Source organism: Mercenaria mercenaria, chromosome 2, assembly GCF_021730395.1.
Source record: "Mercenaria mercenaria strain notata chromosome 2, MADL_Memer_1, whole genome shotgun sequence".
NCBI lineage: Eukaryota > Metazoa > Mollusca > Bivalvia > Venerida > Veneridae > Mercenaria > Mercenaria mercenaria.
The window spans coordinates 83256761-83400939 of NC_069362.1; the positions used below are offsets into that span (position 1 = coordinate 83256761).

At 36.2% G+C, this 144179-nt stretch overlaps 3 protein-coding genes across 4 annotated transcripts; all 3 read right to left on the reverse strand.

The window, feature by feature from the left end:
* Nucleotides 1–12377: 12377 nt before the first annotated feature.
* LOC128555251 (uncharacterized) lies at nucleotides 12378–98687 on the reverse strand. Of its 2 annotated transcripts, XM_053537066.1 has the most exons (10): nucleotides 98507–98687; nucleotides 66029–66131; nucleotides 63112–63267; nucleotides 60813–60880; nucleotides 51652–51937; nucleotides 32576–32638; nucleotides 27857–27910; nucleotides 24638–24733; nucleotides 15211–15288; nucleotides 12378–12789 (listed from the first exon to the last, which is right to left on the reverse strand). In XM_053537066.1, exons 5-10 carry the CDS (start codon nucleotides 51664–51666, stop codon nucleotides 12526–12528), a joined length of 570 nt encoding a protein of 189 aa, XP_053393041.1. In that variant the 5' UTR covers nucleotides 51667–51937; nucleotides 60813–60880; nucleotides 63112–63267; nucleotides 66029–66131; nucleotides 98507–98687; the 3' UTR covers nucleotides 12378–12525. The 2 variants fall into 2 exon arrangements, with proteins under 2 accessions (XP_053393041.1, XP_053393042.1); XM_053537067.1 differs by lacking the exon at nucleotides 27857–27910.
* A 28239-nt stretch (nucleotides 98688–126926) lies between these two features.
* On the reverse strand, nucleotides 126927–135571 carry LOC123564422 (uncharacterized). Its single transcript, XM_053526938.1, has 8 exons — nucleotides 135540–135571; nucleotides 131388–132127; nucleotides 130746–130840; nucleotides 130285–130452; nucleotides 129308–129406; nucleotides 128954–129034; nucleotides 127229–127291; nucleotides 126927–127072 (listed from the first exon to the last, which is right to left on the reverse strand). Exons 1-8 carry the CDS (start codon nucleotides 135569–135571, stop codon nucleotides 127061–127063), a joined length of 1290 nt encoding a protein of 429 aa, XP_053382913.1. The 3' UTR covers nucleotides 126927–127060.
* A 2618-nt stretch (nucleotides 135572–138189) lies between these two features.
* Nucleotides 138190–141768, reverse strand: LOC123530535 (uncharacterized protein K02A2.6-like). Its single transcript, XM_045311309.2, has one exon. The coding sequence runs from the start codon at nucleotides 141766–141768 to the stop codon at nucleotides 138190–138192; it is 3579 nt and encodes a 1192-aa protein (XP_045167244.2).
* Between the last annotated feature and the right edge of the window lie 2411 nt (nucleotides 141769–144179).

Consider the following 144179-nt stretch of genomic DNA (forward strand, 5'->3'; position numbering starts at 1 on the left):
GGTGTGTATCCAAGGTTACCAATCTAACTTTGGTATTTGGATACACTCGGCATTTCCCATACCAGTAATCATTAGCGTGTGACCACTGGTCATTGGATTGTCAGCACGTGTACAACCAACAGAAAATGTAATGGTTTCAAAATCCCACCCACCACACCCATTTAGGTGCCATGCTATTTAGGTGCCATTTTGTTAATGATACATGTCAGTGAATATCTAGTAGGTCACCTTATGTTACTTATAAAATATATAAAAAAAAAGATGCAGAATTGATCTATTCTAAATGGTTCTGGATTACTGACGTTTTGCAGGTACATATCTCGGTATAGGTGGAGCATATAGTCAAGTTGTTAAGTTTCACAGAGAAATGAGACCAGTTACACAAGTTTGTTTTTTGTGGTGTAGCTGGTTCATGTATGGTGACATATTTTGCTATTTACAATTTTATCCATGTGTTTTGAAGTATACTGCCGGTGGAGTTTTATATATTTGCAGGCTGTTGATGCAGTAAATGGAAGAACATTGTGTACAGACAGTAAATAAAAATGAACAATATACCAAGCACAAATGGTATACCAAGCGAAAATGGAACGAGTAAAAACAAAATTTGAAGTCATAATGTGACATCAGTTGAACATGTATATACATACAAGCCAGATTAACTAAGCCGCCCAGTCAAGTGGACTGTATACCTAATTTGAATTTATCCAAGGCCTTCGTGGAATAGAAACTTGAATGTAATGAAGTTTAGAAAGGAGAATGACTTTAACTATAAACAGCTACAAATGTCACAATAATGGTTTTAACATGAACATTTAAGTACCTTATGATGAGTCATTTGATAGTTACAAAGCAGGAAAATTCACAAACTCTGGAATCTTTAAACTTACATACAAATTTGCTTTGTCTATTGGCAAACAGCAATTTCCTGTAACAAAACTAGGAGACATGCAAACGGGGAATCAGCTGCAGTGGCACACTTGGCAGGACATAAGCTTAGTATGTCATGACAGGACAGTGATAAGATGAACAGTATTACAATAGCAAGCGGATAAATATAAATATACTCCCTTGTAGTTATATATATTACTTTAAGACAATTAAGTGTAAATAGTGCTCAACACTTATATACAGAACAGGGAACACTAAATTAAATATACGTAATAGAAACAATTAAGCCTGGAAACACGTTTGTTCAAAAGTATTTTTATCAACAGACTTGGGCAAATGGAAACTAAGAAGCGGCCAGCTCCTTAACATTGAAGAATATTAATCCGTGGATGTCTCAGCAATAGTCTGAGCATGAACACAAAGTACTTTTTCAGCAGAGTAGGTGAAAGCAATGTTCCATGATTCATTTCGGAGATATTCAGTTGCAATGTGTAAATTAGCCATTGTCGTTTTTACATGTTGAAACTTGCATAAATAGTGCAATGAACTTGGATAGATATGAATTTTGTACAGTCATTGTTTCGTAAATACAACTGATGTACTTTTGATGTTATATAAATTGTATAGTCATCAAGGTCATGTAATCCAAGGCTTTCCCATACTTTTCTCTCAAGAGTTTTTAGGGTTTTGATGTGCGGATTACAAATAACACTTGTACATAATTTTATCATGTTTAGTCTCTGTTCATTGCACTATTTACTGTTATGCCACGAAGAACTAAGTTGTTTATAATATGTTTTTCTGATTCATGTCTTTCACTTCACCGTCTATGTTATGTATCATGCATCTAGGATGAATTTTTACATGATTATGTTAGAGGACCGTATGTTAGATGGGCTATAGCCAGTTACGTTATCCTATTTTTAAACAAGAGAAGTTACTATTTAAATATGAAATCAATCTGATATTTACCCTTTTTATGGAAAAATATGTTAAGAAGTTTCAGTTCTATATATGATTGGAAACTTTTCTTAGGATTCTGTTGTTGCCTCTAAATGTACAGTATTGAGTAGAAAATGAAAACATATAAATGCAATGATTTAACTCTTAAGATTAAATAACCTATTATATACTTTAATTTATACGATTCTGTCGCGCTGATGAAGGTTTCCAACTGACATCGAGGAAGCATGGGTATTAACATCACATATCCAATTCAAGTCTAAATTTGTTTCAGTGATATGTGAAATCTTGTAGATTTAAGCTTACTGTACTATGGGTGACTATGGTCGCAATGCTCCTTGTCTTTGTTAACTTGGGTGGCTGTGGTTACAATCTCCTTAGGTAGTTTAGGTTTTTCGTCTACATGCTAAATTTGCCTGAGTTACATTAAATTTGCCTAAATCAGTTTAATATTTGAGTGAAAAAGGCAGTTTTTGTAGTGATAATTGAAATCTTGTAGATTTTAACTTGCTATACTATGTATGACTATGGTCACAATGCTCCTTGTCCTTGGTAACTTGGGTGGCTGTGGTCATAATGCTCCTTAGGTAGTTGAAGCTTTTCGTCTAAAAGCTAAATTTGCCTAAGTTACATTTACCTCGATCAGTTTATTATCTAAGTGGATAAGGTAGTTTCTGCAGTAATAATTGAGATCTTGTAGATTTTAACTTGCTATACTATGGGTGACTAAGGTCACAATGCTCCTAAGGTAGTTTGGGTTGTCATCTACACACTTAATTTATCCTAACTGCTTTTGCCTATATCCAAAAACATTTTAGTTAATGTGTTATTCTCTTAATATAACTAAATGGGGTTAATGTTACAACACACAGGTTGGTTCCCTGTAGCAGTAGTGATGTAAGCTACTAGGGCAGTTGAAAGTGTAACAACTGTTTTTATGGTTGTATGTTGTTGTTATAGTGATGTATTCCGTTAGGTCGGTCAACAGTATATCAAACCATTGGTTGCTTATCTGTTGTTAAAGTGATGCTAACCGCTAGCTCTGTTAACACTTTAGTGTGTTAACCACTAGGTCAGTTAAATTGGGTTAACTGCTAGGTCTGTTAAAGTGTGTTAACCGCTAGGTCGGTTAAAGTGTGTTAACCGCAATGTCAATTTCTAGTCTAAGTCGTCTGTTAACAGCTAGGTCAGTTTTCAGTGTGTTACCGCTATGTCACTTAAAGGATAGGTCCGTTTACATCGTGAACTAGGTTTTGCCCATTACTACCTTGAGAAGTCCTAAAATAAATACAGCTGTTACTTTGAACCATCAAATTTCATGCCAGCTGAAAAATTCTATGAATTTTTTATAACTTTGAATTATGCTTTAAACTGAAACTGCATGTTTTGAAGGCCTGAAATATGCTTGTTCTGTGTTTTTTTTGCCTTCCATGGATGCTGCATTTCACTGAAATATGAACACTCTTAGCTCTATATTCATTTTGACCTTTAAGTAGCAAAAAGACATGAAATAATTTGCAAAAGTCTTATTTTGACACTCATATAGACTAGTTTCGTGTTTAGTGTTGGTCAACCCTGGCAGGAAATTCGGTGCACAAGTATTCTATTTGCATTTTTTTAACAAATGTACGAAATCCATACTCTCATAGGTTTTGTAAGTTATTGTTATGGGCATTAATGTATTTATAAATGATTATTTAAAAATCACATAGAATAGTTTCGCATTGACTCACAAGGTTATTTTTATTACAATTCAGTGCGCAAGTATTCTATTTGAATTTTTAGGCAAAAACTTTTTTTCAAGTGATCAGACAACAAAAAATAATGTATTCATGTATTTGCAACACTAAAACAGACATAATATCTTTATGATACTTAAAAAAACAAATTATTTCTTTTCTTGGAATGTTTTTTCCTTCTCCTGAATATTTCTGAAAAATGCACATAGACTAGTTTCGCGTTGAGCCCTAGTTATGTGAAGTTTCATTAAATTGTGTAAACAGGTTTGGGAGATTAGTCATGCACAAGATTGTGTCTATGAATAGATGGACAGACAGACAACCTGAAACCAGTAAACCCCACTTACAACTTTGTTGTGCAGGGGATACAAAAATTTTCTCCTCTTTTTAAATACATTTATTACATGGTACTAATGCAGAAAATCAGTGGAGCATTTTTAACAGCTTTTAGTACATAAGTCTTACTAGAAAAGAACAAAAATAAGACCAGACAATAGGTCTTCAAACTCAACATTTTTAAACTAAAACAAAAGGGTTGACTGTGTATTGCTCACCTGAAAACTCTGCCTTACAGAACATAATGATGATGAATTAAAATGTAAAAAAAGCCTCTACAGTTCACATCTATACAACAAGTATATAACAATATTACCAAACTCTTCAAACATACAGAATTTTCTCAAGCTTGGTATATTGACTTAACTCTTGGAGCCTTTGAAATAGAAATCTGGAAAAAAATTCACATGTCAAAATGCTTGTTTTTTAATTATATCTGTATGAATATATTTAAAATAGCAAATATGCCAATTTCAAGGTGAAGTAACTAAAAATAAACATGGTCACTGGGGCGGGGTCAATTTTGACCCCGGGGGTCATGATTTGAACAATTTTAGTAGAGGTCCACTAGGCAATGCTACATGTCAAATATCTAAGCTCTAGGGCTTCTGGTTTTTGAGAAGAAGATTTTTTAAGATTTATTTATGTAAAATCAAGTGACTCATGGGGCGGGGTCAATTTTGACCCCGGGCTCATGATTTAAACAAATTTGGTAGAGGTCCACTAGGCAATGCTTCACACCATATATCTAAGCTCTAGGGCTTCTGGTTTTTGAGAAGAAGATTTTTAAAGTTTTTCCTTTCGGTTGCCATGGCAACCAAACTTCTGCATGGAATTCAATTCTTTGAACAATTTTGAAAGGGGGCCACCCAAGGATCATTCCTGTGAAGTTTGGTGTAATTCTGCCCAGTGGTTTTCAAGAAGAAGTCTTTTTTACAAATTGTTGACGGACGACGGACATCAAGCGGTCACAATAGCTCACCTTGTCACTTCGTGACAGGTGAGCTAAAATGTGCTCAAAAGTCATCTGAATAGCCAATTTTAAATACTTCTGATATCCATAGTGATAGAATGTGGTATTAAAAAGAAATAAAGACCATTTGAAGAATAAACTCTTGCAAAATTAATTATTCATTTTGTACTTTTTCCCAATTTTGTAGAAAACAATGAATAATTCCAAATTCAAAGGGTTGCACTGTGTTCCCAGCATGTCAAAAATAATCCCTGTGTCTGTAGGACACAGTGTGTGCCCCCCACTAGTACATTTGTCACAAATAAGGGGCAACAATTCAAATGTTTGCATTGTAAGTGGGGTTAAGCCTAAACAAACATTTTATGAAAAGGATTCATTATTCTAGGCCATTTATTTTTGAGCTATGAGCATCACAAACAAAAAATCCACTATTTCGGTTATTTCAAGGGCCATAACTCTGTTATAAGCACAAAGATTCTCAAGAAGAATGCCAAGTGTGAAAGGTCACATCATGATTAAGACTAAAGCAAGGTTTCATGAATTTAAATTAAATACTTTTTGAGCTTGGCACATAATTAGGTGAAAATGTGTATTTTTTACTATTTCAGGGGTCATAACTTTAAGAATAGGGAGTGGAGCCAGCCAAAAAATAAGAGGTGTGCAAGTTTATATCATGATAAAGACTTATGCAAGTTTTCAACCATTTGTATTAAATACTTTTTGAACTAGGTGCGGGAAAAGGTGAACATGTGCATTTTAGACTATTTCAGGGGCCATAACTCTGAAAATAGGGGGCAGAGTCAGACAAAAAATAGGAGACGCGCAGGTTCATATCATGTAAAGACTCATACAAGGTTTAATCAATTTATATGATATACTTTTTGAGCTAGGCGCATCACAAGGTGAAAATGAGCATTTTTTACTATTTCACATACCATAACTCTGAAAATAGGGAGCAGAGGCAGACGAAAAATAGAAGGTGCACAAGTTCATATCATGATAAAGATTAAGTAATTACAGAGTAAGGAGAAACAAGAGGGCCATGATGGCCCTATATATCCTTCATCAGAATTGATCTGGCCTATTGACCTAGTTTTTGATCCCACATGACCAAGAGTTGAACTTGATCTAAAGATCATCAAGACAAACGTTCTGACTAAATTTTCATAAAGATTTGGTTACAACTGTGGCCTCTAGAGTGTTCACAAGCTTTTCCTTTTATTTGACCGGTGACCTAGTTTTTGACCCCACATGACCCAGACTTGAACTTGACCTAAAGATTATCAAAACAAACATTCTGACTAATTCTCATGAGTTTCAAACTTAAATTGTAGTCTCTAGAGTGTTGAAAAGATTTTCCTTTGACCTGGCCTAGAGACCTAGTTTTTGACCCCACATGACCCAGATTAAAACCTGACCTAGAAATGATTAAGACAAACATTCTGACCCAGTTTCATAAAGATCGAGTCACAAACGTGGCCTATAAAGTGTTCACAAGCTTTTCCTTTGATTTGACAAGGTGACCTAGTTTTTGACCCCACATGACCCAGATTCAAAATCGATCTAGAAATCATCAAGCCAAATTTTCTGACTAAGTTTCATAAATATTGGGTCATAACTGTGGCCTGTAGAGTGTTCACAAGCTTTTCCTTTGATTTGACCAGGTGACCTAGTTTTTAAACCAACATCAGACCCAGTTTCGAACTTGACATAGAGATCATCAAGCCTAACATTCTGACCAATTTTCATAAAGATTGTTTCACAAATGTGGTCTCTAGAGTGTTCACAAGCTTTTCCTTTAAACTGACCTAGTTTTTGACCCCACATGACCCAGTTTCAAACTTGACCTAGAGATTATCAAGACTAACATTCTGACCAAGTTTCATAAAGATTGAGTCACAAATGTGGCCTCTAGAGTGTTCACAAGGTAAATGTTCACAGATGACGCACAACTGAAGACGGGCGACGGACGCCAGACAATGACTGGTCACAATAGCTCACCTTGAGCACTGGTGAGCTAAAAAGAGAAAAATGTAAAAGAAACTTTAACCAAGGTCACGTGAGGACGCAGAAAGTTGCTGACACCAGGGTTTGTAGGATAGCTCTTCATATACTTTGTATAGTCATAAAAATGAAACAAGAGCTGTCACTAATGGTGACAAATGCCCATGCAGCACCTTGACCTTTGACCTGGTGACCCCAAAGTCAGTAGGAGTGGTGTACCCAATAAGTACTATCAGCATGTGAAGTTTGAAGGTCCTGGGTGAAGTGGTTCGCATGTAAAATGCCTTCATGCAAAAAATTAACTTTGGCCCCTGTGACCTTGACCTTTGACCTGGTGACCCCAAAGTCAGTAGGGTTGGTGTACTCATAAAGTACTATCAGCATGTAAAGTTTGAAGGTCCTGGGTGAAGTGGTTCGCGAGTAAAGTGCTTTCATGCAAAAAGTTAATGTTGGCCCCTGTGACCTTGACCTTTGATCTGGTGACCCCAAAGTCAGTAGGAGTGGTGTACTCAATAAGTACTATCAGCATGTGAAGCTTGAAGGTCCTGGGTGCAGTGGTTCGCGAGTAAAGTGCCTTCATGCAAAAAGTTAACGTTGGCCCCTGTGACCTTGACCTTTGACCTGGTGACCCCAGTCAGTAGGGGTGGTGTACTCAATAAGTACTATCAGCATGTGAAGTTTGAAGGTCCTGGGTGCAGGTGGTTGGGGGTGAATGGTTAGAGTGGTAGGGGTGACCAGGTGGAAGAGCCTGGTAGGGTGAAAGTACAACTGTGCATGTTGATAAATGTTCATAAAAGGTTCTTCAAGTTGGTTTTTTTCCCCCCAAAAAATAGTGTGGAGGTGTCAAGGGAGAGGGGGTGTTACCAGGGCAGTGGGGATGACTGGGTGTGGGTACACAACCTAATATATTGATAATAATTGTTACTTGAAACAAATGAAAGAAATTCAATAAAATTATACCAATTGGTAAGTTTGTCACATACATATGTGGGTTTTTAAACAATTGAAGAGCACCGCTGTGCGGGTGCAGACACTCATCTGAATTTTTTGTCTGTATAATAGAAATATTGTCCTACCCATGATTTTCCAAGTCCAAAAAGGGCCATATATCTTGCTAAACGCAGGATGGAGTTATGTTTCTTGCTATACAGGGTCAGCTTATGATAAAAAAACAACAAGAAGCTGCGTTCAATAAACACTTAATGCCCCCAGTGGCATCCTTGTCGATAGATTTTGCACCTAAGTCCAAAATGAGGTCAAGGTCAAGGTCAGGTGATGTTTGAAGATGAGGAATGGTCACAGTCTACATCTGTCTTAGTATCAATTCATTCTTGTAAGCGGTATTGATGCTAGACGAAATGGTCCCATTTGGTTAACCAAGAGATGGCCCATATAAAGCAACCAAAGTCCAAAATGAGGTCAAGGTCAAAATGAGGTCAGGTGATGTCTGAAGCTGAAGAATGGTCACAGGTTACATCTGCATAAGTATCAAGGCATTCTAGTAAGGGGTATTGATGCTAGATGAGACGGTCCTATTTGGTTAACCTCGTACGGACGGACGAACGAACAGACGGATGGACGGGCAGGACAATCACTATATGCCTCCTGCATCAGTAGATGCTGGGGGCATAAATAAATGGATGGGGGATGGGGATGCATGATCGGGGTGGTGGGCAAGACTGAGTGAAGAGTGAGGTGGGGGAACGGTACAACTTTGCATGCTGATAACAGGGCTCCAGATAAGATGTGTATTAGCGTAAATTTACGCTTTGAAATAATGCATAATTATACGCATGTCTGCTAATTTTTTAGCTTATAAAAGCGTACATAGAAACGCATGCAATGACTTTATACTAGCGTAAACAAAATCTGAATCGTCTGGATGCTTTACATAACAGAGCACGATCGGCATTCATTCTGCCACAATGAACGTACACAGGCATTGAATGGTACTTTATAAACCTAGGTTAAACTATATTATACACTCATTGCATGCGTAAATCATATTGTTGGGAATTAATATTGATGGTAAGGTAGTGTATTTTAAAGTGGTGTTGATTTAAAATATTAACTTCTGATGTGGAGTAAACAACAACATGTCTCTTTCTAAGAATGTATGAACTTAACAAACATGCTATGCATTCTTTAAATAAACCAACAAAAAATGATTCCCAAAACATCGTTAAAGGTATATTGAACAAGTGAATGAAGTATTGCCATGCAATACAAAGTCCCCTACTGGAAGGCACCTAATTTTCTCTACTGCAGTAAAACATAATGAACTGATATCTGTCAATGATGTATAAACAATATTGTACTATATATACAATATGTTATAACAAAACACTTGGATTAAAATTTATATATATAAAAACCTACAGTTGTTTTCATATTGAATTTTTTTGGCTGATTATAAAAATGTTATCATGTAAGTTATTTATAGTAACAACAAAGGGAAATTAATCTTTTAAAAAAAAAAAAAAAAAAAAAAAAAAAAAAAAAAAAATCTATATAATACAAGTCCACAAGAAACTCTTTACCAGGTAGAGATAGGTCAAAATACACCTAAAAATTGGATGTAACATGCATGCTGTACCACAGAAAAGTGGTCTCGATTTTTCTCTACCGCCAGTAATAAAAAAGTTACAATAAAATCTATTTATAGTAACAACAAAGGGACGTAATTCTAAAAACAAGGGTGCCTCATGGTGGTGAACATTTGGTCCAAGTTACATCAAAATCCCTCCATGCATGAAGAAGAAATGTCCCGTACAAAGTCATTTTTGAATTTGACCTTTGACCTCTAAATATGACCTTGACCTTAGACCTAGGGACCTGGTTCTTGCGCATGACATGTTGTCTCATCCAGGGGAATATTTGTGCCAACTGATATCTAAATCCTGCTTTGCATGACAAAGTTATAGACCGGACAGGAAATAAATCCTCTTGACCTTTGATCTCAAAGTGTGACCTTGACATTTAAGCTAGGGTATTGGGTGTTGCGCATGACACGTCGTCTCATCATGGGAAACATTTATGCCAAGTAATACTGTAATCCCTTGATGGATGACAGAGTTCTGGATCGGACAGGGCAAAAACCTTATTGACCTTTGACCTCCAATTGTGACCTTGACCTTTGAGCTAAGGGTCTGGGCTTTGCGCATGACATGTTGTCTCATCATGGGGAACATTTGTGCCAAGTAATATTAAAATCCCTTCATGGATGGCAGAGTTATGGACGGGACAGGAAAAAAACTCTGTTGACCTTTGACCCCCAATTGTGACCTTGACCTTTAAGCTAGGGGTCTGAGATTTGCGCATGACACGTCATCTCATCATGGGGAACACTTGTGCTAAGTGATATTAAAATTCCTTAATGAATGTCAGAGTTATGGACCGGACACGAAACAGACCCTGTTCATGCTATGTTAACATTTGACTGCTAAGTGTGACCTTGACCTTTGAGCTAGGGGTCTGAAAGTTGTGCATGACACATCGTCTTATTATGAGGTACATTGGTGCCAAGTAATATTAAAATCCCTTCATAGATGGGAAAGTTATGGACTGGACAGGAAAAAAGCCTTGTTGACCTTTGACCTCCAATTGTGACCTTGACCTTTAAGCTAGGGGTCCAGGTTTTGCGCATGACACGTCGTCTCCTCATGGGGAACATTTGTGCCAAGTAATATTAAAATCTCTTCATGGATGGGAGAGTTATGGACCGGACAGGAAAAAAGCCCTGTTGACCTTTGACCTCCAATTGTGACCTTGACCTTTGAGCTAGGGGTCCGGGATTTGCGCATGACACATCATCTCATCATGGGGAACAATTGTGCCAAGTAATACTAAAATTCCTTCAAGGATGGGAGAGTTGTGGACCGGACAGGAAAAAAGCCCTGTTGACCTTTGACCTCCAATTGTGACCTTGACCTTTGAGCTAGAGGTCCGGGTTTTGCACATGACACGTCGTCTCATCATGGGGAACATTTGTGCCAAGTAATATTAAAATCCCTTCATGGATGGCAGAGTTATGGACCGGACACGAAATTGCGGACGGACGGACAGACGGACGGAATGACGGAAAAGTGCATTCCTATAGTCCCCGAAACTGGTTTTCAACCAGTAGGGGACTAATAATCTATTGGATTTGGCAGTGAGTGTGAAGCCAAAGCAAGCCAATGGAGAAAAAGAAGCAACAACCTGAATGCTGAATTGAAACTGAACTGCAAACAAATTCATGGGTGTTACACCCAATAAATATGTTATAAAAATTATTTCTGTTTTTATTTATCTATCTATCTTCCATTTAGTCAAACCCCTGCTGGGGACCTAGACTTTGCGCGTCAACTAGCAAGAGTGTTAAACAAGTAAAAAGTAGTGGTAAAAAGAAAGGAGAATGGTTAATTAAAACAGGTTAAAAACAGAGCAGGTGTATTTAAGGCGAGATGTTCTCAATCTGGCTTACAGCCTGACTGAACACTGGCCCAGACGAGTTGACAACATCTGAAGGCAAGGCATTCCAATGATATACTGTACGAGGGGAAAATGAAAATTTATGATAGTTGGATGAGGGTGATACTTCTCATTTACAAATTTTCAGGAGTAAAATTACTCCTAGTCAATTTCAGGTTTTACCATTTTACAAATTCGCAAAAATTTTGATGAGTAAATACTCAAAGGCCAAAAAAATTATCTGGAGCCCTGTAATAAATATTCATGGAAGGTTTGAAAAAAAAAACCCAAAAAAAAACAAGAAACTTCACATGTTTATAATAAATGTTCATGGAAAAGAATGAAAGAAGTTTAATGAAATTCTACCAATTGGTTGGTTTGTTATGTACAAATCTGTAGATTTTTAAACAATTAAAGGGCAATAACTCTAAGGAAAATGGACCAATTGAAAAAAAAAATGACAGACATCATCGAAGTATGTTGATTCATATTTATTTCAAGTTTTATGAAAATCTACCAACTTGTTACTGAGAAATGGCTGCAGACTTGGATTTTTCATTAAATCAAGGGCAATAACTCTAAGGGAAATTGATCAATAAAAAAAAACAAAACTTGACAGACATCATCACAGTATGTTGGTTCATGTTTATTTCAAGTTTCATGAAATTCTACCTGCCAGTTACTGAGAAATGGATGTGGACGGACATTTTTTGGCATTTTTCATTAAATCAAGGGCAATAACTCTAAGGGAAATTGACCAATCAAAAAAAACTTGATGAGCATCATCGCAGTATGTTGGTTCATGTTTATTTCGCGTTTCATGAAATTCTACCAGTGCTAGTTACCGAGAAATGGCTGCGGATGGACGAACAGACGCACTGACTGAGAACGAGTGGCACACACACACACACACACACACACAGAGACAGGAGTAAAATCAATATGTCTCCCACACAACTGTGTGGTGGTAGACATTATAATAAATTCTGTTAAGGATATACCAAGACACCAAATTTCCAATAACTGTGTTTATTAAAACAGCCCCAGTGAATAACAATTAGTTACAGAATTATCATTTAAATTGTATTGTGTAAATCTAATACATACTTTAAAGAATAAGTACGAGAAATTATTGTTTATCCCAGTGAAAACTTTTGATATTTTTTCCTATAAGCGAACAAAGATGCTGGAAAATATTTGTCCCTTCAGTCTTGTGGCTGCCATTTGAAGTTTTTTCCTCATTGTCTGATCTGCCCTACCCCTGTAATTATCTGCCTGCAAATTGTGCACGTTCTCTGTTACCCCCCCCCCCCACTCCTGTGCAATACTACACACCATACAGAACGTATGTCCACATGAAAAAATTAGAAAGGAGTCTCTGTCTCTATCCATGCAGATGCAGCATTGAATGCTGGAAGAATTAAAAGTTACCTGGAAAATAAAAGAAACAGGTCGGTAAAACCAGAAATGCTTCTCAATGCAAATATCAAAATATGTTGGAATTCTTTTTGTTTTTTTTTTGTTTTGGGTTTAACGCCGTTTTTCAACAGTATTTCAGTTATAGAACGGCGGGCAGTTAACCTAACCAGTGTTCCTGGATTCTGTACCAGTACAAACCTGTTCTCCGCAAGTAACTGCCAACTTCCCCACATGAATCAGAGGTGGAGGACTAATGATTTCAGACACAATGTCGTTTATCAAATAGTCACGGAGAACATACGCCCCGCCCGAGGATCGAACTCGCGACCCAGCGATCTGTAGACCAACGCTCTTACCTACTGAGCTAAGCGGGCGGGCTTGTTGGAATTCTATGTCGATCAACATAAAAAGCTGTACTGATCGAGGCATTGCATACTTTGTGTTTTCAAATTGGTTCAAATTTTCAAGAAAAACAAAACAGAGAACTACTAAATTGTAAACATTCTCATGTTAAGCATTAGCATGGGGTCTCAACACATGCCCCTCAAGCTGTTAAATTAACCAACAATTCAACTACCTTAACTGTATTTTGCTTTATAGAATAGTACGCCTGTAGCAAATACCTATCGGGGTACTCAGATATCCAAATTTATGGCCAGGAAATGAAGTATGGTTATTTCTCTTTGCCAATATTGTTGGATCATGTATTTTATAAATAAACAGGATTATTTAGAAATAAACTTAAGACAAGAGGGCCATGAAGGCCCTGTATTGCTCACCTGACCTATTGGCCTAAAGATCAACAAGATTAACATTCTGACCAAGTTTCATAAAGATACGGTCATAAATGTGGTCTCTAGAGTGTTAACAAGCTTTTCCTTTGATTTGACCTGGTGACCTAGTTTTTGACCCGACATGACCCAGATTCAATCTGGACCTTAAGATCATCATTCTGACCAAGTTTCATGAAGATACAGTCTTAAATGTGGCCTCTACAGTGTTAACAAGCTTTTCCTTTGATTTGACTCGGTGACCTATTTTTTGACCCCACCTGACCCAGATTTGAAAATGACTTATAAATCATCAAGATTAACATTCTGACCAAGTTTCATTAAGATATGTTCATAAATGTGGCCTCTACAGTGTAAACTAGCTTTTCCTTTGATTTGACCTAGTGACCTAGTTTATGATCCTACATAACCCAGATTCAAATTTGACCTTGAGATCATCAAGATTACCATTCTGACCAAGTTTCATGAATATACAGTCATAAATGTGGCCTTTACAGTGTTAACAAGCTTTTCCTTTGATTTGACCCAGTGACCTAGTTTTTGATCCGACATGACCCAGGTTCAAACTTACCCTAAAGACCATTCTGACTAAGTTTCATGAAGATACAGTCATAAATGTGGCCTCTAGAGTGTTAACAAGCTTTTCCTTTGATTTGACCTAGTGACCTAGATTTTAACCCCACCTAACCCAGATTTGAACTTGACCTACAGAGCCTCAAGATTAACATTCTGACCAAGTTTCATTAAGATACGGTCATAAATGAGGCCTCTACAGTGAAAACTAGCTTTTCCTTTGATTTGACCTGGTGACCTACTTTTTGATCCTACATGACCCAGATTCAAAATGGACCTTGAGATCACCAAGATTAATACTCTGACCAAGTTTCATGAAGATATATCATAAATGTTGCCTCTACAGTGTTGACAAGCTTTTCCTTTAATTTGACCCAGTGACCTAGTTTTTGACCCAAGATGACCCAATATCAAACTGTCCAAGACTTTATTGAGGGTAACATTCTGACCAAGTTTCATTAAGATTGGGCCTAAATTGTGACCTCTAGAGTGTTAACAAGCTTTTCCTTTGATTTGACCTGGTGACCTAGATTTTAACCTCACATGACCCAATATCAAACTCGTCCAAGATTTTATTGAGGGTTACATTCTGACCAAGTTTCATTAAGATTGGGCCAAAAATGTGACCTCTAGTGTGTTAACAAGCTTTTCCTTTGATATGACCTATTAACCTAGTTTTTGACCCCAGATGACCCAATATCGAACTCGTCCAAGATTTTATTGAGGGTAACATTCTGATCAAATTTCATTAAGATTGGCTCAAAATTGTGACCTCTAGAGTGTTAACAGTAAAATTGTTGACGATGACGACGGACACAGGGCGATCACAAAAGCTCACCTTTGAGCACTTTGTGCTCAAGTGAGCTAATAAAAAACAAGTTGATAAGCTTTATCACTGAATTCTAAACAAGGGCTGTCACTATTAGGGACAAGTGCCCCAGATGTGTGCCCAACAATGCTAGTTGTCTGCGCAAAATTTGCTAGAATAGTCTAGGTATGAATCATTTTGTGATCTTGGCCTTGACCTTAGACCCGGGTCATAAGCGTGACACACTTTCTCAATACTTACAGTTGGTGTTCCAGCAGAAATATGAATGTTCTGTTGCATTTGTTGATCACAAGTGTTGGATGAGGTCGTGACGGGTACCTGATTATAAAATATACATGTTTATAAAATAACCTATCATCATGAACAGCAATGACATTTAAATTTATCCAACCTTTGGTCACACTAAAATAGCCATAGAATTAAACTTGCTCTCCCTATTTGTAGTCAAACTGAAAAGCATTTAGGCAAGAGACCCATAACAGTGCACAAGCTGTCCGTGGAAACGCAGATCTGTGTGCCAGTAACAAGTAAAACAAGGCAGTCTGAAAGACAGCTAAATCCCCTGCCACTGTTATGGATAGTGAAAGGGTAAACATTTGACCTTGAGCTGTGACCTTGACCTTGAACTGACATAGTTGACCCATGAATTCTGCACATTGTCTTGATGAGGTGATCATTTGACCAGTTTCATGAAAAGCCTTTAAGGGGTTTAGGAGATACAAAGCTCAAGCCTTTGAGCTTGAGTTGTGACCTTGACCTTGAGTTGACATGGCTAACTCATGAGTTCTGCACATCGTCTTGATGAGAAGATCATTTGATCCAAGTTTCATGATTATCCTTCAAGGGGTTTAGGAGATACAGAGCGGACATGAAATGAAAGGCTTAAACCTTTAACCTCGAGTTGTGACCTTGACCTTGAGCTGACATGGCTGACTCACAGGTTCTACTAGGAGATACAGAGCGGACATGAAATGAAAGGCTTAAACCTTTAACCTCGAGTTGTGACCTTGACCTTGAGCTGACATGGCTGACTCACAGGTTCTACACATTGTCTTGATGAGGTGATCATTTGGCCTAAGTTTCATGATTATCCTTCAAGGGGTTTAGGAGATACAGAGCAGACACAAAAGGGAAGACCCAAACCTTTGACCCTGAGTTGTGACCTTGACCTTGAACCGACATGGCTGACTACTGGGTTATGCACATCGTCATGATGAGGTGATCATTTGACCCAAGTTTCATGAAAATCCTTCAAGGGGTTTAGGAGATACAGAGCAGACACAAAATGTTACGGAAGGACGGAAGATGGAAGGACGGATGGAGACCATTCCGATAACCCCCCACCACTCATGGCGAGGGATTAAAAAATACCATCAATGTTTTTTGGACTATTCACTATTTCAGTAGTGAAATAAAGTAAAAATGTCTTTATTACAAGAGGGTCATGATGACCCTGAATAGAAATAAAAGTTTAAGTTGAAGGCATCTGTGTGTTGAAACACTGCTTTTTTGAAAGAAGCCACGATGACCCTAAATTGCTCATCAGGTTATTATTATTAGATCTACAGTTTACATGTAATCACTGACCAGCAAGTAGGTAAGAGTGTCAAAACTATTGTTGTCACAGGAGTGACGAATTATACCCCCACAATATGGCCTTGTCACAGAACTAAGCCAATGTCAAAGCTAAACTTGCTTGACCTTTGACCTACTGACCTCAAAATCAGTAGAGGTCACCTGCTGGTCATGATCAACCTCACTATGAAGTTTCATAATCCTCTGCCCAAGCATTCTCAAGTTATTGTCCAGAAAAAGTTTAAATGACCTTTGACCTTTGGAACACAAAATAATTATGGGTCATCTGCTGGTAGCAATAGAAAACAATCTTTCCAATATTTCGGAATGGTATTTTTCAACAAGGTTGTCATGATGACACCGGATCATCCACCTAAGTAATATCAGCTACATGTTTCACAAATGTCAAACTGATGTTAAAATAGGTCACAATTATGATTACTGAAAGTCAGTTTTAAGATTGGTATGCAAAAATGTGCATGTCATCCAAATCTCAAGTCTGTATCTTTTTAAAAACAAGAGGGCCCTAAAGGCTCTGTAATGCTCTCCTGACCCAGATTTGAACATTACCTAAAGATCAAGGTTAACATTATCACCAAGTTTCATGAAGATACAGTAATAAATGTGGCCTCTAAAGTGTTCACAAGCTTTTCCTTTCATTTAACCTGGTGACCTAGTTTTTGACCCTACCTGACCCAGATTTGAACTTGCCTAAAGATCATCAAAATTAACACTCTGATCAAGTCTCATTATGATTTGGTCACAAATGTGGCCTCTAGAGTTAACTAGCTTTTCCTTTGATTTGACCTGGTTGCTGACTACGTGATGCAGATTTGAACTTGATCTAATGTCCATCAATTAACATTCTGACCAAGTTCCATTAAGATATGGTCGCCTCGGCAGCCTAGTGGTAGAGTGTCCGCTTCAAGTGCGGGAGGTTGTGGGTGCGATCCCTGGCCACATCATACCAAAGACGTAAAAAATGGTACAAGTAGCTTCCTCGCTTGGCACTCAGAATTAAGAGGATAGTGCTAGGACTGGTCAGTCTGGTGTCAGTATAATGTGACTGGGTGGGTTATCATGCCACCTGTCTACTGAGTGATATTCCAGTGAGGCAGCACTATAAAGTTGGGCATTGTGCTCACTGCTATATTTATATGACTGAAAAATTGTTGAAAAAAACGTTAAACCCAAACACACACAAATAAATGTGATCCCTACTGTTTACCAGCTTTTCCTTGGATTTGACCTGGTGACCTAGTTTTTAACCCCAGATGACCCAATATCAAACTCACCCAAGATTTTATTGAGGATAACTTTCTGACTATGTTTCATTAAGATTGGGCCGAATTGTGATCTCAGAGTGTTAACAGTCAAATTGTTGACAATGGACGACAAACACAGGGCAATCACAAAAGCTCACTTTGAGAGCTAACAAGTCTTTTTTAGAGCTGTCCGTAAGACAGCGCACTCCACTATTTTGAACATAAAATGACTTTGTGTCTCATTAAGAGACCTCTACTTTAAAAGGAAGATACATAAAGATATGTAAAGGACCCTAATACTAAGAGGTGTTAAAGGTAATGCATGGAAGGGTAATGATGATGGTAAAGATATACTCTGTGTTTCATTAGTTTATAAAGTACCAAGTTATGTCCAGAAAACAAAGTTTTGTAAAAAGCATTTAAGAATTAAGTATCAAAGGGGCATAATTTGGTCAAAAATACAAATCAGAATTATGGGGATTGTTACCACACATGCAGATGATGATAAATAAAGATACAATTCAAATTTCAAGTCATTATCTTATATTGTACACAAGTTATATCCAGAAACAAAATACTGCGAAAAAACTTTTAAGAATAAAAGGGGTATAATTCTGTCAAAAATACAATTACAGTTATGGGGATTGTAACCACACATGCACATGATGATTATAATGAAAAGTTTTTTATTTCAAGTCATTGTCTTTTTAAGTTCCAAAAATATGTCTTTAAACGAAGTTTTAAAAAAATTAATATAAAGATAATTCCAAGTATAACATCTTGGTGACTTTGTCCTCCAGTATCTATAATAGGCCCTGGGCCCCTGCACTTACTTTGTTTGTATGCTGGACAATGTTTATGAGAAGTTACTGTAGGATATAAGCAATAGTAACAAAGATATGATAGAAACATCTTCTTGCGATTCTACCGAGAGACCGCAGAAACATTCCCCCCATAGAAATAACCTGCTATACGATTTTCGATCTTTAATTAGTATCATAGCAAAAGTGATTTTTTATACCTCTTTCATCAAATTACTATTAAATTTATATGAAATTAATTTTGTTTGGAAGAAAAATACAAGAGGGCCATGATGGCCCTATATCGCTCACCTGTTATCATTGCACTTGAGGACAAGAAGGTCCTCAGAAAAAATATCTAAGTCCAAAGGACAGGAACAACAAAGGGAAGAAATTAAACCAAAAAGAAAAAAAAATTCTTACAAGGTATAGATATGTCAAAATACACGTAAAAATTGGAGGTACCATCCATGTTGTACCACAGAAAAGTGGTCTCGGTTTTTCCCTATGGCCAATAATAAAAAAGTTACTAAAAACAAGCTATTTATAGTAACGTAAATGGGAAGGAATTAAAAAAAAAATGATTGTAAGTTAATAAAAGAAGGATCTGCCAAATAAATCTGTTGACATAAATGAAATTTCAGATCAGTATCTTCATTAGTTACGGAGATATACCCATTTTAATTTGAAATAAAGGGAGGTAATTTAACATAAAATCAGTCCATAGTTATCTACTCTCATTGACTCAGTCCAACTAATGACAATAATGAAATTTCAAATAAGTCCTATAAGGACTTACTGATATAAATCCATTTTGATTACAATCAGGGGAGGTAATCAGATATAAAATAACTCTGGAACCTACGAATGTATCTGATTTGTCATGGAATCCAAGATTTATTGTTGTTGAAGATATTTTGGAAGTTTGTATCAAATAAAACCATAAATGAAGTCTTTATATGGCTGCAAAAGCCAAAACAGCCAATTTTGGACCTTTAAGGGGCCATAACTCTGGAACCCATGAAGGAATCTGGCCAGTTCAAGAAAGGAACCAAGATCTTGTTGTGATACAAGTTTTGTGCAAGTTTGGTTAAAATTAAATTATAAATGAAGCTGCTCTTGTGCAGACAAGGTCAAAACAGCTAATTTTGGCCCTTTCAGAGGCCATAACTCTGGAATCCATTATGGGATCTGGCCAGTTCAAGAAAGGAACCTAGATCTTATGGTGACACAAGTTTTGTGCAAGTTTGATTAAATTCAAATCATAAATGAAGCTGCTATTGTGTAGACAAGGTCAAAATAGCTAATTCTGGCCCTTTCAGGGGCCATCACTCTGGAACCCATAAATGAATCTGGCCAGTTCAAGAAAGGAACCAAGATCATTATGATGATACAAGTTGTGTGCAAGTTTGGTTAAAATAAAATCATAAATGAAGCTGCTATTGTGCAGACAAGGTCAAAATAGCTAATTCTGGCCCTTTCAGGGGCCATAACTCTCGAACCCATATTAGGATCTGGCCAGTTCAAGAAAGGAGCCAAGATCTTATGGTGATACAAGTTGTGTGCAAGTTTGGTAAAAATCAAATTATAAATAAAGCTGCTATTGTGCAGACAAGGTCAAAACAGCTAATTTTGGCCCTTTCAGGGGCCATAACTCTGGAACCTGTAATGGGATCTGGCCAGTTCAAGAAAGGAACCGAGATCTTATGGTGATACAAGTTGTGTGCAAGTTTGTTTAAAATCAAATCATAAATGAAACCACTATCGTGCAGACAAGAAATTGTTGACGCACTTACGGACGCATGAGACGCACAGACGGACTGACGACGGACGAAGGGTGATCACAAAAGCTCACCTAGTCACTATGTGACAGGTGAGCTAAAAACACTTGATCAGGAACCTTAGATTTCAGTGCAGACAGAAATTTCCCTTTACTTAAATGATTAAAATTGTAAATAAACATGTTTTAAAGTTGGAAAATCGTCTATACATGTGTGTTATACACACCCATGATTCAGGTGTGGTCTCGGGAAGAAAAAACAAGAGGGCCATGATAGCCCTGTATCGCTCACCTGAGTACCATTGCTCAAAATGATATGATCAAGTTTTGACATAGAGCACATAAGCATACACATTAAATATCATCTGGATAAACATTTTCTTGTAACAGTCCCTTTTGACCTAGTCAGGGCCAATTTCCATACCAAGTTTGAGGGTCCTAGGCTCAAATGCTGCATTTTTGTACTAACATGACTATTCCTTACCCTGGAAGACTTGAATAACATTTAAAACCAATCTCATTAGATGCTGCTGAGATATATTCGTTTACATAAAATAAAGGGAGGTAATTTGTCATAAATTCAGTCAAAAGTTATGTCCGAGTCCATCTGATGGCACAAATGACATTTCAAATCAGTATCTTCATTGGTTACTGAGATACACCCATTTTAATTTGAAACAAAGGTAGGTAATTTGACATAAAATCAGTCCATAGCTATCTACCCTGATTGCCTAAGTCCAACTAAAGACAATAATGAAATTTCAAATGAGTTCTATAAATATTTATCGAGATAAATCCATTTTTATTAAAATCAGGGGAGGTAATCATGCATTGGTATATGCATGTAGAAGATACAGAGTACAAGCCTATACAACAATATATTAGTAAAGTATTCATATCAATAAATGTTCAATCAAGAGTTATCTAATATGACTATTTCTTACCATGGAAGACATAAATAACGTTTCAAACCAATCTCATTAGAAGCTGCTAAGGTGTATTTATTTAGATAAAAATAAAGGGAGGTAATTTGTCATAAATTCAGTCAATATGTATCTTCACTGATTGTCCAAGTCCATCTGCTGACATAAATGAAATTTCAGATCAGCATCTTCATTAGTTACGGAGATATACCCATTTTAATTTGAAACAAGTGAATGAAGTATTGCCATGCAATACAAAGTCCCCTACTGGAAGGCACCTAATTTTCTCTACTGCAGTATAACATAATGAACTGATATCTGTCAATGATGTATAAACAATATTGTACTACATATACAATATGTTATAACAACACACTTGGATTAAAATGTGCATATATAAAAACCCACAGTTGTTTTCATATTGAATTTTTTTGGCTGATTATAAAAATGTTATCATGTAAGTTATTTATAGTAACCACAAAGGGAAATTAATCTTAAAAAAATCTATATAATATAAGTCCACAAGAAACTCTTTACCAGGTAGAGATAGGTCAAAATACACCTAAAAATTGGATGTAACATGCATGCTGTACCACAGAAAAGTGGTCTCGATTTTTCTCTACCGTCAGTAATAAAAAAGTTACAATAAAATCTATTTATAGTAACAACAAAGGGACGTAATTCTTAAAACAAGGGTGCCTCATGGTGCTGAACATTTCGTCCAAGTTACATCAAAATCCCTCCATGCATGAAGAAGAAATGTTCGTACAAAGTCATTCTTGAATCTGACCTTTGACCTCTAAGTATGACCTTGACCTTAGACCTTAGACCTAGGGACCTGGTTCTTGCGCATAACATGTTGTCTCATCCAGGCGAATATTTGTGCCAACTGATATCTAAATCCTGCTTTGCATGACAAAGTTATAGACCTGACAGGAAAAAAATCCTCTTGACCTTTGATCTCAAAGTGTGACCTTGACCTTTAAGCTAGGGTACTGGGTGTTGCGCATGACACGTCGTCTCATCATGGGGAACATTTATGCCAAGTAATATTGTAATGTATTGATGGATGACAGAGTTCTGGATCAGACAGGGAAAAAACCTTATTGACCTTTGTCCTCCAATTGTGACCTTGACCTTTGAGCTAAGGGTCTGGGCTTTGCGCATGACATGTTGTCTCATCATGGGGAACATTTGTGCCAAGTAATATTAAAATCCCTTCATGGATGGCAGAGTTATGGACGGGACAGGAAAAAAAAACTCTGTTGACCTTTGACCCCAAATTGTGACCTTGATCTTTGAGCTAGGGGTCGGGGATTTGCGCATGACACGTCATCTCATCATGGGGAACACTTGTGCTAAGTGATATTAAAATCCCTTAATGAATGTCAGAGTTATGGACCGGACACGAAACAGACCCTGTTCATGTTATGTTAACATTTGACTGCTAAGTGTGACCTTGACCTTTGAGCTAGGGGTCTGAAAGTTGTGCATGACACATCGTCTTATTATGAGGTACATTTGTGCCAAGTAATATTAAAATCCCTTCATGGATGGGAGAGTTATGGACCGGACAGGAAAAAAGCCTTGTTGACCTTTGACCTCTAATTGTGACCTTGACCTTTAAGCTAGGGGTCCAGGTTTTGCGCATGACACGTCGTCTCCTCATGGGGAACATTTGTGCCAAGTAATATTAAAATCTCTTCATGGATGGGAGAGTTATGGACCGGACAGGAATAAAGCCCTGTTGATCTTTGACCTCCAATTGTGACCTTGACCTTTGAGCTAGGGGTCCGGGATTTGCGCATGACACATCATCTCATCATGGGGAACATTTGTGCCAATTAATACTAAAATCCCTTCATGGATGGGAGAGTTGTGGACCGGACAGGAAAAAAGCCCTGTTGACCTTTGACCTCCAATTGTGACCTTGACCTTTGAGCTAGGGGTCAGGGTTTTGCGCATGACACGTCGTCTCATCATGGGGAACATTTGTGCCAAGTAATATTAAAATCCCTTCATGGATGACAGAGTTATGGACCGGACACGAAATTGCGGACGGACGGATGGACCGACAGACGGACGGACGGATGGAATGACGGAAAAGTGCATTCCTATCCCCGAAACTGGTTTTCAACCAGTAGGGGACTAATAAAGGGAGGTAATTTGACATAAAATCAGTCCATAGTTATCTACCCTGATTGTCTCAGTCCAACTAATGACAATAATGAAATTTCAAATAAGTCCTGTAAGTATTTACTGATATAAATCCATTTTGATTACAATCAGGGGAAGTAATCAGATATAAAATAACTCTGGAACCTACAACTGGATCTGACAAATTCGTCATGGAATCCAAGATTTATTGTTGTTGAAGATATTTTTGAAGTTTGTATCAAATCAAACCATAAATGAAGTCTACATATGGCTGCAAAGGCCAAAACAACAAATTTTGGACTTTTAAGGGGCCATAACTCTGGAGCCCATGATTGAATCTGGCCCGTTCAAGAAAGGAACCAAGATCTTATATTGACACAAGTTTTGTGCAAGTTTGATTAAATTCAAATCATAAATGAAGCTGCTTTTGTGCAGACAAGGTCAAAATAGATAGTTCTGGCCCTTTCAGGGGCCATAACTCTGGAACCCATAATGGAATCTGGCCGGTTCAAGAAAGGAATTGAGATCTTGTTGTGATACAAGTTGTGTGCAAGTGTGGTTAAAATAAAATAAAGAAAGAAGCTGCTATTGTGCAGACAAGGTCAAAATAGCTAATTCTGGCCCTTTCAGGGGCCATAACTCTGGAACCCATAAAGGAATCTGGCCAGTTCAAGAAAGGAACCAAGATCTTATGGTGATACAAGTTGTGTGCAAGTTTGGTAAAAATCAAATTATAAATAAAGCTGCTATTGTGCAGACAAGGTCAAAATAGCTAAGTTTGGCCCTTTCAGGGGCCGTAACTCTGGAACCCATAATGGGATCTGACCAGTTCAAGAAAGGAACCAAGATCTTATGGTGATACAAGTTGTGTGCAAGTTTGGTTAAATTAAAATCATAAATGAAATCACTATCGTGCACACAAGAAATTGTTGACGGACGGACGCATGCACTGACGACGGACGAAGGGTGATCACAAAAGCTCACCTTGTCACTATGTGACAGGTGAGCTAAAAATGCACATTATACATGGGTATCTACAATACATAACCTTCATTTAATAAAATTTTCACAATAAACATACAAAAATTCAGATTCTTGACAAATCAACCAATGTTGTACAATCCTTCTAGTTTGCAGTTTTGTATTGTATTAGCAAATTATACCCACCACAACAGGTCCAGAAGTTGACATTGTTACATTACTAGTAGGTCTATTTGTAATTGGCCAGACAGCAACAGATACACTACTTTTAGGTGTAGATATCTGAAAAATAGAAATGTCTGTTAATTACTAATAAAACAAGAGGGCCAAAATGGCCCTAAGTCGCTCAACTGAAAAAAGTCACCATAATAGTGTGTACATGTTTGACCCAGTGAATTTATAGAGACAAATAGTCTGACCAATTTTCATTCAGATTGGACCAAAAATGTGGCCTCTTTAGTGTAAACAACCATTTTCTTCCATTTGACTTAGTTCTTACCCCTACATGACCCAGATTCATGCTTGTCCAAGGTTCCATAAAAGCAAGCATCCTGATAAAGTGTTGGGAAGATTGGAGCAAAGATGTGGCCTCTACAGTGTTATCAAGCTTTTTCTTTGATTTGACTGGATGACCTACTTTTTTACTCAACATAACCCTGTTTCGAACTTGACACGAGATCGTCAAATTCTGATCAAGTTTCATAAGGACTGGGTAGCAACAATGACCTCTCGAGTGTTGTCTGAATAAATCCGGCCAACAGTTTGACCTGTGAAAGCCAGACAAGATTTTTCTATATCTAGCTCTTGCAGCCAATTTGTGCAACAAATGGAACATGCATTAGATATGCACAACTAGGCTTTGTACTGATCACTCCTGTGAAGTTTGGTTGAAATACAGGACCTGTGAAAGCTGGACAAGCTTAATGCATATGGACAGATGGCACAGGCAAAAACAGTATGTCTCCCTCATCTATTGTTGAGACATAATAATATTGCAAAAAATAAGGAGGGCTTTGTCAACAAGATCTGTTCGTAAGACAGCGCACTCGGTTTTCTCAGTGCTTGACTCTGAATTAGAGCTTTGCGAGTAAAAAAAAAATAATCCAAAAGGGGCATAACTCTATCAAAATTCAATCAGAGTTATGGGAATTGTGTCTCCTGGTGCAGACTTCGATAGTAAATAACTATATTGAGTTTCAAGTCCAAAGCTTTAATAGTAACAGAGATATTTGACTTTATCAAAAATTTTAACAAAAAGTTCTAAGTTAAAAAGGGACGTAATTCTGTCAAAATTCAAAACAGAGTTATGGGGATTGTTTCTCCTGGTGTAGACTTTGACAGTAAACAAGTATTTTAAGTTTCAAGTCAAAAGCTTTGATAGTAACGGAGATATTTGACTCTATAAAAAACTCTAACCAAAAATTCTAAGTTAAAAAGGGGCAGAATTCTGTCAAAATTCAAAACAAGAGTTATTGGAATTGTGTCTCCTGGTGTAGATTTTGATAGTAAATAACTATTTTGAGTTTCAAATCAAAAGCTTTAATAGCAACAGAGATATTTGACTTTATCAAAAATTTTAACAAAAAATTCTAAGTTAAAATGGGGCATAATTCTGTCAAAATTCAAACCAGAGTTATGGGGATTGTTTTTCCTGGTGTAGACATTGATGGTAAATAAATGTTTTAAGTTTCAAGTCAATAGCTTTGATAGTAACAGAGATATTTGACTTTATCAAAAACTTTAACCAACAATTCTAAGGTAAAAAGGGGCATAATTCTGTCAAAATTCAATCAGAGTTATGGGGATTGTAGACTTTGATAGTAAATAACTGTTTTAAGTTTCAAGTCAATAGCTTTGATAGTAACAGAGATATTTGACTTTATCAAAAACTTTAACCAACGGCGACACCGACGCCGGGGCGAGTACAATAGCTCTACTTTTTCTTCGAAAAGTCGAGCTAAAAATGAAAAGCATCAATAAAACATAATGGAACACGTTAATTCTATTTTTGTGCAACTAAAATCCAGTCAAAATCAACTGCACATTTTACACAATGTGGTTACGTGCCATTAAGATTACTAAAGCAACCAAATTTTTTTTTCAGGCAATTCAAAACTTTTTACTATTCAAACTATGATTGTTTCATTTCATGAGCAGAAAGGTTGTTATTATATTTTATTCTGTGTTTGTCACTTTGCAGCCTTACTGGGACTTTAACCTGGGACCCTTCACTTATAGAGCGAACGCTTTACCAGCTGAGCTTCCATGACGTCTACACATCTTTCTAAACAAGAGCTGTCGGAGGACAGCAATGCTCGAGTATTCAACAGCCTTGTCGATTGAATGAATAAGAAAGTCGAAAAAGGGACATAATTTAGTAAAAAAAGCAAGATAGGGTTATGGAACCTGTGTAGTGCTTATCAGCTCATGTCAGTGGACAAGTGTGTAGTTTCAATCCATTCCCATAAGTGGGTACTGAGATACCATTCTTACATATAAGAATTTAACCAAAACTCCTAAGTTGAAAAAGGGGCATAATTTTGTAAAATGCGATGTTGAGTTATTGACCCTTTGCACTGCATGTCATATCATGACAGTGAACAAGTTTGTGAAGTTCCAATCCTTTCCTATTAGTGGATACTGAGATACTAGCTTACATACAAAAACTTAACCAAAAATTTCTATGTTGAAAAAGGGGCATAATTTTGTAAAAAAGCAAAATAGAGTTATGGGACCTACTTTGTGCATGTCAGATCATGACAGTGAACAAGTGTGTGAAGTTTCAATCCATTCCCATTAGTGAGTACTGAGATACCAGCTTACATACAAAACCTTAACCAAAAATTTCAAAGTCAAAAAAGGGGCATAATTTTGTAAAAAAGCAAAATAGAGTTATGGAACCTGTGCAATGTAAGTCAGTTTATCACAGTAAATAAGTGTGTGAAGTTTCAATCCATTCCCACAAGTGGTTACTGAGATACCAGCTTACATACAAAACCTTAACCAAAAATTTCTAAGTTAAGAAAGGGGCATAATTTTGTAAAAAAGCAAAATAGAGTTATGGAACCTGTGCAATGTAAGTCAGTTTATCACAGTGAATAAGAGTGTGAAGTTTCAATCCATTCCCACAAGTGGTTGCTGAGATACCAGCTTACATACAAAAACTTAACCAAATAGGGACGCGGACGCCAACGCATGGGCGAGTCCAGTAGCTCTATTATTCTATGAATAGTCGAGCTAAACATTGTGAAAAATTTTCTACCATGACATTTATCTCTTTTAAATTGCACTGGCAGAACTTTTCACTTCAAACACAAACATGATTATATTGCCTGGGACAAAATCATACTGTACAGACACATTAAATCTGCCTTTTGGTTTTCTTTCCTGTACAGAAACACTTACTAGAACATCATCTACGAAAGGTGCTGTCGTCACAGGTGCTGAAGGTCTTTTCCTCTGTAATTATGAATAGTAGAATGAGAAATAGTAACACCAGAAGTTAAATCCTTACCTGTGCTATTCAGTAATTGTTTTCTTATTACTTGAATGTTAGCTCATAACTCACTGACTAATAATGTGTATTTTACATTCTAACTTGACACGGTTTGATTTCCAGTTAAACCAAGAAGGAAATCAAGCTCTGTATATTCTGCAATAAACAACGGTTGACACGCGAACCAGTAAGAGAGCATTATGATGTCAATTATGACTTCAAATTGCCACATGACATCGGATACATTACTCCTCGGGTAAATGATGTCCAGCATATTATTTATTATGTCAATGAGCATGTCAGAATGAAAACAATTAAGGCCTTCTTGTGATTTATTGTCTAATTCACCACGGATCATTGTTCAGACGCTTCAGTAATGAACCACTCGGGCTAACGCCCTCATGGTTCAATTCCTACGCATATGAACTCAGTGAACAAAGGTAAATCAGACGATAAACCACTCAAAGGCCTTGATTATTTGTTTAATATATTTATACCTGGTAAGTAATTAATATAAATGCTCCTCTTTAGGAAAGCTTAACATGACAAGCAGGGCCATAGGAACAGGGTTGACCAACTATGGTAATTATCTTTGCAATTTTTTGACAGCCAGTCAATTTTAGCTGATTTTCAATATGTGTGCCCCCCCCCCCCCCACCCACCACCCGAAAATGCTTCCCACGGTCCTGACAAGTGTACACTTCTATTTAATGATTTTTAAAAATTATTGCAGTCTTTTGAAAAGCTGTATGCATTAATACAAACAAGAGTTGTCCGTAAGACAGCCAAGCTCGACTATTTGAAATATTGTCCCAGTAGCAGGAAAATATTACCCAAAATGTTAAAATATCAAGAGTTTTAAGTTCAACAGGGATATAATTTGACCAAAATACATATGGTACTTATGGTACTAGATGCTATCAACTAGTTTTATAACCCTGAAGGCACATGTGAAGTTTCAATTCAATATTTGCATTAGTTTTGCAGAGAGTAACTTGCATGTAAAACTTTAACCAAAATTTTCTTAGTCCAAAGGGGGCATAATTTGCGCAAAATACATGTCAGACTAATGAGACTTGACCCAGTGAGATTGGTAACTGACCTAGAAAAAGAAAAAATAAGTTTCAAATCTATATGATTTTTAGTATTAACTGTATGTACTTGCACGCAAAACTTTAACCAGAATTTTCTAAGTCCAAAAGGGGACATAATTTGGCCAAAATGAAGGTCAGAGTTATGAGACTTGGTGTTATCAATTAGTTTTATAACCCCAAAGACACGTGAAGTTTCAATTCAATATCTGCATTAGTTTAGGAGATACAGTCGACATTGTTTTAAGAGACCGCCCAAGGGACTGCTAAAAAGTGGTCTCTGAATGGAGTGGTCTCTTAATGAATTTCAGTCAGGTGAAGAGAAAAGTTATTTTTGACTGTTAATATAAGTGCATTTATTATGAACATACATATATGTAGATATATTTAACAAACTGTGAAAATTAAAGCTGGATTGTTCGTAAGTTCGACTGTTTCAAAGGTTAATTGCATTCAGGCAGGTGCAAAACGTACCTGCTAATTACACAGGTGAAGAAATGCACGGCGGAAATTTGGTACCCGGTTGCTTAATAGATACTTTTGTTGAATATCTTATCTGTCGAGACTACATTAATGTGGTCGCTAGTCGTTTAATAACAAGAGGACCATGATGGTCCTGAATCGCTCACCTATCCCCACATGACCCAGTGTTGAACCGAGTATGATGTCGTTATTTCTATTATTTGACATAGTGACCTAGATTTTGAGCATATGTGACCTAGATATCATCAAGATAAAAAATTCTGAACAATTTTCATAAAGATCCATTGAAAAATATAGATATCATCAAGCTGAACACTCTCACCAATTTTCATGAAGATCCATTGAGAAATATGGCCTCTAGAGACGTCACAAGGTTTTTCTATTTTTAGACCTACTGACCTAGTTTTTGACCGCATGTGACCCAGTTTCGAACCTGACCTAGATATCCTCAAGTTGAACATTCTGATCAATTTTCATGAAGATCTCTTGAAAAATATGGCCTCAAGAGAAGTCACAAGGTTTTCATATTTTTAGACCTACTGACCTAGTTATTGACCTCACGTGACCCAGTTTCAAAATTGCCCTAGATATCATCAAGGTGAACATTCTGACAAATTTTCATGAAGATCCATTGAGAAATATGGCCCTTAGAGAGGTCACAAGGTTTTTCTATTTTTAGACCTACTGACCTAGTTTTTGAACCCATGTGACCCAGTTTCGAACTTGACCTAGATATCATCAATGTGAACATTCTGACCAATTTTCATGAAGATCCATTGAGAAATTTGGCCTCTAGAGAGGTCACAAGGTTTTTCTATTTTTAGCCCTACTGACCTAGTTTTTGATGGAACGTGACCCAGTTTCGAACTTGACCTAGATATCATCAAGATGAACATTCAGACCAACTTTCATACAGATCCCATGAAAAATATGGCCTCTAGAGAGGTCACAAGGTTTTTCTATTTTTAGCCCTACTGACCTAGTTTTTGATGGAACGTGACCCAGTTTCGAACTTGACCTAGATATTATCAAGGTGAACATTCTGACCAATATTCATGAAGATCTTTTGAAATATATGGCCTCTAGAGAGGTCACAAGGTTTTTCTATTTTTAGACCTACTGACCTAGTTTTTGACCCCACGTGACCCAGTTTCGAACCTGATCTAGATATCATCAAGGTGAACTCTCTGACCAATTTTCATGAAGATCTCATGAAATATATGGCCTCTAGAGAGGTCACAAGGTTTTTCTAATTTTAGACCTACTGACCTAGTTTTTGAACGCACGTAACCCAGTTTCGAACTTGACCTAGATATCATCAAGATGAACATTCTGACCAACTTTCATAAAGATCCCATGAAAAATGTGACCTCTAGAGTGGTCACAAGCAAAAGTTTACGCACGGAGGGACGGACGGACGGACGACGACGGACCTTAACCTGAAAGGACTAACCTAGTCAGAGATGGAATTTAACTTTTTTTCCCACTAGTTACTCTAGTTAATTGTTGCTAGTGCCATTTTTTTCCACCAGCAAAATGATGGGTTCCACTAGCAATTATTTTAAAGCTGTTTACGTGCTAAATTTATTAACTTGTTTTGTTGTTGTTTGGTTTCATATAAAAGTTCATGGTCCGGACCGACCAGAGACTTTCTGGTTTTGAAAGTACATACCAACCAAAGTACTCAATGATTCTTTGGACTTTTGGCTGGACGTTGAAGTTTTAAGTTTTTCTCAGGTCACTGCCCCTAGTGTTGCTAGCATTTTCGGTCTCCGCGGGCATTTTTGCACCAAGAAACATGCTATTTTCCTCTCCATTTCCGCAGAACTTTGCCAATTACAGGCCAAAATGAAAACAAATATTGCTTAGATGCTTACTTAGATATCCGATAATTACTTTTGTATAAAGCGACAAGCGTCTACAAGCAGTCACATGATTATCGGTAAATTAACTGCCCCAAAGGAGTTTTTAAAGAGAAAAGGAGAGTTTGAGCGAATTCCCCGATTTTCGAACGTGATCGCGAAAATATTCGAGTGCCATGATTTTCTACTCACATTTTTTTATTCTTATTCGAATTTCGCGAGTAAGCAACTGTTAAATTTGATCCCTGTAAGTCTAAGTGCTCTTGATTTGCTATGATGGCCCTAAAGTGCTCAAATGAGTACTATTGCCACGTAAAATTTGAAGATGTTTGTTTTGTTGGATTTAACGTCGCACCGACACATGATAGGTCATATGGCGACTTTCCAGCTTTAATGGTGGAGGAAGACCCCAGGTGCCCCTCCGTGCATTATTTCAACACGAGCGGGCACCTGGGTAGAACCACCGACCTTCCGTAAGCCAGCTGGATGGCTTCCTCACATGAAGAATTCAACGCCCCGAGTGAGGCTCGAACCCACATCGATGAGGGGCAAGTGATTTAAAGTCAGCGACCTTAACCTCTCGGCCACGGAGGCCCCTAATTTGAAAATGAGTAATATCAGAGGAGGATAGGAGCAAAATTTCAAGAAGTTGACTGTTGAAGAACAAAGGACAGGATGAACAAGGCAGTCTGAACGACACCTAAATCCCCCGACACTGTTACAGATAGTAAAAAGGTAAACCTTTGACCTTTAGCTGTGACCCTGACCTTGAACTGACATGGCTGACTCATGAATTCTGCACAACATCTTGATAAGGTGATCATTTCACCCAAGTTTCATGAAAATCCTTCAAGAGGTTTAGGAGATACAGAGCTCAAACCTTTGACCTTGAGTTGTGACCTTGACCTTGAGTTGACATGGCTGACTCTTTGAACAATTTTGAAAGGGAGCCATCCAAGGATGTGAAGTTTGGTGTAATTCAGCCCAGAGGTTTTCAAGAAGATTTTTTTAGAAATTGTTGACGGACGACGCGCGACGCACGACGGACATCAAGCGGTCACAAAAGCTCACCTTGTCACTTCGTCCTCTTGTGGACCACATTTTCCATTATTTAAATAGGCGATCTGGTTTTGACTTGCAATCACCCTATTTTGAACTCTTAATAATAAAAGCTACTAAGTCTGTAACTTACCCTACTGAAAGATATATCTGGCAGTTCAAAGTCACTGTCACTGTCTGATTCTACAAATAATACCTGAAACAAACATTTAATATATCTTATCATGATGCATTCAGAAAAAAATAGAGCTGCTTTTGAGAAAAGTGCATGTCTACCACAAATGCCTAACGCTAATCATCTAAATAGCAGGTCAGTCTTTATTGTACTGTTTACTCACAAAAAAGGTACCTTTGAAGAACAAGAGGGCCATGATGGCCCAATATCGCTCACCTGAGTACCATTGCTCTAAATGATAAGAGCAAGATTTGACAAAGATTACATAGGCATAAACATAAAATATCATCAGGATAAACATTTTGTTGTAACAGTCCCTTTTGACCTATGGGTCACATACTAGTCAGGGCCAATTTCAATATCAAGTTTGAGTATCCTACACTCAAATGATGCATTTTTGTATTAGCATGACTATTTCTTACCCTAGAAGACTTAAATAACATTTAAAACCAATCTCATTACATTCTGCCAAGGTATATTCATTTACATGAAATAAAGGGAGGTAATTTGTCATATATTCAGTCAAAAGTTATCTACCCTGATTGTCCGAGACAATCTGATGGCATAAGTGACATTTCAAATCAGAACCTTCATTGGTTACCGAGATACATCCATTTTAATTTGAAATAAAGGGAGGTAATTTGACATAAAGTCAGTCCATGGTTATCTAGCCTGATTGTTTCAGTCCAACTAATGACACTATAATGAAATTTCAAATGAGTCCTATAAATACTTACTGAGATAAATCCATTTTTATTGAAATCAGGGGAGGTAATTAACAATATATTAGAAAAGTATTCATATTGATAAACGTTCAACCAATAGTTATCTAACATGACTATTTCTTACCATGGAGGACATAAATAACATTTCAAACCAATCTCATTAGAAGCTGCAAGGTATATTCATTTACATAAAAATGAATGGAGGTAATTTGTCATAAATTCAGTCAATATGTATCTTGACTGACTGTCCAAGTCAATCTGATAGCATAAATGAAATTTCTGATCAGTATCTTCATTAGTTATGGAGATATACCCATTTTATTTTGAAATAAAGGGAGGTAATTTAACATAAAATCAGTTCATAGTTATCATTCCTGATTGTCTCAGTCCAACTAAAGGCAATAATGAAATTTCAAATGAGTCCTAAAAGTACTTACTGATATAAATCCATTTTGATAACAAAATAGCTAATTTTGGCCCTATCAGGGGCCATAACTCTGGAACCCATTAAGGAATCTGGCCGGTTCAAGAAAGGAACCAAGATCTTATATTGACACAAGTTTTGTGCAAATTTGATTAAATTCAAATCATAAATGAAGCTGCTATTGTGCAGACAAGGTCAAAATAGCTAATTCTGGCCCTATCAGGGGCCATAACTCCGGAACCCATAATGGAGTCTGGCCAGTTCAAGAAAGGAACCAATATCTTGTGGTGATACAAGTTGTGTGCAAGATTGGTTAAAGTCAAATCATAAATGAAGCTGTTATTGTGCAGACAAGGTCAAAATAGTTAATTCTGGCCCTTTCAGGGTCCATAACTCTGGAACCCATTAAGAAATCTGGCCGGTTCAAGAAAGGAACCAAGATCTTATGAAGATACAAGTTGTGTGCAAGTTTGGTTAAAATAAAATCATAAATTAAGCTGCTATTGTGCAGACAAGGTCAAAATAGCTTATTTTGGCCCTTTCAGGGGCCATAACTCTGGAACCCATAAAGGAATCTGGCCAGTTCAAGAAAGGAACCAAGATCTTATGGTGATACAAATTGTGTGCAAGTTTGGTAAAAATCAAATTATAAATAAAGCTGCTATTGTGCAGACAAGGTCAAAATAGCTAATTTTGGCCCTTCAGGGGCCATAACTCTGGAACCCATAACAGGATCTGGCCAGTTCAAGAAAGGAACCGAGATCTTATGGTGATATAAGTTGTGTGCAAGTTTGCTTAAAATAAGATCATAAATGAAACCACTATCGTGCAAACAAGAAATTGTTGACAGACGCACGGACTGACGACGGACGGCGGACAAGGGTGATCACAAAAGCTCACCTTGTCACTATGTGAAAGGTGAGCTAATAAAAAGGCTGATTTTGGGTTATTCAAGGGCCACAATTCTGAACTGCTTCAGGTGACTTGGCTAGTTAATGAACTTGGCCGAGGAGATATGGTCAAAAACATTTGGTTCAAGTTTCAAAGGTGAAGATCGAATGAGAAATATTCTACTTAAAGCAGGGACAAGAGTAAAGGGCCGAATTCAAGGACTGTAATTCTGAACTGCCTGGACTGATTTGGCTAGTTATCAAACTTGGCCAAGGTCTTATGGTCAAACACATTTTGTTCAAGTTTGGTGAAGATCGGATGAGAATGGTATAATACAGAGTGTGGACAAACTTTGTGACAGACACACACATACTGGAGTACATCAATATGTCTCCCACATCACTATATGGTGAGAGACATAATAACATTGAACAGAGTTCTGATAACTATTGTCTTAAGTCCCCAGACATGCAGAAAATTATATGACTACCTGGCCAACAGACATAATCTGACCAACAAGACTGTTTGTATCTATTTCTACGGGGATACTCCCAACAATCTATTTCTGATCGTAACTGGGAGGTAGACAAAATGTTACATAAGAATAACAATATAACTTGAAACGTGTCCAAGGGACACAGATGCTCCCAAAATTCGCTTGATAAACACAGGCTGTAGAGTAGAGATAAACTGAAATTTGCAAGATTCTACGTATATAAAAGAGGCCATAACTGTCTGGAAAGCAGACCAGTACCAAATACATACTTGACCTGTATTTCCATAATGTGACGATACACCTAAAATTTGGTTGAAATCGGCTGATAAACACAGGCTGTAGGGTCCAGAAACTGAAATTTGCAAGGACGGACAGGGGTAACACTATATGCCCTTCCACCAGGAGCGTAATTAAATGGTAAATCATCATATCCTTAAACAGGCATGGACTATACTTCAGACATAAGTGTTACATTAGGCCCCTGCAAGATTGCAAGATTTAACTCTGAACTGTCTACGTAGGAGTAAAAAAAGAATTGTTTGTTTTTGGGTATCCCTAAATACCTAAATTTTTGGCCCAACCTTAAATGTTTTTATGGCATTGCAGAATATTTTTTTCAACTTTTTAACAAAAAGTTGCAAAACTGCACTTTTTATGCTTTAAGCATGGTCAGTGATGTTAGAGATCAACTTACTGATGCTCTAAAGGCATCTATTCGTATTGACACAAAATAATTTCCGAAAAGTCTCACTCAATGAAAAAAAATCCTATTTTTTTTAGCATGTAACCTGAAACAAAGAAATTTTTTAGGCCCTACTGTACTACATACAATCTCACTGAAGTCAAGTCAGAGCTCCAGATAAGCTGCGTATTTGTGTATTTACGCAATTAAAGTTGCAGAAAACCCAATTGAATTCAGTGTGCATACTGAAACGCAATTAAAATTCCTAATACCCAATTCATAAAAAATCTATCATAAAACGGGTACAAGACTTTATCGCTGCTATACAACTGACTGGTTATATGTTGCTGCAGAACAGGTTGCTATTTATCTAAACAAGAGCTGTCACAGGAGACAGCGCGCTCGACTATTTCGATGCTGGATAGTGAAACTGGGCACATCTGAGGAAACTAGAGCTGTCACTGGAGTGTTTAATGACTCTAATTGTGGATGAAGATATTGCACAATAGCCTGAGTCTATGTCAAAAATATCAACTTAAAGTAATAAGAGAGGTAAAGATAAAATGTATCAAAACACTATATAAGTATATCCTAAGCAAAAGGGGCATAATTCATTAAATATTGGTGCCAGAGTTATGCACCTTGTGTCATATGGTGTGGGTGATGATGCTGAACAACTATTTTAAGTTTGAATCAAATCCATTCAGTAATAAAAGAGACAGAGTGAAAGTGCATCAAAACTTTAACCTAAAATTCTAAGTAAAAAGGGGGAATAATTAATGAAAAATTGGTGCCAGAGTTATTCACCTTGCATCAAATGGTGTGGGTGATGATTTTGAACAACTATTTTAAGTCTGAATCAAATCCATTCAATAATAACAGAGACAGAGTGAAAGTGCATCAAAACTTTAACCTAAAATTCTAAGTAAAAAGGGGAAATAATTCATGAAAAATTGGTCCCAGAGTTATGCACCTTGTGTCATATGATAGGGGTAATGATGCTGAACAATTGTTTTAGTTTGAATATGATCCATTCAGTAATAACAGAGATAGAGTGAAAGTGAATAAAACTTTAACCTGAAATTCTAAGTAAAAAGGGGAATAATTCATGAAAAATTGTGCCAGAGTTATGCATCTTGTGTCATATGATGTGGGTGATGATGCTGAACAACTATTTTAAGTTTGAATCAAATCCATTCAGTAATAACAGAGGTAGAGTGAAAGTGCACCAAAACTTTAACCTGAAATTATAAGTAAAAAGGGGAATTAATTCATGAAGAAATGGTGCCAGAGTTATGTACCTTGTGTCATATGATGTGGGTGATGATGTTGAACAATTGTTTTAAGTCTGAATCAAATCCATTCAGTAATAACAGAGATAGAGTGAAAGTGCATCAAAACTTTAACCTGAAAATCTAAGTGAAAAGGGGGGATAATTCATGAAATATTGGTGTCAGAGTTATGGCCCTTATGTCAGATGATGTGGATGATGATGAGGAATAAGTATTTCAAGTCTGAATCAAATCCATCAAGTAATTACAGAGATAAGTTGAAAAAAGAGAAAGTGTAAAAAAACTTTAACCAAGGTGGGGATGCGGAAAGACGCAGACGCCGGGTCGAGTAGGATAGCTCTCCTTATACTTTGTATAGTCGAGCTAAAAATTACATAACCATTTTGTTGTCTGATCGGTGTTATTTGGACGCTTTGTAAACAATTTTTACGCAAAAAAAAATGTAAAAGAGATCATAAAAAACATTGTTGCAGCACAAATGAACAAATTAGTGGGATATTTTGCTGTTCAACAAAGAGACTTATCTGTTAGTGACGATGTAGTGTCACCGATACTGGCTGACATCTTATGGGAGAAGGCACAGAGATAATTTTAGACAATGCAGTCTGAAAGACAGCTAAATCCCTCGCCACTGGTATGGATAGTGAAAGGGTAAACCTTTGACCTTGAGCTGTGACCTCGACCTTGAACTGACATGGCTGACCCATGAATTCTGCACATCGTCTAGATGAGGTGATCATTTGACCCAAGTTTCATGAAAATCCTAAAAGGGGTTTAGGAGATACAGAGCTCAAACCTTTGACCTTGAGTTGTGACCTTGACCTTGAGTTGACATGGCTGACTCATGAGTTCTTGATGAGGTGATCATTTGACCCAAGTTTAATGTAAATCCTTCAAGGGGTTTAGGAGATACAGAGCGGACACAAAATGGAAGAATCAAAACTTTGACCTTGAGTTGTGACCTTGACCTGAAGTCAACATGGCTGACTCATAAGTTCTGCACATCGTCTTGATGAGGTGATCATTTAATCAAAGTTTCATAATTATCCTTCAAGAGGTTTAAGAGATACAGAGTTGACACGAAATGGTAGGGTCAAACCTTTGACCTTGAGCTGTGACCTTGACCTTGAGCCGACATGGCTGACTCATGGGTTCTGCACATCGTCTTGATGAGGTGATCATTTGACCCAAGTTTCATGAAAATCCTTCAAGGGGTTTAGGAGATACAGAGCGGGCACAAAATGTTACGGAAGGGCAGAAGGACGGACGGAGACCATTCCTATAATCCCCCACCACTTGTGGCAGGGGATTAAAAATAACGACCTGCGTTCAATAAGCGCTTGATGCCCCCGGTGGCATCCTTGTCGATACAAAGCAACCCAAGTCCAAAACAAGGTCAAGGTCAAACTGAGGTCAGGTGATGTCTGAAGAATGGTCACAGGTTACATCTGCATTAGTATCAATTCATTCTTGTAAGCGGTATTGATGCTAGACGAAACGGTCCCATTTGGTTAACCAAGAGATGGCCCATATAAAGCAACCTAAGTCCAAAATGAGGTCAAGGTCAAGGTCAAACTGAGGTCAGATGATGTCTGAAGATGAGGAATGTTCACAGGTTACATCTGCACAAGTATTAAGTCATTCTAGTAAGGGGTATTGATGCTAGACGAAACGGTCCCATTTGGTTAACCTCGTATGGACGCACGTTCCTACATATGGATACTTATGTGGCTACTCTTTTGTTCTCTCTATTGTTCTTTTAGCCAAGTAAGAGAAAAATAGCCACATAAAAGCCTTACGGAATGAATGACATCAAAGAAAAAGAACAGTTACCTATTGTTCCTATAGCCACCTAAGTATGCAAATGTGAGCTCGGATGGACGGACGAACGGACAGGACAATCACTATATGCCTCCCGCATCAGTAGATGCCAGGGGCATAAAAATATGAGTCATTGGGACTCACAACTTTAAAATCTATGGGTCCCAAGAGGAAAGCTTTAATTTATTGGGTCCTATCTTTATAATGCAAATTCTGCAAATGAAACACTGTCAAAACTTTTAAGTCAGTCTAGAACTGTTGTATTGGTGATCCTGCTAGTTTATATAGAATAGGGTTTACATGGGTGTTACTTATTCTCAGTATGATAAGCAATAAATATTCACATAATTTTATTCATAGAAATTCTTTTATTCCACATTAACAACTGTGTTTAAATGTGTTAAATAATAGCCTTTTCAAAGAATTGCTGGAAGAATATGTGTATTTGTACTGATGAATTTTGATATTTAATGATTAAATTAATTAATTCAAACAGTAAAGGGATCAAGTGGAAAATATTATTCTTATTTATTTTCAAACTTTTATTAATTTTCAGTCCATTAACATCTTTACTATTTTCGGTTGATATAAAGATTAAATAAAACCAGACAGTAATTCATTACCTCTTAAAGTCATACAACCTACGATCCTTTGAGTTTCGCATTTCGGATTCGGTTCGAATATGCGTCCCGTAGGACACTCATACTTCAAGACTTTGCATCCTCTGCAGATTTTATCACTGAATGCATATAGTGCGATCAATTCGTAATAGGAAATGCCAAAATACTTCAGAAAATGGGAAAAGCACCAAATTTGGCACAGGTATTTATCAAAGCTTAAGAAACATTTTTTTCATGGGACCCATTTGATATCTGTCAAGATGGCCGATAAGCGGCCATTTTTAAAAATGGCCGCTAAAACTCAATATTTACCGCACAAGATTCTAATGAAAGGTCATTATATTTAAATTTGTTCACAAAATGCACCAAAATATGAATGCATATGATAAAATATATCTTAAACTTGAATCAAAAGCAGGGAATAACATTTCAAATGCTATTTATTTCTTTCTATTTCCATGGTAACAGCTAAAATATTGTCTTTAAAGCTCGGTTTAATATTATCGTAGCGAAAACTTTGTCATTTTTTTTTTATATTTTTCAAGGTTTATTTTGTTTTACTATTTAGAAGTTATTATTATATTACTTTTATTCCCTTCAAGACAGCATATTTAAAAATGTTGTTAATCACCTACCAGTGTTTAGCCAGAGGGGGCTTATGGGTTGCCCCTGTATACCTATCAATCCGTCACCCATGCGAAGTGGTATACTGCGGAACTTTTAAAAGTACAACAGATTTGTTCATGAAACATGGTACATGGATAGATTGCAATGAAGAGAATGCCAGTGTCATTTAAAATTATTGCTATGACAACAAATGTTGTTGCTATGGCAACAAATAGTCCAAGGATATGACAAAAAAGTGTCATCCTGCGATTGCTTCGAAACTAAGAGAGATTGTTTCTTGAAAAATTGTACATCGACAGAATGAACAATTGAGAACATGCTTGTTACTCAAATTTTTCCATTTGTACATCTGTTCATCCATCTGTATGTTCTTCCATCATTCAGAACTGATGGATTCTTCAATAACTTCTAAAGTACAAATTTCAAATACTTCTTGAAACCTTGCTTATAGATGGTAGGCTATTCGGAAAATATGCAGGTCCTTTAACTTAGTTTCTATATAAAATTTTGTGGTTCCTATGACAACAATTTAGACAACTGCCCCTTTCAGTTTAGGACTTAGAAATGCAAGAAAAGATCATAGCGACAGGCTTTTAGGATCAAATGAAACAACGCACTGTCACAATATCTGCATAATACGTTGATCAGATAATTATTGATTATGTAATACTACCTTTGTAACAACGAAGAATAAGGCTGAAAATATTAATTTGCTTTCATGGTCAACACATATTTACCATTCTATGATATATATCACTCGACAAAGTGAGCTGTTATCAGAAATAAGGTACATGTCAGAACACAAAAGCTAGAGATGGCACGTGTTGGTAGACAACATAAGTTAACTTGCAAAAGGCAATGCAGAGCACTTTTGACAAACTACATCTTTCTCGAAAGCCTTTTTCTAGATTGCATGTGCACTTGAGTATTGGCACGAAACTGGTGCTTGAGGCAAGGACTACCAGATAGGTTCCAATAAAAGATACCTCTGGTCAGCCATTTATCTTCACTTGGAATGTCAGGAAAGGGATAGAATACCTGACCCTGTATGTGTCTAACCTGATAGGCAACCCATTTTAGAATGTCCGAGAGCTGTAGCAAACGATTCAGGAATGCACGCTATAGAACAGATGCGTGTGAGCCTCATGGGCATCAGCTTCTTGACATGTTTTTGTTGTAAAAAAGAATATCAAAGAATTTATCATAGGCATTTGATCTAAGTTAGACTCAAGTTTACAGGAAAAAGCAAGAACTGAGAATGATGCTGTGAAATCAAGGAAACTGGTCAAAGTTCCAAAACAGATTCTTTGTCTTGCATACAGAAAGCCCATGTCTTGTCACAACATGTAAAGGCAAAGCCTCATTCAAAGCTCTCATGAAAACCTAAAAGATGACATCAGGTCTAAAAGTGACAGATCAAAATAGAAATGTAGGGAAATTGCATTCTATCAGTGACTGCCGAAAATCTAAAGTGGTACAATCCTTGACAACAAATGAATGTTGCATTAATACAGTCAGACAACAAGGTGTCACTTGGTGTGCATCAAAAGCCCTGTCAACATTAGAAGCATGAAGTCTGTTTGTCTGTATGTTTATGTATAATTATGTGCTAAATCCGAAATTGTCAAATGAAAGAGTCAACTTCTCATAAACAAAACAAAATTATATGCGAGGGGTGTTCAATAAATACCAAGAAAACCGCCCTAATTTCTTCACATTTTATCAAAAAGTGATGAAACTGTTACAACTTGTAGAAAGAGGAATTTAGTTCATGTCAAAATAGTATTTTCTTTGAACAAAAAACAATTGCTAGTCCCCATGGAAATGTCATGTGACGTCATCCGGCCCATGTTTTCTCATTTCCTATACTGCATTCGCTAATACATTACTTTCCACTTATTTTTTAAATTATAAATGTAGCATATTGTCTGTCATTGCCAGATAAACAGTGTTGAACAAAGTTCTGCAATACATTTTTTGTTATGAATCAAGAAAAGAGACAAATGCTTGAATGCATAAGGGTTTAAGGACAATAAACTAAAGAAAACAACATTTTATCAGTGGTATGGGAGGGAACAAAGGGGCTAGGAGAGTATCATTGACGGCTCACAGTTCAGACGTCAGAAAACAACTGCATTCAGTCATATTTTGAAAATTAAAGCACTCCTTGATATGGATCGATGTATCATAGTTCAGTGTCTCATTTCGTCAATACCACATAAATAAAAGTAAAGTAAATGTCAAGTGTTTGCTTATTAAACACTATTTGCCTACTGAAAGTGCAAGCCAAGTTGGTTTATGGGACACTTACATACACTGAACAGCATTACTTCTCGATTTTTAAATTCGATGCACTAAGCATGTAGGCGATCAGTAACCATTATTTAAGGTATTAGGTCACTAATAGTAATGTTTACAAAATGGCCTTTGCTTGGTATTTTCTGAAAGGTAACCGTGTTTTGCACTATTTTGCAAATTTTGAACATTTTTTACCTTGCCGTTTTTTGTTAAATTTTGAATAACTTATGGTATCTCCTCAAGCTCAAGTAGAGACAAATTTCAAAGTGATAGCCACTATCCAAAACATTTGCAGAGAACTCATTTTACCATTAATTTCAATAGAAGAAACATCAAACTATTGGTAAACAATTATAAAACACAAAATAAAAATGTCAATATCATTTTTTCTACGGTGCCTCAAGTAAACGGATTTAATGGACATAATTCATACTTCAACATTGAAAAAAATAAGGTCGAATGCTGTGTTTCTGTTTTGAATTTTGGTTACTCCATTTAAAAATAACATAAGGGAAGATGTAAAACCTACCTAAATTTCTTCCACAATATATAATCTAAGATTGAAAGCAAAATAGAGAACTTTCACCGGCTGTAACTCGATATTTTTAAAGATGTGTAACTGTACCCCTTTTGTTTAAGTAGTAAATTCACTTTGAACACCAAGACATTGCTTATAAGATTCATCTTTTTCCATTTTTATACAAAAAATCAATAATAAGTCTTGAAAGAAGTAAAAACTTACTAGTAAAAAAGGAAAATAAGGAGAAAAAAAATTTGGTCCCAGTAGGGCTTGAACCTACGCACCCCTAAGAATTGCAGTAAAAGTAGGTTTATGGTAGGAATTGAATACTCTTCAAAAAGAAGGTTCTCTATTAGTGATCTAATACCTTAACTAGCTAGCGGCACAACCGGTTTCTCTTCAGTAACAAGACTCGGCTCTAAGTGGGCTCAAATAGTAGACCTCCCAATTGCGGAGCAGGTGCCTTATCCATTAGGTCACCGCAGCTGGACAATTATAACATGAGCAGTGTTTAGCTCATCGGTTTTAAAAAAAAAAATAAAAAATGAGTTATTGTCATCACTTGATCGAGTTTCGTCTGCGTTGGCGTCTGCGTTGGCGTTGCCTGGTTAAGTTTTATGTTTAGATCAGTTTTTCTCTTAAACTATCAAAGTTATTGCTTTAAAACTTGCAAAACTTGTTCCACATCAATAGCTAAATCAGTACAGCAAGAAACATAACTCCATCCTGCTTTTTGCAAGAATTATGGGCCCTTTTGGACTTAGAAAATAATGGGTAGGACAATATTTCTATTATACAAACAAAAAAAATCAGACGAGCGTCTGCTCCAGCAGGGCAGTGCTCTTGTTATATGTTTGAAGGAAAGTGTAGAAAATGCATTTAAAAGCTTGATCCACTGGTAATCACGAGCTGTACTGGTTAGTTTTGGTTTAAACAATATTTTATTCATATATATTTACAACATGAAACGTTACATAGTTACAGCATGAAGGATTGAGTAGAAAGCCAAGCCTGGTTAGTTTTGTTTGACAGGACAACGTCATTTTTAAATTGGACCACTTAAATGGTAGTGACAAGGCCTTACAAATGGAACATAAATACTATTCATGGGACTGATGGATTCTGCTTCTACTTAGTGACTGTACATTATATGCTAATGACATTAAACTGTAAAACTATTGTTATGACAATTTAAATTTCTTTAATTTGACAAAAAAGAATATTACAGGAACATGGAAATGTACATTTGATTAGGCTGATCAAAAGGCAATGACTTTTCCCCCAAAGAAATATTGTCTTATGGAGGGATGTACTCATGTACGATGTAGCAGTCATATGCTCTATCGCACTCACATAATTATGTTATGTTTTTTAAATGTCATAAATTCTCTTAGTTTGAATAGATTTAAATGAACACAGCAATACTAACACAATTATGAGTCCCGCAAACTAATGCCAAAGTGAAACATATGTCATTTATCCTGTTTTCTCATATTCTCGGGGGCCTAAGGGGTTGTTTTTATTCCCATTAATAGATTAACCATTTCATAAACAGCATTTGGGTGTTATTTTGTACAAAATTCACTTGGCTTTCAGATGGAGTCATAAAATGTTTCAGAAATTATCCCATTTAGTTATTTTGTTACAGTATTTGATACCACCCTTACCCGTAGAAATGGACCAAGAGTTTCTCGTATTCCCGTGGATTTAGATTTGACTTTTCATCACAAATAAGTTGTAGAATTTAAAACATTAGAATTACCATTGTGTAATAAGAAGATATAATCTGTAGTAAATACATCAAGAAATATGACAGTTAATTACATAATCAATAATTTATGGCAAATTTGCTAACACCACCAGAAAAAAATATGGATTTTTTTGAAAATTCAGTAAAATGCTGATAGTTTCGTCAATATGCATTCAAATCACTTGAAATTTTCAGTGTGTCAGTTTTGTACTATTCCTGTTTAGAAAATAACAAACATTTAATTATTTGACAACTTTAAGTCAAAAAACGAGAATATAAGAAACCCTGAGAATACGAGAAACAGGGATATTCACTTATATACACTATTTAACATATCTTACAATTGTTGTAAAGTTCTACATATGACTGTTGCAATTTTAAACATTCTTGATATGTCAGTTACCATTGTTTATTTAATTCTAGCTAAATACATTCTGTTTTTCTTCTGCTTAAAAGCAACTTTGTATCAAAGGGAGACAACTTTTTCCATTTTTATTGGAAGTACAGTATTTTTGACGATACGATATGTTTGAATTTATTCGAACAGATGATTTTAACTAATTATAGCCATGACTGTAAGTGTTTATATCAGTATTATAGATAATATTAGGTATTTCTTAAAATAATATACATGTATGGCGGCCATCTTGTATTTTTCGGCCATAGTGGATGTTTTGGAGTGGGTCTCATGCTCATTTTTTTTGTTTTGCCCTAAGGTAGTTGTGTACCAATTTTTGTGCTTTTCCCATTTTTTGAAGTATTTTTGCAGGATTTTACTGGACTAATACTGCTGTGAACAGATAAACACATCGTTCAGGATACAGATCTCCAGCTGCATTAAAAGTGAAAAAAAAACAAAACAGGATGGAACAAAAATATGTTTGGTACTACTAATTAAAATACATGTTTGCATCGCTTACAGGCATGTAAGCACAACTTTAACAAGAGCGACGCCAAGTTGGACAATATACGCCCGAAGGGTTACATAAGAGGATGGGAGCAAAATTTAAAGAACTTGACTGTTGAAGCCCAAAGGACAGGAACAACAAAAAGAAGAAATTCCAAAAAAAAAAATGTCCAAGTCCAAGAAAAAAGTCTTACTTGGTAAAGTTATGTCAAAGTACATCTAAAAATTGGATGTACCATCCATGTTGTACCACAGAAAAATGGTCTCAGTTTTTCCCTACTGCCAATAATAAAAGTTTCAAAATAAGCTATTTATAGGCTATTTATAGTAACAAAAAAGGGAAGTAATTAAAAAAAAAAAAAAATATTGTAAAAGGTATTTTGCCAAATAAAAACAAGAGCACTGCAATGCAGAGCAATATACACAAAGCAGTCATATATGACCTTTGACCCCTAAGTGTGACCTTGACCTTGAAGCAAGTTATCCAAACCATGCACTTTGCATGTCGCCTCAGTGTGGTGAACATTTGTGCCAAGTTTCTTTGAAATCCTTCAAGCAGTTCAAGAATTACAGAGCAGACACAGCAAAGTCATATTATGACCTTTCACACCTAAGTGTGACCTTGACCTTGAAGCTAGTAATCCGTAACAAGCGCTCTGCATGTTGGGTCAGTGTGATGAACATTTATGCCAAGTTTCTTTGAAATCTTTCACGCAGTTCAAGAGTTAGAGCAGACATGAAACACACTCATATGACCTTTGACCCCTAAGTGTGACCTTGACCTTAAAATGAGGCATCCAAACCATGCGCTCTGCACATCATCTTGGTGTGATGAACATTTGTGTCAAGTTTCTCTGAAATCCTTTCAAGAGTTACAGAGCTGTCAAAAACACAATTAGAGTTATGGGGTATGTAGCCACACATGATTTTAATCAAATACTTTAATTTCAAGTCATTATATTTTAAAGTACCAAAGATATGTCTATAAACGTAGCTTTCGAAAAAAATTAACATGAAAATAATTCAAAGTATAACTCCTTGGTGACCATGACCTTGGGTATAATGGGCCCAGCCCCAATATATACTTTGTTTGTATGCTGGACAATGTTTATGTGAACTTACAGTATGATATAAGCAAAAGTAACAAAGATATGACAGAAAAACAAAGGTTGCCGAAAAACTTTAACCTTAAAAATAACCCAAGTATAAGACCTTGGTAACCTTGACCTTTGGTATAATGGGCCCAGTCCCTATACATACTTTGTTTGTATGCTGGACAATGTTTATTTAAAGGTACAGTAAGATATAAGCAACAGTAACAAGGCAGTCTGAAAGACAGCTAAATCCCCAGCGAATGTTATGGATAGTGAAAGGGTAAACCTTTGACCTTTAGCTTTGACCTTGACCTTGAACTGATATGGCTGACTCATGAATTCTGCACAACGTCTTGATGAGGTGATCATTTGACCCAAGTTTGATGAAAATCCTTCAAGGGGTTTAGGAGATACAGAGTGGACACAAAATGGAAGGCTCAAACCTTTGACCCTAAGCTGTGACCTTGACCTTGAGCAAGCATGGCTGACTCGTAAGTTCTGCACATCATTTTGATAAGGTGATCATTTGACCAAAGTTTTAATAATTCCTTGAAGGGGTTAAGGAGGTATAGAGCAGACACGAAATGGAAGGCTAAAACCTTTGACCTTGAGTTGTGACCTTGACCTTGAGCCGGTCTGACTGGCTCATAGTTCTGCATATCGCCTTGATGAGGTGATCATTTGACCAAAGTTTGATGAAAATCCTTCAAGGGGTTTAGGAGATATAGAGCAGACACAAAATGGAAGGCTCAAACCTTTGAACCTCACTTGTGACCTTGACCTTGAGCCAGCATGGCTGACTCATGGGTTCTGCAAATTGTCTTGATGAGGTGATCATTAGACCCAAGTTTTATAAAATTCCTACAAGCGGTTTAGGAGATACAGAGTGGATACAAAATGGAAGGCTCAAACCTTTGACCTTGAATTGTGACCTTGACCTTAAGCCAGCATGACTGACTCATAAATTCTGCACATCGTCTTGATGAGGTGATCATTTCATCCAAGTTTCATGAAAATTCTTCAAGGGGTTTAGGAGATATGGAGCGGACACAAGTGTTACGGACAGACGGACGGAAGGACGGACAGAGACCATTCTATAACCCCTTACCACTTGTGGCGGGGGATTAACAAAGATATGACAGAAAAACAAAGGTTGTCAAAAAAACTTTAACCTTAAAAATAACCTAAGTATAACACCTTGGTGACCTTGACCTTGTGTATAATAGGCCCAGCCCCTACACATACTTTGTTTGTATACTGGACAATGTTTATGTGAAGTTACAGTAAGATATAAGCAATAGTAACAATGATATGACAGAAAAACAAAGGTTGCCGAAAAACTTTAACCTTAACAAGGCAGTCTGAAAGACAGCTAAATCCCCCGCCACTGCTATGGATAGTGAAAGGGTAAAACCTTTGATTTTAGCTGTGACCTTGACCTTGAACTGACATGGCTGACTCATGAATTCTGCACAACGTCTTGATGAGGTGATCATTTGACCAAAGTTTCATGAAAATCCTTCAAGGGGTTTAGGAGATACAGAGCTGAAACCTTTGACCTTCAGTTGTGACCTTGACCTTGAGTTGACATGGCTGACTCATGAGTTGTTGATGAGGTGATCATTTGACCCAAGTTTGATGAAAATCCTTCAAGGGGTTAAGGAGATACACAGTGGACACCAAATGGAAGGCTCAAACCCTCAACCCTTAGTTGTGACCTTGACATTGAGCTGGCATGGCTGACTCATAATTTCTGCACATCGTTCTGATGAGGTAATCATTTGACCCAAGTTTTATAAAATTCCTTCAAGGGGTTTAAGAGATATAGAGCGGACACAAAATGGAAGGCTCAAACCTTTGACCTTCAGTTGTGACCATGACCTTGAGCAGACATGGCTGACTCATAAAGTCTGCACATCGCCTTGATGAGGTGATCATTTGACCCAAGTTTGATGAAAATCCTTCAAGGGGTTTAGGAGATATAGAGCGGACACAAAATGGAAGGTTCAAACCTTTGACCCTAAGTTGTGACCTTGACCTTGAGCCGGCATGACTGACTCATGGGTTCTGCACATCGTCTTGATGAGGTGATCATTTGACCCAAGTTTTATAAAATTCCTTCAAGGGGTTTAAGAGATATAGAGCGGACACAAAATGGAAGGCTCAAACCTTTGATCTTGAGTTGTGACCTTGACCTTGAGCTGGCATGGCTGACTCATAATTTCTGCACATTGTTCTGATGAGGTAATCATTTGACCCAAGTTTTATAAAATTCCTTCAAGGGGTTTAGGAGATATAGAGCGAACACAAAATGGAAGGCTCAAACCTTTGACCTTCAGTTGTGACCTTGACCTTGAGCAGACATGGCTGACTCATAAGGTCTGCACATCGCCTTGATGAGGTGATCGTTTGACCCAAGTTTGATGAAAATCCTTCAAGGGGTTTAAGAGATATAGAGCGGACACAAAATGGAAGGTTCAAACCTTTGACCCTAAGTTGTGACCTTGACCTTGAGCCGGCATGACTGACTCATAGGTTCTACACATCGTCTTGATGAGGTGATCATTTGACCCAAGTTTTATAAAATTCCTTCAAGGGGTTTAAAAGAAATAGAGCGAACACAAAATGGAAGGCTCAAACCTTTGACCTTGAGTTGTGACCTTGACCTTGAGCCAGCATGGCTGACTCATGGGTTCTGCACATCGTCTTGATGAGGTGATCATTTGACCCAAGTTTTATAAAATTCCTTCAAGGGGTTTAGGAGATATAGAGCGGACACAAAATGGCAGGCTCAAACCTTTGACATCGAGTTGTGACCTTGACCTTGAACCGACAAGGCTGACTCATGGGTTCTGCACATCGTCTTGATGAGGTGATCATTTGACCCAAGTTTCATGAAAATCCTTCGAGGGGTTAAGGAGATATGGACCGGACACGATTTTGTTACGGACAGAAGGACGGACGGAAAGACGGACGGAAGGACGGATGCAGACCATTCCTATAATCCCTTCGCCACAGCGGGGGATTAAAAATAACTTAAGTATAACATCTTGGTGACCTTGACCTCGGGTATAATGGGCTCAGCCCATACACATACATTGTTTGTATACTGGACAATGTTTATGTGAAGTTACAGTAAGATATAAGCAATAGTAACAAAGATATGAAAAAAAACAAAGGTGGCCGAAAAACTTTAACCTTAAAAATAACCTAAGTATAAGACCTTGGTGACCTTGACCCTGAGTATAATGGGCCCAGTCCCTATACATATTTTGTTTGTATGCTGGACAATGTTTATGTAAAGGTACAGTGAGATATAAGCAATAGTAACAAAGATATGACAGAAAAACAAATTGCTGAAAAACTTTAACCTTAAAAATAACCCAAGTATAACACCTTGGTGACCGTGACCTTGTGTATAATGGGCCCAGCCCCTAAACATACTTTGTTTGTATACTGGACAATGTTTATGTGAAGTTACAGTAAGATATAAGCAATAGTAACACAGATATGACAGAAATACAAAGGTTGCCAAAAAACTTTAACCTTAAATATAACCTAAGTATAACAGCTTGGTGACCTTGACATTGGGTATAATGGGCTCAGCCCATATACATATATTGTTTGTATACTGGACAATGTTTATGTGAAGTTACAGTAAGATATAAGCAATAGTAACAAAGATATGACAGAAAAACAAAGGTTGCCAAAAAAATTTAACCTTAAAAATAACCTAAGTATAACAGGTTGGTGACCTTGACCTCGGGTATAATGGGCTCAGCCCATACACATACATTGTATACTGGACAATGTTTATGTGAAGTTACAGTAAGATATAAGCAATAGTAACAAAGATATGACAGAAAAACAAAGGTTGCCGAAAAACTTTAACCAAGAAGGGTCACGCAGACACCGACGCCGGGGTAAGTAGTATAGCCCCCCTATTCTCCGAATAGTGGAGCTAAAAATGTATACTGTAAGTGTACACTATTTAATTTAAGCTACAAGAAAAAATACTCAATTGTTTGTGTGAGATTAGTGAATTACCCAATTGGTTTTAGCAAAAACCCAATTACTTCTGAAAAGGATGCGTAATGATATTATTTTTACCCAATTCAGATTTCCAATACTCAATTCAGACACAAAGTGATGGGTAAATACCCAATTGTGCCAAAAGATTATCTGGAGCTCTGTCAAGTCCTTACTTTTGCTACACTTCTTTGACCACATGTAAGAGGTTATGTTCAAAAGACCTTTACATATAAAGATCTATGTAATAAGCTGTCTGTGATATAGGGCCCTCATGCACATGCTCAATTTGTTACAACAAGAGCAGTCAATTGTGAACAAGAGCTGTCACTAATGGTGACAAATGCCCCCGTAGCACCTTGACCTTTGACCTGGTGACCTTCACCTTTGACCCCAAAGTCAGTAGGGTCGTGTACTCAATAAGTACTATCAGCATGTGAAGTTTGAAGGTCCTGGGTGCAGTGGTTCGCAAGTAAAGTGCCTTCATGCAAAAAGTTAACATTGTGACGAACAAACGAACGAATGGACGGACAGTTGAAAACTAATATGCCTCCCTTCGGGGGCATAAAAACACAGCATGAATACATCTTGAAAACAAAATTCTGTTTCCAGTAATTTCTGTAGGTTTGCTGAAATATACAAATATTTACAAGAAAATACAAAAGCTTTTCTGCAGGCAGAAATTCCAGTGGCTGATTGAAGGTCGCATAAACACGAACCTCCTCCATGCTGTCATCAGATCCTACAAGGCAACAAAGTGTAGCCTAGGACAGAACTGACTTCAGAAAGACAGATCTACATATATCTAGCTTGTGTAACAATTTCTAAAAAATATTCTGGTAAGAAATACAGACAAACCTTTTCTTTGGTCATTACATTTATACGTTTATTTTCTCTAACACATTCCACAGATTTAGAGTCATCATTTAAGGCATTTCCCTGGTTGTTTCCAAGCTGTAACTCGAATTCTGTTACTTTGGTATGCCGCCTTTTTTAAAATTTCTGCATACATATTTTCTGACGATTTCTGTATGTCTATAACTGCAGTTCCACCCCCTTTCTGTGACCGTACATTTATATATCTTCTCTGCTTACGATCATAATTGAACCAGCCAATAGCAAGTTTTCCTGCTCCCTTTGATTTCTGAAAACAGATAAAACTGATTCTTGCATCTTAACACTCATAAGTATACACAACTTGAACGACTTACCTACACAGTGAGAATTGTAATCTTTAAAATAATTTATCACCAAAAGGCAAAATGTGGTGTAACAGGGTCTAAAGTTCACTATTCTAACTACAACAACAACAACTCTGTTCTCTATAATAACTACTGTTTAATATAGTACTATGTTCTGAGTTAATATATACAACAATGTCTTTCTTCACAATTCCCTAACATAATTTCTATTATTTCATTAATGTCTAAACTCTAACAATAATAATTCATTGTTAATTGCCCCGGCTCTAAACTATCTTAAATCGTATGGAGTATCGGCATATGTTACTAACATTAGCACGAGCAAATTGATACTGAAGTTCTATCTAGAATTTAGCAGTATTTAAGGAAAACTTCGCAGGGATGACTAAATTGTTTTTCTCCAAAAGGGCACGCATTTTGACCATAATAATAAAAACATGTCATTATTTCATTTAGTCATCTGTCATAACAATTAGTTAGAAACAAAACAACAATCATGACGCAGCCAATAACGTGGCCAGAGGGTAATTAACCTGGACGAGATATCTTAACCTGTCATTTTCCAGATGTAAACAAACGCTGAAGTTATTTAAAGTAGCATTCCGAAATTCTTTGTGTGCGACTATTAACTGACCGATGACTTATAACTGACCGAAAAACAAGATGATAAAATATGCTTATCTAAATAAGTATAATGGATTCATAAATTCATTATACGACAAAAATACCACCACTGTCTCATATATTTACATGAAACATAATGGTTGACCAGTTTATAGTTTCCAGAATTATGAGAACATTCGAATTTTTGCAATTTTTCTCATCGAGGGTTGAAGGCAATACTGTCGTAAGTCCTTCTTTATTTAATAGGAGTTACTACAGTATTGCGTTCAGCCCTCGTCATGTACTTTTATAAACCGTTACAACGGTTCATTTTGTAAACATTGATAAATATAGAATGAGACGCAATAGTATTTTTAGAAGCTATCATCACTTGGGCAGCAAATCATAAGTGCCCATGTAGTTTGATGGTTCAGTTTATATACTCCTCTACTGATTAGGGAAGTCAGCATGGTTTACTGTGCCTTATTTAGGTTAGAACCACTGAATCTTACCGAATAACACTGTAACCTAATTAACGGACCTTTTTCATTATTAAAAGTACATGTAAAAACGTAGCTCGCCACAAAACTATCATAGGTAGCACACAGTATAAAATTAAGTCAAAACACCAAGTGATTCCTTGTTTGTTGAGTGGTTACAGTATTTCTATTACACCTTTTTGTCAGGAGTTGATCTTCATTTTTTTCAGTTTGCATAAATATTTTGTGTAAGTTTGTTTTTCTCTGGTTTTGTTTCTTATTTTCATATATAAAATTGGAAGTATGTATAAATGAATCAATCCTAAAATTATGGCCAGGCAATGTTTGTATTAAGAAAGTGTAGGACTGTTATAAAACTAGCCCATACAGGTTTAAAAATATCAAAGGAAAGATTAAAAAAAAACAGATCATATTAAAGGCAGGGTGTATTTAGACATAATTACGTGTCAGCTGTGACATATAGTTTTAGTGAACATGTTAGAACTAGATTTACTAACTCCTTTTGTCTTCATTGAATTGTAGTGAAGAAAAAAACTAAAGGCAAAATTTAACAAATCTCAGTAGGAATCAAACTCATGACGAACAAGTTCAATCTGAATGCCGTAACCGCACTAGGCCAACGATAAATCACTGACTTGACTGTTAATGTTTGTTTGTGTTGGGTTTAATGCCATTTTTCAACAGGAGTTCAGTCATGTAACTGTGGGCAGTTAACCTAACCAGTGTTCCTGGATTCTGTACCAGTACAAACCTGTTCTCTGCAAGTAACTGCCAACTTCCCCACATGAATTATCAGAGGTGGAGGACTAATGATTGCAGACACAATGCCGTTTATCAAATATATAGTCACGGAGAACATACGCCCCACCCGAGGATCGAACTCATGACCCCGCGATCCGTAGACCAACAATCTACCTACTGAGCTAAGCGGGCAGGTTTGATCGTTAATGTACAAAGTGTACTGACTCCATATTATGTTCTTTTATTCCAAAACTTCACAACAGAGTGTGATACCTATATGTGTGCACTCTTTTGAAAATCATGTGTTGTCTGATGACGGAAATTCTGTTTGATTGTTAATGTACTAAGTGTACTGACTTCATATTATGTTATTTTATTCCAAAACTTCACAACAGAGTGTGATACCTATATGTGTGCACTCTTTTGAAAATCATGTGTTATCTGATGACGGAAATTCCATTTTTCTGTTGTTGTTTATTTTATAAACCAGGAAACCCTAAATATCAGAAATTGTAGACAATGCCAGTGATTTTCTTTGGAAATAATAAAGGTGGCTATGCCTGCTGAATTGGGAAAATAAGCGCGATAATGCAAAAAACTGGGAAAAAAAGAAATATGTTTAATTTCCATACTAAGTGATATAAATCTCTACATTTTCTAACTGAATGTTGTTTCAAGGGTTTACATTTTTTCAACACCACTTTTGGATTTAAAATTGTGAAATTTAAGGGTGGTAAAATTAATATAGACACCAATACAGCTTATAACAAGAGGACCATGATGGTCCTGAATCGCTCACCTCTTCCCACATGACCCAGTTTTGAGTATGACGTCGTTTTTTTCTATTATTTGACATAGTGACCTAGTTTTTCAGCTCATGTGACCCAGTTTTGAACTTGACCTAGATATTATCAAGATAAAAATTCTGACCAATTTTCATGAAGATCCATTGACAAATATGGTTTCTAGGTTTTTCTATTATTTGACCTGTTGACCTAGTTTTCGAAGGTACGTGACCCTGTTTTGAACTTTACCTAGATATCATCAAGGTGAACATTCTCACTAATTTTCATGAAGATCTCATGAAAAATATGGCCTCTAGAGAGGTCACAAGGTTTTTCTATTTTTATAACTACTGGCCTAGTTTTTGACTGCACATGACCCAGTTTCGAAACTGACCTAGATATCATCAAGGTGAACATTCAGATCAATTTTCATGAAGATACATTGAAAAATATGGCCTCTAGAGAGGTCAAAAGATTTTAATGATTTTAGACCTACTGACCTAGTTTTTGACCGCAGTTGACTCAGTTTCAAACTTGACCTAGATATCATCAAGATGAACATTCAGACCAACTTTCATACAGATCCCATGAAAAGTATGGCCTCTAGAGAGGTCACAAGGTTTTTTATTATTTGCCCTATTGACCTTATTTTTTTTGGCACGTGACCCAGTTTCAAACTTATCCTAGATATCATCAAGGTGAACATTCTGACCAATTTTTATGGAGATCCATTCAAAAGTATGGCCTCTAGAGAGGTCACAAGGTTTTTCTATTTTTAGACCTACTGACCTAGTTTTTGACCGCACATGACCCTGTTTCGAACTTGACCTAGATATCATCAAGATGAACATTCAGACCAATTTTCATACAGATCCAATGAAAAATATGGCCTTTAGAGAGGTCACAAGGTTTTTCTATTATTTGACCTACTGACCTAGTTTTTGATGGCACGTGACCAACTTTCAAACTTCACCTAGATATCATCAAGATGAACATTCAGATTAACTTTCATACAGATCCCATGAAAAATGTGGCCTCTAGAGTGGTCACAAGGTTTTTCTATTATTTGACCTACTGACCTAGTTTTTGATGGGACGTAACCCACTTTCGAACTTAATCTAGATATCATCAAGGTGAATGGTCTGACCAATTTTCATGAAGATGTCATGAAATATATGGCATCTAGAGAGGTCACAAGGTTTTTCTATTTTTAGACCTACTGACCTAGTTTTTGATAGCACGTGACCCAGTTTCAAACTTGACCTAGATATCATCAAGATGAACATTCAGACCAACTTTCATATAGATCCCATGAAAAATATGGCCTTTAGAGAGGTCACAAGGTTTTTCTATTATTTGACCTACTGACCTAGCTTTTGACGGCACGTGACCGAGTTTCGAACTTGACCTAGATATCATCAAGGTGAACGTTCTGACCAATTTTCATGAAGATCTTTTGAAATATATGGCCTCTAGAGAGGTCACAAGGTTTTTCTACTTTTAGACCTACTGACCTAGTTTTTGACGGCACTTGACCCAGTTTCGAACTTGACCTAGATATCATCAAGATGAACATTCTGACCAACTTTCATAAAGATCCCATGAAAATTGTGACCTCTAGAGTGGTCACAAGGTTTTTCAATTTTTAAACCTACTGACCTAGTTTTTGATCGCACGTGACCCAGTTTTGAACTTGACCTAGATATCATCAAGATGAACATTCTGACCAACTTTCATGAAGATCCCATGAAAAATGTGACCTCTAGAGTGGTCACAAGGTTTTTCTATTTTTAGACCTACTGACCTAGTTTTTGACCGACGTGACCGAGTTTCGAACTTGACCTAGATATCATCAAGATGAAAATTCTGACCAACTTTCATAAAGATCCCATGAAAAATGTGACCTCTAGAGTGGTCACAAGCAAAAGTTTACGGACGGACGCACGGACGACGGACACTGCGCGATCACAAAAGCTCACCTTGTCACTTTGTGACAGGTGAGCTAAAAACTGTATTTCTTCAATTTTCTCTTCATGCCCTCGAAATTTGAAAACGTCCGAAATTTTGACTACACGAAAATCGGTACATTTATTTGATTTTGATCTCCAATTTTTCAAAAACTAGGAAAGATATTGTAATTTTTCATTATCATAAATGATTATCTGGCATTTGCGAACATATTTAAACCGACTGCAGTCAATATTTCTCTTGAAAATCTACAATGTTTTCTTTGTCACGTATTTTTGCGAGGGTAACCTTGATGCAATTTTGATCTCAAAAAGGACTTTCTTGATGTCATTTCTGCCAATTTCATGTTAGAGATCGCGGATCTCACACCCGAATATAAACTGTTACATTTTGGAAATAAGATCTTTTCATTTGAGAGGGGAAAATACCTTTTTGGGGGAAAAATTGACGATTTTTTGGGAAAAAATAGCCTATTTTGGCGAGGGGAAACTGCCGGTATTCGGCAGTAAAAATAGGCAAAAAAAATCACAGAATGCTTTTATTTTAAATGTACATGGAAAGCAACCATTTTCAACAGAATTCAATGAAAGTGCATTGTAAGAACATCGATTATGCAGCATATAAGTGAATAAAGCAAAAGTTTGATTTTTTAAAATCTGACACCACAATGTGTGGGTTAGTCAATTTAAGTACTATACCATTTGTAACGTAACATTCAGGGCATCAAGTGATATTGGGTGTCAAAAATTTAGGTAATGTCTAAAATATGTCAGGGTTGCCACTCTCAACAGTTTCACTGACCAATACCACCATATCATTTTGGCCTCCTCCCTAACACAGCCCTCCAATCCATCCTTTCAAAGGTAGACAGGGTCTGTTTCCTGTCCTGTCCATAACTGCCATTCATGTTTGAATTTTGAAATAACTTGGTATAAATTGTAAATTATAAATAATGCAACTCGGCAAACTGAAGGAATGCAAATCAGGGCTCCGGAAATTTGCCGGTTTGTTATTTTTGGGCCGATTTTTGACTTTTCAGACCGATTCTTGAAGTGAAAAAATGAAAAAAATCGGTCCCATATAAATGGAGAAAAGTATATATTTCGGTCTGAAATCTCAATACACGTTCACCTGCCAAGCAGGAAATTGTTGGTCGCACCCTCAGATAATCAATAACTGTGTCAAACGGTCTGACTGTCACCTTGATAATCGGTCCGTAATTAGCATGTGTAAATGTTATTTTTAGTTTTATTGCCCGCTTTTCATGTAACTATTTAATTGTGTTGTGTTTGTATTCATGAAATAAATTAAAGTAATAAGATCTATCATCTTTATTTTGCCTTCACTCCTCTTTTGTATTTATCCTACTTTACAACTTACAACTTAGTGAACTTACTATTATCAGGCACTTGAGTCGGGTTTCACACAACTAGGACCATTTTTTTTTCTATCTGTAAAATAATGATTTTTGAAGCATCAATAATCGATTGACCAAAAAATATTGTTGATACATCAATATGGTTTCTATCGATGATTGGCCTACCATGAGCCTTTGGCTCAGGTGAGCCAAAAAATTGGTAAACTTGTTTTGTTGTCCTTTCTAAAGTATATGCTTAAAAGCAGTTCTGTGCCCAGTGTGCGACATTAACTTTTTACCACCGTAGCCAATGGGGCTATGGACTTAGCCACACATATTTTAGCAAAAGAATGAATAAAACTTCCATTCCAATACTGTTTTATTTAATTTCTTTTACTATACTGCTGTAGGTTGGTAAATAATGATATATTTCTGATTATTTGGAATATTGTACAAGTTTTTCAAAATTGATTTTTCGAAATTTGAAACAGTGTTCACAAAATTGTGCAGAAAGTGAAAGACAGGGATCAAAACAGCTTTGTAGACTAGAAATAGCTTGGAAGTTATATATAATGGATTTGATTTTTTTTTTATACAGTAGACTGACTTGGGTGTCAATAGGCCCAATTTTTTGGGAGAAGTCATTCTCCTTCAAGATGATTTATGGAGAGGTGGGGAGGCTTTAGGAAGAACTTGGAAGACTCCATTGATTTTTTATATTTCTACCTCAATGCTGTGAAGGCTATATACCAATAAAAGAAATTGTTCTTTGTTTCACATAAAATTCAGCTACTTCAGAACAATTTTGTTACAGTTTCTAGATTTTCCTCCTTCGTAGACCTATTTTCCACAAAAGATCTACAGTCGAGACTGCCTTAACGACCCCCTGAATTTAGCGACTCCCTGTCATATGCGACCCTATTTTATACTCCGGATGCAATTTACTATTAAAAAAGTCTGAATTAAGCAACCCCCTGCCTTACGCGACAAGCGACTGTGAAATCAGGCTCCTGAATCGATTATTAGACCGTTTTCAGCGACTTTGAGACGCTCCCTTGCAAGATTTTACACGACAGAGTTACCGTTCGTTATCTTGAGTGAAGTTGTTTGAGACAAGAACTTATTTGTTTACAAAAAATGGCCGACGAAAAACATAAAAAAGAACTGTTTTGACATTATAACAGCGTGTTAAGGCACTTGAATTGCTCGATTGGGGAAAACCAGCGTATAAAGTCGCTGAAGAATTCGGAGTCGGTGCATAAATTAACTATATTCCTGGTGAAACAAAAATATGGCGGTATTTAACAGGAAACGACGAAGTAAACACGGAATAAAGATGCAGTCAATAATCAAATAAATGTCAATGAACAATTAGTACACAAAAATATAAATATCATAAACCTCAGTGTGTAAAATAGTTCAAATGGAACATTTATATTTTACTGCTCCCCTTTATTTTCTTGCCAGATCATGAGCTTAAATTTGTTTTATCAACATCATACCAATGATGCAAATTATTTGAAATTTATATTTTATCAATATGCAATTAAAGAAATAGTATTTAATCATTTTCCACTCCTACCTTAAAGGAGGCCAATATATAAGTATCCGATATACATGTACTTTAATTGGAAAAATATATGAAACCATTTGTCATCCTGTTAAGTGAGACTGTTTTAAGAGACTCCCTGTCATATGTGACCTTTTTCGCTGCTTCCCAAAGTCAGTCTCTTAAAATAGTCTCGACTGTATACATTTGCTTCTAGAAAATGAAAAGAAAAAGGGGTGTTGAATAGTATGCAGTGAAATGCAAGTCAACTGAAGTCAGGTACCCTCATAATTGCATTTCAGAAAGCGGTCTGCAGAATAAACACCCTACTTTCGTTTTCAAGTAAACAACTCGAAAACATGCGAATATTTAAGCATGAAAAATGCCCTATTTTATGTAAAATTTGTTCCACGAGTGAAATAATGCCCATTTGGCCCCATATTTACATGCAAATGAAAAATAATGGAAAAATTAGGATCTATTTTTTAAGGATTTCGTTCAACTACACCACCGAAGCACATTTTTGACAGAATCTTCACCACGGAAGCACATTTTTGACCGAATTACTGCATTATAACCTGAAGTGATTCGATGACCATTCATTTTCTTAGTTACATCATTTTCCATACAGTGATTATTGTTTCATTACAAAATTCTGAAAAAAAAAGTTGTTTTCAGTTCAAGACAGTGCTGTATCTAACCCGCCGATTTTGTGGTGCCATATCATGTAAAATATAAATGCAGCATGAAAAAAGTTTTATAATGAGTCACCACTTATGTCTCTCATTCAAATAAAACTGAAAGTAAACAGTGTCATTTTTAACCTCGAAACACATATTCATATCAATAATTCAATTCATCCATCAATTTCTGTTTTACAAAGTTAATACTTTAAATGTTGTTCTTGTACCATGGATATCAAATAATTGTGTCTATAATTCCAATTAGTCGCATAATTAATCGAAAATTTCTTTTTGAAAACAACTGGCAAATACTGACAATTGAAAGTGTCAAATACGTAACCGCAGCGCTGATTGGCTGATTACAACTGCCTCTGGTGAAACAAATATTTTGATTCTCTTTCACACTTCTCATGAAAATCTCACAAGTACATGAAGTAGGTGGAGCTTAAATTATGCTATCAGCGTGTATGTGTATTCAACACGCTATATGACATGGTGCAAATTGTCAGCAGAATAGCGAGTGCGAATGGACTATTTTGCTCAAGTCACTCCCTCGTGAGACATCGTTTGCAATGATCTTTTTGTTAAATCTTTTATTCATTTCCGCTCATAAACAATGCAACATATTTACCTGGAACACTTGACTCACAGTCTTTCTTTTCATTGACAACATTATTTTCTGTAGGCAATCCTGCAAACCTGTAACAGCATAAAACATGTGAGAGTTAATATTTCAATACAGTAACTTTATTTTTCAAACACACTAGAAATAGAAACACTATCTCATCATGATTATAATCTTGGAGGGAACAAGTGTGACCCTAAGGATGTATTTGAGCTAACATAGAAGAATAAAAACTATATTTTGATGGTGTAGTGCAAAAATACATCTCCTTTATCAAAATATATATATCCTAATTTTGTACCGAGCTAATTATTTATGCTAGAAGTCTTTGCCTTATGCCTTTCATAGCAGTAACATACCATTAACAACTAGAAATACATTCTGCATGCCCACGAGCAGAATGTCCACCCCACCATTGCTGTCTAAAAAAGTAACATTTACTATACTATTTGGCACCTGTATATATATATATATATATATATATATATATATATATATATAATACAAGAGGTCCAAGATGGCCCTAAGTTGCTCACCTGAGAAACACACCATAGCAGTGTAAACATGTTTGAGCTAGTAATTTCATGGAAAGAAATATTCTGGCCAAGTTTCATTAAGATTGGACCAAAAATGTGGTCTCTTGAGTTTAAACAAGTATTTCCCTAGATATGACCTAATCACCTGGTTTTTGACCCCAGATGACCCATATTCAAACTTGACATAGATTTTATCAAGGCAATCATTCTGACAAAATTTCATGAAGATCAATTGGAAAATACATTATCAGATACACAAGGATTTTCTTTGATTTGACCTAGTGACCTACTTTCTGACACCAGATGAACCATATTCAGGCTGTCTAGCATACCCTAACAAAAAATTAGGGCTAATTTTAGGGCAATTTGTACAAAAAAATAGGGCTAAAATTAGGAATTTGGTACAATTTTAAGGAAATTTTAGGGCTAAATTTAGGAATTTTCAAATTAAAATATGGACTTTAAAGACCATGTAATGTGCTTACCTTTATGTGACTGACATAAAAGTAACTCACAAATAGTGCTTTATTTACAGAAAAGGCGTCTACCACTGGTAAACTGCTTTGAACTGTGCTAAACTGTTTTTTTCTGAATTAGAAGAACTTTAAAACAACATTTAAAACATTTTCTCTTTTTGATCACTGCAAAAAAGTTAAAAAATTAGGAATTTTTGTGAAAAAATAGGGCCTTTTTAGGAATTTCCTTTGATTTTTTAAAAAAAATAGGAATTTTAGCCAAATTGAAAAAAAATAGGAAAAAGTAGGAATTTTAGGGACGCTAGACAGCCTGCATATTCAAACTTGACCTGATTTAATCAAGGCATCATTCTGACCAAATTTCACAAGGACCAATTGAAAAATACAGTCTCCATTGCATACACAACGTTTTTCTTTGATTTGACTAGTGACCTAGTTTTTGACCCGGCATGCTCCAGACAATGTCAATTTTGTATCTGACCTTTGGCCTCTAAGTGTGACCTCGACCTTTGACCTAGGGACCTGGTTCTTGCACATGACACTCTGTCTCATAAAGGTGAACATTCATGCCAAGTTACATCAAAATCCCACCATGCATGAAGAAAAAATTCTTCGGACAAGCTTCAATTTGGCCTTAGACCTCCCAACTGTGACCGTGACCTTTTGAGATAGGAACATGGGGTTTGCACATGATACACCTTCTCATTAAGGTAAACATTCATGCCAAATGTAAACAAGATTGGTCCATGCATGTCAAAGATATGGTCCTGACAAAATCGCACGGACGCACACACATACATCAAAATATATTGAGCTCACTGCAAGCGGGCTCAATAACAAGAGCTGTCAGTTGACAGCATGCTTGACTATTCTCAGTGCTTGATAGTATAATATAAGCTATGAGTAAAACTTTAACATTACAATAAGCATATTCTTAGTCGAAAAGGGGCCATAATTCAGTCAAAATGCTTGATAAGAGTTGTCTGCTCCAGTTTTGTTTACAGAATGGGGTCATGATAGTAAACAAGTATGCAAAATATGAAAGCAATATCTCAATGGACTCATAATTATGGGGTGCTATACAAACATTAACATTTGGGTGACGCTCATGCTAACGCCAATGCCGGGGCGAGTAGGACAGCTCCCCTATTCTTCGAATAGTCGAGCTAAAAATGGCTAAAACCAGATTTACTCTAGCAATTCTTGTTAATATAATTTGTCAGAAATTCTTCTGAAATAAATCCTGCACTGGATTTGACCTTTATTTTGTTGTAGGACAAGTGACTACCTTACCTGAACCAGAAGGTCCTGGAAGATTTAATTCCTCGCCTTCTTTTAAAATGTACAATTTGTCAATATCTGCCGACATCAATACATCGTGGACATCCACACAAAACAAATCATCCATTACCAATCTGACAGTTCCCTCTATCTGGAAATTTTCCTTGGCTGTTTAAAAAGAAAAAAATTATACCAATTTCTTGCAGACATCTACACTGTAAATTATTTCACAGGTCTCTTATCAAAGGGTATTTTCCAGTAAATGAACACAGAGAAAATTTTTTCAATCACCTTTATTTTCATCTCAAAAGAGTTTTGGGGTGTCCACAAGAAATTTGATTTATAGATCCCATTTCCTGCTCTCTGGTAAGGTATTCACTTATTATCAAGAGATGTGACCATTCATGTTACTGCCATGTGTGTGCCTACAGGTATGCATGCCAGACACATGCAGGTCATCAAACAGTTTTCAAATCTAAAATAAGATGGAGTGTTCCTATCATTGTGAATATGAGCATTACTAACAGAATTTGAAGGGTGTTTTAAGAACTGAAGGGTGGTCAAGCTTGCCAATATTTGACATTTGCCCTCTTAAGTGCGAGTTGCTGACCTTGACTTTAAGCTAAGGGCATGTTTCTTTTACTGACACAGGCATCTATCGCAATTATGTTAAAACATTGGTGCCAAGGTTTTTTCAAAATACCCCTATAAATTATGAAGTCACAGTCTGGACAAGACTGGACAGATAGGTGTTTTTGAATGCTTTGTGTGACCTTGACCATTCAGCTATTGACATGGGTCCAAAAAATAATAGGGGTCATCTACATGTACACATCAAGACTGACAAGCAAAATCTATGAATTGGTATCCCCGCCGGAAGGGTTTGTGGTGAGGAATGGCAAAAAAAAATATATCTGGTAAAAGCTAAGGATGTTACTAAGAAGCAAATAATTTCATTAGTCAAAATCAATTTAAACGACAAATGAATGTTTTTCTTTTTTTTCTTTTCTTCTTTTTTTTGGCGGGGGGTTCAGCAGGGGTGACTGGGTGATGGAATAAAACTTCATATGTTGATTATAAATATTGATGGAAAATTCAAAATGGAAAAAAATGTAAGACCCATGATGGGATCTGCCCAGTTTTCAAAAGGAACTGAGATATTATGCCAATACAAGTTGTGGGCTTGTTTGATTAAAGTTGATTGCAAAATGTGGTCTCTATCGTGTTCACAAGCACAAAATAGCAATTTTGGCCCTTTAAGGGGCCATAACTCTGAAACCCATGATGGGATCCGGCCAGTTTTTGAAAGGAACTGAGATATTATACCAATACAACTTGTGTGCATGTTTTATTAAAGTTGACTGCAAAATGTGGTCTCTATCGTGTTCACAAGCCCAAAATGGCAAATTTTTGCCCTTTAAGGGGCCATAACTATGGAACCAATGATGGGATTTGGCCAGTTTTTGAAAGGAACTGAGTTTTGCCAATACAAGTTTTGAACAAGTTTGATTAATGTTGATTGCAAAATGTTGTCTCTATATCGTGTTCACAAGCCAAAAATATCAAATTACGGCCCTTTAGGGGGCCATCACTCTGGCACCCATGATGGGATCTGGCCAGTTTGAAAAGAACCGAGATATTAGTTTGATTAAAATCAAATACAAATCGTGGGCTGAGCGCGAAACTATTGTAACTGTATATAAATAAAGAACAAGATACAATAGTTTCGCGCTCAGCCCTCGAAATGGTCTCTATTGTGTTCACAAGGATATTGTGGACAGACGGACGACGTAAGGGTGATCACAAAAGCTCACCCTGTCACTATGTGAAAGGTGAGCTAAAAACAGACGTACATTTTTTGGTTCAAATGAATATCATGCCAATGCAATTGTCACAAAAAAATGAAAGAAAGTGTTTCTGGCTACGAACATAACTAGAACTGTTACAGGAGTGACTCATACCCCCACCATACGGTCTTGTCACAGAAGAATGGCAACCATAAGAAATCTTAAAAATACTTAGTCTTTGGAGTACTTCATCCTGGGCTTCCACATATAAGTAATACTAGTATAATACTAGTATAGTAATACTAGTAAATATAAAAAATCTCTATTAGAGATACACTAAAAGTGAATACAAAAAAGTGTCTTACCGACCCATGTTACCACAGAAAAATGTATTTACTTTTTACATACGATTTATAAAAAAAATGTTAGAAAAATACCTAAAATATTGAAAATCTAAAAATAGGATTTCTAAAAATAGACTAATTCCCTGGAATTTAAGGGGAAGAAACTAAGAACAAAAGTTAAAAAAAAAGTTACTTCCCTTTGGCTCTAAGCCAATCAGAATGAGATATAGTGAAAATACATCAAAACTAACCTTAAATTCTAGGTAAAAGGGGACACAATTCAAGAAAAATTAGTGTCAGAGTTATGCACCTTGTGTCACATGATGTGGGTGATGAGGTGAAACATCTATTTAAAGTCTGAATCAAATCCATTCAGTAGTAACTGAGATATAGTGAAAATACATCAAAATTAACCTTAAATTCTAAGTAAAAAGGGGCATAATTCATGAAAAATTGGTGTCAGAGTTATGCACCTTGTGTCACATGATGTGGGTGATGAGGTGGAACATCTATTTTAAGTTTGAATCAAATCCATTTGGTAATAACTGAGTTAATAGATTTCAGGACGCGACGAGACGGGACGGGACGCAACGCGACAAAATTGACTCCTATATACCCCCCTCAAACATGTTTAGTGGGGGTATAAAAAGTATGCCCCTGTACTATAATAAATTTGCAGCCATAAATATCTAAGTCTAAAGCAAATTTGCGTTTCTGCAGTGAAGTTCCAATTTCCTTCCAGCGATTCCAGAGAATGTATCAGATTCTGTTTAAAAACTTTTAAGTGAAAATACAAACCTTTTCTTTCTTATTCTCCTAAAGAACTAATCTTTATCATGAAGCCATCTGTGCCACTGCTGTTGAAAATCTTTAGACACTTGCTTTGGCTCTGTGTTTTGACCTTTAAAATAATATGAAACATTTATAAATTGATAATATACTGCTGCTGCAACATTCAAACATTATAATTCAGACAATTTTTACATAGTTAACAAAATTTTCTTGTTTTAGAGATCATTTACATGCATCAGTGTAGCAACAAATAAAACAAGAGGGTCATCCTGACCTGGATCGCTCACGTGAGTAACATGAGCCACGTGTTTCATATGGTAAACTGATGCTACAATATTAAGAAAGTAGGTCAGTAGGTCATATTCACAGTCACTGAAAGTCAGTTTTAAGGTTGGTGTGCAAAACTGTTCATGTCATCCAAATTTCAAGGCTGTATCTTAAACAAGAGGGCCATGATGGCCCTATATCGCTCAACTGAGTTAAATTGCTTGCTTGAACAAATTTCTTTGCTAAAGCTTCAAAAACAAGAAAGTCGGTCAGTAGGTCATATTCATGGTCACTGAAAGTCAGTTTTAAGATTGGTGTGCAAAACAGTACATGTCATCCAAATTTCAAGGCTGTATCTTTAAAAACAAGAAAGCAGGTCAGTAGGTCAAGGTCACAGTCCGGTGACACCTTATCACTTGGGGTCATCTGGTAAACATAATTAAACAGTCTAGGAAATAATTATGATCTGATAATTTTTGAAGTATTTCCTACATAACTCATATATCAAGTAACCTCTGAGGCGGGGCTTCTTTTCACCCCAAGGGCATAATTCGAAAAATCATTTAGAGATAAACTAGGCAATGATACATACAAAATATCAAAGGCATAGGCCCTGAACTTTAAGACAAGGAGATTTTTAAAGTTTTTCCTATTATGTAAGTCTATGTAAAACTTGGGACCCCCAGGGCAGGGCCTCTTTTCAAGTCGGGGTCCTAGGCCCTTTTGTTTTTGACAAGAAGATTTTCAAAGTTTTTCCCTATATCGTCACCTTAGCATCCCCTATATAAGTCTGTAGAAACAATGTGAACCCCAGGGCGGCGCCATATTATAACCTAGGGGAATAATTTGATAAAATTTTGGCAGAGGCCAACTAGATGATGCAACATGCTAAATATCAAAGCCCTAGGCCTAATGGTTTTGGATGAGAAGATTTTCAATGTTTTTCCCTATATAAGTCGATATAAACCATGTGACCCCAGGGGTGGGGCCATATTTGACCCTAGGGGGATAATTTGAACAATCTTGGTAGAGGCCCACTATATGATGCTACATATCAAATATCAAAGCCCTAGGCCTTTTTTTTTTGACAAGAATATTTTCAAAGTTTTTCCCTATTAGAAGTCTATAGAAACAATGTGACCCCAAGGGTCGGGCCATATTATAGTCTAGGGGGATATTTTGAACAATCTTGGTAGAGGCCCTGACTAGATGATGCTACATACTAAATATCAAAGTCCTAGGCCTTATGCTTTGTAGAGGCCCGCTAGATGAAGCTATATACCAAATATCAAAGCCCTAGGCCTTGTGGTTTTTGAGAAGAAGATTTTTGAAGTTTTTCCTCACGGTTGCCATGGCAATCAGAGTTCTGTATGGAATTCAATTCTTTGAACAATTTTTAAAGAAGACCATCCAAGGATCATCCCTGTGAAGTTTCATCAAAATTGGCTTGGTTGTTTAGGATGAGATGTTGTTTAAAGGAATGTGTGGACAGACAGACGGATGGACGGTGAGCGATCACAATAGCTCACCCTGAGCCTTTGGCTCAGGTGAGCTAAAAACAAGAAAGTAGGTCAGTGGGCAAGGTCAGAGTAAAGTGATCCCTAATCCCCTGGGGTCAAAAGGTAATTATACTGTCTAGGAAGTATGATATGATAATCTTTGAAGTATTTTTTCCTAAATAACTCATACAACAAGTGACCACCAGGGTGGGGCCCCTTTCACCCCTGGGGCATAATTTGTTCAATCTTGTTAAAGATCCACATTTTTTACCTCTTATAAGTCTATGTAATAAATTTGGGACCCCCAGGGCAGAAAAGATATTTAGGAAACATTTTAATACATAAAAGAGCCAGATAGCGGTCATTACCTTTGATGCCATCATGGCATAATTAAGTCAGTTTAAATTATTCATTCTGTAAGTTTCCCATTTCAGATTCGGTACGAAGTAACGAATATGCCTCCCGTAGGACGCTCATACTTCAAAACTTTGCGTCCCTGGCAAATTTTATGCGTAGTATGATAAAGGACGCAGACCTAAAATATCACTGGAAATGCAATGTTCTACATAATACAAAAGAGTTGTACTTTTGGTTAATTTTGCTAAGTTCGGTGCCTTTTCATTAATATATTTTCTATAAGCAAAATGATTACAAAATTTCGGCATTTTACAGACATTCAAAATGACATATCTCAAAAAGTATAAATTATATGAATGATCTACACTATTTTGTTGCTAAGGCCATAATAAATTAATTCCTAGATTATCATCCCCGCCAGCCCCCTCTTTTTTATGTCGCTCCAACCTTTTTTATTTCTTTCTCTCAAAAAAAAACAACAAAAAAAACAAAAACGCAATAGAGTCCAGTATATTTGTTTTAATGCTGCCGCAAAATACCATAGATAATGCATTTTTTTTATCCCTGGGACCAGCCCCGACACACAGGTATAGACAACTTTCCAACTTCAAACCAAAACAAATTCGCCATATTTTGATAATGGGAAATTACTCTCCGCGCCTACTGTCTACGCTAAAATCTAAGATTGCCGTTACGTTCCTGTAAAAGATCGAGTAGTTTAAACTTTATTTTTCTTTCAAACAAAATTAATTTCATATAAATTTAAAAATATTTTGATGAAAGTAATATTAAAAATCACAAGTAGCATAAAAAATGGAGATTATTTTAACCGAGATCAAACTGTGAACAACAAAACTGACACGAGGTGACAAGCTAATTGATGATAATTACAGGTTATTTGATCATAACTAAAAAACTATCACACCTTTTGTTATCGGTTTGAATTGAGAAGCTCGTGTCATTTTGAACGATACCATTCCGAAATATTGAAACAGTTGCTTTCTATCTATTCAAAATATTTAATTAAAAAAGAAAAAAACAAGAGCTGTCTCCATAGGATGACACATGCCCCCGATGGCACTTTGAATGAATACTTATGGCCGATGTTAAGAGTTTAGGACCTTTGACCTATGGACCTGGGTCTTGCGCGCGACACGTCGTCTTACTGTGGTACACATTCGTGCCCAATAATTTTAAAATCCATGCATGAATGACAAAGACATGGACCGGACACGCCCATCAATGCACTATCATGAAATATGACCTTTAACGTCTAAGTGTGACCTTGACCTTCGGACCTGGGTCTTGCGCGCGACACGTCGTCTTACTGTGGTACACATTCATGCCAAGTTATTTGAAAATCCATCCATGGATGACAAAGATATGGACCGGACACGAATGCCCTATCATGAAAAATGACCTTTAACGTCTAAGTGTGACCTTGACCTTGGAGTTACGGACCTGGGTCTTGCGCGCCACACGTCGTCTTACTGTGGTAAACATTCATGCCAAGTTATTTGAAAATCTATCTATGGATGACAAAGATATGGACCGGACACGAATGCACTATCATGAAAAATGATTTTTAACGTCTAAGTGTGACCTTGACCTTTGAGCTACGGATCTGTGTCTTGCGCGCGACACGTCGTCTTACTGTGGTACACATTCATGCCAAGTTATTTGAAAATCCATCCATGGATGACAAAGATATGGACCGGACACGAAAATTGCGGACAGACCGACAGACTGACAGACGGTTCAAAAACTATATGCCTCCCTTCGGGGGCATAAAAACACAAATATAACAATATTTTTAGTCCTTTACAAATATCAATCCTCGCTAATAACGAATCTGTGAACAACAGTATATATTCGGATATTTTCACACCTATTTACCCCTGTTGATTGTTGTTTATTGCATGATATAACAAAGCCAGATATTGATTAATGTGTCACAACTGAAACAGGTATTTAATTTTGCTATCAACAAAAATCAATTACAATCAAATTTAGATCAGAAAATATATTGATCCTACCTTTTTCTACAAGTTTTTGAAATCAAAAGTAGATTACCGCGGTGCCTAATTTGATAAATATTCCTCTTAAATAGTTTTAGTAAGAGAAGATGTCAAGGTAAATATCGTATCAGGTACTGTTAAATGCTGTTAAACTGTCTTTGCATCATCATAGTTTGTCAAACACATCCTTTAAATTGGAGATATGGGCAATGTTTAAAAAGCGTAACAGTATCCGGACAGACAATTTTGGATATCCAGATTCTAAAATAATTTGACTAGTTTTATTTTGGAGGAAACAAAGTGGGTTCATCAAAGATGCAGGTCGATCCAGCTCCTAAATAGAATGTTGAATTGTTGATAAATGTAATATGAGAGTAAAAATGAAGTCAACAAGTTTGTTTTTACTTTATTCTGTTTTTGCCATTTGTCTTGACTTGTACTTTGGGGTTCGATTTATGTATAAATAGCTGTCATTTTGAAAATATAAGGCTTCATTTTGTGAGTTTTAACTGAAATAAATCCCATGTTGATGAAAAGTACCATTCAGCTGAAATCCTAGGAGCCTGTATGTACACTTTTGCTAATTTCAAGAGTCAAAATCCATGGTCCGGGTAGTTGTTTTAAAAATAAAAAATAAAATTCTCCCCGCCCCCTTTTTAACCAAAATTTGGATGATAATCTAGGAATTAATTTATTATGGCCTAAAGGTCTGATAGTCAAACACATTTTGTTCAACTCTGGTGAAGATCGGATGAGAAATATTCGACTTAAGAGTGCGGACAAGCTTTGCGACAGACAGACAGACAGACTGGAGTAAATCAATATGTCTCCCAAACCACTGTGTGGTGAGAGACATAATTCAATTGAACCCCTTAATTTACTTGGCATAATTTGCAAATCGAGGGTTCAACGCAATAGGGGCGTATCTACATATTTTACCAAAAATCACTTTTTTTGATTTTTCACTTTATTTTGACCTAATTTATATTCTGTGAAAATTTAAACCAGATGTTTCAGTTATTTATATCATTATTTTGATATTGCAATAAGGGCGTATCTCAGATTGCCTTGATTTTTATGCGCAATATGGAAGTAAGTTGACTTACTGCCTTATTGCATGCAAAAATGTATCCAGTAGTCTTAATATCTTATCCTGCAATACAGGCTTGTGTAATCAGATAATTTCTGTGATGTCATAATATAACATACTGATGACATCATAAGGTATCAAGGGCATTATCCTGATGCATGACCCTTAAAGTAAATGTAGTATTGTCACATTTTATGACATTGAAGTCAAGAAAAGCTTTTTTATGCTTATGAGAGTCAGTACTTACAAATGGTAGATTCATCCTGTGTGCATGGATATGTTAATATCAAATTTAGCTACAGTTAAATGATAGACCACCATTCATCTTACTGCTACTTAATACACTAATAGCCCATACTTTCAAAGTGAAAGCCATACTTGCCCCACAATAATTATTGCCAAATAGAAAGATTTCTATACTCGTAAAATAAAATGAATATATTAACATTTTATCCAAAATTAACAGTTTGAAAATATTAATTGGGCTAGGTTATAAAAAGGCTATACTCTATTCTTGAAGACTTCAGGTGTATCATGATTAAAGAAAGTCTATATTCTGTATTCTTAAAGATTTTTAAAGGTGTATCCTTTTTCTTAAAGATATTTAAAGGTGTATCATGGTAGGAAATATTTCAATTTCCTTGAATTTTGTAAAGTTGTACCATGGTCGAAGTTAAGTAAGTCCATGTTCTATATCCTTGCAGGCTTTTTAAGTTGTATCATGGTTTAAAAATATTTTTATGCCCTTGAAAAATGTAAGGGAGTTAAAAAATGATTTTCTTGAAAACAAATAAATTGCAGTACCAATTACTTGAAGATTTTTACACTAAGTCTTGTGCCTGCTTACTCGGTACAGTATTGCAAAAGGATTATAGTCCACGAAAACTGTAGGTGAAACTCCATATTATACATATAAAAGGGGAAGTCCAGCAATGAAATGTGATAATACATGAAAGGCGTCTGGCCTAGGAAAAACTCCTCAATAATCTGTACCAAAATTTTAGTTGTATGGCACCAAAAGAAACAAAATATTCAAAATGAGATAGAATTGCAATTTTTTTAAAAATTTAGTTACTTTAATAATAAAATGAAAATCAAAAAGGTGTCATACATCAAAAGCCAGTACTTCAGGCTATAGTTTACAGTGAACAGCCACAGCCTAAGACATACAGCATACATTCTTTGAAATGTAAGTGTGACTGTATTATTCAGTAACATAATAATACATGAAGCCAGTTTGGTAATATTCGAAGCTTTTTAGCTTATCTGATTTTGTTTTTTAAAAATTGATGAGTTATTGTCATCGCATGATAGGCGTCAATGTCTGCGTCAGTGTCCGCATGCTTTAAAACTTGCAACACTTGTTCAACATCAGTAACTGTCTATGTACAGCAAGAAACATAACTCCATCCTGCTTTTTGCAAGAATCATGCCCCCTTTTGGAATAGGAAAATATCAGTTTTTTTGTTTGTTTTTTTTTAGTTAAATTTTGCATTTAGGTCAACTTTTCTCCTTAAAGGTCAAAGCTATTGCTTTAATTCTTGGTGAAGGTATTCGCTGACTCTGCAAAGCAAGTACCGTAATTTTAAATTGTTTTTGCAAGAATTATGGCCCCTTTTGAACTTAGAAAATCATGGGTAGACAATATTTCTATTATACAGAGACAATAAAATCAGATGAGCGTCTGCACCCGCAAGGCTGTGCTCTTGTTTTGTATACTGGTACTTACCTCATATTTTCTATGCCATTTCAGCAAATTTCCTGGGCGTTTTTATCTTCTTATATTTACTTATAAACCAATTTGTGGTTCTTGCATTGTGCTCAGATGGAATATGTCAAATGATAGGCATGCTAAATCTGCAACTATACAGATTATTTTGGTATTAACATTGTTACAATCACTGTGTGATTTTTGAGCCATCCAAAATTTCGTAAGCAAGGGTTGGATGGAGTCTGTGTCATATAACAGTAACTCAGAAAGTATTTGACATTAGAGATTATGAAACATTACAGGATTATTATTCAGAAGTTCTGTGCCTGCCCCCTTGGGTTTTGTTTGTAATTTTATTCAGCCAGACCAGAGTTATGGCCCTTCACTTAATAAAAAATATGCATAAAATGAATATAAAAGTTTGTGTCACACTTTATCTTAAAACGTATTTGACCATGGGTCAAAGAGGATGAATATTATTCAGCATGGAAATTTGTGCACCTAAGGTTTCATTCAGGATTTCTTTTGGTCATACTAGTGTTACGGGCCTTGATTAAGTAAAAACAAATGCATACGTGCAAACAAGTTTGTGTTGCCTGTATCTCAAGAAGTATTTGAATTAGAGTCAGAAAACAGAAGGGGATTGTTATAACATGTGAACTTGTACATTTGGGTGTTCTGTTTGGGATTTCATTCAGCCAGTCAGGAGTTATGGTCTTTGACTTAGCGAAAAATACACATTATATAAAGTGGTGAAACATTTATCATAATTGTGTTGCATGTATCTAAGATATTTCACCCAGAGTCATGAAACCATGATGTATAGGTGGACGGATAGCTCAATGGTTTGCACACTGGCCTTCCAATTCTGAGGTCAGGGGTTCGATCTCCGGCAGCTACTCTGGAATTTTCAGAAATGCTTTTCAGTGTTTCCCACCCAACTAGACCGCCTAGTGGTAGAGCGTCCGCTTCGAGTGCGGGAGGTCGTGGGTTCGATCCCCGGCCGCGTCATACCAAAGACGTAAAAAAATGGTACTAGCAGCTTCCTCGCTTGGCGCTCAGCATTAAGGGGATAATGCTAGGACTGGTCAGCCCGGTGTCAGTATAATGTGACTGGGTGGGGTATCATGCCACGTGTCTACAGCGTGATATTCCAGTGAGGCAGCACTATAAAGTTGGGCATTGTGCTCACTGCTACAAGTAGACACCGTCGTTTATATGACTGAAAAATTGTATAAAAAGACGTTAAACCCGAACACACACACACACACCACCCAACTAGAGGTGTACTGGTCAGGAACCCAGGCAATCCTTGCGTGTATCAGTGCCATACACTGGGCACGTTAAAGAACCAGGCTGTCTATTCGCAATGAGCTAGGCTAAGTTAGCCGGACAAGCCTGTATCTGATTTCAAATCTCTCTGTCGTAGGGGCTTTGTCTCACTCTGTCCCTCTGGTCAGATCGCTCTGTGTCTGTACTAGTAGAGGACGAATTATGCGCCCTGTGTGGCTGCACTGGAACTATGTAAAACGCCTTTGAATGTGAAATTGATCATGAAAAGGGCGCTATATAAATCTGGTATAATAATAATAATTATGTACAGTGACAGGAGGTGGGGGCACCTGTGACCTTTATATACACATCTAGTTTTCAGTTTGGAACCACTCTTGTGTCTGCTTCTGGAAAATCCAATACTGGTGTCATATGAGAGGTCATGGTTGTGACCCCAGTGGGGCTGAAACCCACAACCCCATGAATGAGCGGTTGACACCTTATCCACTAGACTACCGCTCCCCGTTTCAGTTTATTAATTAATAGGCAAGGAAAATTGCCATGTTATAACATGCAGCAAAGATGCTGTTACTGTGCTGTGGTAACTGAGGCCATCTCCTGTGTGTCATGTCCTGTATTTTGTGGTGTTTTCATTTTGTCAGATATACCATTAATGTCATTTGTCTTTGATAAAGCTTGCAAGACTGAAATTTAAGAAACAGAGTGACTGACAGATTTCATTTGTCCTATTTGATATTTGATAGACTCCCTATATACCGCTTTGCTATTTTAAAGTTTTTTTGTTATTGTTGTTTTCCCTTTATTATAGTGCCAAATAGAAAGATATTCATTCAGGTCTGGAGGAAAAAAAATGAGATGTGTAATATTAAGTTTAATTAAAGAAAATGCAGACATAAATTATTTTTTTATGATTCTATTCTGTTGTATAGTAATACCATTTTACGTGAAAAAAATATTAAATTCACCAGAAACTTTAATCGAAATTTTACTGCAAAAGAACACTTTTGCCCATTTTGCAAATACAATATTCTCTCCGGATTTACATGAAAAAATCTTGCTGTTAAGTCTGATACTTTAAAATAGGCTGTTACATTCTTCAGTTTCAATTATGTTCTTAAATGTTTCATTTAAAATGAGTATAAAGTGCTAGTATGCTTTAGTTGTATTTACTTTTTTGTACATACTACCTTGTTGCATGACATAATTTTACCAACTTCAACAGAAAATTTCCTGCAATAAAGGCGTAAGTCCACTTACGCCCATCTTGCATATAAAATTACTCCAGATTTACATGAAAAATCATGCAATAAGGGCTTAAGTCAAATATTTTTAAATATACTGTTATTTTGTAAAATTTCATTCATGTTGTTTAATGTTTCATATAACATGTCTAATATTAAGTGAAAAACTTTGGTAAATTTGTATGTGACTGAACACAGAAGAAAACAAAGTAGTTTTTTTCTTCTCTTGTAAAGTTTTCAAAAATGTAGTTACACCCTTATTGCGTTGAACCCTCGAAATGTTCACTATGTAAATTGTAATTTGAAATCTATGGAGCAGAGTATAGACCGGACAAGAATTGACATGCAGTATATGCCACTGAAAAAAAACATTTTGTTCAACTTTGGTGAAGATCGGATGAGAAATGTTTAACTTAGAGTGCGGACAAGCTTTGTGACAGACAGACTGGAGTAAATCAATATGTCTCCCAAACCACTGTGTGGTGGGAGACATAATTCAACTGAACCCCTTAATTTACTTGGCATAATTTGCAAATGTTCACTATATAAATAATATTGTAATTTGAAATTTATGGAGCATAGACCGAACAAGAATTGACACGTAGTATATGCCACCGAAAAAAACTTTTGAATGACCCATTGCAAAAATACTTAAACATGGTAAGAATGGGTAACCTTTTGCAGTCTGGTAACATTGCCCAAATGCCCCGGCTTTCGACATAAAAACTAATTTTTCTTGAAAAATAATGAAGATATTTCTTTCAAACTTGGTCCATTTACTAAGCATAATATACAATGCATATTAAGATAGAAATAACTTTATTGCCTTCAGTTTTGTTAGAATTACTTCCCTTTTTCAGATTTTTATGATGCATAACTTTTGAAGTAAAAAAAAAAAATGTTTCAATGCAATGTTTAAAATAGAAAAGGGTTCATTGGCTTTCTATTGCTCCAAACTTGTGCGTCAATACCTTTATTCTATATATTTAGGATTAATACTTTGTTTCGATCTAGTGCAGATATACATGTTTTGTACATACAATTTTTTTATAACTAACATTTTTCTATAATGTTGTAAGTGAAAGCACAGTAAAATGTATACATTCATGTACTAGCGCAATAATTTAGAGCATTAGAAAGCCATTGAACCCCTTTTTTATTTTAAACTTAGCATTAGAACATTTTTTTTGGACTTCAAAACTTATGTGTCATAAAAATCTGATATGGGGAAATACTTCTACCAAAACTGAAGGCAACCAAATTATTTCTATTTTAATTTGTATCATATGTAATGCTTGATAAATGGAAAAAGTTTCAAGAAATACTAGTTTTTCTGTTGAAAGCCTGATTGGGCGATGTTAATAGCTATTTTCATGATCCAGAATCTTCAGAGGTTCGATTCTTTTACTTAGATATATTAACTTAGAAATCCAACAAAGTACAGTCATTCTCAAATTATTTGGGAAAACACTTATCAGCATCATACGACTGCCGTTTACGGGTACTTTAACTTTATTTTGTTATAGACTTCCGTGTAAGTACAATACCTATAATCAGAAAGGGGTAAAAGGCTCTAGAATCCTAAAAATTAAAAATTCCACCATAAAAAGTAGTTGAGTTGTAATATTCGATACTGTCGCCGTTTCCATTTCTTATTTTTTGTGACGTAGTCAAACGCATCTGACATTAATTACAGCAATGAAATATACATAATATTAAATGGGAAGTATTATATTTGTTGAACAAACAACATTCAAGCCAATATAATCTCCTCTTGCAAGAAAAAAATGGTTTGATATTCCTGTCGCCAAGATTACAGGAATAAATGTAATCATTGAGACCGCACTCTTTGACACATGGTTTTTCTATGTGTTTACTAGCTTCTCTAACAAGCGGGCCAAGATGGCCCTATGTCGCTCACCAGAGAAACACACCATAACAGTGTAAACATGTCTGACATAGTGATTTCATGGAAACAAATATTCTGACCAATTTTCATTAAGATTGGACCGAAAATGTGGTCTTTTGAAGTGTAAACAAGAATTTTCTTCTATTTGACCTAGTGACCTAGTTTTTAAGCCAAGGTAACCTACATTCAAACTTGACCTAGATTTGATCAAGGCAATCATTCTGACTAAATTTCATGAACCTCAATTGAAAAATACAGCCTCTATTGCATACAAAACGTTTTTCTTTGGTTTGTCCTAGCGACCCAGTTTTTGATCCCAGACGACCCATTTTCAAACTTTGCCTTAATATCATCAAGGCTATCATTCTGACCAAATTTCATGAAGATCAACTGAAAAATACAGTCTCTATCGCGTACGCAAGGTTTTTCTTTGATTTGACCTAGCTTTTAACCACAGATGACCCATATTCTAACTTGACCCATATTTCATTAAGGCAATCATTCTGACTAAATTTTATATATATCCAGTGTAAAATGCAGCCCCTATTGTGTACACAAGGTTTTTCTTTAATTTGACCAGCTGACCTAGTTTTTGACACTAGATGACCCATATTCACCTAGATTTCATCCAGACAAACATTCTGATCAAATCTCATGAATATCTGGTGTAAAATGCAGCCCCTCTTGCATACACAAGGTTTTTTTGTGATTTGACCTAGTGACCTAGTTTTTGACCCCAGATGACCCATATAACTGGCCTAGAATTTATCAAGGTAATCATTCTGACCATAATTCATGAAGATCAATTGAAAAATACAGCCTCTATTGCATACACAAGGTTTTTCTTTGATTTGACCTAGTGACCTAGTTTTTGACCGTAGATCACCCATTTTGAAACTTGGCCTAGATTTCATCAAGGTAATTATTCTGACAAAATTTTAAGAAGATCAGTTGAAAAATACAGCCTCTGTCGCATACACAAGGTTTTACTTTGATTTGACCTAGTGACCTAGTTTTTAAAACCAGATGACCCATTTTCGAAGTTATCCTAGATTTCATCAAGGTAATCATTCTGAACGAAATTCATGAAGATCAATTGAAAAATACAGCCTCTATTGCATACACAAGGTTTTTCTTTGATTTGACCTAGTGAACTAGTTTTTGATCCCAGATGACCCATTTTTGAACTCAGCTTAGATTTCATCAAGGTAATCATTCTGACAAAATTTCATGAAGATCAGTTGAAAAATACAGCTTCTATCGCATACACAAGGTTTTTCTTTGATTTGACCTAGTGACCTAATTTTTGACCCCAGATGACCCATTTTCGAACTCGGCCTAGATTTCATCAAGGTAATCTGATCAAAATTCTTGAAAATTAATTGAAAAATACAGCCTCTATCGCATACACAAGGTTTTTCTTTGATTTGACCTAGTGACCTTGTTTAAGACCACATGTGACCCAGTTTCGAACTTGACCTAGATATCATCAAGATGAACATTCAGACCAACTTTCATACAGATCCCATGAAAAATATGGCCTTTAGAGAGGTCGCAAGGTTTTTCTATTATTTGACCTACTGACCTAGTTTTTGATGGCACGTGACCCAGTTTCGAACTTGATCTAGATATCATCAAGGTGAACGTTCTGACCAATTTTCATGAAGATCTTGTGAAATATATGGCCTCTAGTGAGGTCACAAGGTTTTTCTATTTTTAGACCTACTGACCTAGTTTTTGATGGCATGTGACCCAGTTTCGAATTTGACCTAGATATCATCAAGGTGAACATTCTGACCAATTTTCATGAAGATCTTATGAAATATATGGCCTCTAGAGAGGTCACAAGGTTTTTCTATTTTTAGACCTACTGACCTAGTTTTTGAAAATTAATTGAAAAATACAGCCTCTATCGCATACACAAGGTTTTTCTTTGATTTGACCTAGTGACCTTGTTTAAGACCACATGTGACCCAGTTTCGAACTTGACCTAGATATCATCAAGATGAACATTCTGACCAACTTTCATAAAGATCCCATGAAAAATGTGACCTCTAGAGTGGTCACAAGCAAAAGTTTACGGACGACGGACGCCGCGGGATCACAAAAGCTCACCCTGTCACTTTGTGACAGGTGAGCTAAAAAAGAAGACAAGTGTGAGACTAACATAAACATCACAGGAGTCCCTTTCAAATTATTCCAAGAATTGAAATTTAAGAACTCTGGTTGCCATGGCAACCAAAAGGAAAAACTTTAAAAATCTTCTTGTCCAAAACCTCAGTTCATAGGGCTTTTATATTTGGCATGTAGCATCATCTAGTGGTCCTCTACCATGATAGTTCAAATTATTCCCCTAGGGTCAAATTTGGCCCCCCCCTGGGGGTCACATAGACATATATATAATACAATAGAGAAAAGTGGAAACTTCACAGGTCGCTCAACACGACAAAAACGAAAATGTTGCAGGCTCGGTTTGATTGAGCCTGTTCATGGACGGTACTGGAAATGCATGCTACCGTCCATGCCCTCTAGCCCCGCGTTGACAAGTCATATTTCCCTATAGGGAAAACTTTGAAAATCTTCTTGAAGTTCTTGCCAAAAACCAAAGGTCCTAGGGCTTTGATATTTTCTATGTAGCATCATCTAGTGGTTCTTTACCAAGATTACTCAAATTATTCCCCTGGGGTCAAATATGGCACCGCCCTGGGATAGACTTATATAGCAAAAAACTTTGAAACTCTTCTTGTCAAAAACCACAGGGCCCAGGGCTTTGGTATTTGGTACCATATGCAACATTATCTAGTGGTCTTCTACCAAGACTTTTCAAATTATGTCACTGGAGTGAAAAGAGGCCCATCCCTGGGGTCCCAAGTTTTACATAGACTTTAATTATAAAGGAAAAGACTTTAAAAATCTTCTTTCCAGAAACCACAAGACTTAGGCCTTTGATATTTGGTATGTAATATTGCCTTATGGTCCTCTACCAAGGTTGTTCAAATAATTACCTAGTGGTGAAAAGAGGGCCCACCACAGGGGTCCCAAGTTTTACATAGACTTATATAGGAATTTGTTTTTAAAAATGTTCATGTCTGAAAGTTCAAGGCCTAAGACTTTGATTCCTGGTATGTAGCATTGCATAGTAGTTCTCTAACAAATTTGGTCAAATTTTGCCTCTGGAATGAAAAGAGGCCCCAGCCTGGGGGTCACTTGTTATATGAATTACATAGGAAAAATACTTCAAAAATTTTCTGATCTTTTTTCCTAGACTATTTAATTACAATTAACTGATGACCCCAAGTAATTAGGGGTCACTTGATTTTGACCTTGACCTTAGTAACTTTCTTGCTTTTTAATATACAGCCTTGAAATTTTGCCAAATTTTTTACATGAAATTTCATTGATATTTCTGTGAAATTCTGGCAAAATTTTGACAAAATGTCTGAAATTTCTCCGAAAGAATTTGGCAAAATATTGATGAAATTTGGTGAAATTTCACAGAAGTATCAATAAAATTTTACCAAAATTCACTGCAAGAATTTGGCAAAATATTGATGAAATTTGGTGAAATTTCACCAAAATTCACCGAAAGAATTTGGCAAAATATTTATGAACTCTGGTGAAATTTCACCAAAATTTTACTGTTATTTTGGCAAAATTTTAAAGAAATTTCAACAAAATTTTACTGATAATTTGCCAAAATCTTTCACTGTTATTTCACCGATATTTTATTGAAATTTCATTGAAATATCAGTGAAATTTCACTGATCATTTTCACTGGGGCAGGTTAAAGAGCTTAGAACAGCCAGTCGCGGAGACAAAAGGAAATATTATCAGGATTATGAAAAGACCTAAAGTCCAATGAGGACTTTTAATGAAAAATGGGCTGTTAAACAGACTGTGGCTGCTTAGAACACTGCAACATGGTTTGTACTTTCTGTACAAGTAATATTTTTGTGACGGGTTGCGAGTCCTGTAACTCAACAATGTAACAGAATACTAGAATTCAGATGTCCATAAGTGTGCAGCCTCTTTCAAAATGCCCATAAACAACTCAAATCCTCTAGTGCTGCAAAAATCATTCAAACTTTAAAGTAAGTGCGTCCGTGTTTGAGAGGCTGTGTGTCATGCACTGGTTGATTATAACTTTCCTCTTTCAATGTGAGTTTGATGAGTGTTCTGTATTTATATTTAAGATTTTGATTTATTTTGGCAGGAAGCAAATTACAAGACTTATTATTAAGTATGTAGATCTAAACCACTGTTACCATATTTTTCCGCTAATAATAGCTGGGCCCCTAACTTTTAGGCTGGGCCCCTAGAATTTGCCTGGAGCCCAGATGGCTAATAGGGTCTGAGTGTTAATTTATATCCCTGGAGAGTCAGTAATTCAGTAACTTAGGTATATTTTTAGGGCAAAAATATATAGTCAAGGGCAGAAATTTGCAGTGATTATAGAAAAAGCATAAAAGAAAGAGACAATCATGATTATCTTTAAGTATTTATTAGGCAACTGTCTTTTCCTGAAATGTTTCGTAATATTTGATACAAATGTTTTCTTTCAAGATTTTCTTGGTTGTTCATGGTTTTGTAAATTTATTTGTTGCCATAATTATTCAGTTTTGAGGTATTGCCAGCTTCTGCATTAGTGTAAGCCAAATAAACATAAATAACTAGGTCAGTAGGTCTAAAAATAGAAAAACCTTGTGACCTCTCTAGAGGCCATATATTTCGTGAGTTTTTGTCATTTTCAAGGAGTTTTCCAGGACTACCATCAAATTCAAGAACTTTTCAAGGCGTGTGCGAACCCTGTATTACGGACGAAGTATTTCTTTGATGTTCAAAATATTTTGGAACCACATATTTGGATGAATACAGGCTGACTCGGACCATGGCGGATTCGGACCAAATTTACTATAGTGGCTTATTCGGCCCAAAACTTTTTAAGTTTATCTGGCACTAATGTCATGAGTAAAAATAAAATTTATAAGTATTAAGTTTAATGTCTGATGCTAAGAATAATTAAAGTCCTTATTTAAATGCATAAATGATGCATTTTAGTTTGTCAAAACTTCTTACCTGCTTGTAACTGTGTATATTTTATGTCCTTACTTCAAGTTAAACCTCTATATAAGCAATAATCAACATTATTTTCTGAAAATTGCTGAACCATCCAAAATTTATGGTCATTATTGACAGTTAAATAAAAGTTTGTGGTCTGAATCAGCCAAAATATATGGTCATCATCTACTTTTATTCAAAGTATGTGGTCCAAATCAGCCAAAATATTTGTTCCGAATCAGCCACGGTCCGAATCAGCCTGTTTCCATTTGGATATGTATACTAAATTTTAAAACAAACAAGAGATCACAGAGTGATCTTGGCGCCCACCAATGTGCCATTTTTGTGTGTTCCAAATTTCAAGACTTATTGACTAGCTCAAGGTCAGATTTCATTTCCGTACATAACACTGTGCATGTGGTCTAAATTCGAAAACTGTAGCTTGAGAAATGTGAACGTAGGTCACTAGATCAGTTTCAAGGACAAAGTTCTTTGTACACAAAACTATGCATATGCATCAAGTTTGAAGACTGTAGTTTGAGAAATTTGAAAGTAGGTCACTAGGTCAATCTTAAGGTCAAAGTTTATTTCGGTACACAAAACTATGCAAGTGGTCCAAATTTGAAGGCTGTAGCTTGAGAAATGTGAAAGTAGGTCACTAGGTCAAAATCAAGGTCAAATTTCACTTCAGAACACAAATCTATGCATGTGGTCCAAATTTGAAGCCTGTACCTTCAAAAATGTGAAAGTAGGTCACTAGGTCAATGTAAAGGTCAAAGTTTGTTTCGGTACACAAAACCATGCATGTGGTCAAAATTTGAAGGCTGTAGCTTGAGAAATGTGAAAATAGGTCACTAGGTCAAAATCAAGGTCAAATTTTATTTCGGAATACAGAACTATGCATGTGGTCCAAATTTGAAGCCTGTACCTTTAAAAATGTGAAAGTAGGTCACTAGGTCAATGTAAAGGTCAAAGTTTGTTTCGGTACATAAAACCATGCATGTGGTCCAAATTTGAAGGCTGTAGCTTGAGAAACGTGAAAGTAGGTCACTGGGTCAAAATCAAGGTCAAATTTCATTTCGGAACATGAAATTATGCATGTGGTCCAAATTTGAAGCCTGTACCTTCAAAAATGTGAAAGTAGGTCACTAGGTCAATGTCAAGGTCAAAGTTTATTTCAGTGCACAAAACTATGCATGTGGTCCAAATTTGAAGGTTGTAGCTACAGAACTGTGAAAGTAGGTCATTAGGTCAAAACCAAGGTCAACTCATATCAAGGTTAATCTTGCCACTCAAAACCATACATGTGGTCCAAATTTGAATGTTGTAGGTTATTGACAAGAAGTTTTTAAAAGCTTTTCCCTATATAAGTCTATATGAACCATGTGACCCCCAGGGCGGGGCCATATTTGACCCTAGAGGGATAATTTTAATAAACTTGGTAGAGAACCACTAGACGATGCTACATTACAAATATCAAAGCCCTATGCTTTGTGGTTTGGACAAGAAGATTTTCAAAGTTTCTCCCTATATAAGTCTATGTAAACCATGTGACCCCCGGGGCGGGGCCATATTTGACCCTAGGGGGATAGTTTGAACAATCTTAGTAGAAGAACACTAGATGATGTCACATACAAAATATCAAAGCCCTAGGCCCTGTGGTTTTGGACAAGAGGTTTTATTTATTTATAGTTTTTCCCTATATAAGTCTATATAAACCATGTGACCCCCGGGGCGGGGCCATATTAGACCCCAGGGAAATAATCTGAATCATCTTCGTAGAGGACCACTAGATGATGCTTCATACCAAATATCAAAGTCCTAGGCTCTGTGGTTTTGGGCAAGAAGATTTTCAAAGTTTTTCCCTATATAAATCTATGTAAATTATAGAAATAAACAAAGGGCCATAACTTACTAAAAAATTGTTGAACCAGTCTGATTTTCAGAGGGACACAACTAGGGTACCAATACATCATTCTGACAAAGTTTGGTCAAAATCCCCCTGGTAGTTTCTGAGGAGATGCGATAACGAGAAATTGTTAACGGAAGGACGGATGGAATGACGTACGGACGGACGGACGGAAGGACGACGGACCACGGACGCAGAGTGATTTGAATAGCCCACCATCTGATGATGGTGGGCTAAAAATAAAGTAGTTTGTGCAACCTCAGTTTGTTTTCATGTTATACTATCGAAAATTCCAAATAATTTGAGAATGAGTTTGTAATGTAAGCAGCTAAGGCTTGTCGACATCACCTCAAAATTTCCTTCTCTTTAGTGTAGCTTCCGGCCGTTGTGAAGGCAAATTAATAGACTAAACTGCAGAACAAATTTGTGTAATGATGCAACTTTTTTTTATGTCATTTATGAACTCTGCAAACAATATGTTTAGATTTTGTTCGGAATAAGCCCTCTGTTCGACAATACCACACCCACCCTAAACTACCAAACTCAACTTACAGAAATGATTCTACTGCTGTCCGCCATCTTCGCTCTAGACTGCAGGAAAACGCGCGCGCTTGTGACGTACAAGATACAAGAAACTTTATTTAACGTCGGATATGAATTTAACAATTAACATTAGCTTAAACCTATTTCCCGACAAACAAATGATATAGTAATAACAAAATAAAATGAAAAGAAATAAAACAGCTGTAAAGAAAAAGCACAGTCATAAAAGAGCAAGGGAAGTAACTCTGTAACAGTACATATACATTACTGACTTTGTTACTCCCCTTCAAAGCAAAATTTAGTTTAATCATACATGCTGAAAAGAGGGATACAAAATAAATAAGCAAAGTAAAAATTCAGTTAATAACAAATAAGTAGATGACATATGGGTATTGTGGCAAGTGTAAGACAAAAACCCTATCAAAGTAAGTGTCCCAAAAAACTACCGAAAGAAAGGTGTAGATAGGTGGACGGATAGCTCAGTGGTTTGCACACTGGCCTTCCAATCCTGAGGTCGGGGGTTCGATCCCCGGCAGCTACTCGGGAATTTTCAGAAATGCTTTTCAGTGTTTCCCACCCAACTAGAAGTGTACTGGTCAGGAACCCAGGCAATCCTTGCGTGTATCAGTGCTATACACTGGGCACGTTAAAGCACCAGGCTGTCTATTCGCAACTAGCTAGGCTAAGTTAGCCGGACAAGCCTGTATCTGATTTCTGATCTCTCTGTCGTGGGGGCTTTGTCTCACTCTGTCCCTCTGGTCGGATGGTTCTGTGTCTGTACTAGTAGAGGATGAATAATGCGCCCTGTGTGGCTGCATTTGAGCTATGTAAAGCGCCTTTGAACGTGAAATTGATCATGAAAAGGGTGCTATATAAATCTGGTATAATAATTATATAATAATAATAATATAATTTTGGAAAAGGGCCTGAAGGGGTTATTCACTTCACCACAGCCATATCTGTCATCTACCTTATGTCACATTCATATCATTTTTACCCTGACTGGCTACGCCAGCGGTATGGCCACTCCACATGCGCTGAAGCCACACCAGACGAGGAAAAAAGAAGCAAACAAGTTAAAAACATAAACAAGAGGGCCATAATGGCCCTATATCGCTCACCTGTTATCATTGCACTTCAGGACAAGAATGTCAAAAAATCATTATCAAGATCAATCAAAAGAATCATGAGTAAATATAGTTGAAATTTTCTTAAAGATACAGATATGTCAAAATACACCTAAAAATTGGAGGTACCATCCATGTTGTACCACAGAAAAGTGGTCTCGGGTTTTACCTACGGCCAATAATAAAGAAGTTACTAAATAAGCTATTTATAGTAACATAAAATAAAGTAACCCCTGGAGCGGGGTCAATTTAACCCTGGGGGGGGGGGGGGGGGGTCAAGATTTGAAATCTTTTTGTAGAGGTCCACTAGGCAATGCTACATGTCAAATATCTAAGCTCTTCTGGTTTATTTTTAGAAATTTTTGAAGATTTTTCTATGTACAATCAAGTAACCCCATGGGGCGGGGTCAATTTGACCCCGGGGGTCATAATTTGAACAAATTATGTAGAAGTCTACCAAGCAATGCTACATGTCAAATATCTAAGATCTAGACCTTCTGGTTTACTTTTAGAACTTTTTTAAAGATTTTCCTATGTAAAATCAAGTGACCCCCTGGGGCGGGGTCAATTTTAACCCCGGGGGACATGATTTGAATAAATTTTGTAGAGGTCCACTAGGCAATGCTACAAGTGAAATATCTAAGCTCTAGGCCTTCAGGTTTATTTTTTGAAAAATTTTGAAGATTTTTCTATGTAAAATCAAGTGACCCCTGGGGCTGGGTCAATTATGACCCAGGGGGGTCATGATTTGAACAAATGTTGTAGAGGTCTACTAGGCAATGCTACATGTGAAATATCTAAGCTCTAGACCTTCTGGTTTATTTTTAGAAAAATTTTTAAGACTTTCCTATGTAAAATCAAGTGACCCCTAGGGCGGGGTCAATTTTGACCCCCGGGTCATGATTTGAACAACTTTAGTAGAGGTCCACTAGGCAATGCTACATGTCAAATATCTAAGCTCTAGGCTTCTGGATTTTGAGGAGAAGATTTTTTAAGATTTTCCTATGTAAAATCAAGTGACCCCTGGGGCGGGGTCAATTTTGAACCCGGGGGTCATGATTTGAATAAATTTTGTAGAGGTCTGCTAGGCAATGCTACATGTGAAATATCTAAGCTGTAGGCCTTCTGGTTTATTTTAGAAAAATTTTGAAGATTTTCCTATGTAAAATCAAGTGACCCCTGGGACGGGGTCAATTTTGACCCCGGGGACATGATTTGAATAAACTTGGTAGAGGTCCAATAGGCAATGCTTCACACCAAATATCTAAGCTCTAGGGCTTCTGGTTTTTGAGAAGAAGATTTTTTAAGATTTTCCTATGTAAAATCAAGTGACCCCTGGGGTGGGGTCAAAATTGACCCCGGGGTCATGATTTGAACAAACTTCGTAGAGGTCCACTAGGCAGTGCTTCACACCATATATCTAAGCTCTAGGGCTTCTGGTTTTTAAGGAGAAGATTTTTAAAGATTTTCCTTTCGGTTGCCATGGCAACCAGAGTTCTGCATGGAATTCAATTTTTTGAATAATTTTGAAAGGGGGCCACCTAAGGATCATTCCTGTGAAGTTTGGTGAAATTCTGCCCTGTGGTTTTCAAAAAGAAGATTTTTTTACAAATTGTTGACGCACGACGGACATCAACCGGTCACAATAGCTCACCTTGTCACTTCATGACAGGTGAGCTAAAAACACAACAACTTACAGTACATATTTACATAAAATTAACTAAACTAAGACAAACTAAGAGAGGATTATTAATAATAGGCTTTTAAAAGCACATGCAAACTAATACTAGGGAAACTAAACTAAAACTATAAGATGCAACTTAGAAATTAAAAAATGAGACATGAAAAATATAATACAGAAAGAAAAGTAAAACCTGTGGGAAAGCTGCTGATCTTGACCTAGGCCTAAAATCTGCCATAAAAAGTAGCTATATAAAAAACTTATTTAGCAAAACTAACACAAAAGTGTGAAAGATAAGATGAAATTAAGAACAGATATCTCCTCAAATCAGATTTGTGAAGAACTGATCAGCAACTTTCTCACAGAGAGTCATGTTTACATAATATGTGATAACAGCAGCATTTTTAAAACAAGCAGAGAAATATACAAGAGGGTCATGACCGCCCTGTATCGCTCACCTGACCTAGGAATCATGAAGATTAACATTCTAACCAAATTTCATTAAGATATGGTCATAAATGTGGCCTCTAGTGTTAACTAGCTTTTTCTTTGATTTGACCTGGTGACCTCGTTTTGACCCTACATGACCCAGATTCATACTAGACCTTCAGATCATCAAGATTAAAATTCTGACCAAGTTTCATGAAGATACAGTCATAAATGTAGCCTCTAGTGTTAACAAGCTTCTTGGAGTTCAAGCTGACAATTGTCTAAACTGAAAACTACAAGTGGAACAAACAATAAAGAAATGCAACAGTAATCTCTATCTTCTTTTACGGATAAAACAATTTCTTAATATACATGGCAGGAAACTTTTCTACAATGCTTAATACATCTTACCCCATTTAGACTATTGCTGTTCAATATGGGGAAACTGCTCAAGTGAACTTCTTGAGAGAATGATCAAATTTCAGAAACGTGCAGCTCGCATTATTCTTGATAAAGAGGCAGATGCACCATCTGACCCTCTTTTCAAAGAATTAAGATGGATAAAATTTAACAACAGAGTTGAGTACAAAAAAGCTTTTTTAATTTACAAATCATTAAATGAAGAAAAGTCGCCATGCTACATGAAAGAAAAATTTCAATTTGCTTCAACTTTACATAACCGAAATCTCAGATCAACAAATAATCTTAATCTACATACCGGTATTCCTAAGCCTAATCTTGAGTTTTATCGAAAATCACTTTCTTATTCTGGAACTAAAATTTGGAATAATATACCTCTCTTTGTACGCCAAACTGAAAATACTGAAAATTTCAAAAAAGCTTATTTAAAGTGGAAGTACTCTGGCTAACTTTCCTTCAATCAAAATTATTATTCCATGCTTACATACATGTTTGTAATTTTGTTTCTGTGATTTTTCTTACTACTGATTAATATTTTGTGTTTATTTCATTTTGTAATTATTTAATTCTGTATTTAATATTATTGCTACTGTTATTTGATGTAAATGTTGTAAAAATGTTGAGGCACATAATTATGGAAGATCTTTCTGGCGAATATGTAGCCTCGTTAAATAAAGTCTTTATTATTATTATTATTATTATTATAAGCTTTTCCTTTTTTGACCTGGTGACCTAGTTTTTGACCCTAGATGACCCAATATCAAACTTGTCCAAGATTTTATTGAGGGAAGCATTCTGACCAAGTTTCATTAAGATTGGGCCAAAACTGTGACCTCTAGAGTGTTAACTAGCTTTTCCTTTGATTTGACTCGGTGACCTAGTTTTTGATCCCATAAGACCCAGATTCGAACTTGACCTAAAGATCATCAAGATTAACATTCTGACTAAGTTTCATGAAGATACAGTCATAAATGTGGCCTCTGGAGTGTTGACAAACTTTTCCTTTGATTTGACCTAGTGACTAAGTTTTTGACCCCATCTGACCCAGATTTGAATCTGACCTATATATCATCAAGATTAACACTCTGACCAAGTTTCATTAAGATATGTCATAAATGTGGCCTCTAGAGTGTTAACTAGCTTTTCCTTTGATTTGACCTGGTGACCTCGTTTTTTGACCCTACATGACCCAGATTCAAACTAGGTCTTGAGATCATCAAGATTAAAATTGGTGACCTAGTTTTTGACCCAGGATGACCCAATATCGAATTCGTCCAAGATTTTATTGAGGGTAACATTCTGACCAAGTTTCATGAAGATTGGGCCAAAACTGTGACCTCTAGAGTGTTAACAAGCTTTTCCTTTGATTTGACCTGGTAACCTAGTTTTTGACCCCAGATGACCCAATATCGAACTCGTCCAAGATTTTATTGAGGGTAACATTCTGACCAAGTCTCATTAAGATTGGGCCAAAATTGTGACCTCTAGAGTGTAATATAACAGTCAAATTGTTGACGACATCGGACGGACGAATGACGACGGACACAGGGCGATCACAAAAGCTCACCTTGAGCACTTTGTGCTCAGGTGAGCTAAAAATGAAACATAGTTTGAACAAAGGATATGAACTAAAAAGCACAAAACAAAATATGCACTCAAGGCAAAGCATGATAGAGAAGGAAAACAAGAGCTGTCTGATGACAGCGCGCTCGACTATTCGAAAAACTGATTGAAGAATGGGGTCAAAATATTTCTACGGATATTCAGACAAAAGAAATAAATAGATCAGACAAACAATGTTCCTGTATTACTATGATTTCGATAAGTCTTGCACTAAATGGCAATATATGAGGCAATTTCAAAGTTCAAATAGGGCCATAATACAGTCAAAATAGTTATGTACTCTTGCCTACAGATGGAAATCATAATGATAAACAAGTGTTCAAAGTTTAAAAGCCATATGTCAAATAGTTTTGACAAAACATGGACTTGTATGAAAACACAACCAATTTCAAAGTCCAAAAAGGGCCATAATTCAGCCAAAATAGATGACAGAGTTATTTTGTCTTTCCTACAGATAGAGACTATTATACTAAACAAGTGATAAAAGTTTCAAAGCCATATGTCAAACACTTTACAAAAAATATAAACTGGTACGAAAAACTTAACCAATATTTCTAAGTCAAAAGGGGCCATAATTCAGCCAAAATCCTTGATGGAGTTATGTACTCTTGCCTATAACTGGACATGGTGATGGTAAACAGGTGTTGAAAGTTTCAAAGCTTTATCTCAAAAGACTTTGTCAAAATATGAACTGGTACGAAATATTAACCCAGATTTCTAAGTCGAAAGGGGCCATAATTCAGCCAAAATCCCTGATGGAGTTATGTACTCTTGCCTATAACTGGCTATGGTGATGGTAAACAAGTGTTGAAAGTTTCAAAGCTTTATCTTAAAAGACTTTGTCAAAATATGAACTGGTACGAAAAACTTAACCATGATTTCTAAGTCAAAAGGGGCCATAATTCAGCCAAAATCCTTGATGGAGTTATGTGCTCTTGCCTATAACTGGCCATGATGATGGTAAACAAGTGTTGAAAGTTTCCAAGCTTTATCTTAAAAGACTTTGTCAAAATATGAACTGGTACGAAAAACTTAACCATGATTTCTAAGTCAAAAGGGGCCATAATTCAGCCAAAATCCTTGATGGAGTTATGTGCTCTTGCCTATAACTGGCCATGATGATGGTAAATAAGTGTTGAAAGTTTCAAAGCTTTACCTCAAAAGACTTTGTCAAAATGTGGACTGGTACGAAAAACTTAACCAAGGTGTGACGCCGACGCCGTGGTGAGTAGGATAGCTCTACTTATTCTTCGAATAGTCGAGCTAAAAAAGCAAGCAAAAAACAAAGCAAGCAAGCAGGACAACAGGACAACAAGCAAACATACAGCAAACACTCACTGACACATGGCACATTTACATTTGGGGCCAGTCCAGGTGCGGACCAGTCTGACAAAGTCTTTGTACCTATCTATGGTTCTCATGTCATTTGGCAGACTGTTCCACACCCTGACAGCCTCAAACCTAAATGAGTTTCTTCCATACCTTGTTGTCCTTACTTATGACAGTTCTAGAACATTTTCATATCTGAAGTCATAATTAGAAGATTTTAATTTTACAATATTTTGCTGATATTCAGGTGAAAGATGATGTATACATTTAAAAGTTTCGATGGCAATGGTTCGTAGTCTGTTTAGATGTAATGCTGTTAGTTTTACTTTGTTTAAGAGAGTTTCATATGAAGAGGTAAAGTCATTATAGACAATCTTAAGTGCTCTAAATTGAATTTTTTCAAGTTTCTCAGTGTTATGGTTTTGAACAAAAGTGCCAAATGAGAGGACAGTAGTTAAAATTTGATCTAATAAAAGATTTAAAAATAAACGTAAATAGACATAATTTTGTAATTATAAACGAATACTTAATAGATGTTTATTTACGGAGATAAAAATCATCTTTAAAGAAGGGGTTATTTGTCTTCATAATATGTAACTTCTTTCATTTAAGATTACAAACATACGTAAATATATACATCTGTTTCATACACTTTCATAACTATTTCTTTTAATATTTAAAAGCAACGTCGCTGTTCAGCCAGCGTTCTGTTTATAAACATAAACATGTTTGATCAAAACATTTTATATGATTTTACAAGAATAATTTGTGGTAAAAGTTATACTAGCATATATTTAGTTTCATATCTCAGAAATAAGATTTTTCATTAATATTCAAGTTATCTGATGCATATATAAGGGGGGTCAATATACGTTTCCGTAGTTTTACTGATATAATATGTTGGGTACTACATACATAATTATGTTATCAATCTAAATTTAGTTACCTTTTTGCTTTGTTTGTTTTGGGATTAACACCATTTTTCAACAGTATTTCAGTCATGTAACGGCGGGCAGTTCCTGGATTCTGTACCAGTACAAACCTGTTCTCCGCAAGTAACTGCCAACTTCCCCACATGAATCAGAGGTGGAGGACTAATGATTTCAGACACAATGTCATTTATCAAATAGTCACATAGAACATACGCCCCGCCCAAGGATCGAACTCACGACCTCGCGATTCGTAGACCAACGCTCTACCTACTAAGCTAAGCGGGCAGGCTTACCTTTTGCAACAATATAATTTGTTTAATACATGAATCACTTGACCAATTTGTTAATGAAAATATGTTTGTTTTATTGATATTATTCGTTGGGCACTGCATATATAAATTACCAATTGGTATATCAATTAAATCTATCTTAATTTATTTACTTTTATGCAACTATACAATTTGTCTAACACATGAAAATCATTTGACCAAGTTGTTAATAAAAAAACACCTGTTTTATTGATATAACATGGTGGGTACTACATACATAAATTATCAATCTGTAAATCAAATCTATTTTTCTAAATTTATTTACGTTTTTCCAACTATACAATTTGTTTAACACATGAAGTCATTTGATCAAGTTGTTAACGAAAAAGTCTGTTTTACTGAAATAATATGTTGGGCACTGCTTACATAAATTAAATTTATTTACTTTTATGCAACTATACAATTTGTTTAACACATGAATTCATTTGAACAAGTTGTGATTTATTGATATAACTTGGTGGGTACTATATACATAAATTACAAATCTGTTAACGAAAATGTTTTTTTATTGATATAATTTGTTGGGCACTGCATATATAAATTACCAAAAAGTTTATCAATCAAATTTATCTAAACTGATTTACGTTTATGCAACTATACAATTTGTCGAACACATGAACTCATTTGACCAAGTTGTTAATGAAAATGTCTATTTTACTGATATAACGTGGTGGGTACTACATGCATAAATTATCAATCTGTAAATCAAATTTATTTTTCTAAATTTATTTACCTTCTTGCAACTATACAACTTGTTTAACACATGAACTGATGAACTGATTTGCGCAAGTTGTTAATGAAAATGTCTGTTTTACTGATATAATTTGTTGGGTACTACATACATAAATTATTAATCTATATATCAAATGTATTCATTTAAATCTATTTACCCTTTTTGCAACTAAACAATTTGTTAATACATGAACTGTGTAGTGGTGTATGCATGGTGTAGCACGTTATTGCATGGTGTAGCACGTTAGTGCATGGTGTGGCACGTTAGTGCATGGTGTAGCACGTTAGTGATTGGTGTAGCACGTTAGCGCATGGTGTAGTGTGTCGGTACATGGTGTAGCACGTTAGTGCATGGTGTAACAAATCTTGTGTGTTGTGTGACACTTTAATAACTTACCATATCACTCCACTGGGAGCGGTAAATCAAGCAAATCAGGGGATGGCTTAAAATAGTTTTTATTCTTAATTTCTCATATAACGCCAAAAGATGGAGTTTCCGCTACGCGCCATTCAGTTGTGCTTTGTTGTGTTACTACCGCAACTTCAGAAACACTTGGCGGCCACATATCTCCACAACGACAGCAGGACAAATTATACGAAGTTTTACGCAATGCAGGGACATTCGTTTAATTTGAAAACAGTGTTCTAATGACTTAATCTATCTGTCATCTATATGGTACCGCAGAAGATCTATTGAAATATTAAGCATATTGACAATGGCTGATTAAACAAGTGAATGAAGTATTGCCATGATGCAATACAAAGTCCTGTACTGGAAGGCACCTATTTTTTTCTACTGCAGTATAACATAATGAACTGATACCTGATGTATAAACATTATTGTACTATATATACAATATGTTATTACAAAACACTTGGATTAAAATTTGCATATATAATAACCTACAGTTGTTTTCATAAGGAATTTTTTGGCCAATTGTAAAAAAGTTATCATATCAGTTATTTATAGTAAAAACAAAGGGAAATTAATCCTTAAACAAGAAATTGAGGGCTGAGCGCGAAACTATTGTATCTTGTTCTTTATTTATATACAGTTACAATAGTTTCGCTCTCAGCCCACGCAATGTGTCGATGGGACACAGATGCCCCCACTACATAACAAAGGACACAATTTTTTCCTAGGTCAGGGGCCATAACTCCTAAAATACTGAATGAATCCGGACGTTAAACCCAATGTGCACAACCGCAAATGCTGACCAACATTCCTGTAAAATTTGGTGGCTCTAGGTGAAATACTTTTGGAGCTATGCGCGACAGAACATTAAAATGACCAATTTCAACTAAGTCAGGGGCCATAACTCCTACATGACTGAATGAATCTGGACGTGAAACCCCAGGTGCACAACTGCACATGCTGACCAACATTCCTGTAAACTTTGGTGACTCTAGGTGAAATACTTTTGGAGCTATGCGCGACAGAACATTAAAATGACCAATTTTTAACTAAGTCAGGGGCCATAACTCCTACATGACTGAGTGAATCCGGACACAAAACCCCAGGTACACACCTGCACATGCTGACCAACATTCCTGCAAACTTTGGTGACTCTAGGTCAAATACTTTTGAAGCTATGCGCGACACAACATAAAAATGACCAATTTTTTACGAAGTCAGGAACCATAACTACTACATAACTGAATGAATCCATACGCAAAACCCCAGGTGCACAACTAAACATGCTGACCAACATTCCTGTAAAGTTTTGTGACTCTACGTAAAATACTTTTGGAGCTATGCGCGACACAACATTCTCGGAAGGACGGACGGACAAGGGCAAATCTATATGCCCCCCCCCCCCAAAAGTGGGGGGCATAAAAATCCATTATAAGTCCACAAAAGGCTCTTTACCAGGTAGAGATAGGTCAAAATACACCTACAAATTCGATGTAACATGCATGTTGTACCAGAAAAAAGTGGTCTCAATCTTTCCCTACGGACAGTAATGAAAAAGTAACAATATGATCTACAAAGGGACGTAATTCTAAAAACAAGGGTGACTCACGGTGGTGAACATTTGTGCCAAGTCATATCAAATTCCCTGTATGCATGAAGAATAAATGCTCTGGACAAAGTCACTTTTGTATCTGACTTTTGGCCTCTAAGTGTGACCCTGACCTTAGACCTAGGGCCTGGATTTTGCGTGTGACATGTTGTCTCATCCAGGGGAATATTTGAGTCAATTGATATTTAAATTCTGTCTTGCATGACAAAGTTACAGACCGGACAAGAAAAAAATCCTATGGACATTTGATCTCAAAGTGTGACCTTGACCTTGACCTTTAAGCTAGGGTTCAGCGTTTTGCGCGTGACATGTCGTCTCATCATGGGGAACATTTATGCCAAGTAATATTGTAATCACTTGATGGAGTTCTGGACCAGACAGGAAAAAATACCTATTAATGTTTGACCACTAATTGTGACCTTGACCTTTGAGCTAAGGGTCCAGGTTTTGCACATGACACTTTGTCTCATCATGGGGAACACTTATGCAAAGTAATATTGTAATCCCTTGATGGCTGACAGAGTTATGGACCGGACACGAAACAGACCCTGTACATGCCATGTTAACATTTGAGCTTGACCTTTGAGCTAGGAGTCTGAAAGTTGTGCATGACACATCGTCTTGTTATGAGTTACATTTGTGCCAAGTAATATTAAAATCCCTATACGGATGGGAGAGTTATGGCTCGGACATGAAAAAAGCCTTCTTGACCTTTGACCTCCAACTGTGACCTTGACCTTTGTGCGGCCAGGGATACGGGTTTTGCATATGACACATCGTCTCATCATGGGGAACATTAATGGCAAGTAATATTAAAATCCCTTCATGTATGACAAAGTTATGGACCGGACAGTGCTCCAGCTAGCTATTTACAGCAGGGCGCATCGCCCGTTCCGAAATTCGTTCCGCCCTGTTGCCCCGCCAGGCACCCTGCCCGTTTTTACAACCATTCATTTCTTTTTTAAGTCAAACTTCCCTTTTTTGCCTCAGTGATTATAATACACTGCTTTATTGCCCCCTTTTTATCGAGTGATACACGCCGGGGGGGCATTGACATAATTAACAAACAATTACCTGCTGTAATCGTGCCCGAGGCAGACCATGATATTTTAGACTGCTCCACTAGCAATTAAACTAGCATTAAAATCACTGAACCTTAGTGTTAAAACAGTTTGCAAACCAGTCTGAAATCATTATCATTTCGCGCCACCTGTCAAAGTGTACTTTCGTTTTCGGTAATATAGTCGTAAATACCCCTTTATACATATCTGAAACTTAAGTCCAGACAACAGACATTTAAATCTAATTAATAAAAATTGATCACAATCAAATTTAAATAGGAAAATATTTTGATTTTATCTTTTTACAAGTTTTTGAAATCGAAAGTAGGTTGTCGTCTGTTTTGTGAAATTGCCGATTTTTCATGAATATTTCTTTGAAATTAGTTTACTAAGATGTAATGACAGGGTACACTTTAATGTCAGATACTGTAAAATGCTGTTAAACAGTCTCTGCATCATAATAATTTTTCAAAAAATATTGTTTAAACTGGACATTCGACGACTTTTAGAAAAAAGTGTAACCATATCCGGATATAAAATTTTGGATACCCGGAATATGTCTATTACAAATGCTAAACTTGCTTTTAGACTGTTGTAAGTTAAAAACTTTGCCTGATTTCATTTATCTAAGTGGAAGTTTAAACTTAATTTTCTGTATATAATATGTTGCAGTATAAATTTATAAATATCAAGTAGCCTACATGGAGAAGATGTGTACTGAAATTGTAACAAAATAGGCCTAAACACATAGATATTTTTATTCAGTATGCAATTACAAAGAAATGTTACAAGTTGAAAATCAATGCCAAGTAAAATACAAACAGCAGAATTTTTAGTTAATAAATAGGTACATTAGAGATGACAGACTGGTTTTGAACCAGTAGGGGACTAATAAGTGACAATTCATAGTGCTAGTTGTAATAAATTTATCACTATGAGGGCAGTTGTCCGATATGAATAATAATAATATGATGGCTCTAATCGAAGTATGGTTGTTGTGTTTTTAATTATTGTTGGGAGACCTCCCCTGTCAAATGTTTACTCATACTTCATGAAGTACTCATGAAGCATTCATGATTTCTTCATGAGGAGACTTCATGAATTCTTCATGACAAAAACATGAAGTGCAAATGAGACAAATTTAATGCATCAGCAGGTCATGAAAACAGATTCATGAATTATTCATGAAGTGGTAAATGCATTAAAAATGCATGAAATTAAGCATAGCCTGTGTTCATGAAGAATTCATCAAGTTTGTATTTGTTAATCTTCATGAAGAATTCATGAAAATATTCCTGAAAAAATACTTCATGAAGAATTCATGCATTATTTTGTTCTTTATTTCAATGTCTCATTTGCACTTTATGTTCTTTCCATGAACACTTCAAGAATAAATATTCTAATAACTTCATGAAGACACTTTGTGCTTTTCTTGAATATTTCATGAACAACACAAAACATTATAAAAGGACTTCTTTGCCTTAAATGATACAGTAACCCATCATATTTTCAGTTACTAAATAATACCTGTACCAATTAAGTAGTATCCATGCACTTGTTATTAAGAGCCAATAAATAGTAATATAAATCTATAATGGCCAGGGCTAGCACTGTAAAAAGACATGAAATTTTGAAGTGTGGAACATTTCATAGTCTGATACAGTTCTTGAGAAAAACAAGGGAGGTAATTCAAGTAGTATTGATTTAGTTTTGTTACAAGAGTTATCATATGATGGATAAAAGTCATAACATTTAAAATGTAGCAAATTTTTCAATGCAATAAATAGTTCCGGCTACCATAACTTAACTGACGCTAGCAGAGATTCGTAACCAGTAACAGCATATAAACATCTCTGAGCTGAATATTTTTTAGCTATGCAAGAAAAAGTAAAGTCAGCTTACTTTGAGCTGTTGAGAGCTTTAACACAAATTGCTTGTATGTATAATATAACTGCAAACTCAGTACGATGTGTATGTTTATAACTGCAAACACAGTACGAACTAGTATTGATGCACTGTAAAAGTACGGCTATTTTCCATAGCGCAAACGAACCAGCGGCCGATGCGAATTTTCGGACTTTCGTTTTGGCAGGGGCCAGTTTCGCATTTGGCCCTAGACTGGTGCCCGTGTTTACTCTCTACGTTCCATGTTTGGAGAGAATGATTCTCGATATACAGTCGGGTACCAGGCTAATTTGGCCCGGGTACGGTTTTTAAATAAAATAGACATATGTACTTTACAGGCATATATATTCAACTGGTTATTTATGATGTTTATAGAACTAAGGATTCCTGCGTACGAGTGATTATTGTGTAAAATAAATATATATGTGTGCATGTTATTGATTTTCCTAGCTCCATGTAGACAGCCGGGTCTAAAACTTTACCTGAGGTAACGGAAGTCAGACAAATTGGAAACGGTCGTCCATCCATCCAGCTTCAGCTCAAATTTGCGGAAAAAGTAAACGGTTATGAGACACTTTTCTTCCCACCATTATTTTCGTCTGGCCACATGCTTTAAAAATATGCATGTGTTTCAGGTCAGTCATTTGCAGATAATACGGCACAGGTCGCGCATGGTGTGCATTTTCGGCCATTTTTGTCTCAAAATTTAGTGCCCTGGAACCTGCGTTTTACTCGTTTTTATCACAGAAGTCAGGCCTAAGACCACAGTTATTTTTACTATATGTTCTATATAGGCACTGGACACTATAGCAATTTTGCATGCATTCCAACCCCTATAAAAATACCTGAACTCAACAGAACTATCCAAGAGAAAAAATTCCAGCCACAGTAAACATTGGGTTGACTGGCTCTTTTTTTCACCATTTTGAACCAAATCACATGCGTATGAAGAATACTCTCTAGATGGCCGCAAACAGGCAAAAACAGGCCCTATCAAAAGTCATGTTATGCATATTCTGACATTTTCATTCTGTGAAATTGTACATGTACTCTACTATTTCATATCTCCTCTGTTAAATCATGCCATTTATTGCAGGTCTTTCACTAAAAAATTCACCAATATTCACCGTCAAACAGAGGAAATATTTTCCGCGTAACCACTTCCGTATTGTGGTCAACCAAGGGCAAATAACTGTGGTCTTGTGCCAGAAGCAACAGAATGTCACATAATGAAGTGCTATGTCTATGCAAGACATCCGCTCAACAATTGCCTTGAATTTGTCGAAACTGGATTTTTTATGATTTATTTCGCACTGGTATCAGCGCAGAGTTGTGGAGGTCCCTTGCCCCCATAAAGCTATCCTTATAGGCCTGACACCACCCATTCAAAAAGGCAGTGGCTAGAGAACCGGAATCGGTTCACTAGACAGTGAACTTATTCGTCCGGAACCGGTTCTCTAGCCAAAGTACCGTGCATAGGCTCGGGAACCGGAATTTTATTTCTATGCATAAAACTGTCGAAATTAACTTTGTTTCTTTTGGTAAGTATCATGTGCATGTTCTTATCTTAATAAGTTAATTAATTTTACTATTTCAGCAAGCTATGCCCTTTTATTTATTTGTGTTTACTGTGTCTCCAGAGGGCTGTGTTAAATACTGCTAAGACACACAAAGACATACAAAGACACACAAAGACTGTCACAAAGACATATATTTGAATGTACATATGGATATTAATGTTGGTTCAGTGATTTTAAAGTTGTTTTTTTTTTAATGATAAATAAATAATAAAAATTGTGAAGATTTCTGCTGAATCTCAACAAAAACGCGTGCACGTGATACAAAGACATGCAAAGATAGACACAAAGACATATATTTTAAAGTGTATCGGTATATTGATATTTGTGTAGTTCTTTTGTAGCAAGGCTAGTAAAAATAAATACATAAATAATAAAAATTGCAGGAAAAAAAATCTGCTGAATCTGAACAGAGACGAGTACATGGCGCACAAAGACATGCAAAGACATGCAAAGACACACAAAGACATGCAAAGACAGATACAAACCTACAAAGATTTATATTTTAAAGTGTTAAATGAAGACATGTAAAATGCTGCAACATCTGAGCCTGTATTCAACACAGAAGTAGCACCCGTGACTGGGACGAGGACCCTGCTTTCATAGTCCCATCTTTTTTTAAAAAAAATATTTCCTGTTGTTGTTTTCTATTTCTTTTTTGTTTGTCAAACAAATGAAAATGCCAAAAGAAATTATACTGATATTGGAATCTACCATAGAGATCCCTAAAATCAATCAGGAGCACCTCCGAATTGGGAACTTAATCAACCGCAAGGGCACCGGGAATTCTCCTGACCCATAGCAATCATGAAATGAAAGCGGTAGAGATTACAATCCATGCTACCAAGATATTTAGATTTTAGAGCGCTGCCCTACGAGGCAGAATAGCCGCAAAGCGATATCGTGTTTTCCTCTTCCATCCATTTACTCTTATATGAAGCAGTAAAAGTATTTAAAAAGTTTATTGCGCGGCGGAGAGCAAATATGCGCCTATTTCAGCAGCGGTTTCTGGGATTTTAAAGCCAATACTTTGCGTGCAGCATGTCAGAAAATGCACAAGATGCATCCTCCTGGGTCTTATTCACGACGGAATGAATGATATTTGAGAATGCCAGTGAAAAATGATGCAAAAAGAGTGAACCTTTTACCGAAATGTACAATAGAAGGGCCCATAAGGCCAAAATTTAGCCCTGTAAATGGGTAGGGGGTGGCATCTATTAAACGTTTAAATTAACCCCTAAATCTCGAAATTTCAAAGACAAAAAGGTAGAAGACTACAATTGAAAAAAAAAGTTTTACTTACATATTTCGACAAGTCTTTGACTGAAAGCCTTCATCGTCTGTCTCCACAAGGGGAAGTCTGTCAACAAAATGAAAATGCATTTTTAGATTGTGTTTACTCCTCAGAAGTTATGAACATAATGAACAGCTGATGAACAGGATCAAATAAATGGTCTGTATTAATATCTGCTAAAGAGATTATGAGAGAAGAGGCCAGTTTTCCTTTTAATGCCGAGCGCCAAGTAAGGGAACTTCTGGTACCATTGTTGGTACGACGCGGCCAGGGATCGAACCCACAATCTCCCGCAGTAGAAGGGGACGCTCTACTACTAGGCTATCAAGGCGTTTTTTTTATTTGGATATTAATACTGTACCAACTGAATTAGCACCCTCTCCTGTATTAAGTTCGTTGCGGCAAGCAGACTCTTCAATATGGTCATGATGGTCATGTCAACAAAATGATGTCAGAATATTGCTATGAAGTTTTGCATTTGTTTGGATATAAAACCTGTAGTGTCACAAATATAAACATGATAAAGAAACAAGCAATAAGTCTCACTTACATTTCAGACAGATCAGAGTCAGGCTCTGATTCACTTTCCGAGTCTGTTAGAGACTCAGACTCGGAAATTCGGGCTTTGCTTCTCTTCCTTCGAACATGTCCAAAGTTCTGTACAATGTTCCTCTTGGCCATGTTGGCAGGTTTGCTGGAAGTAGAAAAATAGGTAAAAACATTGTATTTTGTCATAACAATTTTCTTAATATTAAAAATAAAACCTTTTAAAGCCTTAAACAATTTTAAAGGGGTCTTCTATTATTTGGTCCCATGAACTTATTCCTAAGTGAGGTTCCACACTCAAACTGGAAGTACATTCCACGTGTTTCATTAAAACAGTTACTATGAATATCTAGTAATTTTAGAATGGCCTATGACTGGGTACAGGTCATAAAAGAGTGTGGTCTATAAAATTTTGACATCTACAAGTTACAACATGTACAGTTGATATTGAATTGCTGGCAACCAGCTTGCCAGTCCTGTAAAGGGTTACTAATTTCCTTAACATTATCGGGAAACAACTTACATTTTGATCAAACTGTCCAATATTGAGAATTATCATACCTTAGAGCAATTGGTGTTGAAGCTGAAGGCTCCACCTCAACCTCATCCAGCCGTTTCCTTTGCTCTTCAGCTAAACTTGTGGTGAAACTGAATGGGTATTTCCCTGGCGTTAATTCATCCTGCCTAGTGAAAGATTCTGTAGTTTCTTGGGTTTCTTTTTCAATCTTCAATTTTTTCTGTTTATCTGTCAAATCCATAACAGCTTTTCCCTTTTCCAGTTTTTTCAGCAATGAGCCAGTCCCAAAATACTTAAACCGGTTTTTCTTCACTTCTTTCATTATAAAAACAATTTCAACTGGCTCAATTTTCTGTTTAACCAATTTACCTGCACACTTTTTTAATGTTTTCAAAGCCCTGCTTTTCTGCATGCGCAGAGCTTGCTTCTTGTTTTTTAATTCGTCTGCCTTGGTTTCACACTGCTTTTTAGTCCCAGGTTTTAGTTTTTTATGTTTGTCTGTTCTCCTGGAATTACTATATACTTCTGCATCTTCATGTTTATCATCATGTTCATCATCATGTTCATCATCATCATCATGTTTATCATCATGTTCATCATCATCATCATGTTCATCATCATGTTCATCATCATGTTTATCATGTTCATCATCATGTTTATCATGTTCATACGAAATGTCCATTTGGGCGGTTGTATCTAAAAAGCAGAACATACCAGATGAAATGTTTAGTGACATTTTCTGAGACAAAGGGGCATTTAACCACATGTTAAAAAATTATCTACAATGCTGATTGACCATTGGGACATGAATTTAACAAACACACGAATGACAGGATAATGTTAAATGTTAAACATATTAAAGGTCATACAATGTTTTATGCAAAGGTTTTAATATATATGCACATTTTTTTACACTTTTTGTAAACAGCGTAGCCCAAGATCAGACAGCTCCTGATGAGCTTGATCCGACTCAGTCTGAAATTGGTAATGTTCAGTTAAACCTTGTTGATATGAAATATCTTTTAATTAATATTTGCAGTTGGCAGAATCTTACACCTATATTCATGAGGTAAAAGTTATCAATCATTTAACAAGCAAGTTTGCAAATCAGGTCATTATCAACATGACCAAATTCAAAGAGACTTTTTTACTCAAAGTTCGCTACTAATTTCAATTTACAGAACGAGCATGACAAGTGCAGCAAAAAGATCTTTAAAGTATCTTACACCAGCTTAGGCGTAAAAAAAATTGTTTGTTTCCAGTATCCAGACATTTTATGCTTTAAACATGGCCATTGGTTTTAAAAATCAACTTACTGATGCCTTATTCTTATTCAGTTTTTTTTTACTGCTTTAAGCAAAAATAATTTCCGTAAAGTCTCCCTCAATATTAAAACATAAAAAAAGAAATACCAACCTACACTAATTTTTATAGCATGTTACCGGAAACAAAAATTGTTTTTTAGGCCTTAACACTATTTTATTACTAATAAAATAAATTGGGTTATAAAGTGCTTATTTATAAAATGTTGAAAAGTAACTAAAAAGGGTTATACAAATTATAACTGGATTAAGTTACATTCTTGCATAAAACCTTTGTTTTTTGCCGATTTCGGGCATGCACAAACAGGGAAAAAACGTGTACAAACAAGGAGATTCTCGTGAGCACGCACTGTTGGTGAACGTTTTGAATATGCTGTTGCGGGTCCAACGTAAGCAAATTATGGATCCCTAATCAATTTTGGCTGAAGTCGAAAGGTCCGAGATTTATGAAATCTTTTCATCTGCATTTTTATTAAAAATATCATTTTTCAACCTAACTTTACTTTAACTTGTAATAAGCGCTACCTCTCTTGATACGCGACTGAATTGACGTTCCTTATTATTGTATTATTACGCGTATTTGACTCAAAGTAAGTTTACACGCCACGATAAAATCCCTGAAAATGATAGGCAAACAACATTTACAAAAATACAATTTCGTTTTCCAAATTAATTTGAGTCGAGAAAGTTGACATGCTAACTTTAAATCTTACACTAAAACTTTTAAAAAATGAGATTTTTAACGAAATGAAGAATATAGGTACCGATACCAGTTTCTATTAAACGATAATATTTACATTTAAAAAGCGTAAGGGACAGACTATTAATTTAAACCAAGCAGAATTGTGTTCTGTCGGCACCTCACCTGCAAATTGTGTAAAGACAGGATGCCGTGTATGCCCTTTTCTCATAATTCCGAGCCTCTAAAGGGAAAGTTCATATTGATATATCGGAAAAAGGGGGAGTCATACATTTAATATTAAAGAAATTACCACAACAAGAATGTCCGTTCGACATGTATAAAATATGCACTGTTTCTGTATGCCCTGGAAATGCATAAATAAAACATGTGTCCATAACAACCTGAAACGGCCGACTTCGATCGGCTAATGTCAGCTGAATACGGGCTCGTGCACCAACCAATCCCTTGGGATTCTGCAGATGTTGTTACACAAAAAAACGTGCGTTAACCCTACATTCCTGACTAGAGGTTTGCAATATCTAGAGTTGTTTTAAGTACTGTTTACTTTTGGTCAATATCTAATAATGCCTGTCAAATCTACACAGTGTACTCTATAAAACCATGTAACTTGCATACCCATGGTGTCGATCTCATGCTTTTGCAAGGCCATTTCACTTTTCCACAAAGACACATTTTTCTTTCAAGGGAACAAAATTTTCGTGTTGTCTACTAGATGTATGTTACATACATCAGCCAGTGACACTGAATAAAACATACCAGAGTAGGTCAAACATGTTCTATGCTTTACCATTTTTACATACTCATGATAATACTAAGCTTATGTGAAATTTGAGTTCTGAATCACCTTGTATGCCTATGAGATCCTAATTTTTCACAATTATGTTTACACATTTTGAAGAGTTCTTTTTATGAAAAGCATGTTGCAATGCGAAATTTTATGTTTATAAAGTATGAAAACCGGATATTTATAAATGTTTCATATGCTTATGTATGTATGTTTGCATCACATGAACAATGCGCTTTAATGCTTCCACTGCCTATATCTGATAATTCAAGTAGTAGGCTTGACATGGACCTGAAAACTGATGCTGTGCACTTAACATGTTAATTCTAGCTACATACATGCTAAACTTTAACAAGGAAAACAGGGTATCAACAGATATACCTGATATTAACTTCAAAATGAAGACGGCTGTATACCAGTATGCAGGTTGCAACAACAAACATGCAGCAGATTATTAGAAGGAGCACTTCAAATGTTTCTTTAATAATGATGGCTGTCAAGAACAAAGCAATGAGTTACAATGCAGTCATAAAACAAGAGCACTACTTTGCGGCTAGAGACACTCAAATGATTTTTTGCTCTCTTTTTAACAGATCTCCTGTCCTACCGATGTGGGTTTTTCATGGTAAATATAAATAAATTATTGTCTGTGAAATCATTATACCAAATATTAAGAAAAGATAGTATTTGTATTTCCCATGTTTACTAGACACTTAACCGTGATGACCTACTGTACACTGTATACTTAAGGTATTTGCTATGCAGTCCATTTTTAATGTCAAATAATGCTCAAATTATTAAAGCAGTAGCTTTGACCTTTAAGAAGAAAACTTGACCTAAACATAAAACGTAACCGAGAAATCTGATACTTTTGTTTGTCCAAGAGGGACCATAATTCTTGCAAAAAGCCAGATAGAGTAATAGTTCTTGCTGTACTGAGTCAATACTTGATGCCGAACAAGTATTGTAACAAGTTTTAAAGCAAAAGCAAAAGTTTAGGAGAAAAAAATAACTGGGAAACACCAATGTTGACGATGATCAAGTGATGAAAATAACACATCCTTTTTATATAAAAAAATCAGATGAGCTTAAACATGTAAAAAGATATGATGGTGTAACCCTTTAGCCCACAAGTCTACTGATTCTAACTCTGGACGTACTGGTTGTGACTATAATAAAACTCACTCTGAATATACTGCTGTGATCATAATTAAACCCATCTATTATCTTTTGCCCAAATACACACAGCTCAAATTTGTTTAAAATTGCTTTTTAAATTTCCTGCTGGAATGTAAGCAAGGTCTAATATTGCAAATTTTCTAGAACATAATCTTACATAAGCAACTTAGGTTACATTTACAACATGCAGGTAAGGAGCTTCACACACAGAGGATAAAAAACATGGTTCCACTGACATGGCCAAGTTATTTCCAGACAATCTCGCAAGCATTAATATCAACCCTGATATTTTGTTCCATCACCAGATCATGCTGGTAAATACCTGCCTCCATTTACATTTTAATCAACTGGCTCCGTGACAATGTCCATTGCATCTCTTAAATCCTGTAGGAATGACACATACTTCTCCTTCTTCTTCCCTTTTGCATTTTTAACCTCAGTTAAAAACATTTCATTATAGTATTCTCGGTGTAGTGAATCTTGAATTAAGTCCAAATCTTTTATAATTTCGGCATTCAGTTCTGCAATAGTTAGCCGGTCCAAACTGAAGATTTTCATTCTTTCATCAGGTGTTACTGGCACAGGATGGCGTAACAATGTGTTTTCTGGGATATCTTCACACAAAACATCTTTTCTTATTTTATGCTTGCGCTTCATATTACTTTCTTCCAGCAAATCAACTAAATGTTCATCTAGAGCCTTTTCACTTACAGACATATGTGGACCAACTGCAGATATGTAGTTACTTTTGCGAAGATGACACTGGAAAACTCTGACACCACTATCTATGTCCATGTGTCTTATTGCCCCTTGATCTGTATTGATGCCAAATAATGAATAAGTTTGTTTCTTCACATTTTCCAAAAGATTACAATTTCTGCACACTGTTTGCCATACGGTATCAGATGGTACGCCCTTTGGTATCCAAGACTTGAGCTGCTTGTTTTTTTCCTCAAGAAGAAAATCCATGTCTTCCCCAAGTGAGGTATTACCACTTGTACTAACAGAACAATAATCATCATTAAGTTTTCTAACTTCATCAGGCATCATTAAGTCCTGCAAAACATCATGAAGTTCAATGTTCTGGTATTTTGGATGAGGTCTTGCATAGAACAATTCTTTTGTCATATACTTGGCACTGCGTAGCAAGTTGGCATTATTTCTCCTTACAGCCATCCTGAAGTTTAGTATTGCTTGCGAAAACCTACATACTTGATCCATCAAGTATTTAAGGTTTGGTCGACTGTCCTTTGAATATTCATCTGCAGTGTGTTGGAAGAATCCTTTTGGGTTCGGCTCTTGTCCAGTCAACAAACAATGGCGAACATAGGGAGTAACTAGTTCTTTCAAGGAAGCTATATGGAAAATTTGTAAAAGACTCCAGCTCTTGTGGTGATCTTTGCAGGCTTTTGCGTATTGCTTTGCTGTCTCTGAAACAAACCCCATCAGCTCAGATAATGTTTCAAAGAATGGCACCCAGTTAAGCTCAACAAATGCTTTTACCAAATTCATCTCATAATGGCCAGAGCCTATCCTAAGGTAAAACCAGTCAAATTCAAGTACGTATGAACATTCACTGTTATCAGAATGTTTTTTCTTAACATGGTTCATGTACTCAGACTTTCTTAAGAACTTCTGGTTACAATCTTCCACTGTACAGAGAACTGCTTCTTCTTTGAGCTTTCTACAAATCTCAAAAGGCAAGCCATCACAACAAATAAAAGTCCAGTATCTTTTTGTGCCACCATATTTATTGATACCATTATCAACACCTATCTGCCGCAGAACTCTTGCTATTGCCTCAAAACTATTCGGATTACAGAACACAGGATCAGTAATGATAAGCTCATGTTGACCTTTATGATTGTGTTTAACATGCGAATATCGGGAGCTTGTTTCTTTAGTGATCTCTGTAGTCCCATCTTTTGTGTCAAAATTGATCTTTACAAAACTAGCTTCAGGGAAAGCATTACCAGCATTGGCACCAGTTACTTCACTTTTTCCAGAAGACTTTTTCTGTGCTTTAGCTCTTTTAATTCCATCTCTGTCCTTGCATCCTTCACATACCTGCTTTCTTTTACGGTTCACAGTTCCGCATGCTGCACATGTCACAGTTGTTGCTTCCAATAAGTCACTGGCAACCTTCCTATCTATGTTATCGACATATTCTCCATCTACTAACTGTTGGTCAGCTACAATAATGTCAATAGCATCTTGCACAGAGTGATGTAACATTTCATAATGCATCTTATCCATCTCTGAAAATCTTTCTGATTTCTGCTGAATTATCTCGTTTGCTGCATGTTGCAATTGCTCGTATGACTGAGCATTTTTGGATATGCTGAGGTCCAACTTAGACAAATGTGATAAAGTGAAAACCTGAACTGGTGGTTTAAGCAGAAGTTCATTTTGTAAGTTAGTAGTTAACAAAGGTACTACCGCTTTGTTAGTTATTATTGATATTCTAACCTTATTAGCCGGTTTAATGACATATGACCTGCCAACAACTTGTTCATTATCAAACACGTTTATCAAGTCCATATCAGGACACTTTTGTGCTTCTGACCCCTGATCGCGAAGCCACTCAGTAACAGATTTGTACTTTCCCCCTGGACATCCTTTTCCTAAAATATCAACTGCTGTTTTGCTTCCTGTGACTATATAATTAGAAACATTCATCAGAAATGATATTGGTGAAATCAGTGTTGGTGAGGCCACCATGTACAATTGCTCCATAGCACGAGATACAGATAGATGTTTTTCCTTTGTTACTGCATCTATGTCATTCTTCATTTTCCCAACACCTAGCACGAATGAAAGTACAGACTTCTGTCTTGACTTCAACCACTGTACGACATCAAAATTAGCAAGAGTGTCCACATCTTTATACATTAGGGAAAATGATCGAGCATCTCTACATACTTCATCACTTAGGCTACTCCCAATGTAATGGCAAAGTGTATGTAACTCATCTTGAGGCAGAGAATCCACAAGACCCTTCCACAATGATTCTGTGTCATTTTTGCTCATAACAGAGACTGCTTTCTTAATTTGGGTCAGTAAAAAGGAAACTGAAGATCCTTCACCAGCAGAAGTTTCTCCATGAAAACTTTTATCTGTACTGTATTCCATAGAATTGTCCGACTCCTGATCTGGTTGTAGTGACACTGATGGTTTGGGCACTGTTGTTGTTTTCGTAACTGTAACTGTGGCTGTTTTCTTTTTAACAGATTTTGACTTTAAAAGCCATGGTCTTTTACTCCTGTCCGGAAAACATAATTCACAATTCGAATCATGAGGTAAAAACAGTTTTGCCACTTGTTTTGAACTGGTAGTGTCACTTGTCTCTTCTGAGTGGCTACGTACACGATACAATTTACGAGCATCATTTTTGCAAATAAAAGTAGGATGAACTTCATCTAAATCATTGTCAACATATATGCCATAAAGTTTGCAAAGCTCTTCTTTAAACATCTCTTTCTTGTATTTGGAAGTAGACTTCACATTTTTAATATTTTCACCACAAACGCGACATATCTTTTCAAGATTTTTTACATGTTCTGTTAATAAGCCTTCCATTATATATTGTTTTCCAGTACAGAGCAGCTATATGAATGAATATAATTCTTTTATTTGCCTTGTTAATAGCATTCTAAGGTCTTTTTTATTTTCTATTGTTTCATATATGTCCCTTATTTCGTAACGATAATCCAAAAAGTTTGGCAATCTCAGGATGTGATATAATGTATTTTCAGCAGCTGCTATACCTCTATCGAGATTATTCAATTTATTCTTCAAACTTAAAATATCCTCTGATAGGTCTGAAATTAGTAAGTCAAATAAGTCTTTGTAAATATAGACAACATGTACATGTTTACTATGCAGCTGATGCATTAGCATGCAAAAAAGGTGTCTTGAGTTAAAAGTCTGGGTCGTTAAAAAAAATCTCTAAAAATGATGACTAGACTTGGTTGATTTATTACACAAAATGCTACACGCCTCCATAATATTCAGATACTACCTAAAATTGTCTGTTAAGGTATTAGGCCCCTAATAGTAATGTTTAAAAAATGTCATTTGCTTGGTATATTCTTACAGTTGCCCATGCTTCGCATTTTGTTGCAAATTTTTAAAAACTTTTACAGTGCCGTTTTTTTATAAATTTTGTGTTATTTATGGTATTTCCTCAAGCTCAAATAGAGACAAATTTCAAAGTGGTGGCCTTTATCCAAAACGTTTGCAGCAAATTCATTATACCATCATTTTTTATGAAAGAATCATCAAACTATTAGTAAACAACTATAAAACTATAAAAAAAAAAAGTCATTTTCTCAAGGGTGCCTCAAGTAAACGGATTTAATGAGACAGATTTTTATCTCCAACATTGAAAAATTAAGGTCGAATCCCGCGGGTCTGTTTTGAATTTTGCTCACTTTGTTTAAAAGAAACTGTGGGGCAGAGGTAAAACCTACCTACATTTCTTCCACAATATGTAATCTAAGAAGGAAAGCAAAATAGAGAACTTTTACCGCACGTAACTCAGTATTTTTAAAGATGTCTAACTCTACCCCATTCTATTTCAGAGGTAAATTCACTTTGAACAGCAAGAAATCGCTTATCAAATGAATATTTTCCACTTTTGTACAATAAATAAATAACAAGTCTTGAAAGAAGTAAAAACCTACAAGAAGAAAAGAAAAATAAGGGAAAAAAAATTGGTCCCAGTGAGGCATGAGCCTACGCCCCCCTGAAAATTGCTGTCAAAGTAGGATTATGTAGAAATTGAGTACTCTTCAAAAAGGAGATACTCTATTATGGGCCTAATACCTTAATGATGTACATTGGATTTCATAACTTTATAAGTACATTTTGATCACTTGACCTACTTCCTTATTTTTAAACTACAGCAAACATTTATGAACCTGACAAATTGTTCCAATACTATACTAACAAGTGAATGAAGTATTGCCATGCAATACAAAGTCCCCTACTGGAAGGCACCTAATTTTCTCTACTGCAGTATAACATAATGAACTGATATCTGTCAATGATGTATAAACAATATTGTACTATATATACAATATGTTATAACAAAACACTTGGATTAAAATTTATATATATAAAAACCTACAGTTGTTTTCATATTGAATTTTTTTGGCTGATTATAAAAATGTTATCATGTAAGTTATTTAAAGTAACAACAAAGGGAAATTAATCTTTAAAAAAAAAAAAAAAAAAAAAATCTATATAATATAAGTCCACAAGAAACTCTTTACCAGGTAGAGATAGGTCAAAATACACCTAAAAATTGGATGTAACATGCATGCTGTACCACAGAAAAGTGGTCTCGATTTTTCTCTACCACCAGTAATAAAAAAGTTACAATAAAATCTATTTATAGTAACAACAAAGGGACGTAATTCTAAAAACAAGGGTGCCTCATGGTGGTGAACATTTGGTCCAAGTTACATCAAAATCCCTCCATGCATGAAGAAGAAATGTTCCGTACAAAGTCATTCTTGAATTTGACCTTTGACCTCTAAATATGACCTTGACCTTAGACCTAGGGACCTGGTTCTTGCTCATGACATGTTGTCTCATCCAGGGGAATATTTGTGCCAACTGATATCTAAATCCTGCTTTGCATGACAAAGATATAGACCGGACAGGAAAAAAATCCTCTTGACCTTTGATCTCAAAGTGTGACCTTGACCTTTAAGCTAGGGTACTGGGTGTTGCGCATGACACGTCGTCTCATCATGGGAAACATTTATGCCAAGTAATATTGTAATCCCTTGATGGATGACAGAGTTCTGGATCGGACAGGGAAAAAACCTTATTGACCTTTGACCTCCAATTGTGACCTTGACCTTTGAGCTAAAGGTCTGGGCTTTGCGCATGACATGTTGTCTCATCATGGGGAACATTTGTGCCAAGTAATATTAAAATCCCTTTATGGATGGCAGAGTTATGGATGGGACAGGAAAAAAACTGTTGACCTTTGACCCCCAATTGTGACCTTGACCTTTGAGCTAGGGGTCTGGGATTTGAAAGTTGTGCATGACACATCGTCTTATTATGAGGTACATTTGTGCCAAGTAATATTAAAATCCCTTCATAGATGGGAGAGTTATGGACCGGACAGGAAAAAAGCCTTGTTGACCTTTGACCTCCAATTGTGACCTTGACCTTTAAGCTAGGGGTCCAGGTTTTGCGCATGACATGTCGTCTCCTCATGGGGAACATTTGTGCCAAGTAATATTAAAATCTCTTCATGGATGGGAGAGTTATGGACCGGACAGGAAAAAAGCCCTGTTGACCTTTGACCTCCAATTGTGACCTTGACCTTTGAGCTAGGGGTCCGGGATTTGCGCATGACACATCATCTCATCATGGGGAACATTTGTGCCAAGTAATACTAAAATCCCTTCAAGGATGGGAGAGCTGTGGACCGGACAGGAAAAAAGCCCTGTTGACCTTTGACCTCCAATTGTGACCTTGACCTTTGAGCTAGCGGTCCGGGTTTTGCGCATGACACGTCGTCTCATCATGGGGAACATTTGTGCCAAGTAATATTAAAATCCCTTCATGGATGACAGAGTTATGGACCGGACACGAAATTGCGGACGGACGGACGGACGGACAGACGGAATGACGGAAAAGTGCATTCCTATAGTCCCCAAAACTGGTTTTCAACCAGTAGGGGACTAATAACCTGAACAAGAGCACCGCTAAGCAGGGCAACGAAATTGTAAACGGACGGACGGACAGAAGGACATCAAGGGTATAACATAATACATCCCGTATCAGGCGTAATAATAACAAAGTACAACTCATCTCAGATATCATGGTTTTTATATATCATACATTGTTATACAGTCAGGGGTGTAACTGTTTTTCAATTTATGTAACCTATTTCAGTTACTTTTTAAAGCATTTTATCAACTATATTAGTTATAAAATATAGTTAACTGAACTTAACTGAGGTAAATTAATAAAAAAAATCTTTCTGCAATTCTCACAAGGTGACCTTTAATAGGAATTTTTTGGTATGAAATCAAACTCTCTTTTAGCCAAATCATGACCTGATAAACATAATGGGATGTTAAGATTGTTATAGCTTTAAAACCTTTGTGTAAAACTTTATCAGCCATGGGTAAATAAATTTAATGCATGGCTGGAAAGATAAAATGTAAAGGATTCAGGAAATAAATTCATTAGTCTCATTTAAAAGAAGGAATTTGCACAAGAGGTCTTTTTAATATATTATGATAACTGAAACAAGTTATATGCAAGTATAAGCAATAACTCATATGGGTTATAAAATGCGATAACTTGAAACAGTTAAACCCATGACTGTTATATAATGCCTAAAAAAATATTTGTTTCCAGTAACATATTCAAAAGAAATACGGTAGGTATGTCAGAAAATATTATATTTTGAATTGAAAGTAGGACTTTTCTCAAATAATTTTTGTGTCCTTAAACATGAAAAATTAATACAAGTAAGGGGGTTATGCCTTTTGAGCATCAATAGGTTTATTTCTAACATCCCTGACAATGTTTAAAGCAGAAACAGTGCAGCTTTGCAACTTTTTGTTAAAGAATTGAATCAAACTTTCCTAAACACACACACGCATTTGGGCGGGGGGGCATAAAAATCTCATAGGCCAAAAACACTTAGGGTCAGGCCAAAAATATAGTGAATTCAGGATACCGGAAACAAACATTTTTTTACGCCTAATAACACAATCTCCAGTCTTCTATCTAAATGCTGTGAAATCATTTATATTCATGGGAGACTAATTGTCGTGGATTTCATTGTTGAGTTAATCCACAAAATTTAATCCCAACCAACAAGTAAAATTCCCATTCACTCTATGGTCATAAGTTGAAATCCACTAATTCATATCCCCACAAAATTGTGTTTGTGATGAAAACCACAAAATTTCATGCCCACAAAATTAAATGATTTTACAGTAGTTATTCTTAGCAAGCTAATAAAAGCTAAGCAAGGGCAAAAAGCAAGCTTAGCAGGAGTAAAAGCAAGCTTAGTCAGGGTAATATGTTGTTGGACCCCAAGATGCATGTTTATATTTCTTTACAGTCATGTTATATAAAGTATATTTCTTTGTCAGTAAACCTAGAGGCAGACCTTTTACATATCTAACCACTCACTCCACCAATTCTGAGTGACTTTTTTTTACACCAATTTTCCTCCAAAACCAGTTAAAAAAGATCAGTTCGAGGGCTTAGAGCGAAACTCGTCTATCTGTATATAGAAATAGAAGCAGATAGACCAGTTTCGCTCTAAGCCCTCGAGTTGAGTTATCTTTGAGCTAGATGCAACTGACACAATGGACCCTTTTGCAATGTTGAGAACCATACAGACATGACAGAAGCTTAAGACTACAAATCATACGTTGTTAACCACTACACGAAACTGCCATTAATAACATAGTTTTTGCAAAATATGATATTTGTTATAAAAAATGTACACCTGATAAACTATAGTATATCACTGTTATGGGTTCATCTGTTATAAGTTAATAACAGTCACAGTTATCACATTTTGTTAATATATGTTGATGAGGCCATGATGGCCCTATATTACTCACCTGAGTACCATTGCTCTTAATAATATAATCCAGTTTTGACAAAGATCACATGGACATACACATTAAATATCATCCGGATAAATATTTTTTTGTAACTGTCCCTTTTGACTCATATTAGTCAGGGCCAATCTCCATGTTAAGTTTGATGGTCCTAGGCTCAAATGCTGCATTTTTTGTACAAGTATGACTATTTCTTACCCTAAAACTTAAATAATATTTAAAACCAATCTCGTTACATGCTGCTGAGGTATATTCATTTACATAAAATAAAGGGAGGTAATTTGTCATAAATTCAGACTTAAGTTATCTACCCTGATTGTCTGACATCAGTCTGATTTATCATGTTTATTGTTGTTGAAGATACTTTGCAAATTTGTATCAAATCAAACCATAAACATGATAAATGAAGTTTTTTATAATTTCTTTATGACTGCAAAAGCCAAAATAGCAAATTTTGGACATTTAAGGGCCCATAACTCTGGGAGCCCATAATGGGATCTCGCCAGTTTTCGAAAAAGGAATGAATGTCATATTTTTTGTTTTACACACTTGTAAAACTCGAAACCGAAGTACACATACCCGATAATGGCCAGAAGGCTGTTTTTCTAGATATGTGCATGAGATGGTCTCTATCGTGTTCACAAGGAAATTGTGGACAAACAGACGGACGGATGATCACAAAAGCTAGCCCTGTCACTATATGACAGATGAGCTAAAAAAAAAAAAGCATGTGTTATTTACTGATCTTAGTTTTCTGTTGAGTGAGATTGGATAGACAGATTAGCTATGTGTTAAATTTATGTTCAATCTACAGTAAAATAAAAAAAAAAATATCCTATCATACAGATCCCTAGTAAAATGAGTGTGTTTTGAGAAATCCTGATTTTAATCTTGACCAAACTACTTATACCATGTATAAAATAACAGGTACATTACTTTTCTTTTAGTTCTTACATATCTAACAAGAGAGTCATAATGACCCTATATCACTCACCTGAGTAATATGAGCTACATGTTTCAAATGTCAAACTGATGATTTTCCGATGTACAATCAAGTAACCCCTGGGGCAGGGCCAAATTTACCCCAGGGATCATGCTTTGAACAAAGTTTGTAGAAGTCTACTAGGCAATGCTACATGTCAAATATCTTAGATCTAGGCCTTCTGGTTCATTTTTAGCAATTTATGAAGATTTCCCTATGTACAATCAAATAACCCCAGGGACTGGGTCAACTGGACCCTGGGGGAGGGGGGGGGGGGTCAAGATTGAACAAATTTTGTAGATGTCCACTAGGCAATGCTACATGTCAAATATCTAAGCTCTATGCCTTCTGGTTTATTTTAAGAAAATTTTGAAGATTTTTCTATGTACAATCAAGTAACCCCATAGGGCAGGGTCAGCTTGACCCCAGAGTGATGATTTTGTGGTGAAGTGTACTAGGCAATGCTACATGTCAAATCTCCAAGATCTAGGCTTTCTGGTTTATTTTTTTTTTAAATTTGAAGATTTTCCTATAGAAATCTATGTAAAATCAAGTGACACCTGGGGTGGGGTCAATTTTGATCCCGGGGTCATGATTTGAACAATTTTAGCAGTGGTCCACTAGGCAATGCTACATGTCAAATATATCTAAGCTCTAGGGCCTCTGGTTTTTGAGATTTTTTAAGATTTTCCTATGTAAAATCAAGTGACCCCTAGGGTGGGGTCAGGAATTGAACAAACTTGGTAGAGGCCCACTAGGCATTGATGCTTCACACCAAATATCTAAGCTCTAGGGCTAGGGCTAAGTTTCTCCTTTTGGTTACCATCGTAACCAGAGTTCTGCATGGCATTCAATTCTTTGAACAATTTTTGTAGAGCTTCGACCAAAGAACATTCTTGTGAAGTTTGGATGAAATTGGCCTAGCAGTTTATGAGGAGATGTCGTTTAAAGTAAAAGTTTATGGACAGACGGTGAGTGATCAGAATAGCTCACCCGGAGCCTTTGGCTCTGGTGAGCTAACAACACATGAAAATTGTTTTGGACTGGTTTTTCAAAAACAGTTCTGGGTCAAGGTTAAAAAACCAAGGCATGGAGATAAAAAAACACACCCATTTCTATGGCGTATAATAAGGGCCACTATATAAAAAAAAACAACATACCAGTTTCAGCTTGGGAATCCATGACGATAATGTAGATCTACCTGAAAAGCAAAACATTAGGTCTTGAGACATTTGTGAGATTGTTACAGGAATCTGAACATGTTGAACACCTATTATTATGTTGTCGGCAACCGCTATTTATTCTGAATGCATAAAAATAGAGTCTAGTACATTTGTAAAAAATAAGGGGAAATAATTCAAATGTTTGCAGTGTAAACAGTCAGGGGTGTAACTGTTTTAAGTTATGTAACCTATTTCAGATACTTTTTCAAGCATTTTATAACCTGTATTAGTTATAAAATATAGTTAACTCAGGTAAGTTATTCCAAAAAAGTCTTTTCGCTGTTCTCACAAAGTGACCTTTAAAGTGAAATTAGTAGCAAACTGAGGTTAATCAAATTCTCTTTTAGTCTGAGCATGACCTGACAAGCATAATGGGATATTAATGAGATATTAAGAGTTTTATAGCTTTAAAGCTTTTGCATAAAACTTTACCAGCCTTGCATGAAAAATTTTATTGCATAGCTGGAAAGATAAAGGTCAAGAATTCAGGAAATAATTGCATTAGTCTCATTCAAAATGAGGAATTGGCACAGGAGGTCTTTGTAATATTTCATGATAACTGAAACAAGTTATGAAAGTTTAACCAATAACTCAAATGGGTTAAAAACTGTGATAAATTGAAACAGTTACACCCCTGAGTGATCTAAAACATGATTTAGCATGACAATAAACTATTGATACTTTTTGGTTTCAAATACTCATTTTTACTTCATTTGCATTTTATAAAAGTTTATTAAAGTATAAAGTTGATTAACACCTTCTATACTTCTATACTGACTGTTAGATTCTATGATCCAGGGCACTGGAGTCAATCAAGGGTTATATTACATCATGAACACATTTGCAATGATCTCTAATGAGATGGTGATTATTATAGCCGAGATGTAAACTGCAGATCCAGTCCTTAGTTAGAGTCAGGGGTAACAAATATTGTAAATTTTTTCAGAAAGTGCTATCAAAGAGGAATGATTTTATGACCAAGTGCTTTACATTTATGTTTAATGCCTATAACCAGTGATGCCAGTCTAATAGTAGGCAAGCTGTGAGGTAATTAATTTTACATAGCTTGGCTTTGATATCACATAATGATCAAAGTTGGTTTTGTCTATAAAGCACTTAGCAGCCTGTTACATACTGCAATTTGGTATGGTAATACTTGTTAAAAGTCTCACATAGGAGAAACTACCTTTGAGCTGTGTTTTATTTTTTGGGGGGAGGGGGGATGGAATCATCATTAATACCCATACTAATGAATATTGTCAGCTATCAGTTGTATTACAGAGGCAATGACTGGTATGGAAAGGGTCACCCCTACCAGATATGATATCTTAAGCATGTTAATAGAACACACCGCTGATATACCATACTGCAACGAATGAATTGCAGACAAGTGAGCATTCATGTGTTTTACAATATCCTTTCAGTAAACTTCAAAGAGAATATTAAAAAGTAAAAAATACGGAAAATTACACTTTGCCTGCATACAATTCCTTGGATAAAAACGTATCAACAAATTAAATTAAGGAATCAATAAGCATATATATGTTGAAATGAACGAAGGAAGTGCCACTGTTAACTTATTATTAACCTTTTGTCTTATTTTCTATGTTGATAGGTACAATGATGTAATTTCAGAATGCCCACATTTTTGCAGATTCCTATATCTATAATTATGTATTTTTTTTTTTTTTTTGCTTATGTGTCATATACTCATTGTTTACAGATATTCACCGTCAACCAAGGTGCAATAAAGAGCCATCATTTGGCTGAATTTGTCAGTTGCAAGTTAATTCATTTTAAATGTGGTTAAATTGAAATATCAAAAGCCATAACTTATCAAAGCATCAGTGACATTCAAATAAATTTCCTTGTTCAGTCTAGTACAATCCAAAATGCTCTCATAGATATGATTGGTACCTATGGCTATTATTAGATTAACCATGGATAATTTGGTACATTATGCTAGCTGTCAAGTGTTATGCTGCTGATCATAAATTTGTTTACCTAACCATGCTAACTGATTTTTAATGGTTATAACTGAAGTTCTAACCATTCTCATCTAGAATAAACCATTTTTCTACATTTGAAATCTTGAGGGGTCCTAATAATATGTTTATTTCATTTAAAGGATTGTTCTAATCAGCAAAATTTTGAAACTGAAGACTGGTTAAAAGAATCTAAAAGTTTCTTACAGCAAGTCATTATCAAAAGAATATGTTGATTTAAATATTAAATATTATTCAAACAATAATTTATTTATTTATTTGGGTTTTACTGCGCATCAACACAGTATAGGTTATATGGCGCCAAACAGGACTACAAATTTTGGTTCCACATCTGATTTACATCGAAATAAAAACATGAGGTATGGAATCAAAATTTGCATACCTGCTGGAATCACAGAGTTACTGCAAAACCAAAATTCAAACAATAAAGCAGCTGCTTTGAGTAATATGTGGCAAAAAAGAATATTATGATTGCTAACATATGAAACGGTTAATAAAACAGAACCTTGTTGCTCCACTGGATAGCCAGGCCCAGTGTTCACAAAACATTTTCAGTCTCAGCTGATTTTGATAATGAAACTTAATTTCTCATTTATATCTTAAAGGCATGTTTAAGACTAAATTTTAAGTTGATAACTATTTTAAAGTGATTATTCGGTATTGATAGTCAGTCTCATGAAACTTAATTTCTCATTTATATCTTAAAGGCATGTTTAAGACTAAATTTTAAGTTGATAACTATTTTAAAGTGATTATTCGGTATTGATAGTCAGTCTCATTTGGAATTTAACCTTGAAGTTTTGGTAATTTCATACTATAATTCAGCTGAGATCAAAAAATGTTTTGTCAACACAGGGCCAGGTAATAGTTGAAGATTTTTCACATACATTTCTGTTGCATGCTGGCAACTTTTTTGTACATGTGATTCAGCAATTTTTGAGAAGTTTTTATAGCAAATAAGAATGAAATATCCATCATACTACAGTAAGGAATGGTTTAAAAGGAACGCGAGTGCACTGAATATTGAATAAGTAATTATGGTGTTGTCTTTATTATTCGTTTAGGAAACTATAGGATCCTTTTAAAATGTCACGACCCTAAAGTGTTCACTCAGTGAAATAGATTTCGATCTTACACTAAAACAAACAAGTATCCTCTCTATCTTTCAGAATTTTTAATATAACTTCAAGTACATAGTACATGAAATTCATTTCCAATACAATTTCAACTGAACAGTTGTAAACCCCAGCTACCAGATGGTCTCAATGACTTGCATAAACATGTGGCAGTAAACCACTAATCAAGCTCTATCAGTTAGGCTGTGGTCAGTTCTTGACATTGATAGATAGCAAACCAAGGGCTGACCAGGGAAACTATTGTATCTGCAGTTGGGTAAATTTTACTGAAGAAAGAAAAAACTGTATATTTTCTTAAAAACAAAGCTTTAAGTATTACCATTCTTAGTAAATCATTATCAACTGAAATAAGAAATAATATATGAGCTGCAGCATGAGAAAACCAACATAGTGGCTTTTCGACCAGCATGGATCCAGACCAGCCTGCGCATCCGAGCAGTAGGCTTTGAAAGCGAACAGCATGGATCCTGACCAGATTGCGCTGATGCTAATGCACTATGTTGGTTTTCCCATGGCGCAGCTCATATTGCCTTTTAAAATGCACTCAAATAATCTATTTTTAAGATTTAGCAAAAAGTGTCAGATAAAACAGTTTCACGTTCAAAATGACGTTTTTAAATTAAAAAAAAAACACCGTGAAACTATTGTATCTGTGTTGTTAATTAAATATTATTTATAAAATTCATATTGCTTTAAGTATAGAATTATTGTTTTACTTACATAACAGAAATTAAAAATATACAATGAAAACAGTGTTAGAAACAGTACTTTCTTTCTGATGACCAGGAGACTGTTGTATTTGCATGTGAATTCTTTTTTCACACCGGTATATTTTTTTCGTTGAATTATCGCTTATCTGTATTTATATTTTTGTATTTCCATTGGTAAATTGGTAAACAGACTAGAAATCTTTAATAATCTTTTTTTTCTTTTTTTTGCAACATACCGTATGCATTAATGCTTGACTGTACACACTGCATTACATTCAGATATAAATTTCATACAAGACATCAAGAAATTAATTTATGCTGAAATAAAGCTATACAATGGGAAAAATAAGCTGCAGCATGAGAAAACCAACATAGAGCATTTACGACCAGCATGGATCCAGACCAGCCTGCGCATCTGTGCAGTCTGGTCAGGATCCTTACTGTTTGTTAACTGTTGTAAGTTTCTTTAATTCCAATATGGTTTAAAAGCAAACAGTATGGATCCTAAGCAGACTGTGCAGATGCACAGCTGGTCTGGATCCATGCTGGTCGCAAATGCACTAAATTTGGTTTATTTCAGACTGGTTTCACCCCTCCCACATCTTCATCAAGAATTTAATTTTTCAGGACACTGTCATTATTTCAATAATGTTACAGCACTTTTGTAATATGTTTTAACCTATATAGCCAATATTGATGTGCAGTGGGATGGTTACAGAGTTCTACTGCTTTAGAAGTGACTGTGTAAGGCATAAAAAAAATTGTTTGTTTACAGCTTCCCGACCTACCCAAAAGTTTGGACCCATAAAATGTTTTACGGCCTTAAAGAATTTTTTTTTAAATTTTTAATAGAGTTGCAAAACTGCACTTTTTCTGCTTTAAACATTGTCAGTGATCTTAGAAATGAACTTATTGGTACTCTAAAGGCATATTAACCTCCTTATTTGTACATGTTGTATTCATTTCTTGACAGAAAAATAATTTCCGAAACGTCTCAATAATTTTAAACAAACAAAAAACATTTTCCGACCTACCCTAATTTATTTCAGCATGCTACTGAAAAGAAAAATTTTTTAAGTACTATAATTTACCTTTATGTGAACAATCATGGGATTTTGTTCTCTATCACCTGTGGGCTACATTAGTATAGTGAAACTTCAGTAAAGACAGGATATTATCAAGAATCATTTTAAAAAACTTCTGAAGACAGAGATGTCTATATGACATTGTTTCTTTTTTTTTTTTTTTGGACAAAGGTATTCCAAATACACTCAAAAATTGAAATCTTTATAGTACAAATAAAAAATTAAAAAATCTACAAGATGTTTCTAACAGAACTTCAGTTTATTACAATAACTTCAATCAACCTGTCAATATTTGAGACTAAAATTTAAAAAATAACAGACAGCAAAATGAAAACCCAGAAAGCAAGCAGACATGACCACACCCAAGCGTGATAAATGAATTGTAACTTTGGCATTTTTTCATGTCCTAAGTACCCTCTCAGATACTGTCAAATGCTGTTTAATTGTCTTTGCATCACCACAATAGTCAAACATTTTCTTTAAACTCTAAAATTATGCAATTGTTTATGCAAGTGTACCAGTATCCGGACATAAAATTTTGGATATCCGGATTTTGACTAAAAAAAAAATTTCGAGGCTGGGGGTTTCAGATAGGGGCGGGCAGGGATGAGAATCTAAAAACTAATTTTCTATTGCCTAACAAAAGACCTAAACTTTTTCAAGAAGCAATTTTCTGATCCTATTTCAACAACCTAGAGGCACAGGAAAGCCTGGATCTACACAAAGTCTTGTCAGAAATTTACTCAGTAAAGACACATTTTGTGTGACATGGCTCAATTATGTAATAGTATTCAGCATTTATTTTCTGCAAAATGAAGCCTACAAGTCGTGTTCTTTCTGAATAAATAACGACAATTTTCCAACACTAAAAATAACAAGAGGATACACAGGGTCATGAAACGCTCACCTCAGTGATACCAATTTACTTGGCTTTTTCGTTTTAGACTAGATTTTCAAATATTTTCCTACATAAATGTATGATAAAGAATTTATTTTAAGAACAGATTGAAATATCTTGGTAGAAACATCTTGGTACAGAGTTACCTCGGAAACTTTTCTGGAAGGCTTTGTTTAAACAATTATGCCTAGCATCTGTGAAAGAGGAATTTGGCAAACACTGAAGACCAAGATCAGACACAACAGAACATGACATATGATCAGGGTCTTCACTGTTTACTTGAAGGATTCACTTGTTCTAAGTAAATCAAGACCTAGTGTTTAAAAAAATTATTAACTATTAAAGTATTATTTATTTTAGTTCTTTAATATTCACTTAAAATCGAAACAATAACAACACATTTTCGCCGAAACTGTACCAGGAAATGTTACTGGGGAACTACTGTATGTGCTAGGAGGCAGATACAATAGTTTCCCGGTCAAAAAAGTTGATGGGTGCAGGTACAATATTTTCTCATTATTAAGAAAAGAAAAAGAAATTGACCGAAACTTTTTATGATATTTTTGCAGTAGATGCATGACAATGAAAGGCTTAAGAAAATGCAATAAAACTATTTTTCTGATCAGCCCTCAGAACCTAAAATCAGGTTTGTGAATTTTCAGATTGTACTAGACTATGATATTGGACATAGGATATAGACTGGCTCAGTTCACTACATTCAATCTTAAAAATCTAAACAGATACGCCATAGTCTAGAAGCTAGTCTACTGATCAACATGCTCAAGTTTGTAAATTATTCTGGACAGAATACATTTAGGTTTACAAACATTCCAAATACTACCAAGTTCTCAATGTTAATGATTAATACTGCAAGAGACACACTTGTTACAGACCAAAATATACTCTCATAAAGTCTGGTGCTTAGTTTCATTAAATGTCCATTTGTCAAGTTTGTCAGGTGATTGAATAAATTATATACTAGTTTCCATACAAGTAGCTCTACAATCATATATTAAAGAACTATAGTATTACAGAAACTTACCAAGAGTCAATACTATTATTCATGTATTAAACAAAGTAGCATCTGAGCCGTATCATGCGAAAAATTGTCTTATGGTGATTGCACCAGTATCAATCCACTGAACATCTTATGAGATCTATACTGACTGAATGGCGGATGTGCAGGCTGATATGGATCCATACTAGTCCAGTCTTTGACTTAAACCGCCAGCCCAAAGCCTGAGTCGAGTCATTTGCAGATCGGTCGAGTGTAAAATCAAACTTTCACACCCATCTCCGAGTGAAGTTCACAGTAAAACACCTAATATCCAATATAATGTCATTTGTGTACATTTTTCAATACATTTTACATTCCACCATTTTTTATTTATATACTACATGACCATACAATTAATTCGTTTTTTTATAATTTCATAAAAAAGTTGCTTAGGTGAATCTTATGGAAATATATTCAAATAATTTAGATTTTCCATTGAAAATCAAAATAAAATGCTGAATTAAAAATCTGAAAAAAGATGTTTATTGAACATGCATCTATGCTTAATGCCTTTCTGTAAATTACATAACGAAATCCACACAATGTCTATTGCAGATCATATTAACTAAACTACCGAGTAAGAGTCATTGTCATTTACTTGATATCGTTTGATAAAATAGTGAAATACCCGTTTCTGTCATCATGTCTCTCTGCCTATGAATGCCCCAATTTGTTTTAGATTGATCTTCAGCAATGTGTTTGTGTTACACAAACATAACATGTCCATAATTTAGAAAGCTTTTTACATGCCTTTTCATCTACTTTCAGTGTAACCTTTACCCTGCTAAATTTCTAAAATGAACTGGTCTATCATTTAATTTAGATAGTGCCATGTATTATTCGAATGGGTGTTCACTGAAAATTCACTGACTGAATAGCGAACAGTTCAGACAACGATCAACCTACACAGACCTTCGGCTGATCTTGGTCTGTACTGGTCGCAAGAGCAGAATCACTTGCTGCCAGCAGGCTAAAGGTTAAGCATCCTTGCATCACGATGAAAAGGATAATCTATATAAAAAATATGTTGCCTTACTCAATATAGCTACATATAATCTTTATTTCCCTCAGGTATATAAGGGTTTTAACATATTTACACAATATACAAATGCAGTAATAATAACACATATACAAGAAAAGCATTGGTCAAGTACGAATAACAAATATATAACAAAATGTATTAGTAAGGTACACAAAGATCTGAAAAGTATCGGCTGACACTAAACAATTCTGTTAACAGAAAGGGATAGTCAGAGATACATTATACTTAAAATTGTCAACTAAACAAAAGATTTGTTTGAATACATCGTTTACAGCAATATACAGTACAAAATTGGTTTAAACAATTTGCTTTCTTCAAATAGTTATAAATCGAAAGTACACAATGACACGTCACGAAATAAAGTTGTTGTCAGATGGTGTAAGTAAAGTCTTAATATCATTGAGCTTTAAGTAAATAAGATTAATTACTTAATTGATGCTCTTGATAATGCACGAAGCCTTTGTACCATAAAATATATGTACAATCAAGTAAACTTTCTTACCCATCTTATTTATTTATTTTAGTCTTTAGTTCGGCTTCCGCCGCAAACAATTTTATCATATGCAAATTAGTTCAGTTATCTACACGTGTATGGATTGGTATGTAATACACGGAAAGTGTGAATGTAAGACTTTTGCAGCTTTTAGAACATAAATGAAAATGGTTCGATAAACAAAAATAATACATTCTGGTATTTCTGTCGAATTGCTAATATTATAATACTCATACCTCGTATGTTATCAAGATTATGTTTTTCAAATTAAGCGTCAAAAAAGAGTGTCGGGAATGCAATGCCCCAAATCAATGTCTTGCAGTGGTCTTAAACATTTGCTACCTGTAAACGTACACATTTTCTTTTACTGACAAGCATTCAGGAACAAACACACCCGTTTGTATGACACTGATTATGCAGAAAACAAAATAACAGTCGTGATAAATCTTAATTCACCGAATTCCATAGATCATACCCAGGTGTCACATTCCAAAAATAGTGGATGTCGTTATGTATTTGACACGACATGGGGCCTTTATAATGCACAAGTAATGATAGGGCCTAGTTTTGCACAGCTTCAGCAAGTTAGACAGCTGGCATGTGTATCTGAAAGAAATGTATCAAACATTTGCGAGCGAACACATTTAATCTGACTATACTCATCCTCCTTTCGGCACTGTAATATGGGAGGAGGATGAACTTTTCCGTTTACCGCTATTCATTCATAAATTACCGTAGTTTTGTCAACGTGAGGGGAGAAATACTAATAATTAGTTTGTTCTTTTTGGTTGTTTTTTATGCGATAACAAACTCAACATGCTCAATAGCAGTTTCTTTTGCTTTTAACAACCGTTTTGGTTTATTCACTCTGCTGGACACTAGAACGATATAAGAAACAAAAGAAACAGACCATTGCAGACGCGAAAAATGAAATATAAAAAAGATAACAGGCGGCGCATTTTAGATCAGTCTATAAATAGGAAGTTCTGATAAAAAGATATTTTTAATAAAAATGCAGATGAAAAGATTTCATAAATCTCGGACCTTTCGACTTCGGCCAAAATTGATTCGGGATCCATAATTTGCTTACGTTGGACCCGCAACAGCATATTCAAAACGGTCACCAACAGCGCGTGCTCACGAGAATCTCCTTGTTTGTACACGTTTTTTCCCTGTTTGTGCATGCCCGAAATCGGCAAAAAACAAAGGTTTTATGCAAGAATTTTGTTCTATGTAACTTACCTCAGTCCATTTCCTGTTAGAGTATTGCCTGTACATGTCACACATTCCCTCACTGACTGACAGATGGAGAAGCAGACGTAGATGGTGAGACTGGTTATCTTCTATTGCAGACATCAGGCACTGCTGACCTAGACTGGTTATTCCACTCTCTGAAAAGGAAGAAATAATATGTTAGAAATAGTGATGTTCACAATATGACATTAATTATTAACAATATTAGATGACAGTAATATGTTGTTTTGCCAAGATTCTGTTAAATGACTTATGTGAAATTGAATATAGAATGCATACAAAAAGATCCTTACCAAGTTGAGAGACACTGCTGTCACTGTTGTGGAGAGCCACCAACTGGCTGCGTAGAGTTGAAGCTGCTGAGATAACATCCATGTTGATGATTGTTTTGTTCTCTAGTGTATTGAGATGATAACTTAGCTTGGTATATTTGTTCTCTAAAAGATTGATAGCAAGCTGTGTAATTAGGATTTGCTTGAAAACTAAATCTTGATAATATTTCAGGATGAAAATCAAGGAAAACAAGTGCTCCTGAAAGAGTATCCTGCTGTGAAAGCAGACATAGCATTGTTGTCCAAAGCTTGTTCTGCAGCGGCAAAAGCTACAAAGTCAGGATACAAGCTGTGTTACTTGTTACTTCGAGCGGTTTTCACACCACAGGAGCTTGCGCAGTCCAGGGGCCAAGGACTTCAAAAGGCCAAAGAAGGGGATTTAAGGCTGCCGCTTGACAAGTTAAAGATGGCTGCAATCAAAGGTTTGTCGTTTTTATTTGAAATGTGTTGGCATAACAGCGACATACAAGGCGGGGGAGCAGAGTGTGATTAAGACTCCATTTCTGCAAAATTCTGTCACAAGATTATAACACTTAACTTAAGCCAATATTGACATACTTCTGCTTAATTCTAGCTCTTATGAACGGCTAGATGGATTGTCACCAAACTTGATCTGTCTTATATTGACCTTAACCATTTGTTGAAATGGTTCCCTTTGGCAATTTTTCAGTTGAATTAACTTAGGGCCAGCATGGCTCTCTTGTTTTTATGTCTTTGCTTAGAATGTAAGTTGTCAGATCTACAAAAAGGACAAAAAGGATTTTTTTTTCAGATCAGTGTCTGCATTGCTGGAAAAAATTATCTTATTGAGGGTGCCCTTTTGAAAATAAGTTTTATTCCAGACACACAGGAGAACACTTTATTACTGGTAGCACTGATGCTGGATGGCAGAAACGAGGAAGTGGGAGATCTTATGACAGTTTGTCAGGTTAGTCAATAGTAAAACTGCTGTCAATCATTGCACCATTTTAGCTCACTTGTAATAAAATGTCAAGGTGATCACCTTTTGTCAGTCATCTGTCGTTCAAGAGCGTGTGCGTCAACATTTGCTTGTTATAACTGTAGAGATCACATTTTTGGTCCGAGCTTCGTCACATTTAGTCACAATTTCTGTTGGTGAAACCTGGTCAGAATGTTAATCTTGATAACATCTAGGTCAAGTTTGAAACTAGGTCATGTGACCTCAGAAAACTAGGTCAGTAGGTCAAATTGTCGAGAAAATTGTCAACACTCTAGAGGTTGTATTTTTGGTCCGATCTTCATCATACTTGGTCAGAATGCTTATCTTTTTCTTTGATTCTTCAGTAATTATGCTTTTTTCAGTTTGGGTTATTCAGTTGAAGACTATCTTTATTGATTATCCTTTTTGATGTACTGATGATCAAACATCATCTATCAATTGATTAGATTAAAACCTTGAATCTGTATGAAAGATGAATCATGATTGGTAATAAAACAAAAAAACAGGTCAAGTGCTCCCACATTTTGAACAAATTAATATAAAAGAAAAGTCATCTTTTGGTGATTTTATTTAAGCCGCAACATGCTGGTATACCGGTGATAAATTGTAGGAGGGTCTTGGTCACTTTGTCCATTAATTATGCTGGTCATTAAATGAACCAGTGCATGTTTTGTTGTTTTTTTTTTTGAAAAAAAAAAATACAAAACACTATGAGATGCTCTTACGTTTTCTCCAAAAAGTGTCTTCACTGGTCTCTTTCTTGGTGATGTTCTTCGCTCCATTGTCACAGGTTTAGGTTGGACACACTGAATGAAGAAATAAGATACATTTGAAGTCATTTCAAATATCACAAACATGTCCAGAGTAATATTTTTGGTGATCATGTCTACAAAATGTAACATCTTGGTTATAAATTACAAAGAATGGAAAATATTAAGATTTTCAAGACAAACTTGAAACTTGCATGTATACTTTCAGTCATTTAACACTGAATCTGCTATTCAACTTAGCTATCTGCTTTAAATGAGAATTTCAAAACTTGGAAAGATTAAATCACTATAGCTTTAATTTCCACCTACCAACTGTTCTAAGTGACTTGGGGTTGAGTGGTCAATTGGTTGTGACTCAATCTGGTATGACTGATCATGGTTACCAGTATAAGTTGACATTGACTGACTCTGAAATCAAGAGATCACAAAATTAGAATTCCGATTCCATACAAAAAACGATGTAAAAACATTTGTTTTGCTCACCACCAGATAAACAGATGTTAATGTGCGGCCACTAGTCCAAACTACCACCCAATGTTTGAATGGCTTGCGATCAACAGCGAAAACTACTTACCCTCAGCACTTCTTACCTATGGTAATTATATAAGTTTGACTACTGACTGGCAAACCATGTAGTCAGCGTATACTCAGAGATTGTAAAACAACAAAATTAAAATTGGTCTTTAAATAAATAGAGAATAATAGGTTAGTGCAGTAGATGAGAAAGTTTATCTGGCGAGGTGGAGGAGGTTATCGGGTGAGCCGAAGGCGAACCTGATAACATCCGGAGCCGAGCCAGATAAACTTTCTCCATCTTAGGCACTTACCTATTATTCTATTTATCTTGTCATTACTTCATTTTCCAATATTTGGCAATTTATTTTACAAAAATAAGTGTGCGACAACCGCGTTAATGACGTCATATTCGTAATGACGTCACTTATATAATGACGTGATACCGGCAAAATCGGAATAACTTCTTCGTTTTTGAATAAAAACTCATTATTTGACCACTCATTTTCATAGTTCGGACATTTATAACACAATGATGATGGTTTCGTTGCAAAATTTCGTATGGCAACAATATCGATCATAAAGTCACATGATCAACTGACCGTATATCACTGGTCACATGATCAACTGACAGTATATCAAGAAAGATATACGGCACCCTGATATCAGGTCGAAAATACTGCAAGTGACAGGATAAAGAATAAATACTAACTTGTTCTAACACACCAATTTAAAATCCAATCACACAACATACATATACAAAGTTGACTTACATAGTTATAAGACTGAGTAAAACTGTTTAGCCTGTTAACATTGGGAGACCAGACATCACTTAGGGTTGTCGTACTATTCTGGACATCATTAAGAGTTGTTGTACTATTCTGGACATCACTATGGGTTGTCGTACTATTCTGGACATCACTATTGGTTGTCGTACTATTCTGGAAATAAAATGTAAATTGTTACTAAACTCGGTACTAACATTATGCTAAAGAATTTGGAAATTATTCATAATAACAGGACATACCAGTCTTTACAATATATTGACTCAGGTATTGTTCAATCATGGGATATTAAGATACCCTGATTTTGGAAGAGACTGTCTCTAAATGCCTAAAAATAGTATCATAAAAAACTGTGTTTTTGCAATTATAACCCTAAAATGATATCAAATAATGCCGAGTATTAAAATGATTAAGAATTTAGCCAGGATTTATAAGTTAAACTTAGTTACCAAATTGGAAAAATGCTCTAACATCATCTTTGCATACTGTTGAACCTCGGGCTTCACCATAAGACGCAGGAAGGTCATGAAATCTTCACTTGGAGCTGAAATATATTCAATTAATAAAGTAAAATTAAAATAAAGACAACATCCAACATCTGTTTTCAAGTCTTTAAGAAGTGTTGCTGAAGTATAATCTATTTTAGGTTTGTATATTTAATATTTATATAAAATAATTTAGAATGAGTTTATTAAAGTTACATAAAATATGAGTGTTCAATATCAATATATATAATGACTAAAGGTCAGGGTTACATTGTAGGTGTAACACAGATTTAATATTGGACATTCAATGTGTGCATACATTCAATGCAAGAGATTTATTTCACTTTATATCAAACAAACAGACTGGCCATTAGACTGAAAATTGAGACATTCCTACGTTTTGTTTTTGTGTCCAATTCATTTCAAAGAGACAAAAGCCAGTCTAGTCTACATTATTATCTGCTTAGAGAACTGAATGTTAAAATTATGTATGATATTGGACATAGAATACAGACTGGCTCAATTCACTACATTAAATAATAAAGAAGTTTTAAAAATATACTAGTACAGGAGCTAGTCTATCATGCAAATAACTTAGTCACTTACTTAAGTCCAATGCTGGTTGAATGTCTGGAACAGTTGCTTGAAACTGAATCTGTCTATCTGCATCTCTACATAACTGCCATGTCTCTGTTAGCTTTATTGGGGACTGCTTTTCTCCCAACAATTCAGTATATGAGGTGGCTTGAGTACATGGCCAGTCTTCATTGCCAGTGGCAGTTTCAGTGCTAGTGCTTGTATCTTGGGCACTGAACTGGTTCAAAATGTCACTCATTAAATGGGTGTGGTTTTGAGGTTGTGATGGCAATATCTGTTCAACAGAGGCTTGAATTGGGTCTTGTTCTTTGGCATCCTTCTTGCTTTCTGTAGCCTTGGTTTTTCCTTTTTCTTTTTCGGCCAATTTACCGGTAGGGGACTGTGACACCTGTCTATTAATATCTTCATTTTCTTTTTCTTTGGACTCAACTGGTGATTCAACCCTCTTTTTCTTTCTTGGCGAGAACTCTTGTTCCTGAATGTTACTTTCCTCTAATCTTTTGGTTTTCTTTCGGTCTCTTTTTCCATCACCAGACTTGGAACTTGCCTGAACCAAGTCAAACAAGATCTCTGGAGGAGTCGACGGCTTCTCCTTTAAGTCTGAAAGAGCCTTATGTGCCTTCGTGGCATATCTGTCCAGTGCCTCTTTACTGTCTGTAAAATTTTTAGAAATTAAGAGTTTAATATTTGGCAAAAGACAATAAATTAACTGGAAGGTGTTTTTTGTCACAAAAAAATATATTTCACCACTATGTATAACATGTTGGCATTATGTACCACTAAGCTTGGTACTGATCACTTCTGTAAAGTTTTCTCGAAATCTGTCCAGCAGTTTCGTTTGACAATTGTTAAAGCTTGATAAGATGTTTTTATTTATGGCTCTGATGGCCATTTTTTTGTTGTGAAGCAACAATGTTTTGCCAGCGATATGCACAAGAAGTTGGAACTGATCACTCCTGTGAAGTTTTATTGAAATTGAGCTAGCAGTTTGACCTGTGAAAGCTGGCCCAATTTTTTCTATCTTTAGCTCTGGCATGCTGTATGTGCAGCAAACCCGAATGTGGTGGCAATATGCACAACTGTGCTTGCTTGGTTCTGATCTTTTTCAGTGACAATTTAAGGTTAAAACCTAAGACTGGAGCAGGTCTTTAATACACTGCACCATGTGCCAAGCCTTTCAGTAGTCCAATAGGATGTTTCTGGACAGCTTGATAACTTGACTGTTGCTGTCTCCATCACAAAGGGATCAGGGGCGGGGAAATCTGACTTTGGCAATCTCCTGCTTTAGTCCCCCGGGGGATTGGGACATTTTCATTACTTGTCAGGAATGGTCAGGATCTTTTACGAATGTATAATCATTTCGATGTCATCTCATGTAACGTTTATCAAATTCATACAGTACGTTCATGTTTTAATGAAATTACAAAATAAATAATAAAGTAGAGGGTGGCAAGATTTATCATTCATTCAGTCGATCTTAAACAGTGATGTTTTGACAGCTTCAACTAGAATTGTCCCTCTATATATCCTCCTGGAATAGTCCCCGGGGACTGATCCAGGAGGATATATAAAGGGCGATATTAATATTTTCGACGAGATTTATCATTCATTCCGTTTACTTTTTATTTGAATAATAATTAATGTTTGGCATCATGAAATATTTCATAAAACCAGAGGCATCACTCTGTAATAATTAGACTCAATGCCGACTCTATATATCATCCTTGATCAGTCCCCGGGGACTGTTCCAGGAGGATATATATATATAGGGGGAGCAATGCCTTTGGTTTAACGAAGTATTTTCATGCTGCCAAAATCATTATTGTTTTAATAAAAGTAAATGAAATTACATCGGCGGGACCTATTCGTTTCTTGTATAACAGTAACAACTACGCATTTTAAGACCCTATTCCAGGGGTATACCCTCCCCTGAGAAGGAAATCAAAAAGATCGTCAGAAAATAATAAATATATTTTATCTAGCCCCATATATATATACTCCTGCTTCAGTCCCCGGGGACTGTTCCAGGAGGATATATACGGAGCTATGCCTCTGGTTTTATGATTGCCAAAACATTATTGTTTTATTGAAAGTAAATGTACGTAAGATCCACGGAATGAATATATATATCCTTCTGGATCTTTGCGACCATAAGGTAACCATCTTCTATATTCTCATCGGCTCCGGGGACCGAAGTTTTAATCCCCGGGGATTAAAACTTCGGTCCCCGGGACCTATTCGTTTCTTGTATACAGTAAAAACTATGCATTTTAAGACACTTCCCCCCAAAAAATACCGAGCCCCATTTTTATAAATTATGTCACCCCCTAAGAAAACCCTATTCCAGGGATATACCCTCCCCTGAGAAGGAAATCAAAAAGATCGTCAGAAAATAATAAATATATTTTATCTAGCCCCATATATATATACTCCTGCTTCAGTCCCCGGGGACTGTTCCAGGAGGATATATAGGTGCGATACATCTGGATTTAAGAAGTATTTTCATGTTGCAAAAACGTTATTGTTTAATTGAAAGTAAATGTACATAAGAGTGACGGAATGAATGATAAATCTTGTCTAAAATAATGATTCTCGCCCTATATATATCCTCCTGGATCAGTCCCCGGGGAGTATATATAGGGAGCGGCGCCTCTGGCTTTATGAAATATTTTAATGCTCCCAAAAACATCATTGTTTTAATGATCGACGGAATGAATGAAAATTATGGTCTTATTGTATTACAATAGTGATTATTTCCTTTAGATCTATATGTATATGGGATGAAAACGAAATGATTATACATTCGTTAAAAAAGTCCCGACTATTCGGTGATCTTCGACAATCTTCGAGTAGCGGTAGGAATAGTCCCCCGGGGGACTAAAGCCACAGGTGCCCGTCCAGTCTTGGTGCCCATATGGGTGCCGCCCCCTCAAAAAAAAAAAATAAAAAAAAAATTAAAAACACTGTTTTAAGCCTAAAACGAAAAAAAATTTTTTCCCTATATATACTCATATGGAAAAGGTGCATGTGTTGCCGTAACGCTATGGAGGTTTACTAGGACACGCTGTGGAACAACAAAAATGTCCAGTTCAGTACCAATGCAAGCTACCCTGCTGCAATTTACACATCATTCATTTATAACATAGTAAACAATCCTATTCTACCTAGTAAACAGCCTTAAATAACTTACATTTAAATTCTAAGACGTAAACAACGGAAAAGGTTTTCTACTTTCGTTTTGGAACAAAATGGCCGGTCGTCACTGTTATTTTGCAAGTGTCTAGACAATTTGGCTTGTCTGAATTTAAATGTAAGTTTTTTAAGACTGTTTACTAGGTAGAATAGGATTGTTTACTATTTTATAAATGCATGACGTGTAAATTGCAGCAGGGTAGCTTGCATTGGTACTGAACTGGACATTTTGGTTGTTCCACAGCGTGTCCTAGTAAACCTCCATAGCGTTACGGCAACACATGCACCTTTTCCATATAAGAGTATATATAGGGAAAAAAATTTTTTTCAAAAACTTTTTTTTTCGTTTTAGGTTTAAAACAGTGTTTTTATTTTTTTTATTTTTTTGAGGAGGCGGCACCCATATGGGCACCAAGACTGGACGGGCACCTGTGACTAAAGCAGGAGATTGCCCTGACTTTGACTTGGTTGTCAGTTTTTGTCATTTGATATTTTTTACTTGTCCGTATGATTTAGTTACATAGTAAATTTTGGTCAAATTTCACTTGTCCGTAAAAGCTTTGGGACAACCTGGGCAATACGGACAATTGAATTTGCCGCCCCTGCGGGATGACAGTTATCTATAAAATATCCTATCATAAAATAAACCTGATAAGCCAAATCATTAAAGCTAAGCCCAAAATTCAAGCTTTAAGTTGAAATACATGTATGTTTCATTTTATCCAGGTAAACAATTATTTTTGGGACTGTAAAAATAGCATGTTGCTTTCTCCTTGAATCGAACCTCGTAAATCTTTTAGGGGTGTGCTTTTCTTAAGTCTGTTCAATTAATATTTTTTGTTTGCAGCGACTGTTACAAAAATATAAATTTGCATTTAACAACGGGCATTAAGAATTTATTAACAACTGTCACCGGGTAAGAAGAATGTCGCAGACAGTCTGGGCTTGAACCTGGGACCCCGTGCTTACAAGGCGAGTGCTCTACCGACTGCCTGACACATTTTCTCCCATAACGTGACCAAGTCCGTACCGTGATGCAATGTTATCACCTTTTAAGTTTAATAATTGTACTTCTTTGCATAAGACTGAAGGCGACAAACTCCATATCATTTTAAAACTTTCTCATTGATTCGGGCCCTTAATGTTTCGTATGTAAGTAAGTGTTAATTGATTGATTGTTAATTGCAATGCGCACTGCAGATACACGTGCTCTATATCAACAAACAATTAATCAAGGTGTGATAATCCAATCAAAAGTTCACGTTTTCTGATTATCATTTTAAATATCAATATAATGAAGATGGTGACATCTTAAACTTCTTTGAGTTACATTATAATTATTTATATTTGGTTGAATCCCATAGAAATGAGATGCATATATCTTTCACCAAAAAAAAAAAAATCAAATGAAAATATTAAATAAATAAATAAATATATAAAGAGGTATTATAGATGTGACTTTATTAAAGTTATTTTCATAAATAAAATCAGCGAAATCGGCCGATGATTTAAAAATCTTTTCTTTTTAATATAGCCGTGTACTAAAATAGTCTTTAAGATGATTTGAAAATATAAATAAACACCAAGTATGAAAATATGTTATATGGAGGTTATTTTAAGATAGATAATCAGAACGATTTGTTCATAAATTATTTACGTAATAAACGCGGCTGATACATAAATCCCGTTATTTTCGTTAATAAAAAAAATATAAATGATGATTATTTCGTTATTGTGAGATAAAAATGACTCATTTTTCATATGAAGGCAGGTACTAATATAGTCTTTAAGAAATTAAAAAAGAATTTTAGAAAATAAAGAAATTTAGACAAATATGGCTCATTTTCATTAAAAAAATCTTATTTTCGCGAAAATAACCGTATTTTAACATTTTAATTGGTAATTAAGCGTTATTACATTTTGAAATTGCTCAATTATCTATAGATTAAAGCTTAATTATAACAATGACGGCATTTTTAGATGTTTTCAGGCATATCATTGAATGGGGTCGAAATGTCCAAGGAGTTGGGGTTGAAATGTCTTGGGGTCGAATTGTCTCTTGGGGTTGAAATGTCTTGGGGTCGAAATGTCTTGTTAGCCTTGTTTGTGAATCTTGGACGTTTCGACCCCAAGACATTTCGACCCCAAGGGTCGAAATGTCCAAGGAGTTGGGGTTGAAATGTCTTGGGGTCGAATTGTCTCTTGGGGTTGAAATGTCTTGGGGTCGAAATGTCTTGCTAGCCTTGTATTATAGTCCATCAAAGGGAAATTAATCAGAAAGAATTCCTCGGAATTGCCTTCCCTTATAATTGTAACCGTTCCATCTGCTCAGACTTAAAATAGTGCCAAATTAAGCTGATTTTGTAGGATGCACTTAACTAGCAACCCTCCAGTTCACTCAAGTTTCACTAAGGATGCAACTTTCCAGCCATGCTATAGCTCCAAAGGGCAGATATTTCAGCGGGGTGGTTACTACCCTAGGTTCGTACACTGGGTATATCAAGTTTACTCTGAAGTTAGACCAAGTAAAATCCAAGCTGAATAGCAGTTTTCAAATATATTTACAAAACCCTTAACAATAGCGAACAGCTAAGTTAATACATGATAAAATAAAATGTGACAAGTAAAATCATGAATACTAGGTACAGTTCATAGATGAGGCTTTGCTAAGAACTTGCGGGTTGTGACTGAAGAGGGCCGTCCGTAACCCATAATGTACCATATACTATATAAGGGTTATGACAGAATTGGGCTGCCTGTACCCTTTTAGCCTTTAGCCTGCTGCCGGCTGGTGATTCTGCCTTTGCGACCAGTGCAGACCAAGATCCGTGCAGGCTGACCATGGTCTGCACTGTTTGCTATTCAGTCAGTAAATTTTCATTAACGCCCCTTCTAAAAGTAAATGGTATTGCCCAAACTGAATGATGGAACAGTCCTTTTTAGAAATTCAGCAGGGTAAAGGTTAGATGTAGAAGTTTATGTGATCAGCTGGGTTATGACAGAAAATGGCTGCCCGTTGTAATGTTCTCTCGTAATGTTCTCTAATAGGGTTCTATCATTTTATATTCATATGGAATAGTATGTGTGAGTCCCTGATCCACAGATGTGGTTGAAAGAAACAAATACAAGTGTACTGTTCAACATTTATTCAGAAGACTGATGCTGGCGGGAAATGGTCAAGATCTTGTAGGCATGCACATGTAATGGAATTTTACTGGGTTCTTTGAGAGTTCATGAAACATGATCTCATTACATTTCCCTCTCTTAGAAATATTTAGAATCTTAATTTCTAAATCAAGTAATATTCATTAATTAAGATCTAACAATATTATTAACATAAACATGTTACAGAAATAAGATATAAATATATAAATGCGTTTATTATTGAAAACTGTTGCTCATGGCTAATTCAAATGTTCTCTCTATGCATTTATTATTTCGGAAGTGTTGCTCATTTATAAATTAATCAAATGTTCTCCGGTGTCAGTTAATCAGCTTCTATTTATATCATGTTTAACCATCTAAATCAATGTTCTCCAGTGTCCGTTTTGATCAGATTTTATTTATAACATGTCTAGACATCTTTCCCACGAGTGTTTCATTGATAGAATGCTAACACTTAATTGTTTGTAAAGTTCTCGTTGTAATAACGTCTGTTCTTAATCACTTGTCTACCATAACCAGAGCGTGTTTTAGGACAAGGAGGGTTAGAGCAGGGCATATCAGGTAAATGCGGGGTCAATGTGTGGTCATTCCTAGCATTGGGGCGCGAAACGGGAGAATTCTGGGAATATTCCGCTAAAAGTTTAGGCGTGGTATCCCGTATTTCTGGAAATATTTCCTTGGTTTTGTTTATCATAACTCTGTTTCGGTGGTAAATACCACCTGATTCGGTCTGGACTGTGTACGACCTATCATTGTGTGTCTCTATGACCTTGGCTGGTTCCCACATTTTGTTTATCTGAATTCTGACGTATTCATTTAACCGTAGGGGAGGCAGCTTTCTAGCTGTCTTGTCATAATTTGACTTTTGCTTTTCTTTGATTTTCTGCATTTTTGTTTTGATCAGTTTTGGTTCGATGGTTCTAGGCTGGAGCTGTGCGTTGGTTATGGGTAGAATAGATTTTGTTCTTCTACCCATTAGGAGCTGATTTGGGGAGAAACCACATTCAAGGGGTGTATTCCTGTATTCGAGAATAGCTAAATATGGATCTCTGTTGCTTTCTTTAGCCTTACGAAGTAAGCGCTTCGCAATTGAGACGGTTTTCTCAATTAAGCCGTTTGAGATCGGATGGAGGGGGCTGGATGTGACATGCGTAAAACCCCAATCATTTGCAGAATCTGCAAATAATTTTGATGACCATTCTGGACCATTGTCTGAAACCAATTTCTGGCAAATCCCGTATCTAGCCATATGTACCTTGAGTTTTCTGATGACCGTCAAACTTTGTTTATTGGTTAAAAGATCTATTTCAAAAAAGCGGGAGTAATAATCCGTCGTAATTAGATAGTCTTTGTCATCAAGAGTGAACAAGTCAGCGGCAATGTTTTGCCATGGTCTGTCTGGAATTTCATGTTGTTCAAGGGGTTCTTTCACATTTGAGTATCTGTGTTTCTGACACACAGAACACTGAGAAACATAGTCAGAAATTTGTTTGGCCATGCCTGGCCAGAACATGAGTTCTCTTGCTCTTAGAGTGGTTTTTTCCACCCCAAAGTGACCTTGGTGAACTGCCTCTATCAGATGTTTCCTAGCAGTGGCGGGAATAACTATCGTCTGACCTCTGAATATTAGGTCGTCTGCAACGGAAAGTTCGTCCCTGTGATTAAAAAATTCCACTATTTCAGCTTTACAGTCTGCGCGGGAAATTGGCCAACCGTCAATAATTGTTTGTTTTAGGAGCTGCATGTTAACATCGTTTTTTGTGTCGAGCCTTAACGACTCTAGACGGCGGTCAGAGATGTGCAGACCTTTAAGAACTGTGTGAACATGAATGTCAAGGTCTTTGTTTTCAAATGTCAGCTTCAGAGGCTGTCTAGACAGAAGGTCGCTAGTGGGAATTTCTTTACCCGGTACAAATTGCACGTCTAAGTCGTATTTGCTTAGTGCCAGTCTCATTCTTTGTAGTCTTGGCGGACATGCACATAGATGTTTTTGCATTATCGCACATAGAGGTTTGTTGTCGCTATGAACGGTGACCTTTCTACCATAAACATACTGGTGAAATCGAGAGCATGAAAATGCAATCGCGTTCATCTCTCTTTCGATATTGGCGTATCGGGACTCGGTTTCCGTCAGGGTTTTACTTGCATATGCTACAGGGCGGCCATTTTGGAAGAGGGCGGCGCCACACCCATATAAGGAACTGTCACATTCGAGTATCACCGGCTGTTTAGGGTCAAAATACGCCAGAACAGGACTGTGCGTAATGATGTCTTTCATTTTGTCAAATGACTGAGTCTGTGGTACGTCCCATAAAAACTCAACATCTTTTTTTAACAATGCTCTCATTGGGCTAGTTACCTCTGCCAAGTTTGGTGCAAATTTCTGCATGTAATTTGCCATACCAAGAATATTTTCTAATTCTCGTCGTGTCTTCGGGACTTCGAGGTTTGCAATAGCCTCGATTTTTGAGGGGTCAGGCTTTAATCCGGTTGATGTGATCAAGTGACCAAAGAACGGTACTTCTGTAACCCCTATCACGCACTTGTCAGGATTGAACTTGACACCTTTTGACCTTGCTCTCTCAAGAGCGTTCTTTAAGTTCAAGTCATGTTCCTCTCTTGATCTACCATACACAAGTATGTCATCTACAGTTGCCGTCAGTCCGTCAAGTCCTTCAAATACTTCGTCGATTTTCTGCATGAATATGTCACTCGATGCAGATATACCGTAGGGCAGTCTCAGCCATCGGTATCGCCCGAACACTGTACTAAATGTCGTGAGAAAAGACGATTTCTCGTCGAGCTTTACGGACCAGTAGGCATGTGTAACATCAAGTATACTGAAATACTTTGCGCCGGTAAGTCGTGACGTCACATCGTCAATCGTTCTCATGGGGTAATGTGGACGTTTTATTGCGTCATTAAGATTCTTACTGTCAATACATACTCTCAACTGTCCTGATTTTTTCTCAACTATTACCAGGGAGTTCACAAAATCTGTTGGGACAGTGACCTTTTCTACGATTCCCTCTTTTTCCATGCGATTTAGCTCTTGCTTTAATTTCTCTCTCAGGGCTTCAGGAACTCTTCTAGGGGGGTTGATAACCGGTGTGGCGTCCGGTCTAATATGCAAACTAGCTTCCCCGAGCATGGTCCCCACCCCTTTAAATAGGTCGCCATATAGAGTCATCATTTTGCTCTTGTCTAAGGGTTCACAAGTATCGATAGAGTACGTTAACTTGACCAGACCTAGTGTAAGACATGTGTTTAAACTCAGCAGGGGAACAGAGTTGCTCTCTACAATGTAAACAGCTGATAAACAGCTGGCTCCGTTGTAACCTAGATTTAACCTAATCATGCCACGAATTGGCAATGAGTTACCTGTATACGAGGTTAAACCATTATCAGGGGGTTCTAAGGGGTAACTGATGTTAAGTTTTTCAAAATGGCTGACTGGGATTACATCAGCTGAGCTACCTGTGTCTATTTTAAATTTCAGTGGGGTCTGGGAGGGGCCTACGGACAAAACTACAAAGGCTTGCTCTGGAGGAGACAAATTTTTCGAAGATGTACAAGTATTTACCATGTCAACAAAGAAGGTATCCTGATCACTATTATCACTCATATTTAATCCGTTTAAATCCAGTTCATGCACTGACTTGTTTCTACATACGCGTGCGAAATGATCTTTAAATCCACATTTATTACAAGTAGCGTTTCGAGCTGGACATTGTTCATGTCTTTGGTGTTTATTGTATCCGCAGTAGCTACACTTGGAGTTCGCCGTCGTCGGTGGTTTTCGCCTTGGTTGTTGTTGTCGTCTGCGTTGTGACGGTTGTGTGTCTGGTTTTGAGGGTCTTTTCTTCACTGCGTCGATGTTGTTTGCGTTAATTGCCTTCAGTTGTTCCTGGCAATATTCAAGGTTTTGCATAATTGAAATAGTTTTGTCTAATGTTAATCTCTCTCCTTCGTTTATCAATTTCTCTCTTGCTTTGGCGCTGTTCGTGCCAAAAACGATTCTGTCCCGAATCATTTCATCGTTGTTGTGGAATTGGCACTCTCTTGCACTTATTCGTAGACGGGTTAGAAATGTGTCGAATGAGTCCGATCCCTGGACTTCATTGAAAAACTTATACCTGGCAAAAATCGGGTTCAGCTTCGGTTGCACGTAACTTTTGAACCTTTTGTAAAACGTGTTCAGTTTTTTTGGCTTCAGCGTTGCTGATAACCCATGTCTGTTTGATTTCTCTTCCGCGTGCACCGACCCATAGAAGCAGATAATTTACCTTTTGTTCTTCAGTTTTTTCACTCAGGGGTCCTTGAAAAATTAACTTCACATGCTCTTCAAATTTTTCCCATTCATTAACAAGATTAGATGAGTTCCAGTCAATAGTTGGCGTTGGTATTCCTTCCATTGTTTATAAACTATGTAATCCAATTTTTCATTAATATTCCATACTGTCACAATAATCCAATAAAACACTTCTGATACCATGTAATGTTCTCTAATAGGGTTCTATCATTTTATATTCATATGGAATAGTATGTGTGAGTCCCTGATCCACAGATGTGGTTGAAAGAAACAAATACAAGTGTACTGTTCAACATTTATTCAGAAGACTGATGCTGGCGGGAAATGGTCAAGATCTTGTAGGCATGCACATGTAATGGAATTTTACTGGGTTCTTTGAGAGTTCATGAAACATGATCTCATTACACCCGTAACCCACGGATTTGTGACAAACAAATATGCTAGACGTTGGGTCAGAGTTGCTGACTTGGTTGCTTTGATTTCATTAGTATTTATGTAAACTTTCAGTAACAGTTAAAGTGGTATGAAATTAGCATATTAACATATTCATAAGTAATAAATATTTTACTCATAACATAATCAGAATTCTTTTACATTTTAAAGAGAAATAAAATTGCTCTTAGAATAATTATTAATATGTAATTCTAACAAACTGTATATATGCTATGAAACAAATGTAATTAATTAAATTTTCAGAATAAAAGGGAATTAATTCATGTGATATTACAGAATTAATTAAGAGTTAAAAACTATTATATAATCATCTTTCACTAAAACGAAAGTAGGGAATTCCAAATTTCAAAGTGGAAACTGAAAAGATTTTGATAGTTTCGCATGTGTCCCGGGCACTAAATTTATATATAACACGTATATGCATTTTACATGCATTAATATTCAAGTAGTAATTTATCATTATAATTGAACAAAGAAGAGGTAAAAAGAATAAACATAATGTATGACAAGAAACGAAATGAGTGGGGGTGCGTCAAAGTCTGGGCAGAACGTAAAATGGCGAGTTTCGGTGTCGGGGTCCAGTCCCGCAACAGTAGAAGAAACTGGGGTGCCACCGGGTGGTCGTTGTAGAGAGGGTGGACGCCCGACACGCCCGGGTGGTGGCCATCCTGGTTAAGGTCTGGTTTCCGAGCAAGGGTGGACTTTGGTGTTTGGCCGGGAACGCCCGAAAACGCCATTTCGCCTCCAGCAGTTGATTGCCTGGCCGTAACCGTAGAAGAAACTGGGGTGCCACCGGGTGGGCGTTGTAGAGGGGGTCCGTGCATGCGGACCCGGCATAGCGGCCATCCTGGTTAAGGTCTGGTTTTTTCGTGAGCGTGCGTCAAAGTCTGGGCAGAACGTAAAATGGCGAGTTTCGGTGTCGGGGTCCAGTCCCGCAACAGTAGAAGAAACTGGGGTGCCACCGGGTGGTCGTTGTAGAGAGGGTGGACGCCCGACACGCCCGGGTGGTGGTCATCCTGGTTAAGGTCTGGTTTCCGAGCAAGGGTGGACTTTGGTGTTTGGCCGGGAACGCCCGAAAACGCCATTTCGCCTCCAGCAGTTGATTGCCTGGCCGTAACCGTAGAAGAAACTGGGGTGCCACCGGGTGGGCGTTGTAGAGGGGGTCCGTGCATGCGGACCCGGCATAGCGGCCATCCCGGTTAAGGTCTGGTTTTTTCGTGAGCGTGCGTCAAAGTCTGGGCAGAACGTAAAATGGCGAGTTTCGGTGTCGGGGTCCAGTCCCGCAACAGTAGAAGAAACTGGGGTGCCACCGGGTGGTCGTTGTAGAGAGGGTGGACGCCCGACACGCCCGGGTGGTGGCCATGACAGATCTTCGTATAGGTTTAAGATCATTTATTGAACTTCCAATGCAGTTAAGTTTGCCGTAACGGAGCGTAGCGTAGTGAAGGCAAAACTTAACGCATTTGAAGTCCAATAAGTCGGGGTCCAGTCCCGCAACAGTAGAAGAAACTGGGGTGCCACATGACAGATCTATGTTTGAGATGTAGGGACACTTCATATAGGTTTTAGATCATTTATTGAAGTTCCAATGCAATTAAGTTTGCCGTAACGGAGCGTAGCGTAGTGAAGGCAAAACTTAACGCATTTGAAGTCCAATAAGTCGGGGTCCAGTCCCGCAA

Excerpts from the sequence above, each read along its gene's own strand:
- LOC128555251 (XM_053537066.1), bottom strand. Across the intron at positions 15,289-24,637 it reads CAACTTCTGGACCTGTTGTG|GTACCCGTCACGACCTCATC; the intron begins GTGGGTATAATT and ends TTTTATAATCAG. Across the intron at positions 12,790-15,210 it reads TTTCTGCTGGAACACCAACT|GTAACTTTTAATTCTTCCAG; the intron begins GTAAGTATTGAG and ends TTTATTTTCCAG.
- LOC123564422 (XM_053526938.1), bottom strand. The coding sequence starts at position 135,571 with ATGTGTCAGGCAGTCGGTAGAGCACTCGCCTT. Across the intron at positions 132,128-135,539 it reads GTCGGTAGAGCACTCGCCTT|TGGTGAAATATATTTTTTTG; the intron begins GTAAGCACGGGG and ends TGTTATACATAG. Across the intron at positions 130,841-131,387 it reads TCAACCAGCATTGGACTTAA|CTCCAAGTGAAGATTTCATG; the intron begins GTAAGTGACTAA and ends AATATATTTCAG.
- LOC123530535 (XM_045311309.2), bottom strand. The coding sequence starts at position 141,768 with ATGATTCGGGACAGAATCGTTTTTGGCACGAACAGCGCCAAAGCAAGA.